Here is a 121,896-nt window from a genome sequence, read left to right as displayed (position 1 = left end):
GGCTCTGATTGGACAATTCTTCCATAAAGGGCACCATCAGGAAATATTGCCACTGTGTTGGACAGGACAGCTAGAGAAGTTCAGAGAGATTTAGGGGAATTTGGGGGAGAAGGACAGTGAATTTATTTCCAGAGCTACTGCAGGCAAGCTACTCTTCAAAACTGAACTTCAAAAAACTAAGAGCAGATTTATCACCAATATGAGCAGCAGGCAAAAATGGAGTTAGAAATTTTATTTAAGGGCTGGCCAGTTAGCTCACTTGGTAAAATGTGGTGCTAATATCACAAAGGTCAAAGGGTTGGATCCCTATACAGGCCAGCTGCCAAAAAAAAAACAAAACTTTTTTTCATTTAAGAATCTAGGACATTGCTTTTGTTTTGTTTTTTATTCTTTTGTTTCATTTTTTTCTTCTTTTCTGTTTTTCTTTTCTTTTTCTTTTTTTTTTTTCTTTCTAAAAATCTAGGACTTTGAAAATTCAAGAATTTTAACAGAAAACAGGGAAATCCATAGCATCCAGAATAACTGTCTCACTCCAAAGTGGTCCACACTTTGGACATTTCAGATCCCTAAATAAATGAAAACTAATTCTGATCTTTATTTACATTTCTCAAAAAAAATTCAGGATTAAAGCATAGACTTGGTTGTTAGGGCAGAGAGGTGATAGTTGAAAGCATTAAGCGGATGAGATCCCCAACAAAGAGGGTATCTGTAGATAAACTTGGAGAACACCTGCACTTAGGTGGAGGAGGAGGAGTAGATGTGGAAAGATTTTGTCTATGACTGTCCCCCATTCACACCCAGGGTAAAGCCATAGTCACCCTGAGGGGAAGCCAAACCATAACAAATTGCTTTTCTTACTCTTCTAAAGACACAATTTATGTGAAAGACATAAAAGATATGAGAATCCATTTTTCCTACTGCCACCCAATACTGGTTAAGTAGCGTTTAGGGGAGAAAGGCTAGAGCTGGCGAGGAACGAAGAGGATTAACCATGGGTGCGTGTCCCTGAAACAAGTCTCCGAGCCCTGACTCCTGCAGCCCTGCCACATGGGAGTGTGACAATTGAATCAACTCCTCCCACCCCCCAATAAATTGTGTTATGACAACAGAGCTGAGTTCCCTGATTCAAGCCAACTTGTCTGAAAAGGTAGCCCACTTGAGCACTAGAGATTAAATAGAAGTTTGAGATGACTTGCTTAAGGTGTTTGGATATGAGTGGCCTAAGGCAGACTCACAGAATGTCCCTGTGACTCAAAAAGCCCCCAAAAGTTGAATGGGTGATTTTCTTATAGCTGTTAGTTAAGAGTACAGAAATTAGAGTTGTTGGTCTACATTTCAAATATCTACTTGTCGAACATTTTCTGAGCTTCTACTATAAACCCAGCAATGCTAGGTACCACCAAAAGAAAAAAAAAAAAATTACAAGTAAGACATATGACCTGTGTTCAAGGAGCCTGCCAACTAGATCAGGGCTTATTTTTTTCTGTAGATGGTCAGACAGGCAATATTTTAACTTTTTCATGCCAGATGGTCTAAGTCAGAAGCATAGACATTCAGTATCTTCTGCTTGCTAAAAGCGGGAGCAGGGGTGGTGAGGGTGGAGGTGGGGGTGGGGTGGGGGGTGGGAAGCATAGACATTATATAAACCAATAGGTATGGCCGTATTCTAGTAAACTTTTATCTACAAAAATAAGCAACAGTCCAAATTTGGCCCACAGGTATAGTTTGCCTGACCCTGATCTGGAGATTTTGCAAGTAGTGTTGAGAAAATAACTAGCAAGCAAGAAGGGATGTAATGTGCTTATTATGCTTTCTTCCTTCTTGTCGTTGTATGCCAGCCACCAAAAAAAGAGAAAAAAAATCTGGAAAACTCAAGTGGCTTTACAACTTGCCACCCCCACACAGATTGGTGCCTCTACATCTCTCTTCCATATGTCTAACTTTGAAATCTGACGACATCCCAATTAGGAATCTAACTTTCAAAACCAGGTTTAAGAAAATTGCCTCTTTCCAGCTAATCAATAGAACAAATATTATTTAATAACTGGAAAACTTAAAATACACAATAAATGCAGAATTGAACCATTTAAAAACAAAAAAAGTTAAGAAATTAGCCAAGCTGGAATTGGCAAGAGGCCCCACACTTAGGAAGTTGGGCCCCCCGAACAAGTCAATGTGGAAATGCCACCCAAGCCTATGTATGAGCAAACCAGGATGATACGAACACCCAGGAAGGAAAGGGTGGGGGGAGTAATCCGGAAAGGGACAGACCTTAAACCTAAATTTTATGAGAAGATAACTGAATTTGGCTGAGTGTAGGTGAAAGTGACTAGATTAACATTTCTTCTGTGAAATAGAAATGAAGTATTGGAATAAAAGTTAAGTCCTGGGCTGGCAGTTAGGTCAGTTGGTAGAGCACACCCTTTCAACACCAAGGTCAAGGGTTCGGATCCCCATACTTGCTAGATGTCAAAAAAAAAAAAAAAAATTAGGTCCAATTAAAAGAGAATTAAATGAAATTTTTTGCACACCTGAATTTTTGGCTTTGGATTATAATTCCTGCCACAGTAGGTAATATAGTGCCTGGATACTGATTTATTAATAAAGAGCTACATCTTTCAAAATGTGTTCATCTTAGATTCTAAGGTGACTATTTGTCAAGGTGATCTAGCCAATACTTCCATCTAGTGGCAAAATTGTATGTCTTGCAACGTATACTAGGAGTCGTGATAACATACAGATCCCTTCTCTGTAAATGCCCGTAAGCCCCTACTTCTAGAAGTTAGTTTTAAAAATATGAGAACAATATTTTCTCTGCAGGGAACAAACGGGAAAATCAAAGTTAGACTATTGGAATGACTCATTGAACTAGGCTGAACAGTGTCCACCCCAAAAGATATGTTTAAGTCCTAACTCCTGGTACCTATGAATGTGACATTATTTGGAAACAGGGTCTTTGGAGATGTAATCAAGTAAAGATGAGATCATACTGCATTTGGGTTTGCTCAAATCTAATGACTGGTGTTCTTAAAACAAGAGAGGACACACAGAAAGATACACACACACAGGGGAGATTGCCATGTGGAGACAGAGGCAGGGACTAGAGTGATGCACCTACAAACCAAAGAACACCAAGGATTTCCAGCAATTACCAGAAGCAAGGAGAGAGGCAGGGAACTGATTCTCCCTCAGAACCTACAGAAGGAACCAACCCTGCCAATGCCTGCCTTTTGGACTTCTAGCCTCCGGAAGATGAGAGAATAAATTTCTGTCGTTTTAAGCCACTCAATTTGTAGTTATTTGTTATAGAAGCCTAGGAAATGGATACAGATTTTGGTAATGGGAAGTGGGGTATATAACAAATACATTAAAATATGGAAGTGGATTTGGAATTGGGTAATGGGCAGAAAAAGAATTTTGAGTCACAAGATAGAATAAGCCTAGATTGCCTTGAAGAGACAACTGGTGGAAATGTGGATGTTAAAGGCAATTCTGGTGAGGACTTAGAAAGAAGTGGACAGTACAGAATGCTTCTGTCTTCTTAGGGAATACATATACTGTCAGAGTAGAATGTTGATAGAAATAAGGACATTCAAGGTCCTTCAGGTGAGGCCTCAGAAGGAAATGAGGGCCATGTGTTGAACACTGGTGGAAAGGCCATCCTTGTTATAAAGTGGTAGAAAACTTAGCCAAACTGTGTTCCAGTGTTGGGGGAAAGTAAATCTTGTAGGTGATATACTTGGATACTTAGCTGAAGAGATTTCCAGGCAAAGTGTTGAAGGCAAGGCCTGGTTTCTCCTTCCTGCTTATATTAAAGTGCACGATAAATTGAAGTAGGAATTGTTAAGCAAAAAAGGAACCAGAACTGATGATTTGAAAAATCGTCAGCCTAACTGTATTGCAAAAGATGAGAAAGTGTGCTCTGAAGAGAACAGCAAGCATATATTTAGACAACCATTTGCTAAAGAGATTGAGTGTGACTTGTGGATCTAATCGATCATCTCACCAGGCTGGCCAGTTAGCTCAGTTGGTTAGGGTGTGGTGCTCATAACACCAAGGTCGAGGATTCAGATCCCCATACTGGTCAGCTGCTAAAAAAAAAAAAAAAAAAAAAAAAAATCATCTCGGCAAACGCCAAGGATAGAGATGGGGTTTTCCAGAAAGGATCTGTGGAGAATTTTCATGTCTAATGGCATGGACCCTTTTGTTATCCAGAGAAGACCAAGATTTTTGCAAATTTTTTTTTTTTTTTTTTTTAAAAGATGACCGGTAAGGGGATCTTAACCCTTGACTTGGTGTTGTCAGCACCACGTTCAGCCAGTGAGCGAACCGGCCATCCCTATATGGGATCCAAACCCGGGGCCTTGGTGTTATCAGCACCGCACTCTCCCGAGTGAGCCACGGGCCGGCCCCGATTTTTGCAAATTTTATACCAGCAGAAATACTGCCAGCCCAGATGGAAACGGAAAGAGAACAAAATGAAGGAAGAATGATTTCCAGGGCAAAGCCATGGATGCAAAGGCCAGAGAGGGCTGAGCTGTGGGCCCAGAGGTTAGGGCCAATGGCACCTTATTGGACCCAGACATTGAATAGAACCAGAGTATTATTAAGGCATTGAAAACTAATGGAGTTTTCCCTGTTGCATTTCAAACCTGTGTGAGATAGCTTTATTCCTTGCAAATTCTGCCTTTCATAATAGAAATGTCTATCCTATTGTGTCCCACTGTCTTAGTCCATTTGTGCTGCTATAACAGAGTACCTGAGATGAGGTAATTTCTAAATAATAGAAATTTATTTCTCACAGTTCAGGAGGCTGGAAAGTCCAAGATCAAGGCACTGGCATTAGGTGTCTGGCAAGGGACTTCTTGCTGTGTCCTCACATGGCAGAAGAGCAGATGGGTAAATGGGAGCCTTACCTAGTTTCCTCCAGCCCATTTATAAAGTACTAATCCATTCATGAGGGTGGAGTCCTCATAGCCTAATCACCTCTTAATACTGCCACAATGAGGATTAAGTTTCAATATGAATTTTGGAGAAGACACATTCAAACCTTAGCACCATTGTATTTTGGAAGCAGATAACTTGTTTTCTAGTTTCACAGGTCCAAGGATGGGAGAGGAATTTTGCCCCAGGATAGATCATACCCAATCTCACCAATACCTGATTTACATGATTTAGATGACGATATTTGTAAATTTTTTTTTTTTAAAGATGACCGGTACGGGGATCTTAACCCTTGACTTGGTGTTGTCAGCACCACGCTTAGCCAGTGAGCAAACCAGCCATCCCTATATAGGATCAGAACCCACGGCCTTGGTGTTATCAGCACCGCACTCTCCTGAGTGAGCCACAGGCTGGCCCTGACATTTGTAACTTTTTGAGTTGCTAATACTTAGATGAGATTTTGGATTTAGAGATAACGCTGGAAAATAAGATTTTTGAGGATGTTAGGATGGGATAAATGCATTTTGTACATTGGATGAATGTGAATTTTGGGGGGCAGAGTTGACGATACTGTGTTGAAATTCATATCTACCCACAACATCAGAATGTGACCTTATTTGGAAACATGGTCTCTGATGATGTAATTAATTAAGATGAAGATGACTGGCTGGTTAACTCAGTTGATTAGAGCACAGTGTTACAACAGCAAGGTCAAGGGTTCGGATCCCTGTACTGGCCAGCCACCAAAAAAATAAATAAATCAATCAAGACGAACTCATACTAGTGTAGGCTGGGCCCTAAATTCGATACGACTGGTGTGCTTATGAGAAGACACAGGAGGAAGATGGAAGAGGGAAATAGCAGTGCTGCTGGCAGGTTAACTCAGTTACAGCATGGTGCTGGGGGAAAAAAAAAAAAAGGCAAAAATAGCAGAGCTGCAGAAATGAGCCCAGAATGCCAAAGATGTAGCTAAGAAAGAGGCAACAAAGGATCAGGGAGCAGCACAACCCTGCCAACAGTTTGACTTCAGACACCTAGCCTCTAGAATTATGCAACAATAAATTTGTGTTTAAAGCCACCCAATTTGTGGTACTTTGTTACAGCAGCCCTAAGAAACTAACACACTCATCCTAGGTCAAATTGCATATGCCATTTCCTTAGGTTTTCTAGTTTATGCCTGCTGTAGACTGGATGCCCCCTCCCCCCACAACCTCATTGAATTTTAATCCCTGCTGTAACTGTTGAGGGTGGGAAATCCTATTACGGTAACTGAAAAGCGGGGCCTTGAAGAAGTGATTAGATTGTTAGGATCATGCCATAGTGGGATTAAAAATGGTGGTCATGGGTGTTGTTTGGAGGGCTTTAAAAGGGGAGCACAAAGAGTCTCTCTCTCTGCTTCCACTGTCTTGCAATGTGAGACTACTAGGTCACTGTCATCACCACCGAGACTCTCACCAGATTGTTCCCTGGACTTTGGACTTCCTAGCCTCTGAAACTGTGAGCAAATAAATTTTATTTTCTTTCTAAAATACCCAGTTCCGTGTATTTTGTTATAAGCAACAGAAACAGGAGAATACAATGCCCCATAAAACATCTTCATTGAAATCTAAGAAGTATAGGTCTCAACAGAGCTTCTGTAGCAGGTATATGGCAATGTTTGTACCCCATGTATCTGAGGGAAAAAAAATGATTACAATATAAATAGGAAGATGCACAATAGTAGAGTGTTCCCAAAATAACTTTCATATGATTTCTCTGGATCTAGAACAAAGAGATGCAAGAAAGGATTTTTTTTTTTTTTTTAAAAGATGACTGGTAAGGGGAACTTAACCCTTCACTTGGTGTTGTCAGCACTACACTCAGCCAGTAAGCAACCGGCCATCCCTATATGGGATCCGAACCCGTGGCCTTGGTGTTATCAGCACCACACTCTCCCAAGTGAGCCACGGGCTGGCCGTGGAAGTTCTTAATAAGTATAAGACAGAAGTCCTACTTGTCCAGAGAATGCTTTTGAGCTTGTTACATGTTCCTCTGCCTTTAGAGGATGGTCAACAGTGGTTCCCAAGCCTCTCAATTCAATTTCACAAATAATGGGCCCCTAACTGAGCAAGGATCTAGTGCACTAGAAAGCGGGGAATTAAAGAATGATGAAAATCCTTTCCCTGCTTTTATGCTTTAGATTTGGAGTGATCTCTCAGCTACAGGCTAAAGGGAAAGATCTGATTTACATGTGCTGGTGTCCTGGGGCTCAGGCACTGAGGTATAAGCTCAATTAAGAGAAAAATAAAGGATAGGCCAATGGTCCAAAAATGCCAAAGATTTAAAACAATCTTATTGAGTACTTACCACTCTACTCTACTTAAGATAGTTTGCTTCAAAAATGTAGGCCAAGCAACAGACATATGAAAAAATGCTCAACATCACTCAGCATCCGTGAAATGCAAATCAAAACCACACTGAGATACCATCTAACCCCAGTTAGGATGGCTAAAATCCAAAAGACCCTGAACGATAAATTCTGGCGAGATTGCGGAGAAAAAGGAACTCTCATACATTGTTGGTGGGACTGCAAAATGGTGCAGCCTCTATGGAAAATGGTATGGAGGTTCCTCAAACAATTGCAGATAGATCTACCATACGACCCAGCTATCCCACTGTTGGAAATATACCCAGAGGAACGGAAATCATCAAGTTGAAGGTATACCTGTTCCCCAATGTTCACCGCAGCACTCTTTACAATAGCCAAGAGTTGGAACCAGCCCAAATGCCCATCATCAGATGAGTGGATACGGAAAATGTGGTACATCTACACAATGGAATACTACTCAGCTATAAAAACGAATGAAATACTGCCATTTGCAACAACATGGATGGACCTTGAGAGAATTATATTAAGTGAAACAAGTCAGGCACAGAAAGAGAAATACCACATGTTCTCACTTATTGGTGGGAGCTAAAAATTAATATAGAAATTCACACACACACACACACACACACACACACACAAACCGGAGGGGGGGGGGAGAAGATATAACAACCACAATTAATTGAAGTTGATACGACAAGCAAACAGAAAGGACATTGTTGGGGGGCCGAGCCCGTGGCGCACTCTGGAGAGTGCGGCACTGGGAGCGCGGCGACGCTCCCGCCGCGGGTTCGGATCCTATATAGGAATGGCTGGTGCACTCACTGGCTGAGTGCTGGTCACGATAAAAAGACAAAAAAAAAAAAAAAAAAAGTTCAAGCAAGATATTCTTGGGCCGAGCCGTGGCGCACTTGGTAGAGTGCTGCGCTGGGAGCGCAGAGACGCTCCCGGCCGCGGGTTCGGATCCTATATAGGAATGACCAGTGCACTCACTGGCTGAGTGCCGGTCACGAAAAAACGACAAAAAAAAAAAAAAAAAAGAAAGGACATTGTTGGGGGGGAGGGGGGAGGGAGGAGGGAGGGAGGTTTTGGTGATGGGGAGCAATAATCAGCCACAATGTATATCGACAAAATAAAATTTAAAAAAATAAATAAATAAATAAATAAATAAATCCCACTTGTGACACATAAAAAAAAAAAAAAAAAAAAATGTAGGCCAAGAAGCAACCCAGCAGCTACTCAAGGTGTATCCTTACCTACCTCAGATGGTATTAGCATACTATGAAGTGTACTTATTCATAGAGTTTACACAGTAGAAGTAGAGCTAAACAAAGGTCAGATTCTAAAACTAATACAGAAGTAGAATCAATGGGCCGGCCCGTGGCTCACTCAGGAGAGTGCGGTGCTGATAACACCAAGGCCCCGGGTTCGGATCCCATATAGGGATGGCTGGTTCGCTCACTGGCTGAACGTGGTGCTGACAACACCAAGTCAAGGGTTAAGATCCCCTTACCAGTCATCTTTAAAAAAAAAAAAAAAAAAAAAGAAGTAGAATCAATAATGTGGTGTGGGGAATAGTAGATTTTTAACCTTGGGTGTGTGAACACAGAATTGTTCACATCTTTATATGCATGTCTTTTGCTTTAATCAGATATTCATAGAAGTCTGGAACTTCTCAATAGTCTAAGTCCCCTGCTCCAGATTGACCATTGATCAAAACAGAAGTTCAGTGACATACAAAGTCCATATTTGATTGTATAGCCTAGAATGGGGAATTGCAAATAAAGTCTCCTCATTTCAAACTAAAAATATTGGGGCTGAGCCCGTGGCGCACTCGGGAGAGTGCAGCGCTGGGAGCGCAGAGATGCTCCCGCCGCGGGTTCGGGGCCGGTGCGCTCACTGGCTGAGTGCTGGTCACGAAAAAGACAAAAAAAAAAAAAAAAAAAGTAGTTAAAACTAAAAATATTGAACCCTACTCTGTTCTCAGGCAAACATGCTCTCATTCATTCAATTCACATTCAGTCCTACTATAAGCCAGACAGGTTTCTTTCTGCATTCAGTTGTAGTAGGGGCTGGATCCAATTTTTGATATTTTGGGGTCCCTTTTTAAGAAAAATAATATAAAATTGGGGCTATTTAGCTCACTTGGGAGAGCATGGTGCTAATAACACCAAGGTCCAGGGTTCAATCCCTGTACTGGCCAGCTGTCACACACACACACACAAAAGTAATACAAAACTATAAATACAAAATTCCTAAGGCCCTTCTCAGGGACTTCGAAGGGGCCTGTGCAAGTAATGGGACCAAAAGCTTAAGCTTAATGGTAAATTTGTCTCTTGGTTCAGGTGAATTTTATACTGAGACCATACTTTCTGTAGCTTTATTTCCAAATCAACCTCCTCTCCCACCAATCCCAGTGAAAGTCCAAGGTTGAGATTAGGGTCATTATGAACTCAAATGTGTTCATCCATCCAGTTCTCTAAGAAACATTTATTTAGTGACTACTACAAGTAGAAATGAATAACATATGGTCTTTGAATTTAAAAGAGCCTTTTAGGGCCGAGCCCGTGGCGCACTTGGGAGAGTGCGGCGTTGGGAGCGCTGCAACGCTCCTGCCCGCGGGCTCGGATCCTATATAGGAATGGCCGGTGCACTCACAATGGCTGAGTGCCGGTCACGAAAAAGACAAAAAAAAAAAAAAAAAAAAAAAGAACCTTTTAAATTTCTTTTAGTTTCTCTATGCAGTTAGGTCCCTATATACAATTCAGGTTTTCATTAGTCAGTATTTTCTGATTGTTAAATTGTTCACTTTATCAGTAACTAATTGCTATTGGGCATATCTGTCCATCTTAATAACCTTGTTACTAAACTATTCCTAGATTTGAAATAAGTATTTTGCAAATTTTCAAGTATTTCCAAAATGTGAAATAATTTATTTTTTATTGTTATTCAATATAAAATTTGAATTTTGTAATAATATGGCCTATCTAAACTGATGAATTTTCTTTTGGTGGGGAGGTGTGGCTGGCCGGTATGAAGTTCCATACCCTTGACTTTGGTGTTACAAGGTGGTGCTCTAACCAACTGAGCTAACTGGCCAGCTCTAAACTTATGAATGTATTAATCACTTTGAGATCTGAAATTTTTGACCTCTTCAAGGCATGACAGCTATGTGTTATCATTAGTGGAAAAGCTACACTCTCGACTGCTTTCATTTTGAATGAGAATTTGAAATCTAAAAAAAAGTGGGTTACTTTTCATATTTCTGATTCCTGAGGCTGGCTGAGACTATTTCACCTTCTATAAAAACTTAAATTAAATTAAAATTAAATTCTTAGAAACTATTTTATAGTAGAATATCAACATTTTCTGGATAGGTGAAAGCTTTTATATTACATTTTTATTTTGCAAGAAAATAAATTATACAACTTAAAAAATAAAATCCAAAAATTAAGCAGTTCATCAAAATATTTCAGCCTACTGCATACAGAAACGGCTACCATTTAAAACTGTACAGCATTATCATCTCAGTATGTAGTGGCACACATTCAAAACTGTATAGACCACATGAGGATAGATTACAACTCAGGAACTCAAAATTCGTTCAATGCTGCAGACAACAAATAGTGTAGATGACAGGAAAGCTCTCATGTAATGTTTATTCACAAACATGACCTTGGAAGGATTTATAAGACAGCATCCCAGTCATTTACATGAAAATAGAAAAACCAGCTTGAGTTTAAGATAGCAAATCTTTCTGTAAAACTAGCAAATTTTTCACCCAAATTGAATTTTTAAAATTTGCCCTTTGAGCCGGGCTAATGACATCCTACTGTAAATAATGCAAAATACTTTTTAACTATGCAGGTCATATTTTGTATTAAATTTAATAATAAAAAGTAGAAAAAAGAAAGCTAACATTTCATTTTTGGAAATTTTAACATTTATGCACAAAATAAGAGCAAGAGACTTAAATAAACAGGTGACAGAACTCAGGAACCCCTCCATTAAATGTAAAAATTGGAAGACTTCAGAATTTATTTCAAGATCCTCACTAAATCATTGGAACAGTAATGCGCTAATATTTATCTCATTGTAAGCATCAAAATTGTTCTATATTTTCATTGTTTCATGTCTACTTAACTCTGTCAATGAGATAGCAACAAAGGTTAACATTTTCCAGATGGCTCCATCTTTATATTAAAAGATGAGTATTCAAAGCCTAAATTAACCTCTGAAGTGTCCTACTGCCATACTACTCATGAAAATGAATTAAATATATATTTAGGGGGTGGCGTCAGGGGGGCTAGATTTTCTTTTCCCTTAACTATGTCAGGTTTCATCTCTGCTCAGATAGCACTAATTTTAAGTGCACATTGGAGAAATGATACCTGATAAAGTATACTGTGATTCTGTACCTTTAGCAAATTGCTAAGATTTATTTTTCAGCTTTTTATTAGCAAATCTATTGTCAAAACATATTTAAAGAAAATTCAACTATGGTACAGGCACCTTGTCAAATAAATGGTTTTCATAAACACCAAAAAGTAGTTAGACAAACTTTTGTGTAAACAACAAAAAAAGATGAAAACTGTAAGCCTACAGTATTTGCTACTGTTCAATCCCCAAAATACAATTAGGACATAATTAGCTATTAAAAAATGTATAAAATTTAATAGAAAACTTTTCTATGGATTTAGTGTTACCCACTTTTGCATTAGGTTTGACTTTATAAATCAAAACATCATGGCTCTCATTCTCAAATTAAATGAGCAAAAAGATTAGAAATTCCAAAAAAATTCTGAGAACGATTATGGTTTAAAACAACAAATCTTAAACTTTAAAAAATGACCTATAATTTTTCCTCCCATTGTTTCCTTTTTTGGCATTCTTGTATTGGGGCAAGCAAATGTACCAATACCAAACTATTTGTTAAACATAAGAGCCATAATTATTACAAAATTATTTCTTCTAAATTTCAAATTTATCCACTGTTAACAGTCATCTAATTAGAGAAAACAGTGAGCACTAACTTTAGTTTAATTCTTCATAATATTCTTGGTCCAATCATTGACATATGCTACCTTAGAGCTGAAGTGTAAGATTTTAAATTATAAACAAAATTCCAATTTCCTATGAATTTCAGAATAGGCATTTGACTACAATCAGCAAAACCTTAAATGTTTTAAATTTGCTTTCCTTCCTTTCAGGAGGCAGCTCACAAAGCGGCTTGGGGACAGATTTCATGAAATGCTCTTAAAAGCACTCTGCTGTAATATAATACTGCATGTCTTTCAGCACTCCATTTCCTACAATCTTCAAAACCATACTTTTAAAATATTAACATGAAACAAGATAGAAAATAATTTGTAAGAAAACTTGAAACGTGCACCACAATGAATAAAAATCCATGTCGAGCCATTCTTTTCCAATGGAGAATAAATTTTTCTCTTTTAAGTTGTTCAAGTCCTTCAGTCCTCAAATTTCCTCTACTCTGGGTATTCAGTTGCCAGCAAGTAATAAATTGTTACTTTGGACTGACTGAAAGGAACAAGGTAAGTGTTGCCTTCCGAACATTTTTTAAATGTTTATTTTTAAACTGTATAAATATATATGTACATATATTTGGCAAGTTTACTGCTCATATTATGATTGCAACAATTTTGCTTATGCTTTTCAGGTCTTAGTTGTGGTTGTCCTCTTCCTCCTGGGTGACTGATACTTAATTACTACTTTTTAAAAGAGAATGTCTTTCTTTCCAGAAACTTGAGGCTATAAATCCCTAATCGTGAGATTTAAAATACCAAAATAGTTCTATGCTACAGATTAAGAGATCAGTTACATAACTATGTTATATCAGAGCAGGAGATTTCTGAATTCCTTTCAATAAATTTAGACATGGCATCATAAATATTAGGTATATACATATTAAGTGTGTTTATTAACACACTTAATATGTTTGTTTTGCTATTGACTCTGCAATCGTAATGACCTGCCTATTTCCATATATTTTTTTAAAACAATTGAAGCAACAATTAACATAAGTCTCACTTTTTCAAAACAAGCTCTCCAGCCATATAACATAAAAAAAAAAAAACCCCAAAACCTTATCATTTAACAACTAAAACAGCAGTCTCCTGCTTAAAAGAAACCAATGTTTGTAAGTTTGAAATATTTAATACCATTTATAGGTCGCCATTAAAATCTAGTTATTACACTGAAGCAATGTTTGAACAAACAATGATACTATTAAAATACTTATCTCTCACCTTCATCTGCCATCTCCCAACGTTGTGTTGACCAGCTCACTCTTTTCATCAAAAGAAACCAACAGTGCTATTTCTAGTTTTAATTGCATTTTTTAAAAACAAAAGATAACAGCATTTTTCAGTGCATGAGTATCTGAAGATCCTTCCTGTGCAAGTACATTTTTTTCAAGAGAGGAAAAAAGAGAAAAAAGCAACAAGAACCCCATCCTTACCCTTCCCAACTGTATTTCTCCTAGTGGGTACAAATCAAATTTACTTTTAAAAGTTCATAAGGGGCTCTTCATGAATGCAAGTTTCTCCACAAAACAGCATGCTGTTAAAGAGTGTGCAACATGAAGGGAAAATGCCATCATGCTAACTAATGTGATTGGCAAAATATAGTTGTTTTGTAAGGTAAGGCAGAGATTTTAATATTTATGTAATCAAAGTCCAAATAAGCCTTTCTCCAGCACAAACTGTTACAACTTTCTGTCCAAGCACTCCAAAATCTGGGGTCTTAATTTTGTCCATGAAATTCAAAGTTATGCCATATATATGAAAGTGTTGATATCGGATTCATCTCTTCTGATGTATTTGTGCTCTATTAGCCATTCTATTTGCTCTTTTATCATTTTCTTTTGTGGTAAGAACATGTTTTTCAAAATTTCTACTAATTCAGTCTGCAGCTGAGCATTACTAATTTTCTTTCTCATTTTCATTATTTGTATGATAGCTTCCTAAAAGAAAAAATAAAAATGAAAGAACATTAATAAATTAAGTAGAACAAAACAAAAAATGGCTTTTTACGTATTTCATCCTCTATCCAACATCTATCCAAATGAATAGCAATCACTATGCGATAAATCTTGAGACCATTATCTTTTATTTAACAAATAAAAATATCTTTTTTTACTCCCCATAAAGGAAAATCTGCTTAAAAGGAAAAGCAAAATTATCCATAACCTCTCTGTTGAAAGTGAAAGAAAACCACATCTAATATTTTAATATATCTCCTTTCAATCCTTTTTTCCACACAATGCACATGTTAAAAATTTATCTTACCTGTGAACACGATATGTATATAACCTGGTATTGTGTTAAACATAAATTAATTGTTTTTTTTTTTTTTTTTTTTTGTCTTTTTTGTGACCGGCCGCACTGCACTCAGCCAGTGAGTGCACCGGCCATTCCTATATAGGATCCAAACCTGAGGTGGGAGCACTGCTGCACTCCCAGCGCCGCACTCTCCCGAGTGCGCCATGGGGTCGGCCCTAAACATAAATTAAGATACAAAAAATTTTTCCTTACACGCAATTTTTCCCTTATATTCAGAGATATTTCTTTGTGTACTAGTAGAGGACAGTTGGTGACTGTTTAAAAAATCAGTAAGTATTGCTCTTTATGTATTTACTAGCTTAATAAATAATATTTGCTATTAATACCATCTTAAGTTCGTATTGGCTCAATTAAATGCTAACTTTCTAAAGGAATAAACATTTTTCATCTAGGTCAGTTTTATCAATAGTTTCCTTGATGACTTTTAAAATTACTATTAAGCTTATAATAGGGGCTATTTGAAAATTATTAAATATTCTTTTCTCTTTTACCTTTTCCAGTACAAGCCCTCTCACTGGCCAACAAAAGGCACCTATCTGCCTGGGTGGACATTAGAATTTGATATAAAAGAAATGTGAAAAGAGAAAAAGAAGTAACATTTGCTTTTAGCATTTAAAACGAAATTTTCTTGCAAATCAGTAGGCTTGGAGTTAGGCACTATTGAGCAACAGAAAAATTCCTGGGCTGGCTGGTTAGCTCAGTTGGTTAGGATGCAGCCTTACAACACCAAGGTCATGGGTTTGGATGCCAGTACCAGCCAGCTGCCAAAAAAAAAAAGGAAAATTCCTTCAACTTCCCCTGTATAGATATGACACTAGAAGGTCAAGTGAATTCCTTTCACCCTCAATAAATCGAGATACCAGGCTCTTGGTCATAGACTATAAACAGAGTTTATGTCAAGAGTCCAGATAGCAAGAAGGAAGATGGAAAGTCTGTGAAGAGGGAAAGTGTCCAAATCTGTCCTTCAGGCAACTGAAGATTACAGGAACCAGGGGTGAAAAGGAAGGACAACTGTAAATGTCTGTTTCTCCTCTTCTAGCTTTGGTAAAGGTGAAGGTGGTGGTTGTCTTAGAGAAGCTAAGAGAAAAACAGAGCACAGGGGTTCTGTCCCTGGTCCCCATTTGATATGTTGGAGCTCACTTAAAGAGTGACATGATGATGGAGAGAATTTGCACTCCTGAACCTCCCTCAGTTTCCACACAATACAGATAGAGTTTAGAGCCAATGGACCCGGCACAGGGGACTTTAGTAGCAGGGCTAGGTTATCCTATAATGTACCATGTAGGCCAAGGGGTCACACAGAAGATGTGACAGAGTCTCAGAGGACTCAAGACTCAGCAAGAGCAGGGGAATGGCAGTCAGAGCAGAGAAGAGGCCATGTGGCGCTTACCAACTGGTAAAAGAATAAGCCATACATTCCTCTGCTACAGACATTAGCAGTGTATACCAACAGAAAGCCAAATTCCCAAAGATGAGAGAGAAACCACTCCAGAACTGTCACGAGCAAGAACCCAGGACAAATGTCACAACTATACAGATATTAAGATCCCTTCACTGTCACTACGAGGTCAAATGAATTCCTCTTACACTCAATATATTCAGATGCCACCGATAATAGCAGCCAACAACGGGGATGAGTGGAGTAGAATCACAAAGAAAGAAGAAAGTCTTCTACCTAAAGAAATAGCACCTACCTAAAGAAAGAGCACTACCTAAAGAAATAGCTTAGATTATTGGATTGGGCATAACTGTGGATCAGTTTAAGACAAAACAAAAGAACTCCACTTTCTCTGGACATCGTATAATATGACTACACCTGCCATCCCATTACATATTTCAACTCTTTAATCTACCTGGAATTTATCCTGGTTTGGCTGTCAACTAGGAATATATCTTGATTTTACCCCCAAAAGTATACTACATTTCCCAATACCTCCTATTGAATAATACATTTCCTGTTCATGCGTTATGAAAACTTTCCTTTATCACATAAGTTTGTCTATACTTACACAGCAGGTTTAACTCTAGTTATTTTCTTCAGTTAATCTTCTTACCATGCTGTTTTATTTTTGTAGATATTTTAATAGACTTTAATATTTGGCAGGGCAAGCTCCACCACCACCATCACCGTATTCTTATTAAGTTTCTCAATTACTCTCACTTATCTACTTTGATAAAACTAAGAATCAATTTGTAAAATTCCAAAAATATTCTGAGTTGAATTTTTATATGAAATTTAGTGAACCTGGTATTAATATGGGAAAAATGGACTCTTTAAGTTATTCAGCCTTATCAAGAAAGAATAAGAAATCTCATATTGAGCAAAAGAAGCCAGACACAGGAGTATATACTGTCTGATTCCATTTATATGAAGACCTAGAACAGGTAAAACTAAGCAATGGTGATAAGAATCAGCTGAGGTACGGGGGAGACTGGCTGGATAGGAAACATAGGAAATTACTGGAATGACAGTAATGTTCTGTATCTTAATTGGGGTGACAGTCATGTAGGTATATACATTTATTACAGCTCATTGAAAATTGTGCTTTGAAAGGTGCATTCCATTGTGTATAAATTACACCTCCCAAAATTTTCTTTCTTTTTAAATTTTTTTGGAGGCTGCCTGGTAAGGGGATCCAAAAACCCTTGACTTTGGTGCTATAACATCATGCTCTAACCAACTGAGCCAAATGGCCAGACCTTCCAAAAATTTGAACAAGAAAAAAAGAGTTTGCCCCTTTTATTTATTCAAAAGAGCCACTCTCTTCATACAGGTCCTACATACTACCTTTTTCAAAATGCCTATAAATTTTATGGTTTCTCATTTTATTTTCCCCTTAATTATTTATTGCTAACATAAAAAAGCAATTGGTTTTTATTTATTCATCTTTTCTCTGCTACTGTATCATATTCTGTGATCTATAAGTAATGAAAAATATCAGTCTTTTCCTTGTTTCATATTTTGTTGCACTGGCCATAAGTTTCAAACAAAAATAAAACTAGTAAAAGTGGAACAACTTGGTTTTAAAAAGACTATTTCTAAAGTTAAAACAACCATACATTAGTCTGTAATAGGTACTCTTTATCATGTTCAGAAGGTATCATAATTCTAGGGCTGGATGATAAACTCACTTGGTTAGAGCATGGTGCTTCTAACACCAAGGTCAAGGGTTTGGATCCCCTTGCTGGCCAGCCACCAAAAAAGAAAAAAAGAAAAAAAAAAAAGAAGAAGATATCATAATTCTGGTTTTAAAATATTTTTATTCAACGAGTTCCAGTCAAGATAGCAGAATAGATGGTCCCCAGCGTCACTCTCTCCCACAAATCAACCAATTTACAACTGTAAAAATGTAACATTAGCCAAGCTGGGCCTGCTGGAGCTCAGGGGAAGAGGAGGAGAAAACTATGGTGTTCATGAAGGCAGGAGAAACCACGATGAGAGAAAGAAAAAACTGCTGTGAGTGTTCCGGGCTGTAGCTGCTTTAATGCTGGAGCTGCTGAGTGCATGGAGCAGGAGCTGGCAGAAGCTGCAGCTGTGCCCTTCAGATGGAGTTACTAGGAGGCGGTAGAGGAGAAGAGGGCCTTGGTGGCCCCCAGGACAGCAAGACCCCTGAGAGGATTCCCATGGACCCACACAGGAGGGAGGAGCCAGAACAGCTGAAAAAGGAGAGCCATTCAGATGCCAGCAAGTCAACGCAGGGGACCGGTGCAGGGCCTGTCCCATGGGAAGTGTTTGGAGCATGGGCGCTGGGGGAGATAGGCCCACTGGGAGAACACCGGGACACAGCAAGGACAGCTGATCCGCCCCTCAGTCAGCATAGGACCTCTCAGAGGAGACTGGTTGGGGATGCAGAATTGCATAGGGTGCAGTTTGATGAAAAAACTCAGGCCCAGATCAGAGTTTCTATACAACCCAGGTGCACCGAGTCTCTGGAGAGCTGGAAGTACCTGTAAGGTCAACCATTAAGCACTGAGCTGCACAAAAAGCCTTCCCTAGGGAAACAGCAGCAAAGCAGCAATTTAGCTAAACCACAGAGCTCAAGTACTGGTTCCCGCAGGAAGTTCCCCTGTGTTAGAAGTAAGCAAAGGACAAATTAGTTCCGGCCCATGGACACCACCAGCGCCTTGGAGCCTGCCATGGGACATGAAGCATGGAGTCGAGGACAGGACCCCTACCCACAACCACTCACACTGCCAATGCCTCGAGGCCTGCCTGGGAATCTGAGGCTTGGAGCTGCGGACCAGACCCCACTCCCACAACCAGGCACATCACGCCAGTGCCTTGGGGCATGCGAAAAACATCACCTCCATGTGGGTGGCCCACCACAGCCACCACAATAACCATGGCTGCTGCAAAAGTGGCCAGACACCTCAACCACCACGCAGATGGTCTGCCAGCCACTGGAGTGCATTGACACAAGGAGAGTCACCAGCAGGGATAAAGAAAAGAAGAGGATGTCTCTCTTCACAAAGCCCATTTCAGAGTGATAGAAGAAGCATCTGCTCTATGATAATGTTGGGAGACCTGATCACACCTCTCAGAATTGGACAGATCATCTAGGCAACAAATCAGCAGAGTAACCATTATTCTTTCAGAGGGAGAGAAGAAATCCAGGGTAATTGGAGGGGGGATGGGGAGAGATTGGACAAGGAGCATAAAGAATAATTATGATTTGTAACAATATATATGCTAGTAATATTGATTAGATCAACATATTTCAATGTTGAATCCCAAAAATATGTATAATCAATTTTGATTCAATAAAAATTTTAAAAAGTCACATCATATAAAATATATATATATTTTTTTATTCTATTTTTATTTATCTATTTATTTTTGGCAGCTGGCCAGTAATGGGATCCAAACCCTTGACCCTGGTGTTATCAACACCATAGAGTATTTTTAAAAGAAGAAATGGATAACAGAGAACTTTTTTTGGTTCTAAATAAAATAATTTCCTAATTTCACATTACATCAAAATTAGAAGTTTTAAAATTAAATACAAATTTAAGTACTTCAATCCTACAACTGTAATTTGTTGCTGAGATATATTTATTCAGATGGGGGTCAAAGAAAGACATAACCAAAACCAAGGTTTTACTTAACCAATAGCAAAATCTACTGGAGGTCACCAAGCCCTACAGACATCACTTTCAGCAGCTAAGAGAATATGATTTTAAATTCCAGTAAAATGACGATTAGCTCCTTCTTACAAAGGTTGAATACCTACACGCTTTTAAATTAAAAAATGGTTCAAAGATTTAAAAACAAAACAAAACAAGATGTTTCAAAATTTAGATATTCTATCTTAATATTACAAACCTGGGTTCTTAATATTCTTAGTTGAACTATTCCTTCATTCTCTTCTTCTCTCATCCTTTCTGTAGTGAGCTGCAAGCGTCCAATCAAGTTGATTTTACCCCTTTTCTGTACTTTTGCATTTTTTCTATAAAAAACATTGAATCAAATATTTTACAGTGAAAGGGCTTTAAACATATTATAGCAGCAATGTCTGAGAGAAAAGGTTGAGAAATATTCTAAAAATTACATCCAGAACTGTTTAAAGGTAACAATAACCAACATATATAGCTTTATTTAAAACTCTGTAATTCCCCTCAAACATGTTATAGCCTTTTAATAAAATGAGTTACTACACTTCCTCTAATAACAAAGTTAATATAATTTATATTGCCATGAAAGTAACTTGACAATTGAAGATAGATGGGTTATGGTTCAGCATTACCATTTTATTGGATCTTAAGAAAAATACTTTGCCTGGATAAAGTTACAGTGTGAGTGCCAAAGGATGTTTACTTTAAACATGAAAAGCAACAGTATAATGTCAGATACCAAAAAAGTATCCATGAAAAATATGGTAAAGAAGTAAACACCTCCAATAAACAACTAAATGATATAAATTTAGAGTGATAACATTATACAGTTATGTTTTAAATATCATGTAAGGAAAATAATATTTTGCTAAAAAACAAAGAACTAAAATTCAAACAAGGTAATTTTATTTTAGATGAACCAACATAAACCTTACATTAAACTGAACTCCTGGTTTACTGAGAAGAGGGTACCCTCTGTAAAGTCTTTGGGTGAGTTGACTTGAGGTTCGTACAATAAAACTTGCCGTTTGAGCTTCGGGAAAGCTACTAAAGACTATGAAGAATAAAGAAAAAACAATTAGCATTTATATACAGTAGGGAATACTAAGGTCAATCTCCAACATGATCAACATAAACAAGAAAGGATTATAAACAAATTCAGAATTCAAACTTTTATTTGGTATTTACATGAATACACCAATGTAAATGCATAATGAGGAACAAGTGGAGGAGGAGAGAAGAGTTGGCTATGAGGAAGCAATAAATGCTCTCTTAACGATAGGACAGGAAATTAGAATTGGTCACAGCACCATGGCAAACACCACTTGCCGGATATATACCAGCTGTTTCCTCCATAGGTAAACATAAAAATTCTATGGAGTAGGAGTAATGTAGTTACAAGCAGTAGGCTAATGAGTACATTTTACAAGTCCTTGAAAGGACCAAAGTTTTCTAACTCTTTGATTTTTGGTCATCATAAAAATCTTTGAACACACTCTCAGTATAAAAATTAAGTACATGTTTTTGGTCACATTCCTCACAAAGTAACATTTATTTTATTTTATTTTATTTACATATTTGATTTATTTTTATAATGTGTCTTTTCCTGGCCTTATTTGGAAAAGCACTTTCTTTTTTTTTTTTTTTTTGTCTTTTTCGTGACCAGCACTCAGCCACTTAGTGCACCAGCCATTCCTATATAGGATCCGAACCCGCGGCGGGAGCGTCGCCGCGCTCCCAGCGTTGCACTCTCCCGAGTGCGCCACGGGCTCGGCCCACAAAGTAACATTTAAATAACAACTCAATCTTTCTCTGTCTTAGTAACTTGCCTATTTTCAGTCTCTTTTTTCTGTAAATACCTCACTGGTATATTTTTCTAGGTTAAAAATCATTTTTCAGAGTGTTATGAATTCAAAAATTTGTTACAAGCCAATCACATATTTCCTGCTACCTGAGAGGATACAATTTTAAAAACAAAAAACATAAAACAAACAAACCAACCCATAAAGTTCTTCTAAGCTCAGCATCAGGGAGTTCAGTTGCAAGTTTTAGATTTTCAAAGCTGATTTTCTCTCTGGGTCTTTGGTTCCATGCAAACAACACAGCCAGCTGAAACGTGGTTACCTCCAAATCATATTGACCTACTTCATTCTTAAATGTTATCTATAATAGATGAAATAGATTTTTAATAAAGAAGAACATCTTCGTCATGATTACCATCTGTCTAGTATAATATCTGTGAAAAAGACTGCTAGTTGTTTTCCACTATCCATTTTCCCTTTCTTACAAGGTACTAAAACTTTTGACAGACCTTAATGACTGCCCGGAGTACAGACACATCTCATTTTTCCCTGTAGCAAAAATGTGGTCGTGTGACTGACTTCTGGCCAGTGTGATGGGAAAGGAAATCACAGAAGAAACTTCTAGAAGCTGCCCTTAAAAGGAGCACCCTCTCCTTTCCCTTCCTCTTGACAGGAAGACAGACATAGTGGGAATCATACTGTATTCCGCAGACAAGGACAATAGCTTAAGTGTGATGGTATAACCAGAAGCCTATGTCCCTACCAACTTCATGGAACAGATCCACTATTCCTGTTCAAACTTTCACATGTGAGAGAGGAAAAATCTACATTGTTTAAATAACTCTTATTTGGAATCCTGCTACCTTCACCTAAACTGATAGCTGAACTAAGATACCATCTACTTACAATTCCATTTGACATGAGATGATGCCAATGTAATTTTCTACCACTATGATTTTTTTTGTAGAATTCTTCTACTTCAGGTATCAAATCCTCCAGTTCAGTAGGAAGTGAGACAAAGACTTTCTCAGAGCTCCGTGACCAGGCGCCAGCATTCAGAATTTTTATATTAACTGAATCAGCTACGGGCAAGAATATTAGAAAATATAGATATAAAGTAAATAATTTTGACAGATGAAATTCAAAATAAATAATACAGGGTAAGCTTTGGCAAAAAATAAATAAGGGTTTACAGATTTTGTTAAAGGGTACTTTTGTTTCAAAATAAGGATCTGCAAATCTAACATTCTGCTTTGACAGCTATCTCCAAGGAATATGGACTTCATAACATCTTTGGATCTATTACTGCTGATGTTTATTTTTATTTTACTTGAAAACAAAGATTCTTTTTTTAAAAGTTTAAAAGTTTTTAAAAGTTTAAATGTATGTGTAAATATAAAATAATACCTGGTAAAGCCAATTTATTATTTTTGTGCATTTCCTTAAAAGCTTGGTTCAAATCTTCAGATACTTTTATGTCCTGAAACATTCTAGCAAGTTTGTTTACATAATCTGCCGGCATACCAACTTCCTGCAAAAACCAAAGATAGAACAGGCAATAAATATATATTCTGATATACTATTAGAAAAAATTTTAATAAAAAACTAAGTCTTGGATGCTTTAATACAAAATTGTTCCTTTTGCCCTTATTTATTGCAATGTTTATAGCCTAATACCTATTAAGTTCAACTTTCAGTTGCCACTGTATAATAAATGTAATTGCATAAAGTACAAAAATAATTTCTAGCTCCTCAATCCACAAATTACAAAAATAACAGAAGCACATCATGACCAGTGTCCAATCACAATACTTTCAAAATAGTCATCTGTTTATTCGGTTAACCCAGACAGAAAAGTGTAGTTTTGTTGCATCTTTGTCTACCAATAATAAACCCACATGTTTTACAAAAATGGATAATCGAAAGAGGTAACTGGCCAACAGAGATGATAAAAGTACACTGAAGAAATGAAAAGGGATAATGTTGTAAATGAAAATAAAATAAAACATAAATGGAGTTACAGAAGAAAGCTGTTAGGACTCTACAGATATGCAGGCCTAGGAACTTAGGGAAAGCAAATTATCAACATAAATGAAAGACGGCTCTGCTGCAGGCACGCCCCCGGCTGCTCCTCCCCATGAAGAGCCTCGTGTGCTTGGCAGCATTCGGCCTGGCCCTGCCGCTGGCCATCAGCCTTTTCCCGCAGATGTCAGAGACTGAAACATCTCAATTAGAGCCTGAGATTGCCAGGGCCACGAGCAGCCGGACAGTGGTGTATAACAAGGGACTAGAGCAATCTGAGGGTTCAGGGATCAGAAGCCCAAGATATCAAGATGGCTGCCAAGTCAAGATGGCTGATAGACCCCTTTCCACTTCCTTATTGTGAGCCGGCTTGTTTGCTGTTCTGCGCCTCAGGCCTGGGTGAAGGGTGGGGGTCCTGAGAAGGAGAAAGGCCAATGGGCAGATCCAAGGTGGTCTTCCAGCCTTGGGCCAGTGTGAGTGAAGCCCCAGCACACATGCCTTGGCCACACCCAGGGGACTGTGCAGTGTTTTTTTAACCTTCTCAGAAAATTTCTCAGTCTCTGTGATTTATGTAATACTAATGAACTGTGGGCAATAAATGATGGATTTAAAGCAAAAAAAAAAAAAAAAAAAAAAAAAAACCACATAAATGAGAGAAGTGGCAAATAACAAAAAGAGTAAGATACCCCTGAGGGAATGACAATGGCAAAAACTTTACAGTAAAGGAACTCTTAGTATTTCATAACCCTAAAAGCCCAAAAGATAAAATGCTGGAAGCTGATCCAAACTTAAAAAGGGGATACAACTCTCCAAGGCATAGAACTTATTTTTTTGTAAGTTACAAGACAAGAAGGTAAGTGCTATTCAAATTACTCTTCATTTTGGGCCGACCCAGTGGCGCACTCAGGAGAGTGCGGCGCTGGGAGCGCAGCAGTGTTCCCGCAGCGGGTTCAGATCCTATATAAGGATGGCTGGTGCGCTCACTGGCTGAGCGTGGTATGCCAGTCACAAAAAGACAAAAAAAAAAAAAAAAAAAAATACTCTTCATTTTAATAACAGCTTTATTGAGATAAATACTTCATCAACCATAAAATTCATCCTTTTAAAGTATACAAGGGCTGGCCAGTTATCTCAATCGGTAGAGTGTGGTGTTGATAATACCAAGGTCAAAGGATCGGATCCCCTTACCAGCCAGTCGCAGAAAAAAAAAAAGTACACAATTTAGTCGATTTTAGTATATTCACAGAGTTGAGCAACCGTCACCACTGTTTAATTTTAGAACATCTTCATCACCCCTAAAGGAAATCCTATACTTATTTGTAGTCACTTTCCATTTCCCCTCTCCACCCCAGCTCCTGGAAACCACTAATCTATTTTCTGTCTCTGTAGATCTACCTATTCTGGACATTTCATATCAGTAGAATCATATGACATGTGGTCTTCTGTGACTGGCTTCTTTAGGACTGTAATGTTTTCAAAGTTCATCCATATCACAGCATGTACTAGTACTTCATTTCTTTTTATTGCCAAATAATATTCCATTTTATGACTACACCACATTTTGTTTTTTCATTAGCTCATTGACATTTTAAGTTGTTTCCACCTTGGGGCTATTATGAAGAATGTTGCCACTAACATTTGTATACAAGTTTTGGCACGTACATATGTTTTCATTTCTCTTGAGTGGAATTACCTAGAAGTGAAATTGCTGGGTCAACTTTATGTTTAATTTTTTGAGGAACTGCCAAACAATTTTCCAAAGTGGCTGCAGCATTTTAGATGCCCACCAGCAATTTATGAGCGTTCCAATTTCTCCTCTTCCTCACCAACATTTTCATTGTTTTAATTTTAGCTATCCTAGTAAGAGTAAAGTAGTATCTCCTTGTGGGTTTGAATTTGCATTTCACTATTGACTAACAATGCTGAGCATCTCTGCATGCACTTACTGACCATCTGTATATCTTCTGTGAAGAAATGTCTATTCAAATCATTTGCCCATTTTTAACTGGGTTATTTGTTGTTGTTTTATTGCTGCATTGTAGAAGTAAGAGTTTAGATATTCTAGATACAATATTAGACATATGAATTACAAATATCTTCCTAACTACTTTTGATACATTTACAAATAAATAAAGCACTTAAATTCTGAAAGCTTCTTGTGTTTTAAACTGCAGAATACGAAATACATATAGTTTTGCTATTTTTTCCTTTTCCTATATATTTATAAATGTCAGTAAGAGTTTTGAAGGTTTTGACAAAAATTTTTAAAAGTCACAGAACAATCATTATTTTTCCTACTGTGCACAGTTTCAGTTAACACAGTATTTTTACTATCTTAATTTAAAATATCTATCTCTATATAATGAAGGACAATCACTTTAATAAAACTCAAATTCCATTAAAACAAACTGAAAAGAATAAACACAAACTAGTTTTACGTGCAAATTTAATTTAATTATAATTAGCACTAAATAAGCTATAAGCTAAAGGTCATTTTACTATATAGAAGAATTTATTGTTATTTATTTATAAATATCCTATAGTTAAGCATTTAGTAATGAAGACACCTTAAAAATGAAATGATTTGTCCTGGAATCTATTTAATAAGGTTAGTTCAAATGCGAGTGGTGGTACAAATGAGAATGAAAAAGTAGAAACAAAGCAAGAACAAAGGTACTTTACTAAAAGTCTTTATTAAAAAAATTAACTTTATTAGATAACACTTTATTTTATATAACTGATGCTATAGTCTTACAAAATGATCTCTATTTTTTAACATTAACAATATCACCAAAATGTATTACTTAAGCACACATATGAATCATGTGCTATATTAGAAAACCAAATATTTTTAAAAAATTTTACTTACTCTTAGCCACTCTACCATATTTTCTTCAATTTCACTATCAGCAGAGATGTCTAATATAAGACGTCGCGTCAAATGAGCTTTGTGATATCTCATAAAAACGTCTTTGTTTTGTACATATTTAAGTACCAAGAGCTGTATGGAAAACAAAGTTACTTTCAATTCTTATACTCTTTGACATCTCTCTCATTTCAACCTTTCTATATCCCCCAATTGTCAAAATACAGAAATTTTTTTTTTTTTGTCGTTTTTTCGTGACCGGCACTCAGCCAGTGAGTGCACTGGTCAGTCCTATATAGGATCCGAACCCGCGGCGGGAGCGTTGCCCTCCCAGCGCAGCACTCTACCAAGTGCGCCACGGGCTCGGCCCAAAAATACAGAAATTTATACAAACATATATAGATAAAAGCCTACTAAATTACCCATCTCTGAAAAATAACCAGTCCTGATACATTTCTTTACTACCCTAAAAGTTAGCAAATTTGACTGTAACCAAATAACCTTTTACTCCATATAAATATCAGTTTTTTTGGATTTTATATAAAATGTGATGATATACTTTACATGAAAATCAATGGTTCTTCCCCAATTTTTTCTTCTACCTATCTTCACTTTTTTCTGACACTAATCATCTCTCTTGGCCTTTTTGTCTATACTTGTCCTATACATTAACTTTTTATTTTTTTGTATTCCTGGGCTTATAACATTATGCTAACAATTGAGAGACAAATAAAAATGAAAGCAACTAACTCTTTATCTACTCTCATTCATCCCTAGCTATCTGTTTCGGGCTCTCACAAAAAGGAACAAAAAATTCCTAATCTCTCAACTATCATTCCAAACATATTGGCTCCACTTTCCCTTTTTTCCCCTCCTTTAATATAAGCTAGAATTTAACTGCCTAAAAAGAATCAAGAAAGAGGAAGAATTAAATGGTATTTTCCCCTAAGGCAGTTATAGAATAAAAGTTTTCCGATAGAAAAGTAACTGCCCAGTAGAGGTCTTACACTGTAAAACTTCATAACATTAGTTGCTTACAGATACAGATTTTTAATTGATCCTATCACACTCACAGGAAGTCTCATAAGCAAAACATAAACTCAAAGTAAGGTAATTAAAAATTTTGAAATACAAAACATTTATGTACCACTTCTTTAAGCTTTGCTTCAATCTCTTCAGAGGTTAATTTTTTGCTTAATGGTGTCTTTCTTAGCAACATGTCACAGTAATTGGCAAGCAGCTCAGGGCATTTTGATTCAGGCTGAGTTTTTAATCCTACCCTGAAAAACAAATTGAAAGAAGCTGATGAAAAATTATGTTTGCAAATTTTTTTTCTAAAGCCAATTTTTCACAAACTAATTCCACCCCCCCCCCTTTTTTTCTTGCATCTGGCTGGTATGGGGATCTGAACCCTTGACCTTGGTGTTATCAGCAATATGCTCTAACCGTGTGAGCTAACCAGCCAGCCTATAAACTAATTTCTTATATCGAATAATCTACTGATTATTCAATACTGAGCAAGCAAGATGTCTAGAGCGTGCATAATTTAAGGAGGATTTCACTCGTAGGTTACCATAAGCCCCAACCTTGCACTTGCAGAACCCTGAAAGTGAAAGCCTCCTTAAGTTTTGAACTCTAGGTGTCTCTGCATTACCCTAGTGCTGGCCTTGCCAATGATCTTTAAAAGATTTTATTCAGAAACCTGCTAAAATACTTTTGAAAAAACTACATAAATTCTTAGATATTCAAAAGTTTAAGATTTAAAACTTTTCATTATTAATATGTTAAGATAAAACCGTTATTTCACTCTTTGACATGTATGCAATGTTACCTGAATTCTATAGTGATGTGATATATACTATCATCCATTTAAAAAAAAGCATGAACAAATTCTTCTTAAACAATGATGAATTGGTATCTCTATTTCACTTTCTTGACAAAATTTTAAAACCAGTTTATTGTATTTCTTTTCTTTCTTTCTTTTTTTTTTTTTTTTAAAGATGACCAGTAAGGGGATCATAACCCTTGACTTGGTGTTGTCAGCACCACGCTCTCCCAAGTGAGCAAACTGGCCATCCCTATATAGGGATCTGAACCTGTGGCCTTGGTGTTATCAGCACCACATTCTCCCAAGTGAGCCACGGGCTGGCTCCCAGTTTATTGTATTTCTATGCTTGAAAATTTTGTATTTATTCTTTATTCTACTTTTTAAAACGTGTAAATAAATTTAAATTCAACATTCTAACATTTCTTGTGCATATTAAAAATTTAAGTGTTATTTTCCAACGGCTGAGCTATTCTATATTGAGCTATTGTAAGTACACAAACCATCAAAAGAACATGTGTGTTGGGTGTACATATATATATATATATATAATGTATGCATATGTAAAATTTTACTGGATGTGTCAATTTTTTTTTAGATTTACAGAAAAGTTGCAAAGATAGTACAGAGTTCTCATATACCCACACCATTATCCTCTATTATTAACGTTTTATGTTACAATGATTCATCTTTTTTTTGCTAAAAGGAAAATGCATTTAATGTAAATATGTACATTAATAAACAAGAAAGATCTAAAATCAATAATCACCTTTGCACCTTAAGAAACTATAAAATGAAGAGCAAACTAAGCCCAGAGCTAGCAAAGGAAGTAAATAATGAAAATTAGAGTATAGATAAAAGAAAGAAAGAGAAAATAGAAAAAAATAATACAGAAAATCAACGAAATCAAAAGTTGGTACTTTGACAGGATCCACATAGGATGTGTCAACTCTTAATGTGGTGGATGTTACTTATTTTTCTTCCCAACTATGAGTCTAGGAATCAGCATTGATTCTATTTCTACTTTTTATTTTTATAAATTTATGTCTTTGCCTGAGAAATCTTACTCACATAAGTAGATGGGACTAGAATAATGATGTCACTCAATTCTTTGAGCACCTCTTGAGTAATTAAAAAAAAAAATACTGATCTAACAGTAAAAATTATTTTTAACAATGCATATTTTTAATAGTGGCTAACATCAATTGTGTTGAAAGCAAAGATTTAGAAAACATTGGACTTGCAAAAGGGTCTGATATCTAACTCATTAGAAATTGTCTCTACGTTCATGCCAATATTTGAAAATACTCCTTTCTTGGGCAACCTGGAGTCTTTTACATTCCAAGGCAAAGCATCATAGTAAGAATCAAGAGAGGTATGCCTTTCTTCACAAAAAAATTGCATTACTTCTACCACAGGGCTCAATTTCAGAAATGAGTGAATGTGGAAGCTGAGGATTTGGAAATTGATATCTTTGAAAGTATACACACTGGCATGCTCTAGGAGAGTCTTTCTGTATCTCCCAAGGTAGGAATGCCCCACTAACTAATTTCACAAGAATCTATCCATCTCTTCCAATCTATTTGCAATGCCAATGCCTAGTACTGTAACAACCGAAGTGCTTTATTTCCCTGCCTTCAATTCAACCTGTTGAGAAGATAGCTATTAGTCTTATATTGTTGTTTCTTTGAAGATAGTGTCATTTTTTCCCCTTCTGGCTATTTTAAACTTTTTGTGTTGTTTTTTTTTTTTTTTCAGTTTTAAGCTGTTTTATTATGATGCACCTGTGAATGGTCTGACTTGTATTTATCCTACTTGGGATTCGCAGAGACCCTTTAAATCTGTGACTTAATATCTTTTGCCAACTTTTGAAAATTTTGGTAAATATCTCTTTAAATATTGCTTATAACCTCTTTTCTGTTCTCTGTGATTACAGTTACATATTGTTGTAGACATTTTACCTTTTCTCAGGTAACAATTTCACCTATTTGTCCACTATGTATTTTTTCATTGATATTTATTATCTAAGCTAATATTCCTGAGATATAATTCACTCATTTAAAAAGTACAATTCGGTATTTTAAAAGTATATTCACAGGGCTGTACACCATAATCATATCTTAGAACATTTTTATAACCTCAAAAAGAAACTCCATACTACTAGCAGTCAAATCCCATTCTTCAGCTATCTTCCCCTCCCAGCCTCTGACACCAACTAGTTTCTGTCTCTATGGATTTGCTGATCTCGGACATCTCATATAAATGTTATCATGCAATATGTGGTCTTTTGTGACTCAATTCTCTAACTTAGCATGTTTTCAAGGTTCATCCATGTTGTATTAAAATTTATTTTACTACACAGCACTAGTAATATCATAATGAATGCTGGACACTGTATATAAAAGAATCACAGAGGCACAAGATCATGTTATATTAAGAGTGGATTCACCCTTTGTTTTGTTATAAATGGGACTGATCACTTTAATCCTATTAGGAACTGAGTTGGTTCAAGGCTGGGTTAGCCACTGAATCTAAGGAATGTCCCTCCTGGCCTTGCAATTAAGAGTCCAGTGGGTTCTGTCACTCTAGTTGTATGTGACCACAAAAGCTCTAATGCCTCCTAGAAACATCACTCAGCCTGGGCCACCACACCTATATTCTCAGCTGATGCTTCTCTTCAGGGAAACATAGTTACAAGTCTTCAGCTAACCTCTGTAAGGGTCTCTCAAATTTAATCCTTTTGTCATAGTTGCTTCTATAGCTCCTTGATAACGTTAAAGTTACTATTTTCTAAATTTACCTGATTTTCCTAGTTCTCAGTGGAAGCACTGGCCTACCACAAACTACTCCATTCCTCCTCAGAAGTGAGTCTCCCAAACAACCTGGATGCTACTACCAGTTTATTCTTCTAGAACATCATCTCCCTAACACCTATGTTCTGCTAACTGAATTATGCTAATGATTCTTATTTTATTCCACAGAAATTTTCTACTTTAATCCAGAGCTAAAGGTAGAACACAGTGACCTCAGAATCAGAAAAGAAGGAGAAACCCAGCAATCCTCACTTCTAGAAATCTATCCCGTAGATACAGGTTACATATAAAACGACAAATGCACACTATTATTCTATGTAGTACTAATGGCAATAGCAAAATATCAGAAACTATTTAATGCAGCAATAAAGTACCAGTTAAATAAACTATGGTACATCTACCAGACAGAATGCCATGCTGGTATTAAGAATAATGAGGTTATGAAGAACCCATAGCTAACATAATAATGGGGAAAGACTGAGAGTGGGCCGCTAAAATCAGGAATGAGACAAGGATGTCTGAATTCACCACTGCCAATCATTACTTTACTAGAAGTTCTAGTCAGAGCAACGAGGCAAAAAATACATGCATGCATTTGTACATACATATATGAACAAATAAATAAATGACATCCAAATTGGAAAGGAAGAAGTAATTGTATCTCTATTTGCAGATGTTATGATCTTGTACATAAAAAATCTGAAAGAATCCACAAAAAAGCTAGTAAAGCTAATAAAGAAATTTAGGAAAGTTGCAGGGTACAAGACTAACACGTAAAAATGATTTGTTTTTATACACTGGGATGAACAATCCAAAAAAATTAAAGAAACAATTCTGCTTATAATAGCATCCAAAGGAAAAATATCTAGGAAAAAATTTAACCAAGGAGATGAAAGACTTGTCAACTAAAAACTACAAAACATTGCTGAAAGAAAAGACCTAAATAAATGGAAACACATAAACACATCTCATTTTCATGAGGTGGAAGATATAATATTAAAATATCAATATTACCTAACACAACCTACAAATTCAATGCAGTCCCTCTCAAAATACCAATTGCCTTTTTCATAGAAATGGAAAAGCCAATCCTGAAATTAATACGGAATTTTAAGGAGACCCAAATAGCCAAAACCATCTTGAAAAAGAACAAAGCTGTAGCATTCACACATTCTGATTTTAAAGCTTACTGCAAAGATAACAGTAATCAAAACAGTGTGATAGCAGCATAAGGACAGACATATAGACCAATGGAATTCAATTAAGCCTACAGAAACACACACACCCATGGCCAATTGATTTTTGATGATGGGGCCATAACTTCAGTGCGTACTGAGACAACAGGATCTCCACACACAAAAGAATAAAGTTTGTCCTTTATCTCACACTATATACAAACATTAACTCAAAATGAATCAATGACTTAAATATAAGAGCAAAACCATCTCAGAAGAAAACATAAGGATAAATCTTCATGATCTGGATTTAGAAATGAATTCTTAGATATGATTCCAAAAGCACAAGCAACGAAAGAAAAAACTGGTAAACTGGACTTAATCAAAATTAAAAGCTTTTGTGCATCAAAGGGCATTATCGAGAAAGTGAAAAGACAAACCCACAGAATGGGAGAAAATATTTACAAATCATTTATCTCATAAGGATCTGGTACCAGAATATATAAAGAACTCTTACAACCCACGAAGACAAACAATCCTATAAAAATAAACAGAAAGAAAAAAGACAACAATCACAATAATTCCTTGAACTTGTTAAGAGAACAGACATGATGTTGATGGGAGTGGGAAAGGGCCACAAAAATCAACTACATTGTATAATGATTAAAAAAAAAAAAAAAAAAGGCAAAGGACTTGAACAGACATTTCTCTAAAGAAAGTATACATCTATAAGCACATGAAAAGATTATCGAAATCATCAGTCATTGGGAAAATGCAAATCAAACTACTTCATGCCCTCTCTAGGATGGTTATAATCAAAACAGTAAGGATGTAGAATAATCGGAACCCTTGATGCTGGTAGGAATGCAAAATGGTTCAGTCACTAAGGAAAATAGTATTGTGGTTTCTCAAGAAGTTAAACAAAGAATTCCCATATGACTCCTAGGTATATACTTCGGTATATACCACCCCTAGGTATATACTCATAAGAAGTGAAAACAAGTGTTCAAAAAAAGTACATATACACTCATGTTTACAGTAGCACTATTTACAATAGCCAAAAGGGGAAAACAGCCCAAATGTCCGTGGGATGAACTGATAAACAAATTGTGGTATAAACATACCATATTATATACATACCACCATATTACTCAGTCATAAAAAGGAATCAAGTACTGATACATGCTACAACCTAGATGAACCTTGAAAACATAATGCTAAGAGAAAGAAGCCAGACACAAAAGATCACATATCATTTATAAAAAATATCCCAAATAGACAAAACCATAGAGGTAGAATGCAGATTGGTGGTTGCCAGAGGCTAGTGAGAGGGGAGAATGGGAGAAGCTGCTTAATGGGAAAGGGGTTTATTTTGGAGTGTTGGAAATGTTTTGGAAGCAAACAGAAGTGGTGGTTGCACAACACTGTGAATGTACTAAATGCCACAGAATGGTTAACTTTATATTGTTTGAAGTCACCTCAATGAATTTTTTTAAAAAAGAAAAAAAAAAAAGGAAGAAGTTAAACTTCAGTAAGAGCTGTGTTCAGTATAGCTTGTGTTGGATGAATCTTCTTCCAGAAGACAATTACAAACTCTGAACAAATTTTTTTTTTAAAAAACATGCCATGAAAGCACTGAATAGTGACCAAACACAGGCAAAAAGTGGAAGAGTTACACTTTAAAGAAAGGAATAGGACTGAGTAAATTTCCAAATTGTAGAGAATTTTGCTTGAGGGAAAGTCTAAGTCAATGCCAACTGCAGGGCAGCCTAAAATTCAGATAGAAACCTGCAGTCTTTCCAGTTGAACGTCAGGATAGAGTTCAGATGATGTTAAGAGAAACCATTCTCTGTAACATATCATTCACACATCCACAATAAACTCCAACATTATAAAGCATAAAAACATACATGAAAATGTGATCCATATGCAAGAGGAAAAGCAATCAATGGAGATCAACCCTAAGATAATCCAAATGTTGGAATAGCATCCTTTAAAATAAGGATTTTAAAGCAGCTATTATTACTATGCTCAAGACATAATGGAAAATACATTGATAACAAATAAACAAAAATATGAACAGTGAAACAGAAGCTAAGAAAAGAGCCAAACAGAAAATTTGAAAATATGTGAAATTAAAAATTCACTTGATGTATGTAACAGAAGATTATAAATGACAGATGAGTCAGTGAACTTAAAACTGGATCAACAGAAATTACCTAACCTGAGAAAGAGAGAGACAAGGATTGAAATAAGCTAGAGTTTCAATGACCTGTAAGTCATTACCAAAGAATCTAACATATATGTGATTGGAGTCCCAGAAGAAGAGAAAGTATGAGTAGAAAAGTAATAGGCAAAAGTTTCCAAAATATGATGAAAAACATAAAATTACAGATTCAAGCTCAGCAAATGTTGAACAAGATTAAAAACAAAACAAAATGAACAAATGAAAACCCATCATAGTGAAATTGATGAAAACCAAGCATAAAGAGAAAATTTCAAAGTAGTCAGAAAAACAAAATATACAGTGGAATGATGGCACAAATGACATCTGACTTCTCATCAAACAGTGGAGATAAGAAACAGTAGAATAAGTTTAAAGTGCCAAAAGAAAAAACCCCTGTCAACCCATAATTCTACATGCAGCCAATATACCTTTAATAATGAAAGTAAAATCAGTTGGTTAGAGTGCAATATTAAAACACGCAGGTCAAGGGTTTGGATCCCTGTACCAGCCAGGTGCCAAAAAAAAAAAAAAAAAAGAATGAAGGTAAAATAAAGATATTTACTGATAAACAAACTTTAAGAGAATTAATCGCCAGCAGACCTATGCTACAAAATGCTAAAAGAAGTTCTTCAGGCTGAAGAGGAATAATACCAGAAGAAAACTCAGACTTTCAGAAAAGATTAAAAGCACTAGAGAAGGTAATATGTGGGTAAACATAAAAACAGTCTCTTTTTAAACTCATAAAATGTTTAAAATACATATAACTGTTTAAAGCAAAATTTTAACATTGCATTGTGTAGTTTATAGCATATGTAGATGTAATATATATCAACAGCTTAAAGGAAAGGAGGGAAATGGAAGTATATATTCACAAGGTTCTTACATTTTACATGAAGTGACATGATAATAACTCAAAGTGGACTGTGAAAAGTTAAGGATACACATTGAAATCTCTAAAGCAACCACTATAAAATAATTCAAGTTAGCTAAGAGGCCAAAAAATAACTTCAAATGGAAATCTAAAATATATTCAATTAATCCAAAAGAGGGCAGGAAAAGAACTAAAAACAGATAGCACAAACTGAAAGCAAAGAGCAAAATGGTACACCAAATCCAATCATATCAATAATTATATTAAATATAAAGGAACTAAACAGTCAAAAGGCAGAGATTATCAGATAGGATTAAAAAAGCAAGACAGCAAGGGGCAGTGGTGCTTGCCTGTAGTCCCAGCTACTCAGAGGCTGAGGATGGAGAACTGCTTTAGCCCAGGAGTTCTGGGCTGTAGTGCACGATGCCAATTGGTTGTCCGCACTAAGTTTGGCATCAATATGATGACCTCCTGGGAGCTGGGGATCACCAGGTTGCCTAAGGAGGGGTGAACCGACCCAGGTCGCAAACAAATCAGGTCAAAAGTCTTGTGCTGGTCAGCAGTGGGTTCATGTGTGTGAATAGCCACTGCACTGCAGCCTGGGCAACATAGTGACATCTTGCCTCCTTAAAAAAAAAAGTAAGACCCAGCTATATGCTGTCTATAAGAAACAAACATTATATTTTAAGTAAAAGGATGAAGAAGGATGGAGAAAGATACCATAAAGATAGCGAACATAAGAAAGATGGAGTGCACATTCTTTTCAAGTGAACAAGGTATGTTCAACAAGATACGCCATGCACTGGGCTACAAAAACAGGAGACCTTAAATTCTGACTGAAATCCCAAAGAATATGTACTCTAACCACAATGGAATTAAATTAAAAATTAATAACAAGATATCCAGTAAACCCTAAATATTTGACAATTAAAACCATACAACTCTGGATAACAGATGGGTCAAAGGTAAAATTATAAGGGAAATGAGAAAACATTTCTAACTGAATAACAATGAAAAATATCACATATCAAAATTTGTGGGATAAAATTAAAGCAGTTCTTAGAATAAAAATGAAAGTTATATGATGCCATAGAAAATAAGATATAATATCAGTAATTTGAAGTTCTACCTTAAGAATCTAGGGGAAAGAAAGAACAAAGTAAACACAAAGTAGAAGGAAGGAATAATAAAGATAATGGCAGAAATCTATGAAACAGAAAACAAGGCAATAGAGGAAATTTAAAAGTCAACTGATCATTTGAAAGCAACAAAATTAATAAACCCCCAGCTAAACTGATCAAGACAAATTACCAATATCAGAAATGAAACAGGAGCTACAACTAAAGATTTTATAAACATAGGCATTAAAAGAATAATAAGGTTTCTTCCTCCTCTCATACTTTCCCAGACAATTCAGTTCTAAGGCATTAGCACAGAATAAGGTACACGGTCACACATGTGGGTGATTTGATACGGGTGTTGGAGCCCAAAACAGTTTGAGGTAAATACCCAGATGAATGGTAGGTCCAATAGGGGGTGGTGGAGCACAGTGGGGAACCCAAGCAGGGTGATAAGTACATCCAAATGTGGGGGTGGCCTTGTGTAGGGCATCAGTGACAGAGCTGGAAGAGAGGAAGCCTTCCATACAAGGAGAAGGTCTGGTACAAGGGTACTTCAAAAAGTTTGTGGAAAAATAGAATTAAAAGATACGAGTCTTTCCATGAACTTTTTGAATTATCCTCATATAAGCTGTAAGAGTCTAAGTAAGATGGATAGAGTGTCCACACAGATATGGACAGCTTGGTATTTGATGTCAAGAGGCTGACCAGGGTAAGAACGGCATCCAAATGGAGGGATAGCTGGATGTGAGGCGCTGTGACCCAAAAGTGTGCTGAGTATGGTGGCCATGCAGAAGGATAGACTGAAGCCCATGCAGAGTGAAAGAGCCATCCATACAGGGCTGTATCTTTAAGTGTCCACTGAGAGGGCCTAGGAGCTGTGACACCCCGATAGCAATAAACACACTTAACACCAGATCTTGTCCACTAAAACCCACTGTCCACTAAAAGGAACCAAGGCTTCATGGAAAAATGGCCAATTCCGAGGCTAGGCAAAGGAAAATACAAAATGAGCCTAGAGCATCTTCATGCACCATAAAGAAAGAAAGAGTTTACTGTCAAAAGGACCCAGAGTTCAGCTCCCACTGATATCTAGAATAATTTGAAAATAAAAATAATCACAGTAAATTATAACCCACTGAACAAAATAGGAAACTATGAGTCCATATTGATATGATAAATTAAAAATTTGATGAGGAATGAGATGTTTACATAGTTTTGAAGTAATTCACATAAATAATTATAGAGAAATAGAGTAATATGGCAGCAGAGAGGTCTGGCAGACACCAGCTTAATCAAGTGATCAGACTAAACAAGACGAGTAGTGGAGTAAATCAGAATCATGCACCCCCAGATAAAACGCAATAGGAACAAAGCTTCACTTCTGCCAAAGATGCAAACCTGAATCTAATCATAAAGAAACATCAATTTAACACAAACTAAGGGACATTCTACAAAATAACTGGCCCATGATCTTCAAAAGGTCATGAGAGTCAAAATAAAGACTGAGACCAAAGATCAAAGAAATGTGACACCTAAATGCAACATGTGATTCTTTTTTTGCTATAAAAAAAAATTTATGGTCCACTCATGAAATTTAAAAGGGATTTGAGGAGTATATGATAGTATGTACCAAAGTTAATTTCCTGATTTTGAAAGTAGCATTGAGATTATGTTTGTAGAAAATACACACAAATGTACTTGGAATGATGAACGACTTACTCCCAAATGGTTCTAGAAAAAAGGGTTTTACTGTATTTGCAAAGAGAAAAGGATAATAAGGAAATAGTAGCCACAACTTTATGCACATAAATGTGACAACTCAGAAGAAATGAACAAATTTCCTGAAAAACACACTTACCAAAACTAAACTAGATTAAATAAAAAAATCTGAAGAGCTCTGTATCTATTAAATAAATTCAACTTGTAATAAAAAAACCTTTTCATATAGAAAACTCCAGGCCCAAATAGTTTTACTTGCGAATTCCATCAAGCATAAGGATGAAGTAGTACCAATTACATGAACGCTTTCAGAACATACAAAAGGAGGGAATAACTCCCAACTCTTTTTATGCAACCAGCACAATCCTGGTAACAGAAAATGATGAAGACATTCTAAAAGGGAGAACTATAAAAGCCATAAAGATCAGTAAAGAAGAGGTAAAATCTTCCATGAATACAGGATGGAAAGAAAGAACAAAATTATACAACCCAACTTCAAGACTCACTATAGAACTATATTTATCATGTGGTGGTAATGACCTAAGGATACCCAAATAAATCACTGGAATAGAAGAGAGAGTCTAAAAACAGATCCACGTTTTTTAAGTCACTTGATTTTTGATAGAAAGGCATCAAATGCAATGGGGAATAACAAATGGTGCTGAAACCATTTGCTAACCAAATGGGAAAGAAAAAAATAAAAAAAAAGAAAATCAACCCCTAACTCACACCTTACACAAACACCAATTTAAATGAATCTTAGACCTGAACACGAAAGCTAAAATTATAATGCTTCTAAAAGAAAACAAAGAACATCTTCATGTCCCAGGGGTAGAAGCAGATGAACAGGGGAAGCAAAAACCATAAAAGAAAAGCAGAAGTCTTACAAAGGACACATATCTAGAATATATAAGAACTCTTATAACTCAATAATAAAAAGGAACAGGTCAAAAGAAAAAAAAAATAGGAAAAAAGTTCTAAGAATGCCACAAAATACATGAAAAATTGCTCAACATCAACAGTCAGTCATGAGGGAGATGGGAATTAAAACTATGGTATACCATTACGTACATCCAGAATGATTAAAATTAAAATGACAACACCCAACATTGGCAAGAATGAGGATCAACAGGTACTCTCATACTTTGTTGGAAGTGTAGAATAGTATAATCACTTCGGAAAGCAAACTACTGTTACATGCAAAATCATGAATGAATCTAAAAAACACAATGCTGACTGGAAGAAGTTTTACACAAAAGAGTACATACAGTATTGTATGATTCCATTTATATGAAGTCTCAGATCAGGAAAAGCTAACCTATGTTAAAATAACTAGAATAGTTGCCTGTGAAAGGAGGTGGGGTGGGACTGCCTGAGAACTGGCATGAAGCAACTCTAGGATTATGGAGATATTGTACATCTTAATTAGGTGTAGACATTTATCAAATCTGACTCAACTGGACACTTAAGATTTATGCATATGACTATGTAAATTTTACCTTAAAACACAAACACACTAACATAAAATTTAATTAATGATTGAATGCTGAAGTGTTTAGAGAGTAACAGTTACTAATGTATGCAACTTCTTTAGAAACGCTATTTAAAAAGTTGACTGACAGTGGCTAGCCTGTTAGCTAAGTTGGTCATAGCGAGGTGTTAAATATAACACCAAGGTCAAGGGTTTGGATCCCTGTACCAGCCAGATGCCAAAAAAAAAAAAGTTGACTGATGGATATATGCAGGGATACTGATGGATACATACATATTTGATAATCCAATTATAGTAATTTTATTGTAAATTTGAAATTTTTCATAAAAAAATGCTTGAGCAGAGGAAAATAAGGAAGATCTCTGGGTACTCATGAGATCACCAAGATGTAGTGTTATGTGTTTCATATATTTCACAATAAAAGAGAATGTGAAATATGCCCTTCTAAAATACAACTCAGATGCCTTTAACAGTAATAATACTCAAGCAACTTACACAGCTCAAAAAATACAAAACAAAAACATTAAAATGTAAAACCTGAATAATTACTTTTCTTAAGAAATGCTATTTTCCAATTTTTTCAAACATTTTAGCATTATATGTAAAATTTGTTTAAAATAGTAATTCTCAGCTAGAAATTACATCAAAAAATTTTTTTCAGAATAACCTTTATTGCTACTTAGTACTACTCTGAAGGTATTATAACTAGCTCAGATTTATTATTACATAAATTTCAATTTTCAAATTTTCTATAAATTGTACTTAGCACAAGTGAATTCACTGTACCGATGAGATTAATTTTTTAAAATGGTAATATAAAAATTTATATTAAAATTGATTTTCCTTTTTATATTGTTATGGTGAACTGAGTTATTTCCCATGCTCTTATAGGTAACAGAATACCTTTAGTGACTAATGAGGGAAAAACAATCAAGTAGACATTCTAAAAGATTAGTAACAAAATATTTTTTCCTACTTGAAAAAATAAAGTCAACATATTTTGGTCATAAGGAGAGATAATTTAACACAAAATTATAAATTGAGAGTTTTTCTAACCAAAGGCAGCAAAAATCATAAGTAACAACAAAAACAAACCTAGGGTTAAGAGTAACAGGGCACCTTGCAAACCCAATAACATGTAATACACTCTAAAAAATGTAAGTATTTTTAAAATACGGTTTAGAAAAGCTTACCCTTTCTGCTTCAAAGGTAATTCAAGTTTAAATATGGTAGCATCATTAACAACTGCTTTATATGCCTGCAAAAATAATTTGAGATCAAATAGGAACATTATTTTTAATATTTAAAATACAGATAAATTGTTACACTTCCAAAAATACATTGAAACACAAATCAGTTTTATTATTTATGTATGTATTTATTTACAAACAATAATGACTGTCAGTAAAAATCCGTTTTTAGTTTTAATGGTATAACTGACCTCAAAGAATTTGCTCTTTGTCATATTATAATTATCAATATTCTCAAGTGGGGTCTTAATGGTGCCTGACAGCCACACCATTTTCTCTTGTCCACTCAGTCTCCTATTGTCCTAGACAAGATTTTTGTGCGATCTCCTTTCTCCTCAAACCACCAATATTTCCTCCCCCTTTCACACTCTCAGCTAATGATATGGCTTCCTATTTCATAAAAGTAATCAGAATTCCCTCTTCTACTTCAATTTTTCCCTCTCCATTGTTTCTGTAGCCTCAGCATTAAAAAAATGCCATTATTTTCTACATCTTAAAAATTGATTCTTAGCTTTGTTCACCTTCAGCTAATGCCCCATTTCTGTTCCTCCCTTTACTCTAAACCCCTAGAATAATTCTCTAACTCACTGTCGCCATTTCTTTCCTGCATTCTTATTAAAAATCATCCTAATCAGGCTTTCACACCACCACTCCACCCAATTGTTCTTGTCTAAGTCACTCACAACTGCCATGCTGCTGAAGACAATGGTTAATACCCATTTTATTGGACCAATCAGCAGCATTTTAAAACAGCAGATCATGCCCTCCTCCTGGAAGAACTTTTTCTGCTTGTTTTCTAGCACACCACACTCTCCTGGTCATTCTGCTCATTCTCCCCTCTCCTCACAAAAGATGGTTGGTTCCTCATCTTTCTAACAACTAAATATGAGAACTCCCTATGCCAATCCTTGGATTTCTTCTCTTTTCTGTACTCACTCATTACTTTGATCATCATAGACAGTGTCAGTGCTTTAAAACTATCTATATGCTGAAGCTGCCAAATATATTTTTCCAGCCCCATTCTCTCTCTTAAACTCCAGACTCAACATGGATGCTTAAGACATTTAAAAATTAACTTGTTCAAAAGTGAGTTTCTGATCTCTCTGCAACCATCTTCTCCAAACCTGCTTCTCCCACAGTCTTCCCTATTACAGTAAACATATTCTTCTAACTGATCAGAACACAAATGTGAGTGTCATCCTTGATTGGCCTCTTTCTATCACATTCTACATTTGACTCACTGGGAAATCCTGTATAGTCTATTTTTATAACAGAATCCTAGCAATCCTTCTTTTGGGCATTTACCCAAAGGAAAGTAAATCACTACCTTATAAAGTTATCTGCATTCCCATGTTCATTGCAGCATTATTCACAATAGCCAAGATATGGAAACAGCCTAACTGTCTATCAACAGATAAAGAAACTGTAGTACATATATACAATGGAATACTATTCAGCTCTAAAAAAGAATGACATCTTGCCATTGGCTACAACATGGATGGGTCTGGAGAACATTTACGTTAAGTGAAATAAGCCAGACACAGAAAGACAAATATTCATTACCTCACTTATATGTGGAATCTAAAAAGAAAAAAAAAATCCAAATATAGAGATTGAGAACAAAACAGTGGTTACTAGGGGTAGGAGTCAGGGATGAAATGAGGAGATACAGGTCAAAGGATACAAAGTAGCAAAGATATAGGATGAACAAGTCTAAGGATCTAACGTACAACATGAGGACTATAGGTAATAAAATTGTACTATATGTGTTGTGGGATTTATGCTAAATGAATAGATTTTAGTTGCTCTTGAAACAAAACAAGAAAAGGGGTAACTATATGAGATGATGGATATGTTACTTTGCTTCACTATACAGTGGTAACCTTCTTATTATCAATATGTATCCCATAATATCATCTTGTATACACAATTAAGTAAAAATAAACAATTTTTTAAAAAGGGACATTAAATTTGAGAAGTCAGGGGTATGTCAGAGTTAGACAGTAGATGACAATGGCAGGGGCTGGCACAGCATCAGTGTGGGTGGTGAAGATTACTCAAAGAACATGATACAAAGAGAAAGTGTTCAACGAGTTGGGGGGAAGTGGTCAGCCAAAGCCTCCCTGAGAAGTTGTTTCTAGAGGCTACTGTCATTTTTATCTTTCAATCCCAAGCCACACAGCTGGTGTATCAGATGCTGTCAAGCCTCTTCACATCCCTCAGACTTTACCCACTGTTAGTATCTGCACCTGTACCAAAAGGCACTTTTTCTAAAACTGCAGAAATATGTATTGTCTCTGCAGGTGGCAAGCTAGAAATGTGTTCAACACTCATGGGTGGATAATTTTGAGCAGTGTTTTTAACACTGTTAGAGCAGTGTTATCAAAAGTAAACTATGACAGTAACACTTTTAATGCAGTGTTAATATACAGGAATATATACCTTGTCTCTTGCAGTAAGAAATCGTGGATCATCTTGAAAAGCTTCTTTGACAAGTTTACTAAATCTATTAAATAGTGTAAGTAACTGCTCAACATATTTCTCAGAGTCCTAGAAACAAAATGTTTCGTATTTTAATACAAGAAAATAAACACATAATTTTAATAAAAGACTATAGTTTTATGGCATTTTTTCTTAAAAATAAATGTTTTATCTGTACAAAAGAAAATAAAGTTAAAAGGCATTCCAATATTACTGTTTTGCCATTCAAAAAACTATTTTAAATACCCCATCCTCTGTTTTTAAAGTAAACTTGATATACGTCTATCATTGCCATTGAAGAAAACTTACAGTAGTAATAGTTTCAGCAGCTGCTACCATATCTGCCAGGCCAGCACTAATGATATGTTCCTCCAAGTCTTTCAACATTGGCTCTATCCCATTAGGAACTTTGTCCATCAATGAAAACATTAAATGTAATTCTGAAAGCACAGAACATACTCATGTAATCATTTCATCCACTGGAATAAATTTTCTCTCAGATTTATATCATGAAATGCCTATGGTAGTAAAAGTGAGGAGAAATATTAGTTGGAAGTTTGTAAGGTTAATAGTATTCTGTGGGTACAATTAGTTTAGGAGTTGTTATAGTAAGTAGGACTTCCTGATCCACCTTTGCAGTTTGACGAAAATTATTTTTTAAAAAATCTAATTAAAAGTGATCATATACTACAAAACCAAATTCCTTTAAAAGGTGAGTCATTTGATCTTCAATGTAATAAAATATTTTTCATTCTAAGAAGTACAAAACATGGAAGATTAGTATATTTCATAAAGTAGTTACAGTATTAAATAGATAGCCACATCAGTAAAGGGTAAAAAAAATCATGAACGTTGGCTGGTTAGCTCAGCTGGTTAGAGTATGGTGCTGATAACACCAAGGTCCAGGGCTCGATCCTTGTACTGGCCAGCTACCAAAAACAAAAACAAAAACAAATCACAAGTAATGATTATAAAAGAAACTATATTATAGATAATATAAAACTGTAGTAAAAAAAATTTCAATTTATAAAGCATTTTTTCATATGGTATGCCACTTAATCGACCTTCACAAAAACCCTACCTCACAGTGTTGGATACCACTAAATCAATCCTTTTGAAGAGAGTCCAAAATGGATCAGACATAATTCTACTTAGACTGGCATAGATAATTTGAATATTTCATTTATGCCAATGAGCAGCTTGCTCTTTACTACAGAATTACTCCTATGAGTATATGAGCTTAAGTGAATCAAAACATATTTTAAGTACAACTAGAGATTAAATGAGACCTTGCAACTAGACATAAAATCTGGAGAGTAATACATCAAAATGTTAAAAGTGGTTATCTTGAGGTAGTAGGGATTGGACACTTTTTTCTTTTTGTTTGTTATACCTCTCGAAAGCACACCTTTATAAAGCAAACATTTAATTAACAAAAGTACACTTCAGAGATCTTTTTTTTTTTTTTTTTTAAAAGATGACCGGTAAGGGGATCTTAACCCTTGACTTGGTGTTGTCAGCACCACGCTCACCCAGTGAGCAACCGGCCATCCCTATGTGGGATCCGAACCCGTGGCCTTGGTGTTACCAGCACCACACTCTCCCGAGTGAGCCGCAGGCCAGCCCCACTTCAGAGATCTTAAATTATAATTTTTGGGGAGAAGGATGAAGATTGTTAACATGGACTGTTTTATGATTTTCTAAAAAGATTCATAACAAGGTTCCACACAGAAGTCAATACCTAGTTTTATCCTATATATATTTATAATTTAAACTGGCCTTTAAAAGCAGAGTACTACTTTTGAGGAAAAAAAGAGAAATTCACTACACATGCACACACGTAAAGGATTGATACATAAGGGGGAAAAAACTTAAAATTTAAATTTGTCAACTCCTTAACAGAGCTTCTGTATTAAATATTTTATTATTTTCTTTAAGCAGAGTTCACTCTGACAAATATATTTATCTGTAAAAGAATGACCTAACAGCAATTTATTAAGTGGTTCGTTCAAAGATACCCTCTTAAATGATTATAACTTTATGTGATATTTTACCTACTTTCAGTTTCATTTCGCTTGATCATGCCTTGGCACTCTGCTAAGATAGTCTCTTTAAAGGATGTCACCAGAGCATTTACACAGCATTCCATGAGCTGAAATGCATAAAAAAAATTATTCGAGGCTACTATAAGCTTTATAGTACAAATTTACTCCAACTCATGAAAATACACCATATTGCTCAACAGAAAAAAATTAAGTATACTGAAAATAGATTACTTACCTTTACAACAGGATTATTAAAGATGGATACACTATACTAGTTTACCAAAGTTTATTTCCCTCTAAGGAAAAAGCTATAGAATGTAGGTTCTCTAGAAATTTTAACAAAAGTACCAAAGAGAGGGAGGAAAAAAACTAAAAATATACAAAAACAAAATGAAAAAATAATCTTTAATTAACTCTTCCTATCTGAAGAGAATGTGTATTGGAATTGGATTCTAAAAATATTAAAAGTATGAATACATTCATTCAACAAACCATTATTGGATGCCTACTATGTGCGGATACCAAAGAAGTGCTTCAGTGACAAACAATAATAAGATATAACTCCTGCACTGTAAGAGATACTGTCTAATTGAGGGTAAAGAAGGTGGTAAACCTAAACTGCTAAATATAACATAACTCAGTTCAGTAGCATCACACACACACACACTCCACCTAAGCAAACAAAAACAAATGAAGGAACTACTTTTTTCTGGGGTAGTTATAAAGGCCTTACCCACAAGATGATATCTAAATAAGCACAAGTCCTAAAATGGATTGCATATTCTAGGAATGTTAAGAAGCTAAAAATGGTAGGGAAGAGACAGTGGAAGAGAAGACTAGGAAAGCAGGCTGGAGCCAGATTATGAACAAAAATCTTATGGTTTGGGATTTTATTCTATAGGTAGGGAAGGAAGAACCAAAGAAGTTTTATGTAGGATAAACATATAGATTCTCCTCCCCTCATGAAGTCACTTTTAACGATCAGCAGTAAGACAGGTGGTAGGTATGGTAAGGCAGGTGGGTGGTAGGGAAATTGGTAAAAGAGGCTGTTGAAATACTTCAAGTAAAATGGCAAGGGTCTAATGTTGCAGGAGGCTGTTAAGAAAATCCATGAAATGGTGCAAAAGATTTCCACACCATCCCTGCTCCCCCATGTCATATAATTATTTACTCCTCTTATAGGGATCAAATAAAATTAATAAGTTGTAAGTACTGAAGCAAGGTACACTAAGGCTGATATATTTATTCTGAAAAACAGATCATCTATCTATTAAGGGAGGGAATTATGTGTGCCTTAAAAATTCTTTGCTAAAAATTCCTCTTGGAATTGACATAACATTGATAATTACCAAAGTTGAATTTAGGTAATGGGAACTCACTATACTATTCTTTCTGGTCATTAAAATGTTTGAAAATTTCCAAATAAAAAGTTTTTTTTTCAAGTCCCTCTTTGAGAATTATGCTAATGACTTTTTAACTCATGTATCTCAATTTCTGTCCTAAGAAAATAATACACACATAAGTTGGTTGAGAAATTCTTGCCTTGCAAGGTAAACAGTTCTGCCCCAACTGCTGAGTTACTGCATTCTATACCAGCTCTGGCATATGTACAACTGAACACTCGTACCTTTAGCAGCAAAATCAGATTGAGAATAGGTAAATCTAACTATACAAGGGTTCTTCAAAAAGTTCATGGAAAGATTTGCATTCTCTTTTAATTCCATTTTTCCACAAACTTTCTGAAGTACCCTCATATATAACTAATGGAGAACAAAGAGAAAGTGCAATCTAAATAAGCTCTAAGCCTCAGTCACTTGACCTCTGTTTTCTATTTCATTGAAAATTTTCACTTAAACATTATCCTGTTCAGTGCTAGTCCAAATGCTACAGATTCCAAAAATTTAGACCAGTGTGTTTCAAACTGTTGTAAAATCTTTTTTTTTTTTTTTGTCTGTTTTGTGACCGGTACTCAGCCAGTGAGTGCACCGGCCATTCCTATATAGGATCCGAACCCGCAGCGGGAGCGTCGCCACACTCCCAGCGCCGCACTCTCCCGAGTGCGCCACGGGCTCAGCCCTAAAATCAGTTTTAATGGCTGTGACCAGCTTTTTAAAAATGACAAAGAACAGAACAAAAAACTATTAGAGGACATCACACATCTTAACAATAAATATTTCATAAAACTTTTCTTTCAGATATGTACGAGTAAACACAGTATATACTAAGCCACAATATAAAATGTATTTCTTATTGTAGGTTACAATGCGAATTAAAAGGAGAGGCTAAATTGACAAGATAATTGAAGCAAACAGCAGAATTTGGTAACTGCTTAAATGAAAGGCATTAGGGAAATAAAACGTTGCTGAAGCAGTTTCTAGCTTGAGAGGTTAAACAAATTATAAATTATAATAACAGGTACCTTTTAATGAGCACTTACTCTGTAGCAGGCATTATGCTAGATGCTTTATGTGTACTACCTTATTTAACCTACACGACACCTTATGAAGCAGATATTTAACTTATGAGGGCAGAGGATGAGAGTTGCTAAATAACTGGCAAACATAACAGCTCATAAGGCTTTGAGCTGTAATTGAGGACAGATATGTGATTCTACAGTCTCCACCTTTTCTTACTATACCAGCTTTCCTTACTTAGTAATGGCTACATGCTAAGTTAAGAGTTTTAAGGAAGAGAGAAGTATAAAACATGGTTCATAATCTCAATGATCTCACAATCCACTCAGGAACATATAACTATATACCTAGAAATGTGTGCATGTTTCACATGTACAAAGGTATACGAAAAGAAGTTCAACTTCACTAACAAGCAAAGAAGCAGAAATAAGTGCCTCATCACTACACTATGAACTCCACAAGGACAGAGACTGCTCTGTCCACAGCTGTACAGTCGTGGCCTCGCACACAGTTGGTGCTTGATAAATAACACAATAAAGCAGTCTATAATTTGCTACAAAATCTAGTGATAGAAATAGTAGATGCTGTGTGGAAATTCAAACAAGAGGAAAATAATGAAGGCTAGAGAATCTGGGCTACTTTATTACAAGTGGGTTATAAGAATACTTATAAGGATTTGGATAAGCAGATGAAAAATAAAACATTACTAAAATGAATAAAAAAAAAGAACAGAATGAGTTATATGAATGCGGAAATAATCCTTATTGGAGTACAGTGGCTCTGCTGGAAAGTATTAAGTTAGAAAAATAGGTTAGGACCAAATCATGAAGGGTCTTAAAGATGAGGTATAGGAAATAATGATACTATGGTTTTTGAATAAAGAAGAAAAACAATGAAAGTAATGTTTATGAAAGATTAGCTTAAATTCACAACAGAAGTACAAATGGTCAATAATAAGAATAATTATGCCCAGCCTCATTAATAATTTTTAAATGCACATAAAAAAATCTTTAAAAATCTATGATACTGAGAAATTGGCAAAAATTAATAGACTGATGAAACCCAGGTGTAAAAATATAGACAAAAAGGCACACTGTTAATAGGAATAAGAATCACTACAACATTTCTGGAAGTCAGTTTGGTATTATGTAGCAATTTGTAAAAGGTTCATACCCTTTGCTTTAGCAATCTCATTTCCAGGAGACTGTGTTCCAAAAGTGCCAAGTGTGAGAAAAGATGTATGTGTAAGGATGTTAAAAAGATATAGGCATATAAGGATAATTCCAGGAAGCACTACTTGTAAGAGATAACTAGAAACAATAAAAATGGCCATCATTAGAAAACTGGTTAGGTATATTAAAATGTATATGCAGATGTTATAATACGTAAGTGTTTGGAATAAAAATGCACAATGTCATAAATATCTTTTAAAATGCAAGAGCACAGGAAGAAAGGAAAAAAGGAAGGAGAGAGGGAGGTAAAGAGGTAGGGAAAAAAAAAAAAGGAAAGGGGGCCGGCCCGTGGCTCACTCGGGAGAGTGTGGTGCTGAGAACACCAAGGCCCCGGGTTCGGATCCCATATATGGATGGCCGCTTCGCTCACTGGCTGAGCGTGGTGCTCACAACACCAAGTCAAGGGTTAAGATCCCCTTACCGGTCATCTTTTAAAAAAAAAAAAAAAGAAAAAAAAAGAAAAAAAGGAAAGGAAGAGCCGAGCCCGTGGCGCACTCGAGCACAGCGACGCTCCCGCCGTGGGTTCGGATCCTATATAGGAATGGCCGGTGCACTCACTGCCTGAGTACCAGTCACGAAAAAGACAAAAAAAAAAAAAAAAAAAAAAAAGGAAAGGAAAAAGGAAAGAAAGGAAAGAAAAAGCGATCAACCAAACAGTATGACAAAATGATGATCAACCAAACAGTATGACAAATTGTTGAATCTGGAGGCTGGATATGGGGTGTAGTTCATTATACTATTTTCTCTACTTGTGTAAATATTTGAAAACATTCACAACAAAGTTTTAAAAAAAATAAAGAGAATGATTATGGTATAGATCCCTCTGCATTGAAAAATCCTTCAGAGGGCCAGCCCCATGGCTCACTCAGGAGAGTGTGGCGCCGGTAGCGCTGAGGCTGCGGGTTCGGGTCCTATATAGGGATGGCCGGTGTGCTCACTGGCTGAGTGTGGTGCAGACCACATCGTGCCGAGGATTACGATCCCCTCACCAGTCAAAAAAAAAGAAAAATCCTTCAGAAAACTATTTTATCTAGGCAAAAAGATGGCTACATAGGGTTCTCTCCTTATTTCAAATGAGCCTTGTTCTAACAAAAGGGTCAGGTCCTTGAGGACAGAGACCATGTTATCCCTCTGATGTATTTCGTCCCCATCATTTACCAAAACACTTGTACGACATACATGGTCAATCCTAAATATACACTTGTTATTTGAAAAATACATCTTGAATGGAAAGGATAGAGATAAACCATCTCTCTCACCTTGTGTTCCCTTTCTGTCTCCTTTTGCTAGCTTCCGTGAAGAAAAAAACTTTTTGCCATATGTCATCAACTCTTGTATTTGTTTGCCTGAGATGAGCACCACTTTTAAATCCATAGCAATCTCTCCCCAGAGGTCTGCAAGGTGAAACACTTTAACTATCAATGTGCTTGATGTTTTACCCTCCTCTATAGCAAGACTATAAACTCTTCAAAGGTAATGCCTGCCATAAAACACAACAGGCACTAAATAAGTATTTGTTGAATGAATGAATTCATAGGTCTGCAAAGATGACAGGTGAGATATGTAGGCTAAGTGATGTAGTTGATTCTTCTTTTGGTGGTGTCCAATTAGCATAATTAATTCTACTTTGCTAAAATTTAGCAAAAAGCAATAGGAACAGTTCTCATTTTCATCAGTTATAAAACTATATAAAAGAAATAATTTACTTTGCCTCAGCTATAAAATAAGAGTCGAACTAAAAATTATCTTTGGTTTCTCCACGTCAAGATTCTACTTTGTCATTATCAGGCGTTAAACCGTACAAGGATATCTGTAATATAGTTAAGAATTAATTTATTCTATGTGTGGTAGGCTATTCTCAAAATTAATTTCTTTTGGCCTTTCTAGCTTAGTTAAGATTCTTTTTCTACCTGGTGGCAATTGCTTCATTTCTAAACTAGTGGCACTTGCTTAATTAGTGGCACTTGCTTAATTAGTGGCACTTGCTTCATATCTAAGCTAGTTATACAAGTAACCCTTCTACAGAGCAATGAAGAGTCTGACTCACCTTGACTTTACTGATACCAACCTTAAAATATCAAGAATTGTAGTTTAACAAGTATTTATTTTAATGTTAATAATTTAAAATTTGTGACCTAGTTGCTTATTCAGTTTTTTAAATCAGTTTTACATAGACAGTAAAATAGCTTTTATTTGTCTTAGAATTAGTAAGCAATTTTCTCCAAACCAGAGCCCTAACAGTAAAAGCTACCAGCCAGGCACAGTGCTTAAATGTTTAATATATTGTATTTCATTTAATTCCAACAACACAAATGAGTATTATTCCATTTTATGGTTAGGAAAACAAGGATTACAAAGATTGAATAACTTGCCAAAGTGCAGATAGTTAGTAAAATAACAACAGTAGAATTCAAATCTTCATCTGATTTCAACATGTGTACCCCTAACCTCTATAATATATTGCCTCTCTATCAGTACCCTGGTCATTCTAAAGAGATCAGGACTTGCACTACCAATTCACTCATCCATTACCCTCTTGTATTATCCTAGTGTCACCCTCAGGATAGGAACCAGGTTTATCTTATCATTCCCAACTAACATAAGGCCTGACACACTGTAGGTACATAATAAGTACTAACTTAATGTCTTCAGGAAATACCAAGGTATGCAGAATTGTCACCTAAAAACTAACAGCCACAGACAAACTTAAAAAGTCATTTTGGCTTAAATTTTTTTCTCACTCTTTTCTAATGATTCTGTTGCTTTTTGATGTCAATATGTCCGTTCAGCAGCACAGCCCTGAAGCCTCTTTCCTTGCTTTGCTAATAAACTACTGCTCATGTGCTATAGGCCCTCCACTGTACCGGAAATAGCTAAAAGGATTGTCAAGTATTATATCATACATACTACATGTACATATACATGGGCACTCAAGCATACTTACACATAACACACACACACACACACACACACACACACACACACACACACACACACACACACACACACACACACACACACACACACACACACACACACACACACACACACACACACACACACACACACACACACACACACACACACACACACACACACGATCCAAGTCTGGGCGCCCAACCCAGTCTGAGATCATTAGAGCTAGAGCTGAACTAATTAAAACCAGTGGGGGAAGACTGATCACTTCTCAGGTCACAAACCAGAAGGATAGGCGGCAACTCTCTAGGTCCCCACTTGAGCAAAAATCCTACCAACTATAGAAGATAATGAAGCAGACCAGCAGAAAAACACATCCAGGTTTCTGAATCCAAATTTCTTTCCTTTCCATGCCCTAGTGCTTTCCGTGGTGGATTTAGTTTTTTTCCATGGTGGATTTTACATGAACCAACACATCTACCTTTTTTGTTTGAGATGAGTTCTTGTCCCTTGCAGCCAAGAGTGCTGACTAATCATATACATGCATGTGCAACACATATAACCAAATTATTTACCAAACTATGTGTCTCTTCTTTATGTACTCCAAAGTGCTTAACACTATCCTTAGGAACTCAGCATCTAGAATTAGACTTAAATTGAACTCCAACTTCACTATTTCCTAGCTGTGTGAGGGGCAATCTCCTGTACATCTCTGACTTTCAGTTTCCTCATTTGTAAAATAGGAGCAGTAACAGCACCTACCTACTAGCTATGCTTCCAAAATATATGTCTTGAATCCATCCACTTATATATCTATTTCCATTGCCATCAATATCTCTCGCTTAGATTATTAGTCTATAATCTAAATACCACATTGCAGCTCAAATGCTATTTTGTAATATGAAAACCACATCGGACCTGCTTAAAACCCTTGAATGCTTCTCATTGCACTAAGCTCCTGCTTTCCTCTCTAATCTTATCTTACATCACTCTCCTCCCCTCACTCACTATGCTCTAGCCACACTAACCTTTCTCTAAGATATATTAAGCTCATTCCTGCTTCAAAGCTTTTACACTCGCTCTTCCCTTTGCCTGGAATGCTTTTGTCTCAGATCTTCACAAGGCTAACTAATGCCCCATCATTCAGGTCTTAGCTCCAATAGACTCCCTCAAAGAGACCTTTTCTGATCAAACTCCATAAAGTAAAAGCAGCAGCAGGGGCATTACCATCACCAATTCACTCTCAATAGCAATACTCTATTTTATAAAGAATCACTTTTCATTTATTTATTTGTTTACTTGTCCTTATCTGCTGTCTACCTCCACTAAAATGGTAGCTCTGTAAGAGCAAAGACATCGTTTTACTCATGTTGTATCACCTCTGTCTGCCTCACTGTATGGGGCTAAAAAAACATTTACTAGGTGACTGAGCGCTCAATAAATATAGTTCAGATGGTTTAATGAGAAACTGAAGGATTGAAATCTTTAAATACAGGATCTTATCTCCCAATAAGCAAAGGGCACACTTGTACATATATACACACACACAAAATGAAGAAACCTTATATAATTTTTACATACATCCCCATGGAACGTCATACTAGAAGGAAAGCCGTCCAGTAGAAAAAAGCACTATTTTGGAGCCAGGAAACCAAAGCTGTAACTCATCATTACATATATAATACTGAAGACAATGACTTTCCATTACTTTTGAAAAGTACTGCATAAGAGGGATGATTATTATTTACACAAGCTCCCTTCCCAAAAACTCTACTTCAAAATTCCTTAGAGGTCCTTAAGCTCTTCTAATTAAATAATTATTCAAAAACTGATGAGGGCTCTCAAAATTAGCTCCCCTCTGACTCTGTATTCAGATGCCTCCAATAACCTAGGCTCGTATCTTTCAACCATCCTCAATCATCCTCCAAGCATTAAAATGTCTACAGATTCTTTCCTCAAAATATCTCTTACATCCCTTTCTTTCCATTCCTTTGTCATGTATCTAGTTGAAACCCTATTACATCATTTACAACAGCTAAAAGCAAGTCTCTTACCTCTTCAAACTCCACCACACACTCCATGGCAGATAAATCATCCAAAAATGCAGCTTTGATACTCTAGTCTTAAACCTTCAAAGACTCTTCACTACCAAATTACTGGTTCTTAAACCTATCAGCCCCAATGCTCCTTTGAAATGAGTTACTTATGTATCATTTCAGAAACATCGATTAATTCTCTAGTTATAATAGGAGAAATCTAAGGAAAGTACTTTATAATAAGTCAATATGTATTTTAACCTGTAAATGCTTGGCCACAACTAAACCAGAAGATATTTATAAATTAGTCAGATACTTGCACCTATATGCAGCATAATGGGAATGTGAAAATTACAAGTCCAGTCCAACACAGGTATACTAGTGACTCAATACCATGAGCAGTATCACTATAGCAGATACAAATTTCTGAAAGAGAAAAATTTAAGATTCCAAATAAAACAAAATATTATCTTTCCTCAATTTATATAATAATATCATCCCTGGAAAACACTATGTATTTTAATATCATGTAAAAATATTGTGGTTTGTAAGTAAAACAAAACAAAGTTCTAGTTTCAAAAAAGTATAAATAATATGTTCACTTACATGAGCGGCCAGTGGGACATTTTCCAGTTATCTGAGATGTGGTACTATCTGACCACTGTGAGACATTTAGATTCCTGAATTTCTATCCACTAAAGATATCCAATCTTTGTAACAACCAAAACATGCCTCCACAAATTCCTATAATGTACCCCAGAGATAGATACTACCCTCCTTGAAAACCTGTGGCTTAGAGATTTCAGTTCACAAATATTATTCTAAAATTCAAATGTCCTTCACAAGATTAAAATCTACCTGTTTTTCCAGACTTCCTTCTGCAGCTTTCTAACACATAGTCTAGCGTTAGAGAAAGCAGTTTATCTGCTCCCCATGTTTTGTTTGTTGACATGTTTATGTTGTGATTGATATCTACAAAACTCACAGCATGACTAACTTTCCACTAATTTATCTCTGTTACAACCAGTTGCACCAGTGACAAGCAAATTCAAATAAAAGCTGAATTAGGATAAATCTATAAAATAATCCTAAATATATTATCCTAATTACATTATAAGCATAACATATAAGCATTTTACATCTAAGAAATTGTGAGAGAAAAATCTTGGGAGTAAACTTTTATTAGATAGGATATGTCAAAATCCCTTTGGCACATAAATTTTTATCCATTAAAAATGGACCTTTGTGTTCATTCCTAATTTGGAAAGATGGTTAATGTTAGGGATTCTGTTCATGTGATTTAATGAATTAGTTCAATTAGTTCAATGGAAAACACCATATCATCATCTCATTGAGGCCTCCCAAATAAAAAAAGGCATTCTTCATAATATTCTTATTTTTAAAAAAATTTTAATTAAAAATTACAGAAAATTTGCAAAAATAGCACAAAGTGCCCACAAATCCATCACCCCATTTCTCCTAACATTAACATCTCACATAACAACACAGTACTACTATCAAACCCAAGAAAATAATATTGGCACAATACTATTAACTAATTACAGACTTTATTTGAAATTCACCAGTTTTTCCATTCATGTCTTTTTCCTATTCCAGGATCCTATACTGCATTTAGTTGGTATTTCTCCCAGTCTCCTCCCATCTGTAACAATTCCTTCATCCTTTTTTTGGTCTGTTATAATCTTGACACTTTTAAAGAGTAGTAGTCTGTTGTTTTGCAGACTCTCTCTATTTGGGATTGTCTGATCTTTATTAGAATAAGAGTATGCATTTTTGGCAAGAGTACCACAGAAGTGATATTGTATTTTTCTTAATGCATCATATCAATGGTTACATAATATCAATATTATGGTGATGTTAACCTTGGTCACTTGATTAAGATGGTCTCTTTTGGGTTTCTCCACTGTAAAGTTACTAATTCTTTAGTAAATATCTTGGGGAAGATACTTTGAAACTATGAAAATATCCTATTTTGTTTCAAACTTTTGGCCATTAATTTTAGTATCCATTGGTGGAGCTTGTCTGCAACAATTATTATGATAACTGGCTAGTAGTTACTGTCTATTTTCCTTTCTTCTGCAAGATTAAGTTTGATTATTTTCTCATACATTTGAGGACAATTACATATTTTTTGTGTGAACTGTCTGCATCTTTTCCCCATTTTTTTTCTATCAGGTTTAATCAAAGAATTCCTCAACTTTTAAAAGTTCCTTATATAGTAGGGATATTAATCCTTTGTATGTGATATGTTTCAAATATTTTTCCCAGGTTGTCAGTTGTTTTTTGACTTCGTTTATGGTATTTTTAGCTACCCAATTTTTAAAAAGTAGTCAAATTTATCAATCTTTTCTTTTACTGACTCTGCATTTTGAATATATTTAAGAGCCATTCCCTACACCAAACTTAAATAAGAACTCTTATAGTACCTGCAGAACTTCATTTTTAACATTTAGATCCTGATCCACCTGGTGTAAAATGTGGATCTATTATCTTTTTCCAAATGGTTACTGAGTTGTCCCATCACCATTTATTAAAAAGTCCATCTTTACCCCTAGAGATCTGAGTTCCAACTTTTGTCATGTATCAAGTTCCCATATATACTTGAGTTTAATTCTGGACTCCTCATTCCATTCTACAAGTCTCAACAGACATTAAATGGTGCTATCCATTCATCTGCCAATATCACACTGTTTTAATTACAGAGGCTTTATATGGTATGTTTTAATATACGGTAGGCTGGTCCCCCTCATAATTTTTCTTTTCCATTGTTTTCCTGGCTATTCTAACAGGTTTATTTTTCCATATGAACTTTTAGCATCAGCTTATCTAAATTCATAAAATAGTTGCTGGTATTTTATTGGGATTACATTAAATGTATAAACTAATTTAGGGAGGAACTAACATCTTTATAATTCTGAGTCACAGCATTTAAGAACAAGGGCTATCTTTCCATTTTCTAAGTCTACTTCTATGTCTTTAGATACTGTTAAAATTTTTTCCTCTTATAGGTTTCACAAATTTCCCAAGTATTTAATTATCTTTGTTCCTACCACAAATGCAGTTTACCCAATATTATATCCTCTTATTATTTATTTGTGTATATGAAGGCTACTGATCTCTGTATGTTAATTTTATATTTTGCTACTTTCCTGGATTATTTTGTTTGAATTAGTTTTGTCATTAATTGTCTGGAGTTTTCCAGCTATACTATCACATCATCTCCAAACTGAGACAGTTTTACTTCTACTTCCATTCTTATGCCTCTAACTGATTTCTCTTATCTAACTGCATTGGCTAATATCTCAAGTACAATGTTCAACAGTAGTAGAAATAGTGGGCATCTTTGCCTTTTTTGTGATCTTAGTGGAAATACCTCTAATGTTTCTCCATAAAATAAGCAACTGGCTTTAGAATATTCCTAATATACATTCCTAATACCATTCTTAATAAAACAGGAATAACTGAGTACTTAAAAGATTTTTTTCATTGTACATGTTTATGAGGTACAGTTTGTTTCAATATATGCATATATCATATAATGATCTAATCAGAATAGTTAGCATATCTATCACCTAAACATTTATCATTTCTTTGTGGCTGTAACATTCAAGATCTGCTTTTCTGGCTATCTTGAAATTATACAATATAATATTATATTAGCTATGAGTACTTTCGTAACATAATAAAATGCATACATCATATCAAAAACCAATATCATGCTTAATGGTAAAAATTTAGAAGCATTCCCATTGAAGACAGGAAGAAGACAAGTATCACCAATATTATTTAACATTTTTCTAGAATTAACTGCTAATGAATTTAGTCCATTGAAGGAAATAGGACGTATTAATATAGAAAGGAAGAAGCAAGCATTATCATTTGCAGATAATGTAATCAGATGCTTTGAGTACCCAAGAGAATGAAATAAATCTCTTCTAAACAATGAAAGAATTCAGTAAGCTGCTAAGTACTACATCAATATTACTTGAAATGTACTTCTGTACCTTATTAGGCCTGACATCACAACCTGGTACCACCTAGGTGAGATTTGCTCTATTATACAGAATATAGGTCTAAAAACTTGTTTTCATTGGTGAACTGAAAATTAATCAGGTTTAGAAGACTGATATACTAACTAAATTCAAAAAAGACAACTGATAAAGCATGACTATCTAATTTTCAGAGAAAAACATAAATACCAAAAATTTACATACTTTAATCTTAAATTCTTGTGTGCATTATTATGTAGCCTCATATGAAGTGACTATGTCTTCTCCCTACTTATGATTATCCTCCATTAATAGAATAGCCTAATAGGTAAGTACAGACTGAAACTAATATCAATAAAGCATTAAGATATAGCATAGCATGTTTTGATGACTAACAATTCCTCTAAGAGAGAATTTAAGGCAGCAAGTCTGTTCTGGTAGTTTTTAGTATAGAAAGTGACTATTTCTTACTACTATTCAAATAATACTCTTCATATTTTGTTCATGTTAACTGGAATCCAGGACTTATAATCTTTTAGTTTACTGTTCCTTCTATCATACTATACTTCATTTTAACATATCATTTCTCTTTATAAACAAAATTGTAAATTAACAAATATTTAATAAATAGTATGTACATAGTATAGTTGTCTTAGCTCAGTGAGGTATTTAATGCAGTAATGCATCTGCACTGCGCTTTACATTCCCAATGTTATAATTAATCCTACAGTTTCGGTGCTTGCTGCACCAAAATTCACTGTACAAACTATATAGTTGTTGCTGATTATTTGGCCTATGTCATTAAAAGTTGGAAGGGTGATAACTTTTGAAGAAAAAGATGGCAATAGTAACTTGCAGGGGGCATGATATGGAAAGTTTCTGAATAGCTGGTAATTCTTGTTTTGGTGATTTCATGGGTGTGTTCATCTTGTGATATTTCATGCATTATATACTTAAGATTTGTATGTCTTTCTGTACATATGTAATACTTCAATCGAAACAGCTGATTTTTTAAATTAAGCAGAAAATCAAAACAAAATAAAAACAAAGCACAGAAACAGATCTTTATAAATCCCCCCTAAAGTACAATTTCTTTGGAGGCATGCTATATTGCACTTAGTGTCTTTGTTGCTTAAAGAAAATACTAATCTTTAAACCCTAGAATTATTCAGCTTGTTGAGATGCTTATACTGCTGTTTGTTAACTGTGGAAGAGCAAATTCACATCATCTATTTCGACTTTTGTGTGTGTGTGTGTGTTTTAAAGTAGAAAGAGGGACTTAACTGTTCTATACAAACTGTTGTCATTGTTTATTTCTATCTTTTCATTCTTTTTCTTGCTCTCTCTTATTCTCTCTCTTAGTTGGACCTTTATAGTTGAATGTTCACAAGTTTAATGGGGATACTACACAACTAAGCTGTATAAACTGTTGTAGGAAAACAAAACAATTCCATTACACAAAACTGCAACATGCCCATACAGGTGCTACAGGCACATCAATCTACTAAAAATACTCAAATCTCCCCAAACTGAACTCACTTTCTCCCTCACTAAGACTTATTTTTATACCTAATCCCTCTCCAGCAGCATAATTCTCCCAACATGAAACCTCAGAAACATCATTGGCTCAAATTCTCTGCAATATCTAGCACCGTCAATATGATACAATGTTCTACCTCTGATAAGTCTTCTTCTCTACTGTTGTCCTTTCTATTCCCACTACTGTAACCCTGTTTGGTCCTCCTATTACCTTGTCTGAATTATTGTAAAAATTTTCTACTTCTTATTCGCAGCTCTTCCCCATTTCAATTATTCTTTATTGTAATCAGATTAATCTTCCTGAGAGACAACTTTGACCATGCTACACCTGTTGAAAAAACATTCAATGGCTTTCCCTGCCTTCTGAATGAAGCCCACACTTGCCTTTAAATGTCTATAAAGAACTTCTATAAACATCCGCTACATTAGCCTCCCCCCTGCTTTTCTTTGGTCAGTATCAAAATTATTTTAACCACTGAAAGGGGATATATACTGTATAACATGAACAACCAAAAAAAATCCAAAAACCAAAAACCAAAAACAAAACAAAACCCAAAATCTTCCAAATATAAGGAAAAAAAGATTCAACTCAGTATGATTTTTGAAGAAAGAACAAAATAAATATGACTACCATTCAAGATGGAAGAAGCCAAAGAAACATCAGAAGTTAAAAAAAATTTTTTAAAAATCCCATCGATAGCTGAAAAATGTTTCATTACAGGTAAACTGGAATGTAACTCCTTTGAATGTAAATATAAACCTAGTTCTGAGGCTCCAAAGACTGGAGGAAGCACTGTTGTTGTATTTGAGCAGATCTCAAGACTCTGTCCAAACTTGATTCTTTCCTTACTAAAGCACACTAAGGTAAAAGAATAACACCGAGCATGGCTAATACCTAAGATTTTATTTTTAAATAAGGAGATTATACAATATAAAATAAATAAAACAACAACATTAAAGGCTGATGTTCTTTTACCAAATAATTAATATTTGATCTTATGACAAGATGAAGTTTGAAACATCCTCTCATAAAAAGAAGAAATATCCCCTAGGAATAACGGTTCAGTATTCAGTGTTCACAAACACTTTATATAACATAACTACTACAAATAACAAGAATCAACTGTTATCTCTAGGGAGTATAATTTATTTGAAACATGAAAATTACTGAAATGGTTAACTTTAAATATGCATAAAGCATACCAAAAGGAGACATTAAAAAGTAAGTACATTAAATATAGTAAAGTCTAGAGCAGGAATGGCAAATAGATTTTATCTCATACACCAGCTCTGAATAACATGTCCTGAATAAGGTGCCTTCTGGCTCACTGGGAAAGAGTACTATAATCAATCAGCAATGTTGGTCAGAGATATGAAAAAGGATAAATCATGTTATTTGTGTCATGTATTTGCCATCCCTGTGCTATTGTACTTCACATAATCCTATAAAATGTACAATTACAAAATTACTTACTGCTTCAACAGAGTTACATTCTCGTCTTGTTTCTAAATAACGTAGTGCTCGTTTTTCTTCTTCTTTTAATTTAGCATCTGCCTGTCCAGAAGCAAAATAGCAATCATTTTAAGAATATGAAGAGGATAGCTCAAATTATCATATATACTAAGTTTTGACTTACATATTTCATATAATTCTGTACACCATTTTGTTGTAAATACGAGGGTGCCTGTGTTCTATAAAATCTCTCTGTTGAATCCAAGTATGCCTTCTCAAAATTGTCCCTATAAATTTGAAGCTTATCCTCAGGATTAGAACAAAGGTTAACTGAAAAACAGAAAATAAAATTTATTCTAATTATGATCTAAACTCGTATTTTGAGTACAATAATGAAATAGCAAACATTATGTGTAAGCTAGCAATGCGTAAGAGAACATACAACCATATTAGACAAAATCCTTCTCCATAAGAAATTTAAAAACATAATGGCACAAGGCAGTAAAGTAACAATTAAATAGTACAGATAATATGAACTTTTATTTTTGAATAGGAAAGAGACTGACTTCTAACTGGATGATTAAAACCATTCACAGAAAAGATGGGTTATAAACTGAATCTTAAGGAATAAACTATGATTTGCATAGATCGAGATTAGTAAGGCAAGCAAATATTCAGAAGCAGAAAAGCATAAGTTATAATGACTAGGTTGTCTAAGAGGACTGCAAGGTTAACAGAAGATAAGGTAGAATGGTAAATTAGGAATGGTTGTAGAGAGCCTCAAATCTCAAGCTAAGTAACCTGAATTTAGCATGGTGCACCACTAAAGAGGTAAGTAGGAAAAATCCCAATAAAATAGTATTTAAAAATAAATTTTGTGTGCAGTATATGGGTTAAATGATAGCAGTAAGATCACTGTAGGAAGACATCCAAAAGTCTAGATACAGAGTTTAAAGAGGTGTACAATGGTGACAGCTGAAATGAAAAGGAATAAATTTCATGGACATTGCTAATGAAAATCTAAAACTTGGTAACTAAAGAAATATAGAAGAAATGGAGAAAAGCCAGTTAAAAGTAGCTCTCATTAGTTCAACAAATACTTATTGAGAGTGAGTTTGTACCAGGCATTCTATATTGAGTAAAGATACAGTATCAACAACAGACATGCCAGGGAGGCATAGGTATTTAGTAAGAGGACCTACCTAGTCCAAGAATTAGGAAAGGCCTCCATGAGGAAATAGAGGATAAAAATAAATAGGAAGATGAAGAGGGAGGACAAGGGAGAATTCTAAGTCAGGGGAAAGAGCATATGTGATTGAAAGAATAAATGAGAATGTCAGTGTCAGAAATTGAGAAGTTAGGAGAGAATGTACACACAAAAGTAACTTCCTTCCTGAAAACATAAATATAAAACCAGTTATCTTTTATAAGCTATAGATTCAAATGTATATTTCTCTAATTTAGGTCACTAAAAAGATTTGCCAGCCAAGAAATCAATGACATGGAAAAAATAAATATTAACTACACGAATATGAATTTTTGTCAGTTTAAAGCAGAATTAATACCATTTGTGTATTTTTAAAAAAAAAAGGCATATGACACAAAAGGTAGATGTGACTTTATATGCTAATAAACATAACTTTAGTACTGTTCTATAATTGTCTTAGAATTTCCATGAAGAGGAAATTATGATCATAGAAGTTCAGAACATACCATAGGATTCTCTTACTCCAATGACCAGCTGAGAATCAAAAGCTTCTCCTAATCTTTCAGCATGTACCAGCTTCATTGCACTATCTTGGAGTCTGTTTTTTATATTTGAAAAGATTGACTCATTCCACGTATCAAGCATGAGCTAGGAAAACAAGAACAAAACATGGCATCATTTTCAATCATTTATATACCAAGTACCACAAGTTTTAAGGTTGAATTTCAGAAATATTGTGGTTTGGAATACTCATACGGATGTTTGTACAGACACACACAAAAACGCAAAAAAAACCCCACCAAAAAAACCCCCAAAACTAAAAATCTGTTTGATATTGGACCTTTAAAAAATATGCAAATCTACCTTACAGTTGTTCCATTGAAATAATGGAAGTGGTACATATTAGTGCTTCACATACTTCTGTCAGATATAGAATATATATAACTAATAGCAGTAGCAATAAATAATAAGAGCTGATGGTTTTACAACATTCACTATGTAGCTGAGACTGATCTACGTATTTTCCACATGTAACTCACTCAATCCTCATAACCTTGATATAGGTACTATTATTATCCCCGCTAATTAGATATGGGGAACCTAGGGCACACAGAACAAATCTAACTTTCCCATATTCACGCAGCTCATAACTGGCCACACTATGATTTCAATCCAATAACTGTAGTCCCAGAATTGATGCTTTTAATTATTAAGTGATCCTGCTTCCGACAATCAATGGAGAATGGTAAAACTTAAAGGAATAGCAGAAAAATAAGAGGAAAAGATCATAGAACTGCAACTTAAATAGCATCCAGAAGTGTTTTTTACTTTTTTTTTTTTGTACAAATTTCTCATATTGCAGTTATTTCTACCACTAAAGAACCACTGGGTACCTAAATGTACAGTATCCCTGTCAACATTACAGCAAATTTTAAGGCTAGGATGGGGCAACAATGCCACATTATTTTAATGCCTGAGTTTGTTACTATAACTATCACAGCAAACAGTAAGTTGCTTAAAGTTCAAATGTCACTTTTTACTTTTCAAGTCTATGGTTCCATTTGATTCTCACAAGTAAGAAGATAAATGGTAAATGAAGACAGTGAGTTTGAAGAGTAATGAAGAATTGAAAGGGAAACCTTGAACCCTTCATTTCAGGGCTGAGTTCTTTCCATTAAATCACAACTGGTTACTGGACAAAAAGCTTTTAATCAGAAATTATGCAAAATATAAAAATAAGCACAGTATATATTAAGTTTATAATAACTAGAATCAAATAAAAAGACGAGACAGAAATTTAGCCATGACTAAACGCAAAGGTATCAGAAAACAACCTAATAAGAGATTTTGAAAGAGAAAAAAAGTAATTCAATTTATAGAAAGATAAAAGTACAAGAAAGATTAGGGAAATAAAACACTAAAGATAAAACTAGGAAAGGAGAACATGAAAAGGAAAAGCAAAAGAGGTAATGTTTGAAGACACAGATCTACAACTTAAGACCTCATAAAAAGAAAGAGAATTGAAGTTACAGATGGATGAAAGAAAAATATTATTCAATAAAACTGAGGAAGAGCTAAAAAGGAATTTACATGTGAATTAGAAAAACCCATTTATAGTCTAAACTACTTTCAAATGTTTTCAAATTACCCTTTCTGTTAGGAAAAGAATGAAAAAAATGAACTCACCTTTCGAACAATACTGTCTTCTACATTTGATTTTTTATTGCTGCCCTGTTTACCCATTAAAGTAATCTCTAGTTGACAAAAAGGTTTTGGTAAAATATCACACTGTGTAAAGAATTTTCGCCATTCAACAATATATGCCTTTAGCAAAGCTGTATCATCTTGATGACTCAGTACTCGCTGAAAAAAAAATTGTACCAATTTTAAATAAATGTGGGTGCTTTGAAGAATAAGAACAAAACATATTCAGATCATAATTTTAAAATGTTTTATTATAAATATTATATTATAAAAAATAAATATTATATCCGAGAGAAATTAAAACATATGTTCATCATAAAAACTTGTACACGAATGTTCATAGCAGCATTATTCAAAATAGACAAAAACTGTAAACTACCCAAATGTCCATGAACTGATGAATGGACAAACATTATGTAGTATGTCCACAATGGAATATTATTCAGCCATAAAAAGGAACAAAATACTGATAAATGCTACAATGCAGATGAAGCTTGAAAATATTATCCCAAGTGAAAATCAGTCACAAAAGGCCATACATATATTGTAAATTCCATTTACAGGATGTGAAGAATAGACAAATCCAGAGATAAAAAGCAGATTAGTGGTTTAGTGATTGCCAGGAGTTGGAAAGAGGGGGCAGTGGGGAGTGACTGTTATAGGTACAGGGTTTCTTTTCAGGGTGATGAAAATACTCTAGAATTAACGGGTAATGGTTGTATTATTTTATGAATATACTAAAACCCACTGAATCGTACACTTCAAGAGGGTGAATTTTACGGTATGTGAATTATATTTCAAAATTTTTAAAAGGTAGTGGAGTCTATTTTCCTCCCTACTAGAGTTTAGGCTGGTCCTGTGACTTGCTTTGACCAACAGAATGCTACCGATGTAATATAAGATTTCCAAGCCTAGGCCTGAAGAGGTCTTACAGATTCCACTTTTACCTCAAACGCTGGTTTCCTTGAGAACGAGAAACCACAAGGGGGTTAGAGAAAGCTGGCACCAAACATCATATATGTGATTAAAGCTCTCTTGGACCACTCAGTCTTTGCAGAGCCAACAGCTAACTGCTGCTTCATTATTAAGCTTACGTGAAAAATTAGCTGGGCCCAGCACAAATTGCTAAACCACAGAATTATGAACAAATAAAATAGTTATGTTAACCTAAAAACAAAAGGTGTGTGTGTGTGGGGGGGGGGCCTGGCCAGTTAGCTCAGTTGATTAGAGTGTGTTCCTGATAACACCAAGGTCCAGAGTTTGATCCCTGAACCAGCCAGCTGCCAAAGAAAAACAAAATGAAAATAAATTTTTCAAAAAAAGAGAAAACAAAAAATCCAATACCCTAATAATTTTCCAAGTATTCTAAGTTTATTTTTACTTCCATTCTTTGTCATTTTATTATTGTTGTTTTATTTTTGGAGGGCGGCTGGCCGGTACAGGGATTGAACCCTGGACCTTGGTATTATCAGCACCATGCTCTAACCAACTAAGGTAACTGGCCAACCCCCTCTTTTTTGTCCTTTTAAATAATGCTATAATAAACACTTCAATGCATTTTGTTTTTCCCATTTGGGAAATTTGGTCCTTCTTAACAAGATAAGTTAAATTGAATAATGTCTAGTAAAATGACTCAGAAAACGACATTTTCTTAAGAGTTTAAAAATCTTTTAAAAATTATACACCTATGTCTGGCATTGCTATTCCTACAGTTTCATTGCTGTCAATCTGTGGTGCTAAATCCCACCCTCGGGTTCTTGCTGAGGTCCACATTCCAAACTTTATTGGGTCATGTTACCATGAAACCCTTACACATTTTGTTTGCTAGTGTTGAGTATATTTTTTAACATCTGTCTACAATATCTAAGATGATTCTTTATGAGCTTATTTCTAGAAACTGAGGAATAAAGATGTTATCAATAAAACATTTAATTTCTTAAGTAATATATCATGTGACATCATTCTTACTCCATCATGGTAGTGGCTACTAGGAGAATTAAAAACCAATCATATACTTGATTTCAATACCTTCCCTTCAATCATATATAGAAAAAACTCATTTTTTTTAATTGTATGATTCCATTTATATAAAGAATGAAAACAGACAAAATTAATTGATGGTACTGGAAATAAGAAGTCAGGATAGGGGTCATGAATGGGGTGTGAGGGTTAGTGAATAGAAGGGAGCACCAGGAGGCTTCTCGTTGCTGGTAATGTTCTGCCTCTTGATCTGGCTATGTTTAGTTTGGGAAAATTCATCAACCTGGTACATTTACACAATGTGCCCTTTGACGTATATGTACTATACTTCAATAAGAAGTGTTTTTAAATGATTGTCATGAATCTAATCAAGCCTTCAGACCAAAATTCCATTTGACAAGAAATTCAGGGGAAGAGGAACAAAGTAAATAACACTAGAAGAAAACAGACAAATTCTTCACGTGGGTCAATCTACAAGGTAAATGGCCTGATCTCTTCAAAAGATCGTGTCATAAAAATAAATAAATAAAAGGTTAGGGGGCAAAAATAGAATAAAGTTAAAAGAGCTAAGTGTGCTGAATCTTGATTGGTTCCTAGTTAGGAAAAAAGTTATTAAAGATATTTTTGGGATGGTTGGGGACATTTGGATATGGACTGGATGTTAGAGAATTATTGTTTTCTTACAGGTGGTGATACAATAGTTATGAAGAATAAGGGCCTTATTTTAAAAAGATACACCGTCAGTATTCACTGTTAGGCGTGAAAAATCATGATATATACAATTCCCATATGGTTCAGAAAAAAATACACACGCAAAGCAAATATAGCATAATTCAATAAACAAGCGTTGAAATCTTGGTGGTGAGTGTCATTATATTATCCTTTTGAGTTTTCTCTATGAAGTTTTTCACAACAAAAAGTTGAAGGGAAATGCAGGCTGGACAGTTTTGATCCAATGTCATTCTGCTAATCTAATCCTCTTTTAATAATGCCCAAACACCTCTCAGGGTCTGCTTCCCAAAAGTACCATTACCACGTGACCAGCAGATCCTCTGTATCTTACAACTCACAGAGGGGGTACAGTACAGTGGGGAATCCCCCAAGCTTTGGCTCTAAGAACAAAAGCTGGAATCCTGGGGCCGTTACTTTTTGAGTGTGTGATTTTTTTTTTTTTTTTTTTTACAAGCACCTTAATCTGGGCCTCAGTTTCCTCATCTGTAAATGGGAACAGGACTTCCCACCCCTTAAGGTTGTGGTGAGCATTACATGAGACCAAGCAGCCCTGACCTGCAGCGAGTGACTAAAGGATAAACATGGAGGTTTGAGCGTTTTTAGGCACTGGACTATCCTCTTGAACGACAAGGTCTGGTGCACGGCTGAGTCCCTCCTAAGTAGTACCGAGCAGCCAAGCCATGCAAGGGGCACAGACTCAGGGTGGGTTATGGCCCTTCCCTGAACCCACCCCACCCACAGTGTCACAAATAAAGTTGGCCTTTCTTGGATTCCTAGTCTGTGGTCCCTTTAAGGGAGCAGCCTATTGCCCACTCATCCATTCATCAAGGCTCAGCTATGGGGGCAGCACTCCTGGGCTCCATGCCTGACATGGGCCAGAGTCAGGTTCTGCTTCCCTCCATTCCTCCTGTGGGAGCTCAACCTGGCATCCAGATCAAAGAAGAGATGCAAAGTCTTCAGGCCATGGTGCACACCCATAGGTAAAGGGAAGAAGAACTATGGCCAAGTGCTAAGGCCTTGTTCCACTTCACCCCACTCCCGAAAAAATTCATTTTTACTTTTCAACTGCCAACAATGATTAATATTTAAGATTTTAAACAGGCAACTTTTATTAACCTTGTACGAGATACTGACATAAAAATTCAACTAAAGAATAAGAAATTCTAGCCCTCTAGTTTTCAGACTTCATTTTATAGACAAGAAAATAATCTGATGTCCTTAGGCCCTTCCTCAAAGTGGTAAGGGATTCATTCATTAGAGATGCCATAGATGATTTGAAATAATACATTATCTCTGCATTAATTTTTCCCAAAAGACAAAGGTGTCAATAAAAGCAAAACTAACTCTTGCATAGTCAACCTAATGCCTAAGTGAGCTTTGTCCTCATTTCAATAATATTAAACATTTATATACAATATCAATACAAGAGTGCTAAATTTCAGCTCGATATAAAGAACACTCCAATGATTTTACAACCAGAAAAGTATCTGGAATTCAAGAAAATTACTGTCAACTTGAGAAGAGGTATTAGTCATTACGGAAGAAAATAGATTTATGTGGACTAATGTGTGGCCAAAAAATAATGGTAGAGGGAACTTCAAAAAAAAAGTATAAAAACTGAATTCATTATAGCATCTTTTAATTGAGGATAATAATGTACTCTCTCGACAGAAATATCACTGGGGGTGGAGGGTGGAATTCAACAAATGACAATCATTTCATTAAAAACTTACTTAACAAATGTGTCAAATGTCCATGTGATTATTTTAAAATTACTTCAGGAAGTCCTAGCTTCAATATTATAAAATATGATATAGTTTGAGTAGTTCTGAAGCATATTTAAAATAAAGATGCTGAACTTACTGCCTGTGCTTGCTTAATAAACTCAAGAATATCTTCTTTCAAAGCCTGATGAATTTTTGCTGGGCCTTTATCATCCCAGAGACAGACTGCATGCACATCGCTGTAAAAATAAAACAGATAAACAAACATTAATAATGGAACAAGAACAGAGACAAAACTCACCTTAATTTCAGTTTCCATGGACCTGGCGGGACCAGTCTAATTGTGCCTGAATCCATTCACATGAACCAAGCACTCTTTGTAAGTTGTCTCACACATATATTATTTCTATTTTTATTTTCATTTGTCATTTTTTTCTCCTTAATTCTCTGCTATTCACTGTAAAAAGTTTAATTATAAAAGCATGCCTCCATCTCCCCAAAGTTAACTGCTAGTAATATTTTCTTGTGCAAAAACAAGTATAAATCCTTTTAACTCTTTAACACCATAGACGAAAATTATTCTGTCTTTAAAAAAAAATTTGTTATTTAAATGCCATTAAAGCAAATCGCCTAGCTTCCCTGTATATTCATTACCTATTTATATCAGTTATCACTGTGTCTCCTTTATTTAAACAAAAAACAAAAGCTCTCATAAATTAGTATACCAAAACGCTGAACTTATAAAGCTTACATATTTAACTAAAAGATCATTCATTACAGAGATATATTTAATACTGGTACATATTCCAGAAAGTTAATTTTTTTAATTACCAAGCTGTGGAGCAGGGAAACTTACAACAGAAAGATAAGGTCCTATAACGGGGATTCATTCATTCAAAAAAATGCTCCCCAGTGACTCATTCAATACATAATGGAGCCCCTGCTATAAAAAATGTTAAAGAAATAAATTTTTAAAAAATCTCCAGAATTATAACATGCCAATAGCCCAATAGTTTGTTTCATATTCTGATTCTTAGAGATATTATTATAATGAAGTTTTTTCTGCATATTAATTTGAACTTCCTTTTGTCACTTGCTAAAGTTCAGCTTAATATGGTATCTGGTCCAGTGCCTAGGATGCAGTAAGAACACAAATATCTGTTCAATAATAACAGGTAACATATGATTGCTTATTATGTGTCAAATACTATTCTAAACTTAACTCATTTATTCCTCGCAGCAACTTTAAAGTGGTACTACTTTTATCCCCATTTTACAGATGAAGAAACTGAAGCAAAAGCATTAAGTAAAAGTCCCAAGATTACAATTAGTATATGGTGAAGCCAGGAAATTGGGTTTCACAGCATACATTAAACCACATCCCCAAATTTGTTCTTGCACCCCTAGTATCTACTTGGAAAGTAGCTAAAGTGATCTTTATAACTCAAATCACATCATATTACCCTATACTAAAAATTCTCTAATGGTTTCAGTGGTTTCCTATTGGTTTTTTTTTTTTTTTTTTTATGGTGGCTGCTTGGTAACAGGAATCGAACCCGAGACCTTGGTGTTCTCAGCACTGTGCTCTAACCAACTGAGCTAACCGGCCAACCCTCATTGCTCTTTGACTAAAGTGCAAAGTGATTAACTGACCCTGCATACCTCTGCAGTCTCACTTAATGAGTGAAGGAATCTAGAGACAACAAGAAATAACTTTTTGATACAAAAATCGATTGATTATAATTCAATATGTTTACAACTCTTACAGATATAAATACATGATGGTTTAGGAACCCAAGGAGAGGGTGAGAGTGGAAGTAAGAGGTAGAGAGGAAAACGGAAGGCTTCCTGGAAGAGTTGATTCCTGAAGTTAATCTCAAAGAATAGGAGTTTGCCAGGTAAAGGTGGGGGAGGGATATTTTATGAAAAATAACATTATAAGTAAAGAACTGTGGATGTTTATGATGATTATAGTGAACTATAAGCAAATCAATGTTGCCTAGTGTGTAAAGCGAAGAGTGATAAAGATGAAATTGTGCAAACTAACTCTTTATTCCCTGCATTTGGTCACAGTCCTATTGTACCCACCACGAGTCCTATTGTACTCTCCAATTTGGACATTTCTATCCATCACCATTACCACAGTCAAAATCACCATCATCTTTTACTTAGTTTAATATAACATATATTCACTGCTTACTAAGTGCCTGCACTTCACATTGACTCATGTGTTACTTTAGGTCTTACAAGAAACTGATGGGACTAGAAATAGATTTATTGAGGGAATGCCTATGGAAAAAAAATGAAAAGTAAGCTAGAGAAAGCTGGGTGAATGATAAACCCACAATGTAGGTCTGAGCACTGCAGGGGAAGAGAAGGAAGGAAGGCTGGACAGCAAAAGTCATATACTGCAGTACAGTTCTAAGAAAGCATGGCAAAGCTATCAGAGAGTTCTGGAGCCAAAGTCACTGGTAAAAGGAGTCCTGTGCTTCTCCCAAACGGCCCACCTTTGTGTCCCTGTCGTACTCAAACCATTGTCAGAAGCGCTCAAACACAACTTGAGTCTCGTAAGGCAAAAGGGAATGGTGTGGTGAAGGGAGTGGGATTGGGTAGCTCGCTCGAAATCTTACCCATGGAAGAGTCAAACTTTTGAGTGATTGGTATATCTTCTCCAGCTCTCTTTTCTCAAACTCCAGGTACTCCTATGCATTGCTACATCATCGAAGAAGGTCCTCAATGTACTTTTTAAAATTTAAAAAAAAATATGTACTCACCACCACACAACAGAACATGTTAAATATTCTGGTGAATTTTCATAACATTTTGAAGAAAATGTTATAACATATTTGAGGAAAATATTATGATAATATCTATAAAGTCCACTATGTTCCTCTCCCTAATCTCCCCAGAAGTAACCAAGCCTGGATTTTTTTTCAAGTTTTACCACATATTATGAGAATTTTTGAACTTTAAAGAAATCATAGCAAATAATAATTTTTTAAGCAATTTTTTCACTCAGCATTGTTTCTGATATTTACCCATATAGTTAGATATAGTTCTAGTCGTGTACTCTGTTACATCAAATGTTATACCTAAAGATAAAAGGGAAAAGTAATAGTGAGCAATAAATATATATATGAAATTAAGTCTGAATTGATAAGAACACACTCTTTCGGAATATATAACCAAATTGCTTTTATAAAAAGAGACATGCTACAGGGAAATTCTTTGTAAATATTTAAATATAATAGAAAAATCTAGGAGCTGAAGAGTGGGAGAGGGAGGAAATAAAAGCTTTTCAAAGGTTTTTAAGAGGACAGAGAGAAGGTATGGGAGAAGCAGCAGGAGGTAAAAAGTATTCCAAAGGCTTCAACTTCCTTAGATAGGAGAAGTAAAAAAGAAATGTGTAAACTTGGTGTGGAAAAAAAATAGGTATTTTGATTTCAATTAATAGTAACACAATATGCTTCTAACTGGGAGCACAAAACAGGAAGGTAACCACTAATGGAAGTGAACTTTCAAATTAACAAAAACAAGGAAAAGGAAAATGAAGAAACAATGATATCTAATAAATGATAAAGTTATAAAAGCAATAAAAACAAGAATATTAGTCATAAAATTAAACCTGAACTGAATAAATTATTCCATTTAAAGACAGCATGCCAGGACTGGACAGTTAGCTCAGTTGGTTAGAGCACGGTGTTATAACATCAAGGTCAAGGGTTTGGATCCCTGTACCAGCCAGCCACCAAAAAAAAAAAAAAAAAAAAAAGTATATCTTTTAAAAGGATAAATGCTGTATGATTCCACTTATATGAGGTACTCAGATAGGCAAATTCACAGACAAACAGTAGAATGGAAGTTACCAGGGGCTAGAGGAGAGGGAATGGGTAGCTATTGTTTACTGGGTATGGAGCTGGTTTGGGATGATAAAGAAGTTGTGGAAATGGATAATGTTGATATTTGTACAACCCTGTAAATGTAATCAATGCCACTGAATTTTACACTTAAAATGGTTAAAAGGGTAAATTTTATGTAATGTATATTTTAGCACAATTTAAAAAATAAACACACACACACAAAAGACAATCTATCTTAAGATATACCAAACAACAACAAATCAAAAGAAAGCGGGGGTGGCAATATGAATATCATCCAAAAAGAAATTTAAGGTTAAAAGAATTAGAGAAGAAACATTATATAATGATAAAAAGCATTATTTATGAAGATATGTCAGGATATTCACAATAAAATATAAAATTTTGATATATGTGTGCATATACATTTATATATGTAAAAATTAGAAAAATAATTAGAAATGTAAGAACTTGACACAAATACATTGGAATACTTTAACATATCCTTGAATCACTTAGGATGCACTCAGCTGAAAACATTAAATTCAATTAATAGTGGCTTAAACTATCACGAGGTTATTTTTCTGACATAACAAAAGTCTAGAGGTAGGGAATTGTTGGTATATGTTCACAGACTCACTAGGATCCTTCTCTTTCCACTCTCCATTTTAGCATGTTAGCCTTTTATTCCTGTAACTGTTTAAGGGGAGAAAAAGAGGATAGTATCAAGCATATTAGCATAATTAATCTGGAAAGCAAACACGCTCCTAGAAACTTCCCACAGACCCATTTGTCATAATCGTGTCACAAAGCCCCCCACTAGCAGCAAGGACTGCCAAATAAATGAATACTAAATTACCCAACCTCTGCAGTGGAAGGTATGCAAGGCAAAGAGAACTGGGAATGTATGTTGACTTAGGTAATGAACAGTACCTATTACAAAAATCTCTCCATATTTGAACATCTAGTAGAAAAAACTTAAGGACATAGAAGAATATTACACTACAATCAGCAGACATGATTCAATAGGTAGAGATTCTTGCAACCTTCAAAAAGTGAATTTTTTCTAAGTGAATATGCACACATACTCTGAGGTACAGCTCTAGAGGTCCCCGTGATCCCTGCCTCTTGGTATTCATACCTTTGTATAGCTCCCTTCTACAGTGTGAGGATTTGTCTGTGGGATTAATAGCATAAGCAGAAGTGATGGTTTGTCACTTCCAAAATTATGTTATAAAACACCATGGCTTCTATCTTGGAAGCACTCGCTCTCTTTGGATTACTTACTCTGGGAAAAGCAAGCTGCCGCATTGTAAAAAGCCCTACGGAAGGGTTCACACAGTATGCAACTGAAGTCTTCAGCTAATAGCAAGTGAAGATCTGAGACTTGCCAACAATCATGTGAGTGAGCCTGGAAGAAGCACTAGCTGAATGGAGGCCTAGATCTTTTGCTGAAAGTTTGACTGCAACTTCATAAGAGTCCCTGAGCTAGAACAATCTAGGTAAGCCACTGCTAGATTCGTGACCCTCCGAAAATATGAGACAGTAAATGTTTGTTGCTTTAAGTTGCTAAGTTTCAAAGAAATTTGTTATGCAGCAATACATAACTAATACATAGAGACATAAAGGAAGAAGGAAGACAAAGAGGACTACTGTAATTCAGATGAGACATGGCAAAAAGAACAGCTTGGATTGAAAGAAGTTCAATTCAAGAGATATTTAATAAAGATATAAGAAACCTAGTATCAATTGGATATGAGGGGGTAAAAAAACAGGAGGTTGAAGACATAGTCCAAATTTTGGTTTGAGACTTTGAATAACAAATTTTTATCATTCTGAATTTGGAATACTTATGGAACTTAAGAGACAGAAATATGCAAGAAGCAGTTGGCTACAGGGCTCCGGATGTTCAACAACCCAGGAGAATAATCAGGATTGCTTGTGTAGACATGAGAACTCAGTGATATGGTTTGAATGTTCCTCCAAAACTCATGTTGAATTTTAATTGTCACTATAATAGTATTAAGAAGGGTTTAAAGAGGTGATTAGGCCATGAAGGCCTTGCCTCCATGAATGCATTAATGCTATTACCATGGAGCAGATTAGTAATCACAGAAGTGGATTCCTGATAAAAAGAGTGAGTTCAGCCAATTTCCTCTGTCTCATGCATTCACTTCCACCTTTGGCCATGAGATGACCCTCACCAGATGCTGACACCATGCTCTTGGACTTCCCAGCCTCCAGAACTGTGAGAAATAAATTTCTTGTCTTTATAAATTACCCAGTTTCTAGTACTCTGTTATACCAGCAGAAAATAAACTAAAAGAGAAAACTGGTACCAGAAGTGGGGCTTTGAAAAAACAAAAACCTAAAAATGTGGAATCAACTTTGGAACTGGGTAATGGGTAAAGGATAGATGCATTTGAAGGAACAAGCTAGAAAAAGCCTGTATTGCTGTGAACAAAGCATTAAAAGTGATTCTGGTGAAGGCTCAGAAGAGGGAAGCGGTAAGGAAAGTCTGATTCTTCTTAGATTACTTAAGTGGTTGTGACTACGATGTTGGTAGAAATATAAACAGTAAAGGCCATTCTGATGAGGTCTCAGACAGAAATGAGGGACAAGGTATTGGCAACTGGAGTACAGGCCATCCTTGCTATACAGCAGCAAAGACCGTGGCAGAATTCTTTCCATGTCCTAGGACTCTACAGAATGTACAACTTAAGAATAAAGAAATAGGATCTCTGCCAGAAGAAATATCATAGCAAAAATGCATTCAGGCTGCGGTGTGGATACTTTTAAAAGCATACAGCAAGATGCAAGAGCAAAGAGATGACTTAAAGATACAATTTATAATTAAAAGGGAAGTAGAATGAAAAGATTTGAAATTTTGCAGCCTGGCCGTGTAAAAAGTGAAAAAGCATGCTTCGGAGAGAATACTAAGAGTGTAACCAAGTGACCATTTGCTAAAGAGATTACCATGGATAGAAGAAAGCCAGATGCTATCCATCAAGAGAATGGGAGAAAGACCCTGAAGGCATTTCATAGATCTTCAAGGCTGCCCCTCCCATAACAACCCAGAGCTCTAGAAGAGCAGAATGGTTTGGGGGGATGAACCCAGGAAGTCCTCCACAGGCTCACTGCCCAGAACCATCTTTGGTCCCTGCTCCCTGTATTCTGGCAAAGCACTCCTTGGCCATCCTACCCATAACTCATGGATCCTTAGGAGCGGCTCAACCAGTTCCTCTGGAAGATATAAGATGTAAACTTTGGCAGCATCCACATAACACTGATTCTGCAGGCATGAAGAATGTAACAGCTATGGGGGCACAGTTACCTCCACCTATTTCACAGGATGTCGTGAATATCCTGGGGGTCCAGCAAAATCTGCCACAGGGGTGGAGCCACCTCAGAGACTGCCCATTAGGACAATACCTAACGGAGCTGTGGGAGTAAGGCCACCAGCGTACAACTCCACAAAGTATAAGACCACAGAAATGTAGAGCCATCAGTGTAAAACTCCAAGCTGACAGCTAAAACAAGAACTGCACCCAGCAAAATCATAGGGACAGGGCTGCCCAAGGCACTGGGGACCCAACCCCCCTAGTGTGTCCAGGATGCAAGACATGGAATCAAAGGAAATTATTCTTCAGCTTTAAGACTTCATGTTGAGGGCTGGCTGGTTAGCCTAGTTGGTTACAGCAAGGTATTGATAACACAAAGATCAAGGTTTTGGATTGGAAGGGGCCAGCAGCCAAAAAAAAAAAGACAATGTTGTTTTCCATATTAGGTTTTGGACTTACTTGCGAGCAGTTACTCCTTTTTTCTTGCCTATCTCCCTTTTAGAATGGAAATTTCTACCCTATGCCTGTCCCACAATTATATTTTGAAAGCAGACAACTTGCTTGATTTCACTGGTTCACAGCTGGAGGGAATTTGCCTCAGGACAAATTGTGCTTTGAGACTCACCCATATCTGATTCAGATAAGATGCTGGACTTTGCACTTCTGAGTTGGTAATGAAACAAGTTAAGACTTGGAGCTACTGGGATGGAATAAATGAATTTTGTATGTGAGAAAGACATGAGTTTTGAAGGACCAGAGGTATAATCCTATGATTTGAATGTCCCCTCCGACTCATGTTGAAATTTAATTGCCATTTTAACAATAGTAAGAGGTAGGCCTTTAAGAGGTCATGAGGGTTCCACCCTCATGAATGCATTAATGCCCTTATTGAAGAAGTGGGTTAGTTATTTCAAGAGTGGGTTCCTGATTAAAAGGATGAGTTTGGCCCAATTTCCTCTGTGACTCATGTGCTTGTTCCCCCCTTCTGCAATTCCACCATGGGATGACCTTCACGAGGTGCCGGCACCATCCTCTTGGACTTCCCAGCCTCCAAAACTGTGAGAAATAAATTTCTTTTCTTCATAAAGTACCCAGTCTCTGATATACCAGCAGCTATGCCAGTAGAAAACAAAGACACCCAGTGTAAGTGTAAGAAGAAAATGAAACTCTGGAAGAATAAACATTTAAAGTGCACACAAAGATGAGTCAGCTAAGATTACTGAGATGAGGCAGACTGGGAAACAATAAAACCAGGAGAAGGTTGTATCAGAAAAACCAATGTATTCTGGTAGAAGGAATTGCAAAAAGAAAAAGAAAAAAAGAAACTGAACCATCTTAGTGACAAAAGAAACATCTTTTAAAAATTACTTAAGAGTAAAGATGAATTTTCTTAAAAACAAGGTCTTACAGTCGGAAATATTTTATTATTTAATTCTGGTTTCAATTTCACAGATCAGAATCAAACTTAACAACGTGGATCTAAATCAACAGTTCTCAACTAAGGGAGGTATTGTTCCCCCAGAAGGATATTTGGAAACGTGAAAATCTTTTTTTGTTTCAATAATGGGGGGTAGGAAAGGGGCACACAAGTATCCACTACTGACGTTTATAAGAGTGAAGGCCAGAGGTTATAAACATCACATAATATGCAGGACAATCTCTGTTGTTTTTTTTTTTTTAAAGGTGACCAGTAAGGGGATCTTAACCCTTGGCTTGGTGTTGTCAGCACCACGCTCAGCCAGTGAGCTAACCAGCCATCCCTATACAGGATCTGAACCCATGGCCTTGGTGTTATCAGCACTGCACTCTCCTGAGTGAGCCACCGGCCGGCCCAGGACAATCTCTTATACCACCCAAAATGCCAAAAGCAATCCAATTGGGAAACAACGATATAGATTATGAGAAAATGGGAATAAATCTCAAATAGTCAATGTAGCTTAATATCAGTACATTATTTTAGTATCTCAGATTTAGAAAGATATAAATAATCTAATGTTAATAATTAATATGGTCAAAATATGGCTAAAATTTGGAAGGGTTTTTATTATTGTAGGTCTTACAATTTTGATGATGCTATGATAAGACATATAGATATTCTTTTACCTAAAAGAACTACATATTAAGCTGCCTTAGGTAACACAGGCAGCCTCTGCCTGGCACGTACCAAAATTCCAGACTCATAGAAGAAAAGCAAGTGCTCAACATAAATCACATTGTTTTTATGAACAGGATTCCAAAGAGACCAAAGATTTTAAAAATGATGTGTTGAGGCCACCAACTGTAGCAAGTACAAGGTTATTAACTATTTCTGCTTAGAAGCATGCTTTAAGCAAGGAACACCAACACTTCATGCTCTTTTTCCCAGTCATGAGTATTCAGAGAATAAGCATTACTCTAGATGATAAATTATATTAACACAGACTGGCAAAACCAAACAAACAAAACCCCTACCACACTCAATATATTATTCATAAAATACTTTAATCAAATAATTTAAGAAAAATTTATGTGTACATGAATGGTATAAAGTTTTTAAAGGTCTCGGCTATTTCTTACCAAACTTTACTTTCTCAAAGGGCAGAATTATAGATATAAATTAACCTTATGCACAAGTTCTATGTTATTTAGGAAATTATTTTCTTATGTGATAAAGAGAGAAAATAAGCACAATAGCTTAATGTGTTTAGGATATGCAGTCACACACCTACAATTCACTGATACAGCACTAGTGTGCAGAAAAAAAGATGTTATAACAGACCTGAGAACAGTAGTATCCTTACAAAGATCTGTTTGCAAGTTTGCCTTTGGCTGACATCTGGGAACTTCAATTTTGGGAAAGTTCCCACCATTTCTTAATAGAATGGCTCACTGTACTAAAGCTGTTCATACAAATGATGTGATTTGTGTTGAGCGCTTGCTTTTCTTTTGGGAGTCTGGAATTTTGTTATGTGCCAGGCAGAGGTTGCCTATTTTACCAGCCCCAGCCCCCCACCCCAAAACCTCAGGCACTAAGTCTCTAATGAACTTCCTCAGTAGACAATATTTTATATGCGTTGCCACAGTTAGTTGCTAAAGAAATTAAGCTTGTCCTGAGTGGCTCCTCTGGAAGAGGATGTTTGGAACCATGCAGCTGGTTTCCCCTGAACTATGCCACATGCACCTTTTCCCTTTGTTGATTTAGCTTTGCATCCTTCACTGTAATAAATCATAGCCATGAATACAACTATGTGGTGATTCCTATGAGTCTTCCTAGCAATCACTGAACCTAGTAGTGATCTTGGGACTGCTAACACAGTTGGTGTCAGAAGTGTGATTCATGAGGAAGGATGAAGTGGTAGGATGACAAACGTTTACTGCTTGGGTGACTACATAATCACTCATGGCATGAAACAGCAGCTGAGCTTCTGTCTGTTGTGAGAGGCAAAAGTTACCTATGACATTTGAAAATGATAGATCTAATCCCAGGAGAGTTGGCTCTCTCAATAACGACAGCCTGGGTGATGTCTTTGTTTTTTGTTCTTGCCTCCCGGTGGGAAAAGAAAAGGTTGAAAAGTTCCCAAAGGTGAATTTTGGGTGGACCAAAAATGTTAAAAGTCTGTGTTACTCCCTCCTTTGAGTATGAGAAAATAATAGTTAAATCAGAGCCCAGGGTTGGAACAAAGCTGTAGATAAACTAGGGAAGAAAAGAGAGGGGGGAGAAGGAATCACTCCAGCTGTTTTTTCAATGTAGCTGCTGCTCCTGCAGCAGTCCCTCCCTACCCCTTGCATTCTAGTCAGAATCTCTTGACAACTATAATGTTAATCTTATAAGCTGAATTTACTGCTAGTGGTTTGATCAAATTTGTAATGAGACAAAAAGGGGGGTGTTTAAAAGATGGCTTTGTAATTTGTGGCTATTGCATATAGATGTATGATAAAAACTGATGTAATGTGTTATACGCTTGTCATTTCATAAATTCTAGAGGGATCTTCCCAATCAGTAAAAGTCGCAAAAAAAAAAAAAAAAAAGTAGTAGTAGTAGTTAGTGGGACACAACTTCTTTCTTTTTTTGGCTGGTGAAGGAATTGAGTACTGGGAACTGTAAGTCTGTGTAATGAATAATATTTGCTAGGGCCAGCCTGTGGCTCACTTGGGAGAGTGCAGTGCTGATAACACCAAGGCCGCGGCTTCGGGTCCCTATATAGGAATGGCCAGTTAGCTCACTTGGGAGAGCGTGGTGCTGACAACACCAAGTCAAGGGTTCAGATCCCCTTACCGGTCATCTTAAAAAAAAAAAAAAAAAAAAAAAATTTGCTATGATTTTTATCTACTGGTGCCTCTAGAAAAAAGGCGACAAAATTAAAGGAAATGCACTTTTTAAAAAAGCAGTGTTTTGCTGCTACTGAGCTCTTATGAAATCAGATATCCAACCCTTAGAGGCTGATGATTTCTCAGCCTGATGTGCATATTTTTGAGTGGATCAATTTGGACTCTAAGATTGATAAAAAGGGTTTAGGACAGTCTTGCTTGTCTCTTGGACTTGGAACATAACACTGAGGCCTGCGGCATATTAGCTCCACTGCTGCCAAAGAAAAGCCACTGGCTTTTTTGGAATCCTGAATTTATAAACCTTAACTGTCTAGATATGACTCTAGATTGAGACCTGATACTGTCTGCTATTGGACTATTTCAAATCTCAACACAAGATGTGCTGAACTGAGAGTAGGCATACTCTCAATGGGACTTTGCTTCGAAGACTTGAAGATTTAATAGACATACTTCTGTGGAGCCATAAACTATGAAAATATCATGGATTCTGGTTGGACCATCTCAATCACTTACAGATACCCACAGAAAGGGGCTTATTCTCTGATGGGACCATCCAAAATTGAGCTGCTGACTGGCTCTATATATCTGATATGGAGACTAACTGCATCCTTAATGGAGTTCTTGCCAAAAGCTGCAAGTAGAGCACATCACAGTGTATAACCCCTTCACCCACTCATTACAGACTGAACTCTTTTCCCTTTCTCAGGATGCTTCATTACTACTGGCTTGTGTTCAGTTTTCTGGATTAGTTGCAGTTTGTAACATTGGATTAATGATCTGACTCTATTTTTGTCACGTTCCCCTCTCCCCAGCTTGTACACACACCTTAGGAAGGCAATCTGGTTATTAAATGTAGCTGTCCCCAGAAAGGAATTGATCTTTTCTAGGTTACTCACTAGACAAATGATCAGGACAAAAGTGATGGGAGTTAACATAAATCCATTTTGAAAAGTTCTGAAAATTCAGGATCTCATCCTGACCAATTCCTAAACATAATATATCTTTCCAGTTAAGTTGTATAAAAAATTTTTTCTGTAAAAAATGCTTTTGTCCCTCTTGTAGGTCTGGATGATTGGTAGAAAATGAAGTTTTCATTACTGGATGGGATACATTGATTTTGTAACGGAGAAAAAATAAGACCCAGCACCAGGGAAGGCACAGGGGAGGAGGACATTAGTGATTTTTGCTTTTCATAACTATTCCTAAAAGCTTTCCCCTCTTCCTAAAGGAAAACTCCCAGTGTTGCCTTTCTAAACTGCCGTGAATGCTTTTAATTCAAACTGGGTACTGAGCTTGCAATCATACCTAACAACACCAACTATGAGACATCAGGGAACAGTCCCAACTTCTGCACTTCCCATGCAGAACACCTGCAGATGTCACTCAAACTAGTGAGGCAAATGAACTGGTATGATGCATAAGCAAAACTGTTTGGAAGTAACTGCCTTCAGGCAGCCCATTTGAAATGAAGGCCTAAACTGAATTAACTGGACTGGATTGAGAACTCTAGAATGAAAGAGGCCCGATGGTGGGAGGCTACACTGTGGACTTTGTTAACCTCTTTTACCTGACCAATGTGCCCAGGATGCAGGACATGGAGACAAAGGAGATTATCCTCTACCTTTAAGACTTAATGTTGTTTTTCCTGTTGGATTTTAGACTTACTTGGGAGAGTTACCCCTTTCTTTTTGCCTATTTCTCCCTTTTGGAATGGGAATATCTACCCTATGCCTGTCCCACCACTGTATTTTGGAAGTAGATAACTTGTTTAATTTCAGAGGCTCACAGCTGGATGGAAATTTGCTTAGGATGAATTGTGCCTTGAGTCTCACCCATATCTGATTTCAGGTGAGAATCTGGACTTTGGAAAGTTGGCACTGAAATGAATTAAGACTTTTGGGGCTATTGGGACAGAATGAATATATTTTGCATGCGAGAAGAATATGAATTTTGGAGGCCAGGGCAGAATGCTACGGTTTGAACGTGTCCTGCAAAGCTCATGCGTTAAAAACTTAATCCCCAACACAAGTGTTGAGAGGTGGGACCTTTAGGAGATTAGGTCATGAGGGCTCTGCCCTCATGAATGGATTAATGTAGTTATTGTGAAAGTGAATTAGTTATCACAGGAGCAGATTCCTGATAAAAGGATGAATTTGGCCCTCCATCTCCCCCACCCCCTTACACACGTGCTGTTGCCCTTCCACCTTCCACGGTGGAATGACGCAGTAAGAAGGCCCTTGCAAGATGAGGAGTCCTAAACTATGGGCTTCACAGTCTCCAGGACTGTAAAAAAAATAAAACTCTGTTCTTTATAAATTACCCAGTCTCAGATATCCTGTTATAGCAGCGCAAGAATAAGACGGGTACCCTAACAATTTTAAACTTTTTGTTTCCAGGGGTACCTTATGTGCCCTCTGGGATTATATTTGTTTGTGTATGTACCCTGACTATCATGAAAGGCTTTCAGATCTGCTTCAACTTACTGGCCTATGTTGTGCCTGAAATGACACTTCAGGCCATGTTTAAAAAGGGTCTGTAATGGATTGAATTATGTCCCCCCAAAACTCACTGAAGCTTGAATTGTGTCCCCCAAGTCTTATGTATTAGAAACTTGGTCTCCACTGTTACTGTTGAGAGGATGGGAAATCCTATTATGGTAATTGAAAGGTGGAACAACCTTGAAGAGGTGATTAGATCGTAGGACCATGTCACAGTGAATGGATTAAAAATGGTGGTCAGGGGCGTAGTTCAGAGGGCTTTAAAAGAAGAGAGGAGAGTCTGTCTCGTTCTCTGTTCTCTCTGCTTCCACCATCTTGCAATGTGAGACTCCTTGGTCACTACTACCACCACCAGATGGACTTTGGACTTCGCAGCCTCACAAACTGTAAGCAAGAAATTTTATTTTCTTTCTAAATTACCCAGTTCCAGGTATTTTGTTATAAGCAACAGAAACAGTCTAATACAGGGTCATACAGAAAGTTAAGGAGAAAGCCACTTGGTTTTCTAATGTAAACCTTAGGGTTAATGGGATTTACTTTAACTGGCTAAATCCAGGACTCCTAAAACTGAGATCAGTACCATAAGTTGGTCTTACAGCCTGGTATACAGGGGCCTACTGACAATAATTTTGTTGTTAAAGACATTTTGGCCAAAGGCCAAGAGTTAACACAGCACACCTGAGACTATATTCCTTAGAAAAGCCTGCTTGGAAGGTTAGCCCTTGTCTGGCATCTCAGAACTTGAATGGTCAACAGTTTCCTACACTTAGATAAAACTTTCCTGAAATGATAACAGTGGCTCACTGCACCTAAGCTGTTTGTTTATACAAAAAATATGATTTACAATGAACATCTGCTCTCTTTTGGGAATCTGGATTTTTTTGGTTCATGCCAGGCAGAGAACTGTCTATGTGACCAGCCCCCATAAAAACCCTGGGCACTGAGTCTCTAACAAGCTTCCCTGATAGACAACATATCACACACACTGTCAATCTTGTTGCTGGGGAAATTAAGTGTGTTCTGTGTGATTCCCCTGGAGAAGAATCTTGGAAGCTTGTGTTTGTTTTCTTCCAGACTTCACTCCATATGCCTTTTCCCTTTGCTGATTTTGCTTTGTATCCTTTCACTATATCATAGCTGTATGACTATATGTTCAGTCCTGTTAGTCCCCATAGCAAATCACTAAACCTGGGGAGGTCTTGAAGATCCCCAATACAACCAGTAATAATCTTAAACAGATAAACAGACCAATATAAAGTCATCCATTCTATTTGGGTATAGAAGAACATCACCAAAATTTCCTTTATGTTAGCAAACAGTTATAATTAATTGATTACTTACGAAAACAGATCAAACCACTGCTGTTTTGTAACAGATTCCTGGCGTAAAAGCTTCAAAACAATCGGGCGCATGAAATCCCATTTATCTTCAAATTGAAGAGAACCTTTATTCTTTAAAAAAAAAAAAAAAGGATAAAGAATAGTTTACTTTAAATGCAGTTAAATCAAAAGTGTCCTATAATTTTTATCTTTTAAGAGACAGCTAGAGAAATGCAGGGCTCCAATTTAAAAGAACCAGTTTTCTATAATGGAATCCCTACATAGGAAGACAACCACAAAAGAGAAAAATTAATTGTACAAAAGTGTGTAGTGAAAAAAATTGGCCTTGTGAAGAAAAGGTCTGGCCTTTCCTCTTGGCTTCTGGTAGGTAATCTCTGGGTACTTGCTATGTTATGTCTGATAAGCATGTATTTGCCTGGGAGCCTTGGGTCATATTGGATAGGCTAATGATGTAATTTAGAGAGGAGACTGGCCTCACCTGTGTGTCTCAGAGTGGGAGCTGGCCAATCCAGAAAGATCAACAATGTGACTTAATGTTAGGGGGCTTTGGGTCATGCTGTATAAGTCAATCTGGAGACTGAAATTATCCACGTGAGCAATTGGTCAATCGTGCCTACGTGAAGAAGTTCCATAAAAACTTTGGACAGTGAAGACGGGATGAGCTTCCCTGTTTGGTAGTACAGATGTTCCTCAATTTACGATGGCGTTACATTCTGATAATCCCATTATAAATTGAAAAAATACACTTTTAACCTACTGAACATCATAGCTTAGCTTAGCCTATCTTAAACGTGATCAGAACACTTACATTATCTAACACACTTACACAATCATCTAACACAAAGCCCATAAGTGTTAGATATCTCATGCAATTTACTGAGGTTGTACTGAATGAATGTCACTTTTGCATCACTGTAAAGTCTAAAAATTGTAATCTGAACCATTGTAAGTACGAGATCATGAGTATTTGTGCATACTGTCATATACTGATGCCAGGAGAGAAATGCATTCTGACTACATGGGAAGAACACAACAGAAACTCTGTGTCTAGAACTCTCTTGGACTTTGCCCTATGTGTCTCTTCCTTTGGCTGATATTAACATGAATCCTTTCTCTATAACAAATCATAACCTTGAGTACAACAGCTTTCAGTAAATTCTATGAGCCTTTCTAATTAATTATCAAACCTGAGGGTAGTTTGGGGAATCCACCAAATTTGAAGTTGGTGTCAGAAATGAGAGTGGTCTGTTTTGACACTGTACCCCTTAATTTTATACTTGTCCTAAACTCACAAAAAATATAGAAAGATACCCATCTCATTTTATAATGCTAGCAAAACCCTGACACCAACTGTTGGCAACAGCACAAGAAATGGAAACTCTATGCCAATCTTACCAGAGAACACAGATGCTAAAATCTAAATAAATATTAGCAAATTAAACAAGTGGTATATCAAAACAATGTTACCTCATAATTATATACAGTTTTACCCCAGGAATGTAAAAGTCGTTCAACATTAGGAAAAAAACCCCATCAATTAATTACAATACCAAAAAGAAAAGGGGAGAAATCCCATATGTGTTAGTCATTAGTACTGTTCCTTTTCAAGTTAAATGTGGCCATGTGACTTGTTCTGGCCAATAAATTTCAACAAAACTCCTTAATTTTCTAATACACCAGCACCAAACAGCCTATGAAACGCATGATTATTTTTACTATGCAAAAGCTGTTGAGGATATTACTAACTTGTATCACAGGTTCTTAACCTGAGGTTCATATACTGGCTGCATGAAACCTGACAAGTCACTGAAATTATAACCTTGAAACAGTTTCTCAGCATATGGTCTGACCACAACCTACAACAAAATCTCATGGGGTAGTGGTCACACATATAGATTCATAAAACCTTTCTAAGACCTTCTGGATCAAAATCTCCTGGAGTTCAAAATCTGCATGTTTATCAAATTCAAGATAAAACTACATAAAAATGTTAGAGGGTCTATGACCAAAAAAAGTCAGTGGTAAGAAGTACTAACATCATACTGTTGTGAAAGCAAGAGATGCTTCTTACATCCACAAACACAGTTCATCCTAAAAGTTATTACACTGTCTTGCTCCAGGTGCCTGCTTGTATTATACAGTGTTATTATAAGGACTAATGGAAGATATTCACACAGAACTTAGTACCAGGATTAGCTGTGGTTCTCCCCTGAACAACTAATTTGTTTCTACCTTACGGACTTAAGTGAATCACATAGGTAACTTTACTCTCCTCTTAGTGTTAGCTAATGAGAAATTCAGAGTCAGACTGGTGATCCTGTGGCATACACTTTGTTTACTAACCTTATGCCTGGTTTCACATTATTTTTTCTATTATTATTTTCCTGAACCCTTATTTCTTCTTTATTCTTCCCTCTAAGGAAAGGGTGTGCAAATAAACAAATATGAGATAACCATGGAAAGAACATACAAGTCTTTTCTTGACTATAGCATGGAGAATCATAATACCCTATTAACAAAAAAATACTTTCTAATTTCAACTAAGTCTACTTCCATAAGCACTTTTGTAAGATTAAACACAGTATAAATTCTGCAATTAAAAATCAAAAAGGGGTTGGCCAGTTAGCTCAGTTGGTTAGAGTGCAACCTTATAACACCAAAGTCATGGGTGAGGATCCCTGTACCAGCCAGCCACCAAAAAAAAATCAAAAAGGTGCAGAAAACCTAGAGAAGGCAGGTACCTGAGATAAATTAAATACTGGTTAGGCTCTGAAATCTCCTAATTGCTATGCCAAAATAAGAGGAAACACATTTTTGTCAGATGAAACATACAAGATTAACTACAGAAATGCTTTCCTCTGATACTCAAAGGAGGAATTTAATAATTGAATATTTTCTATTAAAGTTTTACAATAGATTCGAAAAATGATGCTCAGGTAGTTCTTTGACCTATTCTCTACTAAACTGAAGAGCATATCATTAAATCATAACTAAGCAGCAGGACACCAAACGAACCATCTACAGACAGAATGCCTTATTAATGAACAAAGGAATCTTCAAATTATGAACCCTAAACTATGAATGTTTCCACTGACTAACTGAAGCCTGCCTCATCAGTATTAACTGACTACAAAATCTCTTCTGCTTTAATACTTTCATTATTACTCGAATAGAAAGTACGCTGGACTCACAAATTGCTAGTAAATCTAGGATCATCTCACCCCCTGGCTCTTTTTCAAGAAGACTTCAACCCCTCTATCCTTCATTCCTCACAGCACAACTAATCCCCTCATAGGCACTCTTCTCAAACACACAAATGGGCCACAGGGAAGCCAATGGGGAGTTGGCAATGGGAGAGTATCTGGGGAAAGAGTATTCAAGGAAGCAGCCGATGCAAAGACTGTAAGGTAAGAGCATGCTTAATGTACTCAAAGTAGAGCAAAGATAAAAAGAGAGTGCAGATAAGGTCAGGGAAGTAATTTACCTTACTGGACCTTACTGGGTTGGATCTTGTAGGGTCTTGAAGGCCATCATAAAGACCTTGGCTTCAATTTTAAGTGAGATGGACAGCCACTAAGATTTTAAACAGAGGGACTGGCTGGTTAGCCCACTTCAGACAGCATGGTGCTGACAATACCAAGGTCTGGGGTTTGGATCCCCATACTGGCCAGCCACCGAAAAAAAAAAAAACCAAGGTTCTCAGCAGGCAGTGCCATAATCTGACTTACATTTTTAAATCTCCCTGATTACTTTGTTGGGAATACATTATAAGGGGCAAGGGTTAAAGTTGGGTTCAGGATTGGAAGGCAAAGTGAGAGATGACAGTGACTTGAACCAGGGTGTTAGCAATGAATGTTGGTTTTTATATGTTTTAAAGGTGGCACTAACAGAATTTCCTGACAGTAAGCATCTAGGATAGGAGAAAAAGGAGTAAAGCATGACTTTAAAGCTTTTGTCATGCTGGCAAGGATGAAGAGAAAGGGCAACTCTTATACGTTTTGTTGGTGGGAATGTAAATTAGTACAGCCACTATGAAAACAGTATGGATATTTCTCAGACAACTAAAGATAGAACTACCATATGATTCAGCAATTCGACTATTGGGTATATATATATCCAAAGGAATGGAAATCAACAAGTGGAAGGGATACCTGAACTCTCATGTTTATTGCAAATCTATTTACAATAGCCAAGATATGGAACCAACATAAATGTCCATTGATGGACAACTGGTTAATGAAAATATGGTATACATACATGATGGGTTTTGAACGTGACTGGCGCCATTGTGCACACAATGAGCACAAAATAGCTGCTGCCCTCTCATCTTCCACTCCAGCACCAAGCCCCTCCCCGCTTCCCTTTACGAGAAGCCTCCTGACTTAAACAGAAACCCCTTTTGCTTCCACAAGGATGCAGTTCTCCACCCCGATCCACATTAGCATAATGACCCACCTTCATGGTATCAGCCAGCCCTTGGCGCACTATATAAGCTCTGCCACCCCCACACTTGGTGCTGTCCCCCATTTTCAAGGAAACCCTGGGCTGTCCTCCATTTTGAGTACAGCCCGGCAGATTTCTTTCTTTAATAAAGCTTGAATGGTACCCGGCATCTTGGCTCACTTTCTTTCAATACACAATGGAATACTATTCAAACATAAAAAAGAATGAAATTCTGCCATTTGCAGTAACATGAATGAGCTTGGAGAAAATGTTAAGTAAAATAAGCCAGGCACAGAGAGAAATACCATATGTCTTCACTTTTAAGTGGGAACTAAAAAAGTTGATCTCATAGAAGTAGAAAGGAGAATAGGGGTTACTAGAGACTGGTGGGGGGAAGCGAAGGGGGAAGGGAAAGGGGAAGCTGGGGAGAGGGTTGTCAGTGAGTACAAAATATTAGAGAGATAGAAAGAATGGGATCTAGGGTCTTTATATACTAGAACATTCTTGTTAGCATACAATCATACTATATTTATCCCATCTTAAAATATTTTTTTTGGTTCTTCTTATTCTATCAGTTACCATGCCATTTCTGTGCTCCCTTATATATGAAAAATTGTCAAGTTGTCTATACTCTATCTTTTTCCCCTCTTGTTCCCTCCTAATTCCACTCCAGACTGGCTTTTGTCTATACTGCTTTATAAAAACTGCTATTGACAAAGTTTCAGTGACTTCTGTATTGCTAGTTCAGTGGTCATCTTACCGTTAAGAAAGTACTATGTATGTTTGAATAGCTAGTCATGATGATGTTGAATGTTCCTAACACAAAAGAAGTGACAAATGTTTGAGGTGACGGATATACTAAGCACCCTGAAATGATCACTGCACACAGTATGAATGTACCTGAATATCATACTGTACTCTGTAAGTTTATACAATTATCATGGGCCAATTAAGAAAAATAAATTTAAAAGAAAAAAAGAGAAATAGAGAGTAGAATGGTGATTTTTTCCCAGAGGCGGGGAAAAAGAGGGGAGAGTGGGGGCTGGTGAAAAGTTGATAAGACTGGTACAAAATTACAGTCAGAGGGGAAGAATAAGTTTTGGTGCCCTAGGATGACAACAGCTAACAATATTGTATTGCATGTTTCAAGATAGCCAGAAAAGAGAATCTTAAATATTATAATCACAAAGAAACAATAAATGTTTAGGTGATAAGATATGCTAACTATTCTGATTAGATCATCGTACAATATATGCATGTATCGAAACAAACTGTCCCCCATGAACATGTACAATGAAAAAATAATAAATTAAAATTTAAAAAAATAAAGCTTTTGACCAAGAAGTATGGCATTACCATCAACTAGAATGGAAAAAATATAATAGGCGTAAGAAGGAAAGCTCAGGAGTTGTTTTAGGTACATTACATTTGACGTATCTATGAGACCACATTCATGTAAAGATGTTGAATAGGCAGTCCAATGTGCAAATCTAGAATTTAAAAGGGGCTGGCTGGTTAGCTCACATGGGAGAGCATGGTGCTGGCAACACCAAGTCATGGGTTCGAATCCCTATACCAGCCAGCCACCAAAAAAAAAGAGAGAGAATTTAAAAGCTCTGCTCAGGAAATAAAATTTTGGAAGTCATCAGAACACAGATCGGTGTTAAAACCTTTTACTGGACGACATCACTGTGACAGTGAATCTAAAGAGACCAAAGAACACAGGCCTACGTTTTTAGGGATCTAACATTAAGAGATAAGGAGAAGAGTTAGAACTAGCAAAGGAGACAGAGCAACCACAGAGGTGGCAAGAAAATCGACAGTATATTATTTTGGAAGGAAACCAAGTGAACAAAGTGTATCAAGAAAGACTGAATGATCGACTTTAACAAATGCTACTGATATATCAAGTAAGATGACCACTGAACTAGCAATTGAGAAGTCACTGAAACTTTGTCAATAGCAGTTTTTATAAAGCGGTAAGGACAAAAGCCAGACTGGAGTGGAATTAGGAGGGAACAGGAGGGGGAAAAAATAGAGTATAGACAACTCTTGACAATTTTTCATATATACGGGAGCACAGAAATGGCATGGTAACTGATAGAATAAGAAGAACCAAAAAAAATATTTTAAGATGGGATAAATATAGTATGATTGTATGCTAACAAGAATGTTCCAGTATATAATGAAATGATGAGGATGTGCAAAAAAAGAGTGGAAATTGCTGGAGAATTTAAATTGCTCTGGGTATGCAAAAAGGAATGGGATCTAGTGCACAGATGGTGTTGGGAAAAATAGAATAGTCTGGTCAGGGCCCTCACGTCGGGTCCAGCTGGGTGCGGTTCAGCATTCTTTGTAAGCAAATTGTGTGTGTGTGTGTGTGTGTGTGTGTGTGTGTGTGTGTGTGTGTGTGTGTGTGTGGAGTTAGTGAACATGAGCACCAATGTATCTTTTTAGTTTTGTTGCTATTCTTGTGGAGAGTGGAGAGAGAGGGAGAGAAAGGGAGAGAGAGACAGGAGTTTTAGTGAAGCAAGCAGGTGGGCATCTGCCTCAGGCATCCGCACTGTGCAGCCATGCTTTCCAACCTATGGCTTCCAAGGGCCTTTTGGCTGGTTACCTAGCTCACAGATCTGCATGAAGGGGTCTGGTGACCCAGCCTGGCGTATGAAGGGTTTGTGACCCAGCCTGTGAATAGGCTTGAGAGGTCTATGAGGACCAGACCCAGCCCTAGCTCGAAAATTGGCCCAGTCGGTGCAGGATTACTGGCAGGTAAAAGAGCCTGACAACTGGCATGGTTGCCTAGCTTTATAATTGGTGCCATGAGCAGGATTCCAACCTTTGCCATAGCTCCACAGATAGTCAAACTGACTATATGCTAAGAGGGGAAGGCAAAAGGATGTAGGTGCAGATGCTGGTAGGAGGACAGATGTGGGACTCTGAAAAGATCATTTTTTATTGCTTCCATTTCTCAGTGATGTGGCAATAAGGACAATGCCTGAGAAGACAGGGAAGAAGATGCCAGAATTTTGAGAGAGAATATATGAAACAGACATCTAGGAAAGTGCAAGAATAAAAAACTATGTTGTGCAGTATGATTGGACTCACTTGTAGTTTGTGGCAATGAATTAAAAGTGAAAATGTGGCCAGCCACCAAAAAAATTTTTTTTTCATTTTTTTGTGAAAATGGCATGGTTGTGTCTTTTTCTCCAGAGACATTCAGCTGTACAGGTGCTGGTACTGAAAGGTGTAGATACAAATTTAACTGGGGGTGTGGTTTTCCCCAAGTGAAACAAGAGAGGGGCAAGTATATTGAAATGAGTGATTATGATTGAAAAGAGAATTTATACTGGATAAAGGGGAGAAAAAGGATATCAAGATGATGAGAGACTAAGAGACTTCTGCTTCCAGCCATGATGAAATAACAGGAACCAGATTTCCTCTCCTGCCTAAACAACTAGAAAGTCAAAAGGCAGTACAGGACATTGCTTCCTGAGAAAGAAAAACAACTGAGGTGAGCTCTACAAATGCCTGAACATTACTACCTGGAGAGTGTTTCCAGGCCTCAGAACATGGAGGGGGAACCTAAAAAACCCTGGTGGTTTCACTAAGTTTAAGAGACAGAGTTCAGAGTTTGGAGAGGCTGAGGCAAGAATCTGTGGTGCAAAGTACCAGAAAAAAGGTAGCTGCACAGAGAGGGAGCTCTGGAGATCTGCAGAGACCCCTCAAACCTCTGGCTAAGTACAGACCAGCCTATGTGTGTGAGAAAACCACATGAGACTAGGAGAAGAATCATGAGAATCACCAGTGCACCCACAGGACTAGAAATAGTTTGTGCTCCACTAGCAAGAGTGGAAACACCCCTTAAAGTGCCAGGCATTACATAAAGTCCTCAGAAATGTATTGAGTCTACAGTGGAGCAAAAGTAGATCTATAGTAAACATTATTCTGGACCCACTCTAATGAAACTTAAAGGCAAGCTTCAAAAAGATCAAATTGATTCCAAGTTACTTAACTACATCACAACCAAATCCAAAAACATTTAAAGAAAAAAATCCAGCCCCCAAAACATAAAACTCACAATGTCTGGCATATAGTCAAAAATTACCAAGCATGAAAAAAAGCAGGAAAATATAACCCATCATCAAGAGAAAAAACCATCAAAAGAAACTGAACCAGAAATGAGTGATATATTTAATAGACAAAAACATTATGTCAGCTACACATCACATGACCAGAAAGGCGGAGGAGAGTATAAACACCATAGAAACAAAATATTTTACTTTTTAGTGAACAGGGACTGAAACAAAATATTTTTAAAAATGACTATCTGGGCTGGCTGGTTAACTCAACTGGTTACAGCGTGGTGCTAATAATACTATGGTGCAGGGTTCAACACCTGTACCAGCCAGCTGCCAAAAAAAAAAAAAAGACTTACCAAGTGAACTGTGGAACATCAAATGACCTAACCTATATCTAACTGAAGTCTTGGAGTGGGGATGGCGTGAATATTTGAAGAAAAAAAGGCAAAAATGTTTCCTAATTTGATTAAAACCATAAACACACAAATCTAATACATTAAATAATAAGGTGTTAGTATCAGTGAACTTCTGAAGGCACAAGTAGTGGAGTTGAATTGGTGGAATAAAAACACTAGAGGGAGTCAGAAAGACAGGAGAGGGTACTCAGAGTTGGATACTTGAAATGGAGATTACGGAAGAGCAGAATTCAGAAAAACTTTCTCATTATGTTTTTATTGCTTTTATTTAGTAATTCCATTCCAAGATTTTCTACTATTTCTTTCACTGCAAATATATGGCATTTGGCTAATTTGGGGTTATACAAGCCTACAAATTTTGTACATGTGATATCTGTTGTACATAAAAGTATTTCTTTTTATTTTCAAATAGTTTATTTATGTTTCCATGGGTAGTTTGAATATCTGATATCTGTAAATAAATTTGAGTTCAGCATTTATACCCTCTATTATTTAACCTCAGTATAATCTTCAGTACAGCTATATAAATCACTCCATCACTTGATTATTTTATTTTATAATATCTGACTGCTAATTATGTGTCAGGTATTGTAATGTTCTTTATACAACATATTTAATCTTTACAATATATTGTGTGTTAGGTGATATTATTCCTGTTTTATAGATGAAAAAACTGTACACTGTAACCTGAGATTGTTAGGTTATTTGCCTAAGGCAAAAAGTGGCAGAGCAGGAATTCAAATCCAAACAGTTTAGCTCTGTTAAAGCCACATTCTTAACTACTCCCTGTTCTTTCCTGGCTGAGGAATGGAGGAACTTTTAAACTATGGGCCAAATCCAGCCCTTGCCATAATTTCATCAGGCTTGTAGAGTAAATCGCAAAAATCTATGATTAAAAAAATCTAATGGCAATAATTTAGAAACCATAAGGTGGAAGTGTCACTGCATAAAAGAGCCAGACATGGGGGTAAAGCCCTCAGGAAGGTATTGAGTCTATAGTGTCTGTATCATATAAAATATGGTGTGGGAAGAGGGGGAAGACACTATTGTCCAAAAAGTTAAATATCTTTTTCCATTGAAATGAAAAATTTTATACTACACTCCCTTTAAATTTTTAGGTTCCTTTTATAGAGGAAAACATTTTTTTCAGAAAATTCTGACAATGCTTATATTTTTGAAAGCCAAACAACTAATTTTAAGGAAAAAAACAAAAATAACAGTAGTGATCAAAGAGTTTAAACTTATTTTGGGAAGTTTCCTGGTCATTCATTTACTACATTCATTCATTCAACAAACATCTGAGTGTCTACTGTACATTGGGGCACATAAATGAAAGGTCCTCAAGAAATTCACATTCTAAGGGTTGGCCCGTAGCTCACTCAGGAGAGTGCAGTGCTGATAACACCAAGGCCACGGGTTCGGATCCTATATAGGGATGGCCAGTTAGCTCACTGGCTGAGTGTGGTGCTGACAACACAAAATCAAGGGTTAAGATCCCCTTACAGGTCATCTTTTGAAAAAAAAAAAAAAAAAAAGAAAAAAGAAATTCACATTCCAGTATGGTGTTTCTTATTCTTAAATTGTGCTCCAAGAATTCCAAACTATAAAAATAATTTAATTTTGTTTTTGTTTTGAAAAATCTAATAAAATATTAATACAACTAAAATCTGAACTGTTTGTATGACCTTATACCAAACACTAACCATAAAGGGAAAAAAAATGATAAACTGGACTATATTAAAATTAAGAACATTAATTCATTAAAAGACACAATTACGGGAATGAAAAGACAACCTACAGAGTGGGAGGAAATATTTCTAATATGTACATCTAACAAACGCTCTTATCCAGAATATGTAAAGAACTCCTAAAAAAGAAATAGAAAAACAAGACAACTCAATTTAAAAACTGGCAAAAGACTTGAATAGACCCTTAACAAAGATGATATCTAAATGACCAATAACCATAATAAAAAAGTACCCATTATCATTCATCATCAGGGAAATACATATTAAAACAACAATGAAATATCACTACACACCACTAAAAAAGCTAAAATAGAAAAGAATGGCAATACCAAGTGCTGGAGAGAATGTACCAAACTCATTCTGCTTGTGAGAATGTACCAAACTCATTCTGCTTGCGAGAATGTAAATTGGTATGACCATCTTACAAAACTATTTTGCCATATCTATGAAAGCCAAATATATGCAAACCATATGATCCAGCAATTTCACTCCTAGGTACACTTCCAACTGAAATGCATACATATGTCTACCAAAAAATAGGTGTAAGAAGTGCATCATAGACCGGCCTGTGGCTCACTCGGGAGAGTGTGGTACTGATAACACCAAGGCCACAGGTTCAGATCCCATATAGGGATGGCCAGTTAGCTCACCTGGGAGAGTGTGGTGCTGACAACACCAAGTCAAGGGTTAAGATCCCCTTACCAATCATCTTTAAAAAAAAAAAAAAAAGAAGCGCATCATTATCTTTGCTTCCAATAGTCAAAAACTGAAAACAACCTAAATGTCCAGCAACAGCAGAAAAGATAAATTGTACATTCTTTTTTTGGCAGCTGGCCAATATGGAGTTGTAGAACATTCATAACAACAAAATATAGCAATAAAAAATTAGCATGTAACAACACAGATTAATCTCACAATGTTGAACAAAGAAGTCAGACACAAGAGTACATACTATGTTCATGAATAGGCAAAATATATCTACAGTGATTAGAAATAAGAAGGGGGATTACCTTGAAGAGGGGGTTACAAGTTAGAGACTTGGACAGGGCAAAAGAAAGGGGCCTTTCAGGGTACTGTTAATATTCTAATTCTAGATGTGGGTGCTGATTACACAGGTATTTTTACTTTATTTAAAATGCATCCAACTGTATACTTATGATTTCTATGCATTTCTCTATACAGGCCATATTTCAATAAAGTTTACTTTAAAAACTTGTGTTAATGTTATTCATTCATATCTTGAGTTTTTAGTGTTGTGTTTAATTGGTAAATCTTTTTCAATTGTAAAAGAACTCTGAGCTTAAGGAATTAATGGCTGGTTTTACATCTATACATATTAAGAACATTATAATAGCTTCCTCCCTTCTATCTCTCCTTTCTGAATAATTCAGTCCAAAAGTCACATTTCTCACTGTCAGAGAAGGAAGTTACATAAATGGAAAAAAAGGAGGACAGAATAAAACCTGTGGTGTTGGACTGGAATTGGAGGGATAGGGTTTTTGATAACATGGATATAAAAATAAGCACAGATGGGAGTAAATGTGTATAGCTCAGTCCACTGAGAGGACCTGGACGAAGTGACACCCCAATAGCAATTAGCATACCTAGGATCCAGATCTTGGTTTTGCAATATCATACTCTATGAAAAAGGCTCCTTAGAGAAAATGCTAATTCCAAGGCTAGGACAGAGATGATGCTGGAACACCTTTTTGTGCTACAGGGTAAGAAAGTATTCAATCTAAGCAAAATAAATGATAGAAACAGATTTTAACACATTAAATTAAATAGTTCTTTGGATGGGGAGAAAGGAGTAGCCAATGTCTATTTACATGAATTTTTATTTGGCAGCTGGCTGGTACAAGGACCCAAAACCTTGACCTTGGTGTTATCACACCAAGTGAGCTAACCAGCCAGCCCAACATGATTATTTTTAACTTCTAGAAAGATTAACTATACATTCAATGAATGAAAAACTGAAAGGGAGTCAAACAGGAAGCTACTGTAACAGGCCATATGAGAAATAAAAGATGAAACCCTAAACTAAGTGATATGGATTGAATAGTGTCCCCCAACTTTTATGTATTAGAAGCCCAATCTCCACTGTGATTGTTGAGAGGGTGGGAAATCCTATTATAGCAGCTGAAAGGTGGAGCCTTGAAGAGGTGATTAGATTCTAAGGACCATGCCTTAATTAATGGATTAATAATGGTGATCATGGGTGTGGTTCTGAGGGCTTTAAAAGGAGAGCACATGGGAGTCCCTCTCTCTTCCACCATTCTCACAATGTGACACCCTGTGTTGCTGAAACCACCACCAAGGAAGGCCCTCACCAGATGTGTTCCCAGATCACCAGATGGACTTCCCAGCCTCCAAAACTGTAAGCAATAAAATTTTGTTTTCTTACAAATTTCCCAGTTCCATGTATTTTGTTATAAGCAACAGAAACAGACTAATACACTAAGGCACTGAAACAGAAAGGAAAAAACAAACATAAGATGTTCGTGAAGCAGACTTTATAAGAATACAATTATGACTTCAGCCACTTATCAGCTGTGTGAACTTGAGCCAAGTTACTTAAATTCTTTGTGCTTCAGTTGTATCTATGTAAAATGGGTTTAATAAAGTATCTATCTGAAAGTGTTGTTGAAAGGATTTGATAATAAAACATACTTCAAAAAGTTCACGAAAAGATTCAAACTATCTTTTAATTCTATTTTTCCAAGAACTTATTGAAGTACCTTCGTATATGTAAAATGTTCAGAAAAGTGGCTGGCATAAACAAACACTTATAAGCATTGGCTATCATTATTTTAACATTAGTACTTCTACTATGCTTACTACTACTCCTACTTCTACAACAGGATTTGGAGATAATCAAATGTGAGGATCAAAAAAAAAAAAAAAAAAAAAAAACATTGAAAATGACTCCACATATTAAGGTCCTAAGCTCTCCAATGACTATAGTTCTTCCCCCACTGTTACTCCTCAATATAATTCAAAATATAAACAATACTAAATCAAAGCACATAGGCCAAAAAAAATCTAAAAGTTTTGGGCTGGTCAGTTAGCTCATTTGGTTAGAGCACGGCCTTGTAACATCAAAGCCAAGGATTTGGTTCCCTGTACTGGCCAGCTACTCCTTCCCTCCCAAATCTGAAAGTTTTCTTTAAAAAACTATATGAAATACAACCCCACCCATTTTTTTTTTCGTTTTGTGACTGGTAAGGGGATCGCAACCCTCGGTTTGGTGTTGCTCACACCGCGCTCAGCCAGTGAGCGCACCAGCCACCCCTATATAGAATCCGAACCCACGGCCACGGCGCTCCCGGCGCTGCACTCTCCCGAGTGAGCCACGGGGTCGGCTCTAACCCCACACATCTTTTTCCTCACTTTTCTATGGTGGGGAAGGGGTATCCTAAATATGTGCTTCTTTTGCCTACTGGATAATGCAACATAGCTCTCAGATTTCTGACTCGAGTGAATGGCTAGTGGAATCACTAACCAAAGAAGAAACGCCAGGGAAGGAATGTATGGAGTCAAATGATTTAGGACAGGTGATGAGTTCAGTTTTGGACATACTGTACAATTTAAGCAAATGCCGAAGTTATAACTCTTGGCCTTCATTCCTTTTTCTCTGCATTCTTCCTTCCTCTTCATTTTAAATAAAAGTTTATTACTAAATTTCTTTTTACTTAATGTCTCCCCCTCAGGGCTGAGGAAAAAAATAAATCAGTTTCAAGTTTCTCACAATTAGGAGAGACAGGATGAAAACAGTATTTTTTTAAAAAGATGAAAGAAAAACAGGTGAACAAAGGCTCAGCTCCCTTTCCCTGCTCTAATCAGTATAAAGAAATCAAGATCCCATAACATATTGGTTGCCCAGACCCAAATAAAACAGTCAGCTTTACCTAAAAAGTACTCCCTAATGGAAGAATCAATTCTAAATCAGATTGCCAGTAAACTCCCAGAGTCTCTTATCTGTAGCTAAGGTGGTTGTTTCAAAGAAAAACAAATGAACAACATTAGGAAGAAAGTGGACTACAGAAGAATAGTTTAATTTTTTGAAATGTGTTTGGGGGAGGGGAGGTGGTATAGGCCAGAAATGAAAGATACTATACAGATCTTTCTAGAATACATTATCATTTTTTAAAATCTGCACATTTCCCATTGAAATTTGAGTGCTTTTTCAAGAAATGAGTTTATCTACAACAATCCCATTATATTTAATCCTGAGAAAAAAAGTAGATATATAATTGTTTGTCTGCAAATATAAAATTCAGTATCAGGTTAAAAAAATGAGAATGCTGGGGCCGGCCTGTGGCTCATTTGGGAGAGCATGGTGCTGACAACACCAAGCCAAGGGTTAAGATCCTCTTACCGGTCATCTTAAAAAAAAAAAAAAATGAGAATGCTTATATAAACACATGAAATTAAAAACAGAAAAATCCACTGGTTGCACAATGTTTCAGAGTAATAGAATCATTTTTAAATGATTCACTTACTTTGCAAGAAAACAATATAAATATTAACCTATTGATTTGCCCTGAAAATGTCCAGAAATCTCTATAAAACATATGGGACAAAACATACTCCATCAAATTTTAGAAGCAATATTATTGCAATATTTTAATGTCAAGTGTTGCATTTAAAAGAAAATAAAGAATGTAGCTATTATTGCTGTATATCTTCTTACTACATCTTATTCATGATGACAAAGTCCAAGAAAAATTAAAGTAAAAGGACAAGTTGAAGGAAAGGCGAGAAATAACAGTATCCTCACAGTCAATGGCAATTATTTTTTCTCACCTGTACTCTTTCACGACCATAACATTTTGGACACAAGTTGTTTTAAGATTTGTATTTGTTCTCTCTGCGAAGCTCCTAATTTACTGACTGGATTATACCCAATGATGGCACTCTAATATCTTTAAAAAAGGAATCCAATTTGCATATTTTAGCTCTTTAATGCAAATTAGGAGCTTATCTATTTGAATGTGTGGGTTCAAGTACTGTTTATAAGCTACTAGTGCTTCCAGTCATGATTTTATTTTATTTTTTTTGGTGCATATGAACTATTTAATTATGATTAAAAACAATTTGCAGTACTGCTTGGCTGCTTGCCTCTGTGCCTACTGCCCCAGGAAGGAGAATGGCTAACTAGGACTTCAGCCTCCCCAGCAGACAGACCAGACCAAATGTTCCCCCTTCACCCTTCCAATGCCAGGACTGAAGCTGAGCTTGAGTTTCTTTAAAGGTTTTATTCTGCACAGAATAGGAGATAGGGGGCTCAGTCCCTCCTGGCAGTCACTTTCCTCATGGCAGCCAGGACACTGCTCAGCTCCTCTCACTTCCTCTTGGCGCAGATGTGTGTCCTCAACCTTTTCTTGGTGAACTTTAGGGCCTGTTTGTCCTTGGAGACCTTGAGCAGCTCAATGGCACAGCATGCGTACAGGGCAAAGCTACATACCTCTTGGATCATGTCCTGCATGAACTGTGTGTTTGTTGAGACGCCTGAGGTGGTGGCTGTGCCTTGGTTTGTTCACGTTCTTGGTCACCTTTTGGCCCTTGTTGAGGCCCATAGCCATGGGATAGCACAGAGCCATGACTGCTGCTCTTCAATGGCTGCTGTGGCAGAAGGCCCAGTCATGATTTTAAAACCACATTTGCCAATCCCCATTAACCAAAAGAACCACAGAACTATAGTATATATTTGTGTTTTTTTTTTTTTTTTTTTTGTCTTTTTGTGACCGGCCGTACCGCGCTCAGCCAGTGAGCGCACTGGCCATCCTTATATAGGATCCGAACCCGCGGCGGGAGCACTTGCTGCGCTCCCAGCACTGCACTCTCCCGAGTGCGCCACGGGGTCGGCCCTATAGTATATATATGAATACTGGTAATTCTCACTATGTTCAAGCCACATGAACCTTTTAAAAGTGTTCCTGAAATACGCTAAGCTCGTCACTGCACCTCAAGACCTTTGCTTTGAGGTCTGATTTGATGCAAATCATTCAGTCTTGACTCCAATGTGTTGCTTCAAAGAGACCTTCCCAAATCAGCCTCAAAAAAATGCCATTCCTCCATTCCTCTCTGCACATTCAGAGCCAAGATCTTGAACTGGTAGAAGAGATGCTCTGATTGGCTATGAGACTGAAAGTTCTTGTTTTGTTTTGTTTTTTTGTTTTGGCAACTGGTCAGTGCCTGGATCCACCCCTGGACCTTGGTATGATAACACAGTGCTCTAACCAACAGAGTTAACCAGCCAGACCCCCCCCCTTTTTTTTTTGTGGCTTGCCAGATCTGAACCCTTGACCTTGGTGTTATAACACAGTGCCCTAACTGACAAGACAATTTTTTTTTCACCCTTGACCTTGGTGCTACAATACCATGCTCTAACCAGCTGAGCCAACTGGCCAGCGGTTATTGAAATTTTAATTTATAGTAAACAGGACTCTTTTAAAAAGACCAGAAAACTATGGAATTTAGCTAAAATGTCATCTTGTGGCAGGGAGGGAAAATTCAAAAGAACACAGCTAAAAGCAATATTTGGGGAAAAAAAATTATTTTCTGCTGTAAATAAATAAGTAAAATAGGGCTCCCACCTTCTGAGTGGGGGGGGGCCCAGCACCCCTCCACTCACCAGCAGGCATTGCCCAATCCTAGGCAGGGCCCAAGAACCAGCCCCATGGTCAAGTGGCAAGGAGAACCAGGTTCCCGGAGGCTCGGGCCCAGGCCCACCGAGATCTCAAGAGCTCCCTGACTTGGGGCAGCTGCTGGGGGAGCTACAGTGCCAGCTGATTCTGCCACAGGCCTACCCCAGGAGGAATCTGGTGCAAAAGGCCAGGGATGCCATCGTGGGCACCTTACAGGCCTGCCATGGCTGTGTTCCCGACCTTGCCTTGGTGCTCTGGGGCTGCCAGCCACCCTTGCCAGGGACTAAGCCTGAGGGCCCTGAGAGGCAAAGGATGACATCCTCCTGGATCAACAGCTCTGAAAAGGCCCCAAGAGAGAGGAGGCAGAGAAGGCGACAGGGGACAAAGGAGTTCACCTTTGTCATGCCTCATACCTCCAGCACTCCCACTGAACACAGTGTAAGCCTGGCACCACCAAGAGGTCTCTGTCCATCTCCCTTACTCTCATTGCCTTCTCCATCTGGGGTGGCCTAGGGCCCCCCAACAGCCTTTGACCTGCTGAAAAGCATCTGGCTGGTAGCCACACTGCTCCCTCCCTGGTCCTGGGAAGTTGGCCCAACTCAGCTCCTGTCTCAGCCACCATTACCCTTGTTGCCCCGCACCTCTGCCCTGGACTGGAGCCCCAACCCCCCTGCCCCCCTGCCTAGTCTCTCCTAGGTGGTGGCCCAGAGCAGTCTAGAAGCCTGGTCCTTTCGACCCATGAGACCATAATGAGGGGGCTGAGGCTAGGGCTGGGGACAGGTATCTCACATTCCCAGTCACCTTAATAAAGTAGCTTCTTCGCAGTAAAAAAAATATATATATATATATTGTTTTCATCACAGTCCTCAATACTAGCAAAAACTATGCAGTGTATTATTTATTTCCCTGTTTGTTTTGTTTTTGGCAGCTGGCCACATTTATTTCTCTAATGTCAGTATTTACCCGTCAGAATACAAGTTCCAAAGACTGAGGACCTTGTCTGTCATATTCACTACTGTATCACTGACACTTAGAATAGCATCCAGCACAGAACAGATGCTCAAATACAGCTTTTATGGAATGAACTTACCCCTTGTACACAGATCAATTACCACTGATATTACTCATATGTACTCCATGTATCTGACCAAGGTTTTAACCTGAGCTGTACCCTGCTTTGTTTACAGAGCATATCAAGCACCTATTTACTCTACCTGCTATAACAAGGCAAAAGCCAGACGGCTTTTAGTGACACAACTGGGTTTACCAGGACCCTAAGCAAAATAATAAAATAAAAACAGGTCTTTGTCTCTTTTTTCCACCTTCTCTGTCCACTAGATAGATACCTAGTGTCCTCTTAATACTTTCTAGCAGTCTAAAATTTCCCTCCTCTAATCCACTGATAAATGACTGATCTCTCAAAGTTTATTCTAAACTGTCACTTCCTTTAAGTAGCTTTAATTAACATATATCACCTCCAGATTATGGATACTGCTCAATCATTTATTTTCAGAGGACATGAAAGATTCTCCCATTTACATTCATCACACAGTTTTACAATTACTGATTTAATCCACTATTCCCACTCCCATTTCTACCCATGACCAACATATACACTTCTGAATTCATTTAAATGCAACCATGTCTCTAGGACAGGACATTGGAGTAAAAGAGGTGGCCTTAAAGTTCATGTCTCTCTTAGATGCCCATTTCAAAAAGGCAATTTCTATAAACCCAATGAAAAATGGACAAGTTGGGCTCTTAATGCGGCTTAAGCATTTATGCTTAAGTAGACATATTAAAAAGAATTATCCAGTTATGTATCTTAATCACATTCAGTGACAATATTCAAATCTTGGAATCACATCCATATTCTTTTCCAAGCATGTTCCTAACTCAGTGCTTTTGCACTGGCTGTTCCCTCTACATGGAACTCTTCTCGTAAATATCGACAGGGCTTGCTCCCTTGCTTCATTCAGGTCTTGCCTCAAATATGATCTTCTCAGAGGGCTTCCCTATGAAAAATAACACCTATCACTCTATCCTTTACCCTGACTGTTTTTCTTCATAGTATTTATCACAAACTGACTTATAGTATACAGTTGAACCCTGAACAACATGGGTTTGAACTATGTGTGAACTTTTTTCAATAAATACATTTGAAAATTTTTTGGAGTTACATGCTGATTTTCAACTGCACGAGGGGTTGGCACCCCTAACCCCCACGTTGTTCAAGGGAAAACTGCATATTTATTTGCTTATACATTAACTGCCTCTCTTCCTCACAAAAATGTAAGTTATACAAGGGCAGGAGTTTGTTGGCCTACTTCACCATCACCTAGTTAGAATTTAAAAATGCTAAGAAATAAAATAAAAAACACTAAATTCTTGTTCAATAAAAAATTAATTTTCCATAGACTTAAAGATTCTTGTTATGGTTTCAATGAACATGATGTCATTAGCACAAATACCCCTCATCCATGGCCATCCCACAAATCTGATTTTGGATACACATTAAGATAGAAGTAATAGTTTTATGTGTAAGAACCAAAAATAGGTAAAGGGCTTGACAATATATCTGCTCACATAGTTTTCAAATATTCCCCATTATCTGTGGAACTTTATTTGAAACCCCCTTGCCTAACATTGGAGGCCTTTCACAATCTGCCTCTGACTTTCCTTTTATTCTGGGCTACTATACTACAACAAAGAGCACCAGCAATATAGAATGCAAGAGCATGCAGTCTTGCTTACACTGCAGCCAAACTGATCCAATATCCATTACTACCAACTTTTCTCCTAATCGCTACCTACAAAAAGTCTACCCATTATTCAAAATCCAGCTCCAATGCTTTCTCCATAACACTTTCCTTGATCATCCCACCAGAAATTATTTCCTCAGCCTAAGGGACCATACAGCAGTTGGTAACACACCTAAAATTTTTGCCTTATAGTAAAGTCATTAGTACCTTTTAATCTCCTTTAGTATATGGTAAACTCCCAAAGAGCATGGACATTGTTTTATATATTTTTGTATTCTTCATGGTCCCCTGCATATAGGTATATAACAAAATTATTTTATAATGAATAAATTCTACAGATGCTTCGAATCACTGCTTTATATTTCCCCTTTTTCTTTCTTCTCAAAGGTTAAAAAATTTTCCACTGAGAAAAGTAGTGTGCTTCATATTACACTTTAAAGTTTGGATTCTCTCATGAGTTGATTGTATACACCACTACTCCCTTCTGTCTCTCTTTCCCTAGATCTAATTAGGAGAGAGAATTAGAGTTAGTTATTAGGGAGAAGACCCCCTGTGGCATACTAGTGAACCAACAAATAACCAGCCAAGTAGGTGTGTGTGTAAGTGAGCAAGAGCTAATTAGTTCTTAGGGAGAAGACCCAGCTGAAAAGATCTCAAAGAATTTGAACCATCAAAGGTATCTGAGTAGGAAAGTGATATGATCAGAACTGTGTTTTGGTCCAGAGCTCAGATCAGAGCTTAAAGATAAAAATAATGAAATCATGGGAGTTAAGACTGTCCCAGAAAAAAAGTACAAAGATAGAAAAGGGCTGAAGATTAAATCCTGAGAAATAATTAAAATGGGGGAAGGGGAGGGAGGTCAGTGAAAAACACAAGTGATTTGAGAGACAGTAGACCAAGGAGAGAATAATGTCATAAAAACCAAAAGAGGAGCAGAGGAAGTGAGCAACAATTCCAGAAGAGAGGATGCATGTTAGAGAAGAATCTCATTTGCCAATCAGGAGGTTGACAGTGCTCTTAAGACTGACAGCTTCAATCTAATTGGGTGGGAGGAGTGGGGTGAGCCATATCACAGTAAATTAGGAAAAAGGTGAAGAGTTATAAAGGCAGCAAGGGGGGGCTGCTTTTCTAAGAACTGTGAGAGTGAATGAAGAGAGAAAAGGGCAAAAGTTTGAGGCAGAAGCAGAGTAAAGGTTGTTTATATAGAGACAAATGAACTTTCTTATAGGCATGGAAGTGAGAAAAAAAAGGAAACAAAAAAAATAAGGACATGCTGCCAAGTCCAGGGGAAAAAAAATGAGGACTGAACAAGAACAGGTGGAAGAAGGCAATTTAAGAGGTGGCTTGGAAAAGAGAAGAATACAGGGGAAATCAGAAACGTTTGTGGTACTGACCGAGAAAATTAAGGGCACTTCAAATAGCCAGGTAAAGTAACATGCTAAGAATTAAGACAGGTGAAGCTCAGTCAAAAAAAAAAAAAGTTTTTTGGGGGAAAATAAAAATGAAAAACTTGTTTGCAGCAGGATAATCAAAATGAAGAAAAAATGGTTACAAGTAATGTAAAACAGGAGATGAAATTATATCAGATTCCTACAAATGTTCTATGGACACACTTTGTAAGGAAAAACAATAAAGAAAATAGTAATGTGGAAAGGTTTTTGGAGATACCTGTATAAAGTTGATAACTGTACGTATATGACAAAATGAACTACATAAATCTTTATATACCCAAAAGATTTCCAAGATCCAGCAACAGTCCAACTTGCTTTAAAGAGGGAATACAATTATTACAATCACGTTCCAACATTTGAAAAAAAAAAAAAAGGTGGTGGTTTTTATTGCAAGGGGTTCTCACCTGTAGGTTTCACATTAAGAAAGTTTTGAATTTTATCTTTCAAAACATTTTAGCTATCCCTCTGAACTCTGTGTCATCCACAAATTCAATGAACTTAATTTCATCCAAGTTACTTATAAACAAGGTAAGGACATACTTTCAACAGGACACTAAAGACCTCTCTTTAGGGTTGATGATAATTTATCACTCTTCAGGTACAGGTGTTTAACTAGTAGTGAATCAAATTCTAATTGTATTCTCACCTAGCACACATTTCTTCGTTTTGACCATAGGACATTACAATTTTGTCAAATATGCTCTGGTGAAATCTAATTGCACAATGCCAAAGGTACTTCTGTAATCAACCAGTCTATTAATCCTATCAAAAGAAGAAATGAGGCTAATTTGGCCACTCCCCAGCCAGTCTCTTTCTCTATTTAAGGTACCATCAGCCTTTAATTTAAATGATCCTACAAATAATGTTACAAATTTACCCTAGCAGGGTGTCACTATATTTCTCCCAAACAAGCCTCAGTCTTCCCACTTTATGTTTGGCTACTTTTCAATGTAAGACTATAAGTCAAACCTCCCATCACCCAATGAGAAGACCAAAAAAAAAAGTTTTTCTGACCAACTTGAATACATAAACCTTTGGTGATATAGATAAAAGAATCAAATGCCTACTTACAGTGTCCATTATATTACAGTAGTTACACATATTTTAAATCACATACAGTACTATATAAAATAATAATTAGAAATTCTTCTTTTTCCCATAGTCAACATTTCATGAAACAAGTCTATTGAAATTTTCCCAGTGTATGTTTGGCATTTGTTTTCATGTTCACAAGAGTGACTGAGTCACTTTCCAGTTCTCTTCAAAGCATTATCACTTTGTTTTTATTTATACAAGTTGCTTGAGTTACAGCACTTTTTAAATCCTTGTGATCTTTAAGCCCAAGTGTCCATTTTCTATACATTCAGGCAGTTTTTTTCATTTTGTAAGTGTATGCTGTTGATGTAGATCCATAATCTCTAAAAGGTAACTAAACTAGCATTGACTGAAGTAGCTTTAGATGTATATCTCCTCCAAACAATCCTTTGTGAGGTTTTGCATCGAGTGGAATAGTGACTTGCTTTTTTCTGAGATCATTTTTGGGGGGAAAAGACTTTGCCTTATGTCCAGGTAATCAACAAGTCAAAAATTCACAAAGAACCAGGAACTCAATTATTTCTTAAGCACATTTCAGTTAATAACATAAGATATTGCTTATGTACACACATGGACGCATTATATAGGACTCTTCACAAGTTAAATTTCTTTCTGAACCAATGCATTAGAACTTTGCTATACTATTATGAGAGTAAGATGGGTTCCTCAATTCCTGTGAATAAGTTTTCTTTACTGTATTGTGTACTAAGTGCCAAGCACTGTTTTAAGTATTTTACATATACTAACTCATTTAATCTTCACAATGCGCCTACAAAATAGGCGCTGTTGATACATCCATCTTACTGATGAGGAAATTAGGGCACAGAGAGATTAAGAAACTTGCCCAAAGTTTCGCAAAGTGGCAGAAAATCAGGGAGTCTAGTTCTAGGCCCCTAGCCTTTTAAAAAGATGATATATTACACCTCTTAGTAAAATATGATCTTGCTTTTAGGACACAGTCCTATCTACTAGGCAATTAATATCGGTGGTCCAAAGACATGATGGTGAGGTTCCAGTATTTTTAATATATTTTCCATTCTGTTACTTTCTACTATCCATCCACACTGCCTGAAGGTATTAAGGATGGGTCGTCCATCCTTTGCATTCATGTACCCTGAGCTAAGCTAATCACTACCCACTTCAGTAAGTACTTTTAAGAGAAAGGACTGCCACTATAAACACAAGCACAGAACGGAGCAGCTCCACGGCTTCCTCACTCTCCTCCAAACTTTTTAACTGACGGTAGAGAATCTGCTCCTCTAGGCCTACATCTCCCTTGCTATATAAAACTAACTTTAAATATTTTCTCTGCTAATGTAAACTTTCCTATGCCCTAAAATGATGGTAGCACTTCATCAGTTGTCATCTAGTTCAGTTCTGTAGTGGGAGTAGGGGTTGGGGAGCAGTTTCCTAAGGAAAAAAGGGGAAAAAAAAGAATTCAAGAATGGGAGAACAGGAGGAAAGGTGTAGCGTGCAGAAAAGGCAGAAAAGGGGTGGAGTGGGAGGCACTGCTGTCTGAGGTGGAATTTCGTGGAGACAGAATGAGAACAGAAATTGAAAACTGTTAGGCAGCATTTTCTTGGATTTTCCTTTCATGCGTCTTAGACCCTCGCTTCAGAATAAACTGAGACCCTAGGAGTACTAACGGCCTAATCAGTCGGGGAACAACAGCACGACCATTCATCATCCGCTCCCGGCCACAGCCAGTTCCTTGAAAGCATCGCTCGCCGCCAGCCCTCTGCCGGGCTTTTCACACACCAGTCAACCGGCGGGAGGGACCACCAGAGCCTCTGGACCCCAAGGCCAGAGACCCGCGCGTTCCGGGCCTCGGCGGCAGCCACCGCAGCTTCTCTTCCGATGGACAACCCCTGAATACTTCCACATTTCGCGGCTGAACCTGAACCCGGCCTTTCCTGAGGAGCTGAACCCGGCGGTCACGTAGTAAAATCCAGACTGGACTGAGGGTCTTACCTTTAACAGATTAGACGTCGCCATGTTCCTTCAACTTAGACTCTCGCGAGACGACGCGAGAATTCGTGGAGCTCCCGGCCAGGCCACAGCGGGAGGCCGGAGTTCCCACCAGGGCCCACGGGCCCACCGGCCCGCACCGGAGGGGTGGTGGGCGCCGGGGTGGCGCGCCGACAGCGCTGACCTCGTCCCAGGCAGCGGAATTCCCTCACTCTTTCCCACTACATGGTCACCGGAGCTTCTCCACACGAAAGACCTCATGCAAACGCTCAAGCAGGCGGGAACGGCGAATGGTGAGAAGGTAACAGGAGCCGACCTGACTTGGAAAAGGAAGCATCGACTCCACGAGCGTCCCCCACTCCTTTGGATTAGCCTTTGTGGTTGCACCCGCAGCGGCCACCAGCAACGAATTTAGCTCGGCTTAGGCCCAGCAGCTCAGGTTCAGCGACCGCATCACGTGACGCGGCGGGCAGGGGCGCGCTCGGGAGCGAGCGTGGGAGCCTGGAAGCCTCGGTGGGTCCCGCGGCCTCGGAGAGGGCGGGAGCACGCCCTCTGCTGGCGGGACCCGATGTTTTCCCTCAACCGCCGCCCCAAATCCGGGGAGTCGCTATCACGGACATGAGCAAGAAAAGCTTATAACAACTGTTTTCCATAAGAATTGGCACATAGAAGGAGCCCAGTAAATATTTGTTGAATGATTGAATGCCCAAATGTGTTAATTATTAATATTTCTATTAAAAAGTGCCTGGCGTTTAGACATTCTGTAAAATATTGTTCAGGGAATGAATATTTATCTTAGATTTCCTGAAGTCACATTATCCTAGAAGATCCTACACCATAAGCCCCCAAGTCTTATCCCTTTAGACCACAAACCACTGGCCAAGGGAAAAGAATATAATTTACATGTAGAACCTACAGGGTACCGAGTATTGTATTATGCATGCTTATAAACAGTATGCATTCATGCATTCATAATATGTAGGAATGAGTAGGAGCTTGGGAGTAAAAGCAGAAAAGAGGGATGACCCTATTTAAAGAATCCAAGTAAATAGTTAATACTAATTTGAGCGCCTACGAGTGTATGTACTAGGCACTGGAAATACAGGATTAAGTAAAACAGGAAAGACTCCTGCCCTCTTGGAGTTTATGGTCTAATAAGGAGGCCAAATATTAAGTATACCCACACGAATCAAATATTACTTAATTGGAGCTGTGATAAATACTGTAAAGGAAAAATACAATGTGTTTAAGAGCATATGATAGGGAAGGGGACTGACATCCTTATCTCCATCCAAGCGAGCCACCAATTCCTTCTAAATGGCGCCTTATGACTAAACCTTATGACTACTTTTGTTGTTGTTTTTGTAGTAGACTTTGTGTTTACAGCAGTTTTAGGTTTACGGGAAAATTGAACAGAAAGTAGAGTTGTCATACTACCCCCAAAACATTCTGTTCTCCTAACTCACTTGCTCTGGTGACACCACTGCTACAACTCCTTGGCTTCAATGAGTTCTCTGTTCCATTGACCCTACACACTTCCTTGATATCTATCATCCCCACCTGTTTTCCTTTCTTATCCAATTTAGACTCAATAGCCCAACTTATAAAAATGTTAAAGTTATTACAATGCTTACATATTTAATTTATTTTAAAATAGTGAACACAAGCACACAGTGCAAAATTCAGAAGATGCTAAAAGGAATACGATAAAAAGTAGGCCTCCTTTTACTCTCTGGGGTGATGCAGTGTTCTATAGTGGGACATGGGTTACTCAGGTATATGCATTTGTCAAAACTCAGCCAGTGTACCCTTGAGATGTATGCATTTTATTCAAAAGAAAAAATAGTAAACAAAATTTGAAATTTAGTCAATGACATTCATGCTGAAGAATGTAGGGGTAAGTGAAGTTATATTTACAATTTATTTTGAAATGTATCAAAAAATAACATGGACTGATGGTTGGATAGAAAGGTTGATAAAGCAAGTACAGTAAAATGTTAATGACAGAATCTAGGTGGTGGATACACTAGTGTTCCCTGTGTAAAATTCTTTCAGCATGTCTTTATGTTTGAAAATTTTCATAATTAAATATTGAGGGAAAATTTTTTTAAAAAGAGCCTCCCTTCCTCCACAATCCTCAGGACATCCATTCTTCCTTTTTAGAGACAACCATGGTTACAAGTTTCTTTTGAATCCCTAGGATATTTTGTGCATATGTAAGCTTTCAGGTATGTATGCTTTTTTCCTGCCCCCACAAATGGTGGCATACTGCTTATTTAATGTTTAATCAACAAAATATATATAGATTAAAGAATTGGTGAAAAACTAGATGTGGCACCAACAGTTTTGGAGAGGGAGGAGGAAAACAGACCCAAGAGATGGAGGAAGATGGTAATTGGGACTTCCTAGACCTCTGAGTATCACACGGAGAAAAAAAACCATCTGACTCAGAAGACTACTATTTTCCTACCTGAATAGGGGGAAAAACTGGAAGAAAAAAATGTTACTAATGCTTGACCCTTGATAGTAAGAAATGGGATAATTTTTACTTTTTATTTATTTAAAATCTTTTAGAAGTCATCTGCTCATTTAAACATTTAACATGTTTAAAACTTAAACATCATGTTAAATCATAATACCTTAGAAAATGAAAGTTCTCTATAATTTCCTCTCTCCCGCTTTCTAAGATATCCACTGTTGACGGTTTACTTTATTCTTCTCATTTGCTTTCTTTGTATACATTAAAGGGTTTATAAAGGAGTCTCTCAAATTTGGTTGTTGTATCACTTATGTCAAAATAACCTGGGATGCTTATTTAAAAATCAAATTTCCAGGCTCCACCCTCTGAAGATTCTGCTTCCATAGGTCAGGAGTTAGGTTCCAAATCTGCCTTTTCCCCAAGTATCCCAGGTGATTTTTATGTGTTCTAATGACCAAGAATCCTGTATAGTGCTTAAGAATACAAGGGTACTTCAAAAAGTTCATGGAAAATGGAATTAAAAGATAATACAAATCCTTTCATAAACTTTTTGAAGTCGTATGTGCTTTAGAACCAAACAGGTCCTGCTATTTATAAGCTGTGATAACCTTGGGTATATTATTTAACCCTGCTGGGTCTTAGTTTTCTTATCTGTAAAAATTAGGATAAAAATAGCATCTATACCAAGAGTTATTATTAAGGATTTGGTATAATACTATATGTAAAGCATAGTGTAGTTATGCATGGAAGCACTCAATAAATGTAATAATAATAAGAGCTAACATGTATAATGCTTACTGTATGTCAGGCATGGTTCCATGCATGTTATATAGATTAATACATTTGATGCTGGAATTTAATCCCTCCTTACGTATCATTTAAACTGGGCATGAGGCAGTTGATGGGCTATTAGAACATTCTCTTTGCTCCTCTTCTCTGATTGAGGTCGGAAGCTGGGTCATTGGCTAACAGTAAGGAATTTGTGAGGTTTAAAAAGGAGAAAAGGAGAAGATTGGAACTTATCTACAATGATGGGGGAGTGAAGGGACTAAGGAAATATATTATGATTCCCCAGGCAGCCCTAAGTGCCAACCTGAGACTAATTGTCCTGAATTCTTTTTTTTTTTTTTTTTATTGTCCTGAATTCTAATTGAGATAACTCAGCATAGCTAAGGAAACTAAGATTCATCAGGGTTAATTCATGTGCCCAAGGTCTCACAGTTCATAAGTGGCAGGACCTGTTTGATTTTTTTTTTTTTATTGAATCATAATTGATTATACATATTTTTAGGGTTCAACATTGAGATATGTTGATCAAATCAATATTACTAGCATATATATTGTTATATATTGTACTTATTCTTTATGCCCCTTGTCCCATCTCTCCCTATCTCCCTGTCCCTCCCCTCTCCCCCCTCTAATTACCCTAGAATTCTTCTCTCCCTCTGAAAGAGTAATGGTTACTCTGTTGATTTGTTGCCTAGATGATCTGTCCAATGCTGAGAGGTGTGATCAGGTCCCCTAATAGTATCATAGAGCAGATGCTGCTTCTGTCACTCTGGAATGGGCTTTGTGGAAAGAGACATCTCCTTCTTTTCTTTGGCCTCTGCTGGAGACTCTCCTTGTGTCAATGCACTCCAGTGGCTGGTGGACCGTCTGTGTGGTGGTTGTGGCATCGAGCTGCTTTCATGGCAACTGTGGTTATTGTGGTGGCTGTGGTGGGCCACCCACATGGAGGTGATATTTTTCACATGCTCCTTGGTGCTGGCGGTATGCCTGGTTGTGGGAGGGGGGTCCAGTCCCGGCTTCATGCCTCAGGTCCTCTGGGCAGGCCCTGAGGTTCTGGCAGTGTGCCTGTGCTGGAACTAATTTTTTGTCCTTTGCTGACTTCTAAAATGGGGGAAGGGCTGGCCCGTGGCTTACTTGGGAGAGTGCGGTGCTGATAACACCAAGGCCATGGGTTCGGATCCTATATAGGGATAGCCAGTTCACTCACTGGCTGAGCGTGGTGCTGACAACACCAAGTCAAGGGTTAAGATCCCCTTACTGGTCATCTTTAAAAAAATAAAATAAATAAATAAAATAAAATGGGGGAACTTACTGTAGGGGCCAGTATTTGAGCTGTGTGGTTGAGCTAAATTGCTGCTTTGCTGCTGCTTCCCTAGGGAAAGCTTTTTGTGCTGCTCATGTTGTAATGGTTGACTTTATAGGTACTTCCAGCTCTCCAGAGACCTGGTGCACATGGGCTGTGTAGAAACTCTGATCTGGGCCTGAGTCTTTTCATCAAACTGCACCACATGCAATTCTATACTCCTGACCAGTCTCCTCTGAGTGGTCCTACACTGATTGGGGTCAGATCAGCTGTCCTTGCTGTGCCCCAGTGTTCCTCTGGTGGGCCTGTCTTCCCCATCGCCCATGCTGCAAACACTTCCCGTGGGATTGGCCATGTGCTGGTTCCTCATGATGACTCACTGGCCTCTGAGTGGCTCCTTTTTTTCAGTTGTTGTGGCTCCTCGCTCCTATGTGGGAACCCTATTAGTGGTCTTGTTGGCCTGGGGGCCAACAAGACCCTCTTCTCCCCTGCTGCATCCATGCAACTCCATCTGAAGGGCACAGCTGCGGCTTTTGCTGGCTCCTGCTCCCAGTGCTCAGCAGCTCCAGCCTTAAAGCGACTGCCGCATGAAATGGTCAGAGAGTTTTTTTCTTTCTCTCATTGTGGCTTCTCCTGCCTTCATGCACTCTGCAGGTCTGTCCTCCTCTTCCCCTGAGCTCTAGTGGCCCAAGCTTGGCTGTTGTTGCTTTTTATCATTGGAAATTGGTTGATTTGTGGAAGAGGGTGAAGCTGGGGACTATCTATTCCACCATCTTGACCAGAAGCTTCAGGAGGACCTGTTTGATTCTAAAGCCATATTCAGCCACTCAGTTGCAGGCTCTGAATAGGCATTGAATAGGACATAACCAATGCTGGCTTTTTGCTGAGGGAGAATGATGGAGGGAGTTGAGCACATATGCATGTGAGTGAGTATGATGATTGGCCACTGGATTTAAGTTGAATTAAAAGGGTGAAGAACAGAGAAAAGACAGTAGGATCAAAGTGCTGCACATCCAGATGAGGGCCTAAGGATTGCTGGAGTCAAGATACAAGAGGGACCGGGCTGGAAAGATGGGAAGTGGTAGTTGGAAGGTAAAATTGAGCTTAGACTGTTATTGATGGCAGATATTAGTAATGACAAGGACTAAGCTATGATCAAGGGAGAGAGTAGATGAGGTAGGGTGGAGGACAGACTCACTGGAAAAGAAGAGGTCAGGGAACTAAGGAGCATTCCAGACCCTTTTGGTGTCCCAGTCACATCCCCTTGACCTAATTCTGATTTCAGTAGCAGCTAAAGTGAATATTCCATGTAAGCTCAGATGCCACCTAACAGCTTTCCATCTGAAAAGGGCGTCTCTCCTTTCTGCTCTCACCTCAGGGTCTTCTCTGAAGGCCCAAGAGCTTGCTAGGTTCACAGGCAAGTACAGCAAAGTACAAGGAAGATAATGCTTCACAGAATAACCCTCAGCTAATAGGGTCAGAAGCCAGTGGATAAGTGCCCCAGCCTCTTGTCCTTTGGAAAGCAATTTTGTGGGGCAGTCAGGATGTTTCCCCACGGTCTCAGTTGCCTTGAGTCCCCTTTATTCATGGTAGAGGCCTTGATGGAACATGTTTACAGAGGTTTTTCCTCCTTCCCTATCTTACTGCTTCCTGGGTTATCTCCCAAATAAACCACTTTTACCCCAAAGTCCTTGTTTCAAAGTCCGCTTTCAGGAGAAACCTTACTAAAACACCAGGGTATTAGTAATCTCCTACATGGATATCAAAATGACTAAGCATCATGACAGAAGAAGTGATAGGGAGAATGAATGGAGTCAGGACATGAATTCATCAAGGAGTAAGGTCATATGACCTGGGGGATCAGTACATGACTGTGACAAGGAAGGTTAATTGATGGATAGTCCATTGACACAAGACTCAAGGCTGGGTATTTTTAGGGAAGGATGGAAAATGATCTGGAAGTGGTTGTGGGGAGCAAAGGCCCACACATGAATCCCAGGTCCAGTGATACGTTGGCCATCTTATGAAAGAGATGGAGAAAAAGCAGTGATATCAGGTGGGAACCAAGTTTCATTTAGAACAAGAAAGTAAAGGAAGCATAAGAGAAGAGTTTTCAGGGGATTTTACTGCCTTTGCAGAGGCTCAGAGGTTGGGGATAAGGGAGATGGAATCAGAAGGGGGAAAGTGTACCCAGATGAGATGTAATCTAGAGGTAACCTAATGTTAACTAAAAATTATTGGAAGCCATTGTTTTGGACTAAGTTCCTGCACTAGACTCCAATCGACCAGACTAAAAAATCAAAATTAAGTCACCCCTGCTAGAGTTCCACATCACCAACCTGAACCTAAACTGAGTTGAGACAGCCAATTTCCCAAACAGTCCAGCTTCAATCTTTGATAGGCATGATAATGAAGTTCCCTCTGCTTTCATCCTTACACAAAAGAAGTAATCTGATGTTAAACAATCAGTTATTTATCTATTCTGTCTCCCTGTCCCCTCCTTACAAGGAAAGTAACTTTGAAATGACCAATCTGCTTTTTGTTCTTTGTTTCTGTTTTCTTCAGACCTTTTTTTTTTTTTTCTGTCTGTAAAGTCAACCTCTTTTGCTCAGCTCATCGGAGCACATTCTATTTTACGGAATGAAGTGTTGCCCAATTTTAGAATTTCAATAAAGCCAATTGACATCTTTAAATTTGTTGTAATTTTGGGCCATCCCGTGGCTCACTTGGGAGAGTGTGGTGATGACAACACCAAGTCAAGGGTTAAGATCCCCTTACCGGTCATCTTTTACAAACAAATAAATAAATAAATTTGTTGTAACTTAGTCCTTTGACACTAGTCTTCTTTGGGGATTGATATATCGAGGCTACAGGAATAATGAGATTCGTCTCAATGGTGGAAAGGCAGATAGTGGGGTGTGTGTGTATGAGGGGGGTAGGGAGAGGTGGGGATCTCACCAGAAACACACTGAACTCTAGGGTCCCACTTTGATGCAGTTGAATGTGTGGAAGCTGGGGAAGGACACTCTTGTTCCAAATTCACAGGATTCTTTGGAATTCTCCTGACCCTTGCTAGAAGAGGCAGGGAACCTAGGGAAAGCATAGGCTTATTTGGAGTACCAAGAATTGTGGGAAACAAATTTTAATGACTAGTTTGGAGCTAGTGTTCTTAAAGTAACCGTTGAATGGTCACCCATTCTTTCAAGGTTCTTCATTAACAATTGTCAACCAATGCCTGAAGCTTATGCCTCAATTATATTTTCTAGACAAGGATGAATTAAATAGTATGGGGCTTATAATATTCTATTTATATAGAAGAAAACAACCCCCAAATGCTGAAAATTGAAAAAGTGCCTGAAGATTTTAAATCTTGCAGAACAACATCCTCATGCACCAGACATCAATTTTGGAACACCGATGATTCGGTATATGATTTTTAGAACAAAGATATTTTAACCAACCTGTTGGGTATGACCCACTTGCACCTTTCTGGGGATCTAATTATCTTCCACCTTATCAGCTAGCATTGTTGACTGACAGAAGTGGGACTAGATTCAGGTCTTCCAATTTGTGATTGAATGCTCTTTTCTGAAGGGTGGTTTCAGAGGAAAACATCAAAGAAAACAGAGGCAAAAATGGTCCAGGCATGCTCTCTTGTCCTGCAAGGTGAATCTTCACTTCTGGACCTAGTTCCTCTCATCGCCCCTGAGGCTGCCTCACAAAGACTCAGACTTACATTCTTCATTGCCTCTTGTCCACAACTGTGGACCTCTCCCACCTTACTCTCAAGGTGGACCCCAGCTCTGTTTAGGTAGGAGGAGTGGTCAAACCTAAGATGATTCTAGGCTTTCTGATGTTTTTGCTGGACCTGTGTGCTCCAGTGCCCCTTCTCCTTCCTCGCCCAGTAAATAAATTCTCCAGCAGCTATAAACATTCCTCCCTGGAAAGAGAAGGCAAATCAGAGGTTTTAACTCCAGGCACCTTAATCCCACACTCTGGAACCCTCCAGGGGCCACACTTGGGCTTTCAGCAGCTGGGATAGGCAGTATTCAAAACTCTATTCCAACAGCTCTTTCCAGTGGTATGGCAGTTGACTACAGCTGCAGTAGCTACCATTGGAGATCATATTGACTTGGCTTTAAAGGGGATTTCAGACAGACCCTCAAAGAAACACACACACGCATGCATGTACACCAACACCTCTACTACTTGTTTCATTATCTATAATTGCACAAGTAATCATTCACTTTTCCAGTGCCACAGAAAACAAACAACTTTAGGCTAATTAGCGCTAAGTAGAAGAAACAAAATTTAGCAGCTCTTGGCTAATTATAACACTTTTTTTTTTTTTTTAACAATTATTTAAGACCTTTATTAACAGGTGCTTGCAGTTTGTAGACTTTTTTGAAAAAATCAAGTTGTAAACTTTTATTACAAATTAAAAATGAAGTTCTTAAAAATCTCAACTTGACCAGATATGAAACAATTTAAAAACCTTTAAAGGCATATTGAGAAAAAACAGGCTTTTAAAAAAAAAAAAAAAAAAAAACACGTTTGTCATTACCAAAAAGAGACGTTTTTAGGTAAAAATAATAAAAACCCCATGCTGCATAGATAATGCAGATAGTTCTAGTTATCTGGTCAACAGGCAAAAAGCAAGCACTTAAGGTCTTCAGCTCCAATCTTTTGTTCATTTCTGATTGCTGGAATTTCATATTCATTTCTTCTTGTTGGATGACTAAACCGGACGATGGTAGAGATGTTAAGCCGGCATTTACTCAGCCCCGCCCTGCTCAGCCTCGGGAGCGGACGAATTCTCTGCTTTTGTCTCTTTGCCATCTTGTGGTTTAGGGTTTTCCGGGCGTCTGCGTCGGTAATTGAAGTTGCGACGGTGCCGACTGAGGTGGCTGCTGACCTTGGGTCTCATCTCCTTGATTTTCCTTATCCTCTTCACTGCCGTCCTCTCTAGGCTGTCTTTGGCGAGGAGGGCCCCCGCGGAATCGTGGTCTATAACCTCGATACATATTCTGTCTCACTGGTCTACCTTGTTCTCCTGCACCCTGGTTGTCAGCACCCTCCATGACTTCTCCCTGCACAGGTGGGTTGGAATACTGTGGTCGACGCCCATAGGGTCTCCGCACGTAGCAAGGTGGGAACCTTCGCCTGCGGTAGGGCCGGCGTTGTTGGGCCTGGCCTTCGGGAGCGCTCTCCGATCCCTCATTCTTTTCCCCACTCTCACTATTCTGGTAATTCTGCTGGTACTTGCGTGGAGGACCCGTGGGACGTGGATAGCGTCTATAATGGTTACGGTCTGCTGCGTATTTACTGCCTTGAACTGGAACTCCACCAGGGCCTGTAACATTTGCTGCCTCCGCACACTTTTCTCCTTCAACAACATCAAACTCCACAGTCTCTCCATCTCCTACACTGCGAAGGTACTTCCTGGGGTTATTCTCTCTCTTTTTTTTTTTTTTTTTTTGGCCTTTTTCGTGACCGGTAAGGGGATCGCAACCCTTGGCGTGGTGTCGTCCGCACCGTGCTCAGCCAGTGAGCACAGCGGCCATCCCTATATAGGATCCGAACCCGCAGCGGGAGCGCCACTGCGCTCCCAGCGCCGCACTCTCCCGAGTGGGCCACGGGGCTGGCCAGGGTTATTCTTCTTTATGGCAGTCTGGTGTACAAACACATCTTCCTTGGTGTCATTCCTGTTGATGAAACCATATCCGTTTCTTACATTGAGCCATTTTACTGTTCCCAAAACCTTCTTTGCGATGACCTTCGGCAGGCGCCGCCGATGTGAGGCCACCCGGGCCACCGCTCCCTGCGCCGCTGCCGGTGGTGCCGGGCTCTGTGTCGGCGGCGCTGAGGGCGGGGGCGGCGGGCGGCTGCTGGGTCTCGGCCTCGCTGCTCATGGTTGCGGTGATGGTGACTGGGGCCGGCTGCAGCAGCTGCGGCTCCTCCCAGGGTGTGATGGTAACTAGGCCGGCGGCGGCGGTGGGGCTGCTCAGGGATCTCTGGGGTCCGCTCTCCGCTCCCGCTACCGATCGAATTTAATTATAACACTTTTTAATTCATGCTTTCATTTGAAGACTTCATCTAATTAGAATTTTATTTTTAAATTCTATAATAATACTTTTTATTCAAGCTACTATTATTTAAAAGCCTTGTTTTTAAATTCTCTCATTTCAGAAAATTTACAAGATAAAGATAGACTATATGAAAATATTTTAGCAGTAGAATTTAGAGATTTACTTTGTACATGAAACTCAATTTCTTAATTTAATTAAATCTGAAGTAAATTGTCAGAATTTTTTGCTGTGCCAAAGCAATTTAGTAGTTATAGTACAAAGGATGTATCCTACTATATTTTTGCTTAGTAAACTACTTATTACTTATAAAATTAAAACATCGCCCAGCTTCACAAGTCTAGGCAGTGAGGTCACATCAACACTAATACCTAAATTTTGCCACTTCCTCCACTGGCCTCCACTTCCCCCCCTCACTTTAAAAATTTTGTTTTATTTTGTTAGTCTCCAGGGCATGCTTCAAAATGCTCAGGATGAATTTGTCTTGTATTTTGCTCCACTGAGCTCCATCATTTAGTCAGCTATCCACAGTACATTAGTGATTTCAGAGAATATAATCAGAAATGCTAATTAGAGACATTTGAGAACAAGCAAAAGGGAGCAAACAGGATTTAAAATATTTATATTGTGGTAGTAAAGCTGCATTGAAGAATATATCTTGAAAGGGAGGCAAAGTAGTCATTTTTTCCCCTCTTTGAATAGAACTTGCTGACTTTGTCATGTTTGGGGCAGCTGGAAAACCACAGACCTCCCTTTAACTCCTGCAGCTTAGAAGGGACTATAGCCAGAATGTACCCACTAGACATATACAAGAATCAGCTCAGACTAGCAGGAACATCCTGTTACACTTACTTTTGATATGATTTTTCCCAAATTAATCTGCATATTCAGTAAAATTCCAATAAAATACTTCAATGATTATTTTTTACAGAATATTGACAAGCTGATTGAAAATGTATTTGAAAGTTAAAATGTGTTAGAAAAACAAAAAATAATTTTAAAAAAATCAAACTATAAATCAACCCATATTGCACTTACTTTTCCAATATTCATTTTCTTTTTATTTTTAAGAATTATTATAGAAAAATTCACAAAAGTAGAAAAATGCACAATAAAACCCCATATATCTACAGTATGTTTCCTATTGCTGCTGTAACAAATCGCCATAAATTTAGTGGCTTAATACAAATTTATTCTCTTATAGTTCTGGAGACCAGAAGTCTAAAATCAAGGTGTCAGGAAGAATGCATTCCTTCTGTGGATTTCAAGAAAGAATTTGTTCCTTGCCTTTTCTGGCTTCTAGAGGTTCCCTGAATTCCTTAGCTGGTCACTCCTTTCTCTATCTTCAAAGCCAGCAGTGTAGCATATTCTCTCTGACCTTGCTTCCTTCTGCTTTCTTTGTCACTCCTTTTCTGTCACATGGTCTTTTTTTTTTTTTTTTTTAATTTTGACCATCTTGCCTCCCTCTTACAAAGGCCCTTGTGATTATATTAGGCCCACCAAGGTAACCAAGGATAATCTCCCCATCTCAAGATCCTTAACCAAATCATACCTGCAAAGTCCCTTTTGCTATATAATGTAATATTTTCACAAGTTGTCGCGATTAGGACTTGGACATCTATGGGGGCCATTATTTTGTCATCCACACATAATGACATCTCAGTCACTCTTATCTCATGTATAGTCCAACCCTCTCACAATCTATTATCTTGAAGCAAATCTCAGCATATCATTTCATCTGTAAAAATTTTAGTATATATTTCTAAAAGACAAGAGCTCTTTTAAAAAACACGACTATAATACCATATCACAACTAAAAATAATATTTTATATTTTAATATCATTGTTTAGCATTCCAGTTTTCCTGATTGTCACACAATTCTCTTTTGTAGTTGAGTCAGAATATAATGAACACAATATACATATATGATCTATCGATCTATCCCTTAAGTCTCTTTTAACTTACAAGCTTCTAAGGTGGACACTGAGATACTGCGGTCTGATCCCCCTTTTATGAAGGAGTTGCCCCAGCTTCTGGAAGTGCTGTCGGCAGGCAACATTCATCTGTCAGTGCCTTCAGGGATTCCTCAGCGGCAGAGAGCCTGTGCACCCAAGGCCACACCCCTTCTGGGAGGCCCATATTTAACAACCTATCAATGAAAAGGAATAAAGTCCCAGTCATCTCAGCCTAACTCTTCTGCTTTCTGGGAAATCCATCCTGTGGCAATTGTTACCAAGAGGGTTCCAATAAAAGAGCATCTAAAGTGAGGTTTTGGAACTGAATCGCTTCTTACCAGTGTGATGAGGATCAAATCACAGGTTGTTAAAACTTTCTCCAGTA

At 37.1% G+C, this 121,896-nt stretch overlaps 1 protein-coding gene and 3 pseudogenes across 1 annotated transcript; 1 reads left to right on the top strand and 3 right to left on the bottom strand.

The window, feature by feature from the left end:
- Nucleotides 1–10,687: 10,687 nt before the first annotated feature.
- On the bottom strand, nt 10,688–109,392 carry CUL5 (cullin 5). Its single transcript, XM_063093383.1, has 19 exons — nt 108,902–109,392; nt 84,288–84,397; nt 69,082–69,181; nt 64,489–64,665; nt 62,808–62,949; nt 61,279–61,424; nt 61,116–61,196; nt 45,508–45,601; nt 43,759–43,889; nt 43,411–43,518; nt 40,912–40,976; nt 27,623–27,755; nt 26,479–26,610; nt 22,995–23,118; nt 22,494–22,669; nt 21,787–21,948; nt 20,721–20,839; nt 19,997–20,120; nt 10,688–14,294 (listed from the first exon to the last, which is right to left on the bottom strand). Exons 1-19 carry the CDS (start codon nt 108,923–108,925, stop codon nt 14,100–14,102), a joined length of 2,343 nt encoding a protein of 780 aa, XP_062949453.1. The 5' UTR covers nt 108,926–109,392; the 3' UTR covers nt 10,688–14,099.
- LOC134377336 (large ribosomal subunit protein eL36-like) lies at nt 100,260–100,575 on the bottom strand (annotated as a pseudogene).
- Nucleotides 101,114–102,372, top strand: LOC134374930 (proline-rich protein 19-like; annotated as a pseudogene).
- Nucleotides 109,393–118,012: 8,620 nt separating the features above from the next.
- LOC134375638 (Y-box-binding protein 1-like) lies at nt 118,013–119,447 on the bottom strand (annotated as a pseudogene).
- Nucleotides 119,448–121,896: the final 2,449 nt, after the last annotated feature.

The sequence above is a fragment of the Cynocephalus volans genome, chromosome 4 (genome assembly GCF_027409185.1).
Source record: "Cynocephalus volans isolate mCynVol1 chromosome 4, mCynVol1.pri, whole genome shotgun sequence".
Taxonomy (NCBI): domain Eukaryota; kingdom Metazoa; phylum Chordata; class Mammalia; order Dermoptera; family Cynocephalidae; genus Cynocephalus; species Cynocephalus volans.
The sequence above is the reverse complement of the archived record's forward strand: the minus strand, read 5'-3'. Positions and strand labels throughout refer to the sequence as shown.

Excerpts from the sequence above, each read along its gene's own strand:
- CUL5 (XM_063093383.1), bottom strand. The coding sequence starts at position 108,925 with ATGGCGACGTCTAATCTGTTAAAG. Across the intron at positions 22,670-22,994 it reads TAATAAATTGGCTTTACCAG|CTGATTCAGTTAATATAAAA; the intron begins GTATTATTTTAT and ends TCTTGCCCGTAG. Across the intron at positions 21,949-22,493 it reads ATCTCATGTCAAATGGAATT|ATAACATTTAAGAATGAAGT; the intron begins GTAAGTAGATGG and ends CATCTATTATAG.